Source organism: Eumetopias jubatus, unplaced genomic scaffold, assembly GCF_037043125.1.
Source record: "Eumetopias jubatus isolate StellerSeaLion01/CBP00866 unplaced genomic scaffold, mEumJub1_p1.0 scaffold_17, whole genome shotgun sequence".
Lineage (NCBI taxonomy): Eukaryota > Metazoa > Chordata > Mammalia > Carnivora > Otariidae > Eumetopias > Eumetopias jubatus.
The window spans coordinates 22,385,479-22,529,657 of NW_028274823.1; the positions used below are offsets into that span (position 1 = coordinate 22,385,479).

General features: G+C 38.0%; 1 pseudogene; it reads right to left on the reverse strand.

Annotated features, from left to right (window-relative positions):
* Positions 1-4,557: 4,557 nt before the first annotated feature.
* On the reverse strand, positions 4,558-106,213 carry LOC148162145 (uncharacterized; annotated as a pseudogene).
* Between the last annotated feature and the right edge of the window lie 37,966 nt (positions 106,214-144,179).

A 144,179-nucleotide genomic window follows, 5' to 3' on the forward strand; every position in this document is an offset into this window, starting at 1 on the left:
AATTCCAGGAAGTTTAAGAAAATCATTCAAGATTACCTAGCAAGTAAATGATAACCTAGATTTAAACTCAAGTCTACTTACTTCTAAAAAGCACTCTCTCAATTCCCACACATCATCCCCAAGGCACAACTTTAGGGATCATATCTTTTGCAATGTTGTTTTTTTGCATCGGAAGTAGTTGTATTCTAGTGCCTCATTAAAAGAGTTGGATTTCTATCACAATAGAAACAATATAAGAGTGGGAGACATGCCTACCTCTCTATAACAGTTTGGCTTTTGAAAGTTTTTGCGTAAACTACATAATAGGTCATTAGAAAAATAGAACAGATTTTTATATGCCATTTTTACAGATGGGATAACAGAGGCCAAATGAACTCCTGAAGTTCCTAAGGTAAGTTAATGGAGGGTTCAGCCTGCAAACCAGATCTCCTACCTCCAAGTCCTGATCTCTCTTGGTCACATCATGCTGCTCAGGGGTGTGAACAGAGGGACCCCTGTTGATTCTGACATTTCTTACAGTAGGTACTATTTTTTTTCCTCAAAGAAGCTAAATTGTCTCCTCCACTCAAGATAGGAGGGTGGAAGGTGAAATGTTTTTTCAACCACCAGGCTTAAGAGCTGCTGCCCTCAATCTCTCCTACCCAGAGAAACTACAGTAGAAATATTTCACTGGAAAATCTCCCCTTTGAGAAAGGGTCAGGCCTGGAGGATATATAATGTGTCTCATGCTGGGAGGTGGCTCAGTATGCTTGGCTATTCCAGCTGCTCTGTAAGGACCAGTAGCAAAGGGAAAGGTTCCCACTGTGCCCCACTTGAGCACTGATCTTTTTACTGTATGCAAGCTCAACTTCCACATGGTCTCTGGGCCTTTGGAGTTCCAGGGACGGATATTTATCCTTCAAATAAGTAAGTGAGCTAACATTTGTGAGAGCTTTACAAAGTTCTGCCACATAAATAATCTAATTAAATTCTAAACTGAAGCCAATATGTACTTATCTGCATTTTTGTCATATAGGGAAACTGCTTAGTGATGAAATTATTGAATCAACTTAATGTCATTTGGCCTCCAAAAACACCATGCTCTCTTCTCCACACCACTCTTTGCATTTACTCAATTACCTCAGACTATCTATTTAAACCTTGGTAGTGGGGATTTCCCCCAAAAGCTTCTGGAGAACTTACCTTTAAGTATCTCAGGTATCCAGGTAGTGAGCAGTTCTTGAACACTACATGAGAGCCCTTCCATGAGGGAGATACCTCACAGGGAAGCCAAGACTAGATCACTCAGACACGTGCCCACCTCTTGACTACTGTGTAGATAGGAGGGGCTTGGCTTTGAACTGATGCTCACTGAACACTGTGTGAGCTCTTGACTTGAATTTTCAATCTCATTTCTTCTCTCCATTTGTTATGGTAGGCCATAGCTTCTTTATCACCAAAGTCACAACTGCCCTCCAAATGCTAGTTCATTACAGAAGCTTCTTGTTCTTAAGTTTTTGAATTTGTGGTTGCAGAGACAAACTTATGTGTGGGAAGCAGGATAGAAGAGAAATAACTGAGCAGTAGATTTGAGCTTGCTGCTTTGCCCTTTAAATAGAGCTGACTCACCCTTGCATCTTAACACAGTCTATTTGTATGAATCCTGGGACATCATGCCATACTACCTCTTCCAAGCAATTGCTCAGTCCTGTTTTCTGCCTTGATCATTTCTACTAATCTACAATAATAATTTCTTCATTTCTACTAATCTACAATTTTTAACCCCAGTTCCTAGATCCTTATAGTGTTTTTTAGTCCTTTACTTTGTTAAAAAGGCAAACTTCTTCCTCTGGCTTAGTGAATGTGTTGCTCATGTCAGTTCTGCAGCCATGACATTTACCTTTTGTCTGTGTGTTTTCACTTTCACTATTCCATTCCAACAACTGTATATAAAATTTCCCTTTGGTAAAACCTGATTGCAAAACACCCTAACACCCAGCACCCGTACAAGGGAGCAACAAACCACATGAATTCTGGGAAGTCACTACTCCTCAGTGGAGCTTATTTTCATCTATAAATGAGGACTTGACTACATTATCTAAGGAAGGAAGAAGAAAAAGAAGGGAGAGCGGGGGATAGGTTCATTTGGACATGCAAGATGACCAGAATCTGAGAGCTGAAATGAAATTGAGGGAAAATAAAATCTATTGTTTTCAATTTACCAATGGAGAAAGTATTATGTCAGTAGAGCTCAGATGAATGGGTCATGGACCCCCTTGAGATTATATGAGAGCTATGAACATTTAACAAAAGAAAGTGTATGTATATACAATATAGACATATGCATACAACTTCACTGAAGCCTACACTAACCCTAGGTTAAGAACCCTGAAATTGGTACTCAGGTCAAGACTCGCTGCAACTAGTGTATAGGTCACACATTTGGTACTTCATTTAGAAAACATGTTTATGTATTATATAATCATCTTGAATTTTCTCTAGCTGTTCCATGTGTATTAAGTTAGCATATTTAACTATGGCACTTGCTGAATAGGTTCACATTAAATATGTATGAAAAAAAAACACCAGAAGGAAATGTGTAATCATCTAGGTCAAATTAAAAAAAACAAATAGATAGATGATAGATAGATTGGTTGATTGATTTATGGTACAAACACCATTTTACATTATATTTAATCATTTCCATAAAGATAGCAAAACATTTTTTATTAAATACATTTACCAATCAGCAAATAATAATTTATCACATGAAGTATTCTATTTTTAGTGTGAGTAATATGTTGCCATATTGAGGGCTTAGATGATTTGAGTTCCACTTCATATCCCAAGATATTCGAAGTTGAAAGATTATCAGGTTAGGTTTTATATTAAATTGATAAAGTGCAAACTAGAGAAAGAAAGAGGTGTCTCTCTGCTTGGGTGATAGATGATTCTGCATCTAAAATGTTATTACAATTTCACTGAATCATGAAACATAGCAAATATAATTAATCATAAAACCATACCAAATCTGCTAAAGACAGATAAAAAAAAACTCACCAATATTCTAAAACCTAATAAAGGGTGTTTAAAATGTTGCTTTAACCTTAAGTGTTTTCAGATGATTTCATATTCTTGTTTAAAACTAGTTTTGTTATATTCCACAATAAGAATATATAATGCAATTCACCAGGGTAGGTAGAATTAGGCCCAAAACTACAGAAAGTATCTGGAAGACAAATAAATGAGAAAATATCCAAATGCTATAAAATTCTTAGACAAACTCATAAATATATTTTTATTAACATGTTCAGTTAGAAAGACTAGCAGATGCTAAATCCTAAAGCTTTATCAGTGAAGGAGAAGTTGTCCAACTAATTCAGGAGATAATTGCAATTACAAAAATTCACAGATGCCTTGATTCTCCCTTGAATAAGTGGCTCAAATGTGTCCTTGTAAAGAGAAAATTTCTCAAGATCTTTGATCTGAACTTAAGTAAATGGGAGACATCGGGAGAGGTTTGTAAAAGGGTAAAAAACTTTCAGCTGTAAAGTCTGAGGATACAATGCATAACATATTGGCTATAGTTGATGACACTGTATTATATAACTGAAATTTGCCAAGAAAGTAAAACTTAAAGGTGTACATATATACAATTTTAAAAATATATATAAATTATATGTAATATGGTTATATAAATATTATATCTAAAATATATACATATATATGATATACAAATACATGGGGTGATGGATATGCTAACTACATGGGAGAAATTTTTTCACAATGTATATATCCTACAATTTTATTTTATTTATTTTATTTTATTTTATTTTATTTTATTTTATTTTATTTTATTTTATTTTATTTTATTTTATTTTTATTTTTAAGCTCCTTAAGATCAGGGACCCTAACCACTTGGTTTATTATCTCCAATCCCAAGCACAGTGTGGGGTATACACAAGGGTTCAACAAATATCTGCTAATGTCCAGCAGCCATCAAGCATTTTGTGAGGACTCATGTCTCACATGCAGGTTTGATCCCAAGGTTGGTGTGTGAAGTAAACAGTGAGAGTCACATCTCTGAAATTCCTTAGGGAGGTGCCAAGTTGAAGACTAAACACCAGCTTCTTTTCCTCCAGGGAGGGAATAGATCTTTTTTTAGTTTCTAAACCAGCTGTTTCTAAACCAGCACCCAGGTAAGGCTTGAGTTTAGGGGCAAGGTATAGTACAACAGATAGACTTGCAACTCAGTGAGGTCAAGTGAGGCCCAAAGGGGCCACAGAGTCACTGTAGGGAAGGGCAACACTGTTTCATCACTCATTTCTCATTCAAAGTGCCATTGCCAATTCCCATGTTAGAGTGAGTGCAAGCAAGGGGACTTCACAGTAGTGCTGATCTGACCAATTACTGTATTCAGGCTCAGGCCAAGGGGGCCCCAGGCTTGCATTACCCTGACAACCTCTTCAAGCTGGAGGAAGCCCACATGATTGCTCAGCCTCTAGGGAGCCCAGCAAAAGTAAGACACCTCCATGAGAACTTTATTCATTCTCCTAGCCATGGTCTATAGGAAAGAGGTTATGGGTCCTTTTTGTGGGGCACAGACTCTGTGCTGCTAGGGTCATTCTCAGAGTCATCCTTGGGTCTCCACACAGGCTGGAACTTGAGCAAGACAGGTGGGGTGAAAATGGAGGTCTTCACAGGAGGGGGGGTGGCATCTTCTCAGTATTGGGGGAACCACTACAGGCCCAGGAGCCTGAGAGCCAAAGTAATGGAGCTTGTGCTCACTATTTCCAGCCATGTATGGGAAATGAAGCCTCCCAAGTTGAGGACCAAGGGGGTCAAATCAACCATGTGGCTTCTTGGGTTCAATGACAGGCCAGCTCAGTTTAATTTCACTTCAGACCTTACAACTTCCAACTTCACCATAGACGTGCTACTCAGCAGGAGGGAAGGGGCCAAAGACCCTAGGCCCAGTGTAGATAGGGGGTGATGGGGCCATCATGGAGGCCATGGTGGTAGCAGCTAATGGCAGTGGTGGAGGTGGCAGCAGGGTGGGTGGCAGGCATGGGGAGGTTGACTGGTCTTGCAAGAGGATTGGCTCTGGTTTCTACAATTTTTTTCTTCTCTTCTTCTGGACATCCTGGGAGTAGAGGTGAAGCACCTCTTCAGCTATTCTAAGCGCTGGTGGATCTTCAGGGCACCCATGCTGTTGAAACAATTCAGGTCCTTCTGGACTGCACAGAAAAACCTTACTAGGCCTGTTTGCCCTTACGTACTACCCTCTGGACCAGTGCAGGGCTGTGGTGGTCTATGCTGCAGAAGAGGCTGTGCAGAATGTGCCCCATGTAGGTGGCCACCTGCCTCTCGAAGTCTGCCTTGGAGATGAGCTGGCAGAGGTCATACTCTGGGGGAACTCACTGCTGAAGTCATCTAGGACCTCTATCTGAGAGGGACTGCAAATGGCCAGGGAGGCGTCAGAGTGGAGTGGCCATTGGTGTGGAGCCAAGGCTCCAGGTGTGTGAACCCCTACCCTGTCTTAAGCTGGGGGAGTGGGGCAGCTCCCGAGGTCTGGGTTGGGTTACCCCGTTTGGTGGGAGTCCTACAGGTGGGGGCCACAGGGGTGCACCTACTGTCTTCCCCACAGCCACTGCTCCCACACATCTTCCTTCCACCATCTTTTGCCTCCACCAGGCTGCTCTCTAAATATCTTACAATTTTATTTGTAAATTATACCTCAATAAAGCTGGAAAAGGGAACTTAAAGAGCCTAGAGTCCATTTTAACCTAGAGAATTCAAAATCAAAGGACTCATGTCAATTCTAGACTGGGCTATAAAGGAGTATACATTCCTAGTCCAATCCATAATACCATTTCACTGGATGGTTTTTTGGAAAATCATAGATTCAGAACTGGTAGAGTATATGCTATATTTACTAGAACTCATTTTATTTAAAATGAGAAAAATCTAACCCCAAATAGCCTAACAAATAAACAAAACAAATGACAAAAGGAAATTTATATAATATCCCACAAAAGTAAGTCAAAGGAAATCTGAGGGTTGATCTTTAGTCAAACCTATATTCAAACATTGAAATAATATCAAGGGGCCTTTTTTGTTTCTCATTGTTTAAAAGGATATACTAATACATCAGCCATAGCAACATATTTAATTATGCCCTAGAAATCTAAGATAGTAAATAATTAGGTAATCTTTACAACCTGTTCTCATCCTTAGATTCACATTTTAACAATTTCTAAGCAAACTAATATCCAGCATGAAAGGTATTTCATAGTCATAATAGTTTGGGTTAATTATTTTATATCAATGTTTTAATTACTGTTGAGTCTGGCAAACTTTCAGTTTTTGTACTGCGCCCTAAAGACTCAGCTAGAGATTCATGGTGAAGTCAGCACACACATATTTAGGAGGTACCAAGAGATTTAGAACTACATAATCCTGGATTTAGATGCTTTCTTATCAGCCATGTGACCTTAGCCAATTCACTTAACTTCTCTGACCCTTAATTTCTTCATCTGAAAAATAAGGATAACAATATTACCATCTACTCCAAAAGGTTATTTTAGTTAATGAAGGGTACCATATGTGAAATCTACATAACACAGTGCCTAGTACACAGAAACAACCTCTCTAATTGCAGTCCTTTCTCTAAGCTGAAATGTAACTCTAATTTCTATTTATTCAAAAATACTTATTGACTGTCTACTATGGGCCAGGTATTATGGTAGACACCAGGAATTTAAAGGTGAGTAATATATGTTCTATATCGGTCAAGCTCTTAAATTCTTGTGAGATGAAAGAAGAAAAAAATATCAGGATCCTAATAGGTGCATGCCCTCAACCTTTCATGTTGTACTGAGAATCAACTATCTCTTCCCTAATGATGAGGCTTTATAAGAAAAAGTCCATCTTGGGACAACTGAGTGGCTCAGTAAGTTAAGCATTTGACTCTTGGTTTTAGCTCAGGTCATGATCTCAGGGTATGGGATTGAGGCCAGCATCTGGCTCACACTCAATGCAGAGTTTGCTTGAGATTCTCTCTATCTCCCTCTCCCTCTGCCTCTCCCTCCCCTCAACTCTAAAATAAAGAAATAAATCTTTAAAAAAAAGAAAGAAAAGAAAAAGTCCATTTCAGCTAACTGACTGCAGCCAGATATAGATTTCTTTGTGCCTTCTCCACTTCCATGGCTTCACCTGACTAACCTATGAAGAGGAAAAGGAAGGAAGGAAGGAAGGAAGGAGGGAGGGTAGGAAGGAAAGGAGGAAGAAGAGGGGGGAAAAAACGTCTATGTCCCTGAGAATGAGCTCTTTCCCCAGATACAGCTTAGTCCCATATACAGGTGCCATTGGCAAGCTACCCAACTGGTCAGTCAGACTTTCCATAACATATATGAATGTTTATAGTAGGCAGAGCACCTTGGCCATAGCAACTTCTTTCAAGACACATCTCTAAAGGCAGGGGAAACAAAAGCAAAAATGAACTTTTGGGACTTCATCAAGATAAAAAACTTTTGCACAGCAAAGGAAATAGTCAACAAAACTAAGAGGAAATCCACTAATGGGAGAAGATATTTGCAAATGACATTAAGGATAAAGGGCTGGTATCCAAGATCTATAAAGAATTTCTCAAATTCAACACCCAAAAAACAAATAATCCAGTCAAAAATGGGCAGAAGACATGAACAGACACTTCTCCAAAGAAGACATACAAATGGCTAACAGACGCATGAAAAAATGTTCAACGTCACTAGCCCTCAGGGATATACAAATCAAAACCACAATGAGATACCACTTTACACCAGTTAGAATGGCCAAAATTATCAAGACAGGAAACAACAAGTGTTGGCGAGGATGTAAAAATAGAGCTACCCTATGACCCAGCGACTGCACTACTAGGTATTTGCCCCAGAGTTGCAGATGTAGTAAAATGAAGGGGCACATGCACCCCAATGTTCATAGCAGCAATGTCCACAATAGCTAAACTGTGGAAGGAGCTGAGCTGCCCTTCAACAGATGAATGAATAAAGAAGATGTGATACATATATACAATAGACTATTACTCAGCCATCAGAAAGGATGAATACTCACCATTTGCATTGACATGGATGGAACTGCAGGGGATTATGCTCGGTGAAATAAGTCAAGCAGAGAAAGACAATTAACATATGGTTTCACTCAAATGTGGAACATAAGCAATAGAGAGGAGGACCACAGGGGAAGAGAGGGAAAACTGAATGGGAAGAAATCGGAGAGGAAGACAAACCATGAAAGACTCTGGATTCCGGAAAACAAACTGAGGGTTACAGAAAGGAGGAGGGTGGGGGGATGGGGAAAGGGTGTGATGGGTATTAAGGGGGGCACGTGTTGTGATGAGCACTGGGTGTTAGACACAACTAATGAATTGTTGAACACTACATCAAAAACTTATGATGTACTATATGCTGGCTAACTGACCATAATAAAAAAAAAAAAAAAAATAGTAGGCAGAGCACAAAATCAAAACAGTGACCTCATTCTAAAATAGGAATTCAGAATGTGATAAAATGTGAGATGACCCAGTCTTCTAAATATAGGTTGGTAGCATATATGTGTTGGGGCCAATTATTTACTCACTTGCTAAGAGGAAGTCAGCAAAATTCTCTGATAGACCCTGAAAAAGAGGATCTGTATTAAGTGTGGTCAGTTTGAATTGCATGAGTTTCTCCCAAGCACAAAGCCCTACAGTTTGGCAGTCATTTCATGTCCTAAGGCGATTTGATATGTTACTGCCACTGAAGCCAAAGTGTGTATTCAACCTCCCTGAATGTGGACTAATGGAAATTGTATTTTAACCTGCAGCTCCTGGACTGAAAGAATTGCTGAGGGATTGAGTTTCTAAATATAAATACAATAACTCTCTGTGGATACAGCTGAAGCATCTCTCAGCCCCTTAACTTGACGGGTTCTGCCAATCATGGGGGACAGTGAAGAGAAGTAGAGAAGTGTTGAATAGTAGAGAATGGGAAGTGACTTTCTCAATTCACAATTTATTCATTAGTTTTACTTGGGCATCTATACAGAATATGAGACTACCAGATTATAAATCATGAGAAAACATGAACCATGCATATCATTTCCACCATTGTATGCTTAGAATCTGGCACAGTCCCTGGTACATATTTTTTGCTCAGTAATGAACTCCTAGCAAGATCATGACACTCCATAGAAAAGGGTCTTTTGGAGACAGTTATTCACACTGAAATCTGCTTCCCTCTTCACACTCTGGGCAGCCAACTCTATGCAAAGTGCTATTCAATACCATCACCTTACCATTCTATTTATCTCAGTCGTAAAGATAGACATCTTCAGCAAACTACAGTAATCTGAGGTTGAAATTCAGACTATGTAGGAGCCTCTGAAATCCTATTAAACTAACCAATGCTATAAAAATATAATAGGAATTCATGGAAGACTGGGCATTGAGAGATAAGTAAAAGATTCATCATAAGTTGTATAACACATGAAGTTTAAAAAAAAGAGAAAAAAGAAAAAAAGCAAAGTTTAGACAAAAATTACTTCATTTATACAAAATATGTTTTCATTATTCTAAAAATAAAATGTTACACTAAATTTTAGAGAAATAAGGAACACAAGAAAACTTCTTTATGAAGTCCAACATAATGACATGCAATCACATTGGTAAAGCCCAAACATCTCTTCAAATTATTTTACTTTGTCTGTTTCCTCCTTTGTAAATGGATAATTATTGTGCCTACTTCATAGGACTGTTCCAATGATTACTTTAGACATTTCTTGTAGAACTCCTGATATACAGTTTTTCTAAGATGACTTTTTTTTTTAGATATTAAGGAGGAGTAAAAAGTTTTGATAATCAATAACTTAAGAAGAAATGAATTACATCAAGTTAAACAGGTGTAATTTCTATAGGATATCTCAGAACAGCTCCAATAATATAAGATGTATTGTAAATTTCCAAGAGTGGGATATAGTATCAACAAAGAGATAGAAAATATAACAAAGTACCAAAGAAGTTATAACTGAACTAAAAAATACACCAGAGGAATTCACCTGCAGAATGGATGAAATAAAAGCACAAATCTGTGAACTGGAAGACAAGACAATGGAAAACACCCAGAGAGCAATGAAATGAAAAAGCGAATTAAAATAAGTGAGAATACTTTAAGGAACCTTTGGGACAATATCAAGAGGCATCACATTTGTAATATAAAAGACTCAGAAGAAGACCAAGAACCAGAAAAATTATTTGAAGAAATAATAGCTGAAAACTTCCTTAATCTGGGGAAGGAAATAGACATCTAGGTCCAGAAAGCACAGAGAGTACTAAATAAGATTAACCCAAAGAGAAATACACCAGGACACATTACTAAAAATAGTAAAAGTTAAAAAGAAAGAATATTAAAAGCAGCAAGAGGAAAGCAACATATTGCATACAAGGGAAAACCCATAAGGCTAATAGCATATTTTTCAGAAGAAATTTTATAGGCCAGAAGGGAGTGACATGACATATGTAAAGTACTGAGAGGAAAAAAACAAACAAACCTGCTAATCAAGGATTCTCTGCCCAGAAATGTTATCATTCAGAATTGAAGGAGAAATTAAGAGTTTTCCAGATAAGCAAAAACTAAGGGAGATCATCACCACTAAACCAGCCTGATAAGAAATGTTAAAAGGACTTTTCTGTGCTAAAAAGAAAAGGCACAAATTAACAATAAGAAAACATAGAAAAATAAAAATCATACTGGAAAAGATAAATACATAATAAAGATAATGGATCGATGTAGGAGCAAGATGGCAGAGGAGTAGGAGACCTGGATTTTGTCTGGTCTCAGGAATTCAGCTGAATAGGGATCAAACCATTCTGAACACCTACGAACTCAACAGGAGATCGAAGAGAAGAATAGCAACAACTCTCTGAACAGAAAAGCGACCACTTTCTGGAAGGTAGGACGTGCAGAGAAGTGAATTCAAGGTGATATTTGGGAGGATAGATGGCGGGGGAGGGGGCCTCCGTCGGCCGCTTCCGGCAAGTGATAGAGCCGCGGAGCACAAAATCGGAACTTTTAGAAGTCGGCTCCGCTGAGGGACGTCGCTCCAGTGACTAAGCGCGGGGTGGAACCCTCGCGGGACAGTGTGGTCTCAGGACCCTCGGGGTCACAGAAAGACCGGGGGTGGCTAAGTGCGGCAGGGCTCCCAGGTATTGGAGCGGGGAAGCCGGCTGCAGAGACAGAGCCGAGGCACGGGCTCTCAGCTCGGGGTTGCCATAAACCGTGATCCAGGGCACAGTCGGGCCACTGCTCCTCCAGCAGGGACCCAACAAGCAGCAGAGCCGGGGAGACTCCCCTTCCTCCCCCAGGAGGAGTGGGGCGGGAGCGCACCGCAGGGATCTGCTGGGTTTGGAGACTCCACACCGAGTCGGGTGCCAGAGATAGAAATGCTCGGTTACAGGCCGGGTGAGCACGGAGTGCGGCCGGAGACCGGGGAGACGGGAGTGACTGCTTTTCTCTGGGGGCGCACTGAGGAGCGGGGCCCCGAGTTCTCAGCTCCTCCGGGTGGAGACTGGGAGGCCACCATTTTCACCCTGGTCCTCCAAAGCTGTACCGAGAGCTTGCAGGGAACAAAAGCTCCCGAGAGCAAACCTGAGCAGATTACTTAGCCCAGACAGACAGACAAGGGGGAGGCAATTCTGCCTCCGGGAAAGACATTTGGGAACCACGACAACAGGCCCTTCCCCCAGAAGATCAGCACGAACAGCCAGCAAGCCAAGACCAAGTTTACCGATCAAGGAGAATGGCAGAAATCCAGCGCTAGGGGCATACTGCACATAGAATTCATGACTATTTTACCATGATTCTTTAGTCTTTCAAAGTTAATATTTTTAACTCTCTTTTTTCTTAATTTTTCTTTTTCCCTTTTTCAACCAACATCTTATCAATCCCTTTTTTAAAAAAAATTTTTATTTTTCACTTTTAGAGTCATATTTTATCCCTTCATAGTAGTTACCCTTATTTTTGGCATATATATAAAATTTGTTCTCCCATAAAATTTTGAGTTTCTTCTAAAATATCAAAATATACCCTAAATCTCTACTGTAAGGCTTTGTTCTAGTCTCCTGCCTGATCACATTCTCTCCCCTTTTTTCTTTCTTTTTTTTTCTTTTTTTTAATTCTCTCCTTTCTCTTTTCAAACTTCTTATCTTATCAATTCCTTTTATAAAATTTTTTTATACTTTTCATCTTTACAGTCATATTCCATCCTGTAATCATATCAACCCTTATTTTGTACATATATAAGTCTTTCCTTCCTTAAAATTTTGGGAGACACTTTCTGCTAACAGACCAAAATACACCCAAAATCTAGTGTGTGGCACTGATCTATGCATCAGCCTGATAATATTTGATCAGATTCTGTTTTTTTTTATCTTTTCTTTTACTTTTTTTTTCTTTCTTTTATTTTTCTCATTCTTTTTTCTTTCTTTCCCTTTCTTTTCCCCTGGTTTCAGGTCTTTTCTGATTTGTTTAGAGTATATTTTCTGGGGATGTTGTTACCCAGTTAGCATTTCGTTCTCTCATTCATCTATTCTCCTCTGGATAAAATAGCAAGACAAAAGAAATCACCACAGCAAAGAGAACAAGAGGTAGAACCGTCTGTCAGGGACCTACTCAGTACGGACATTAGTATGATGTCGGACCTAGAGTTCAGAATCATGACTTTAAAGATACTAGCTGGGCTTGAAAAAAGTGTAGAAGTTATTAGAGAAACCCTTTCTGGAGAAATAAAAGAACTAAAATCTAACCAAATCCAAATCAAAAAGGCTATTAATGAGGTGCAATAAAGAAATGGGGACACTAACTGCTAGGATAAATGAGGCAGAAGAGAGAATAAACAATATAGAAGACCAAATGATGGAAAATAAAGAAGCTGAGAAAAAGATACACAGCTCCTGGATCATGAGGGCAGAATTCGAGAGATAAGCAATACTATAAGATGAAACAACATTAGAATAATTGGGATCCCAGAAGAAGAAGAAAGAGAGAGAGGGGCAGAAGGTATATTGGAGGAAATTATAGCAGAGAACTTCCCTAATGTGGGGAAGGAAACAGGCATCAAAATCCAGGAGGCACAGAGAAGCCCTCTCAAAATCAATCAAAATAGGTCGACACCCCGACATCTAATAGTAAAACTTACGAGTCTCAGAGACAAAGAGAAAATCCTGAAACCAGCTCAAGAGAAGACATATGTAAACTACAATGGTAGAGACATTAGATTGACAACAGACCTATCCACAGAGACCTGGCAGGCCAGAAAGAACTGGCATGATATCTTCAGAGCACTAAATGAGAAAAATATGCAGCCAAGAATACTATATTCAGCTAGGCTCTCATTGAAAATTGAAGGAGAGATAAAAAGCTTCCAGAACAAACAAAAACTAAAGGAATTTCCAAACACGAAACCAGCCCTCCAAGAAATATTGAAAGGGGTCCTCTAGGCAAAGAGAGAGCCTAAAAGCAGCATAGATCAGAAAGGAACACAGACAATATACAGTAACAGTCACCTTACAGGCAATACAATGGCAATAAATTCATACCTTTCAATAGTTATCCTGAATGTAAAAGGGCTAAATGCCCCAATCAAAAGACACAGGCTATCAGATTGGATTAAAAAACAAGACCCATCAATATGCTCTCTGCAAGAGACTCATTTTAGACCTAAAGACACCCCCAGATTGAAAGTGAGGGGGTGGAAAACGATTTACCATGCTAATAGACACCAAAAGAAAGCTGGGGTGGCGATCCTTATATCAGACAAATTAGATTTTAAACCAAAGACTGTAATAAGAGATGAAGAAGGACACTATATCCTACTTAAAAGGTCTTTCCAACAAGAAGATCTAACAACTGTAAATATCTATGCCCCTAACATGGGAGCATCCAATTATATAAGACAATTAATAACAAAAGCAAAGAAACACATTAACAACAATACAATAATAGTGGGGGGCTTTAACACCCCCTGACTGAAATGGACAGATCATCTAAGCAAAAGATCAACAAGGAAATAAAGACTTTAAATGACACATTGGACCAAATGGACTTCACAGACATATTCAGAACATTCCATCCCAAAGCAACAGAATACACATTCTTCTCTAGTGCCCATGGAACATTCTCCAGAATTGATCACATCCTAGGTCACAAATCAGGTCTCAACCAGTACCAAAAGATTGGGATCATTCCCTGCATATTTTCAGACCACAATGCTTTGAAACTAGAACTCAATCACAAGAGGAAAGTCAGAAAGAACTCAAATACATGGAGGTTAAAGACCATCCTACTAAAGAATGAATGGGTCAACCAGGAAATTAAAGAATTAAAAAAATTCATGGAAACCAATGAAAATGAAAACACAACTGTTCAAAATCTTTGGGATACAGCAAAGGCCGTCCTAAGAGGAAAGTATATAGCAATACAAGTCTTTCTCAAGAAACAAGAAAGGTCTCAAATACACAACCTAACCCTACACCTAAAGGAGCTAGAGAAAAAAACAGCAATAAAGCCTAAACCCAGCAGGAGAAGGGAAATAATAAAGATCAGAGCAGAAATCAATGAAATAGAAACCAAAAGAACAGTAGAACAGATCAATGAAACTAGGAGCTGGTTCCTTGAAAGAATTAACAAGATTGATAAACCCCTGGCCAGACTTATCAAAAAGAAAAGAGAAAGGACCCAAATCAACAAAATCATGAATGAAAGAGGAGAGATCACAACCAACACCAAAGAAATACACACAATTATAAGAACATATTATGAGCAACTCTATGCCAGCAAATTAGATAATCTGGAAGAAATGTATGCATTCCTAGAGATGTATCAACTACCAAAATTAAACCAGGAAGAAATAGAAAACCTGAACAGACCTATAACCACTAACAAATTGAAGCAGTCATCAAAAATCTCCCAACAAACAAAACCCCAGGGCCAGATGGCTTCCCAGGGGAATTTTACCAATCATTTTAAGAAGAATTAATACCTATTCTCCTGAAACTGTTCCAAAAAATAGAAATGGAAGGAAAACTTCCAAACTCATTTTATGAGGCCACCATTACCTTGATCCCCAAACCAGACAAAAACCCCATCAAAAGGCGAATTATAGAGCAATATCCTTGATGAACATGGATGCAAAAATTCTCACCAAAATACTATCCAATAGGATCCAACAGTACATTAAAAGGATTATTCACCATGACCAAGTGGGATTTATCCCTGGGCTGCAAGGTTGGTTCAACATCCGCAAATCAATCAATGTGATACAATACATTAACGAAAGAACAAGAATCATATGATCCTCTCAATAAATGCAGAAAAAGCATTTGACAAAGTACAGCATCCTTTCTTGATCAACCTTGATCAAGATCTTGATCCCTATACTCTGAAGAGTATAGGGATACAGGGTACACACCTCAATATCATAAAAGCCATCTATGAAAAACCTACAGCGAATATCATTCCCAATGGGGAAAAGCTGAGAGCTTTTCCCCTAAGGTCAGGAGCGTGGCAGGGATGTCCACTATCACTACTACTATTCAACATAGTATTAGAAGTCCTAGCCACAGCAGTCAGACAACAAAGGCATCCAAATCGGCAAAGAGGAAGTCAAACTCTCACTCTTTGCAGATGATATGATACTGTATGTGGAAAACCCAAATGTCTCCACCCCAAAATTCCTTGAACTCATACAGGAATTCAGTAAAGTAGCAGAATATAAAATCAATGCACAGAAATCAGTGGCATTCTTATACACCTACAACAAGACAGAAGAGAGACAAATCAAGGAGTCGATCCCATTTACAATTGCACCCAAAACAATAAGATACCTACGAATAAATCTAACCAAAGAGGCAAAGGATCTGTTCTCAGAAAACTATAAAATACTCATGAAAGAAATTGAAGAAGACACAAAGAAATGGAAAAACGTTCCATGCTCATGGACTGGAAGAACAAACATTGTGAAGATGTCAATGCTACCTAGAGCAATCTACACATTCAATGAAGCCCCATCAAAATACCATCCACTTTTTTCAAAGAAATGGAACAAATAATCCTAAAATTTGTATGGAACCAGAAGAGACCCCTAATAGCCAGAGGAATATTGAAAAAGAAAAGCAAAGCTGGCGGCATCACAATTCCGGACTTCCAGCTCTATTACAAAGCTGTCATCATCAAGACAGTATGGTACTGGCACAAAAACAGACACATAGATCAATGGAACAGAATCGAGAGCCCAGAAATGGACCCTCAACTCTATGGTCAACTAATTTTTGACAAAGCAGGACAGAATGTCCAATGGAAAAAAGACAGTCTCTTCAACAAATGGTGTTGGGAAAATTGGACAGCCACATGCAGAAGAATGAAACTGGACCATTTCCTTACACCACACACAAAAACAGACTCCAAATGGTTGAAAGACCTAAATGTGAGACAGGAGTCCATCAAAATCCTAAAGGAGAACACAGGTAGCAATCTCTTCAACCTCAGCCGCAGCAACTTCTTCCTAGAAACATCGCCAAAGGCAAGGGAAGCAAGGGCAAAAATGAACTATTGGGATTTCATCAAGATAAAATCTTTTGCACAGCAAAAGAAACAGTCCACAAAACCAAAAGACAACCGACAGAATGGGAGAAAATATTTGCAAATGACATATCAGATAAAGGGCTAGTATCTAAAATCTATAAAGAACTTATCAAACTCAACACCCAAAGAACAAATAATCCAATCAAGAAATGGGCAGAAGACATGAACAGACATTTTTCCAAAGAAGACATCTAAATGGCCAACAAACACATGAAAAGGTGTCAACATCGCTTGGCATCAGGGAAATCCAAATCAAAACCTCAATGAGATACCACCTCACACCAGTCAGAATGGTTAAAATTAACAAGTCAGGAAAGGACAGATGTTGGTGGGGATGCAGAGAAAGGGGAACCCTCCTACACTCTTCGTGGGAATGCAAGCTGGTGCAACCACTCCGGAAAACAGTATGGAGGTTCCTCAAACAGTTGAAAATAGAGCTACCATACGATCCAGCAATTGCACTGCTGGGTAGTTACCCCACAGATACAAATGTAGGGATCCGAAGGGGTACGTGCACCCCAATGTTTATAGCAGCAATGTCCACCATAGCCAAACTGTGGAAAGAGCCAAGAGGTCCATCGACAGATGAATGGATAAAGAAGTGGTATATGTACACAATGGAATATTATGCAGCCATCAAAAGGAATGAGATCTTGCCATTTGCAACGACGTGGATGGAACTGGAGGGTGTTATGCTCAGCGAAATAAGTCAATCAGAGAAAGACATGTATCCTATGACCTCACTGATATGAGGAATTCTTAATCTCAGGAAACAAAGTGAGGGGTGCTGGAGTGGTAGGGGTTGGGAGGGATGGGGTGGCTGGGTGATAGACATTGGGGAGGTTATGTGCTATGGTGAACGCTGTAATTGTGCAAGACTATTGAATCACAGATTTGTACTTCTGAAAGAAATAATGCAATAGATGTTAAGAAATAAAAGAAGATAGCAGGAGGGGAAGAACGAAGGGGAGTAAGTCGGAGGGGGAGACGAACCATGAGAGACGATGGACTCTGAAAAATAAACTGACGGTCCTAGAGGGGAGGGGGTTGGGGCGATGGGTTAGCCTGGTGATGGTTATTAAAGAGGGCACATTCTGCGTGGAGCACTGCGTATTATGCACAAACAAAGAATCATGGAATACTACTTTGAAAACTAATGATGTAATGTATGTTAATTAACATAACAATAAAAAATTAAAAAAAAATACCAGAAGAGAGAATAGAAAGGAATAGAGAGGAACTACAAACCGTCAGAAAACAATTAACAAAATTGTCATAAGTACATAACTTACCAAAAATTACTTTACATGTAAATGGACTAAAGTCTTCAATCAAAAGACATGGGGTGACTGAATATATAAAAAATATAAAGCTATATGTAAATATAAGAGATTCACTTCAAACATAAGGATAATCAGAGTGACTGTGAAGGGATGGACAAAGATATTCCATGGAAATGAAAGAAAAATAAAGCTGGGGTAGCAATACTCACATCAGACAAAATATATTTTAAAACAAAAACTGTAACAAAAGACAAAGAAGAGCACTGCATATTGATAAAGAGGTTAATCCAACTAATGATATTCGTGAACACTTAGTCACACAACATAGGAGCACCTGAATATATAAAGTGAAATTTAACAGAAATAAAGAGACAGATAGACAGCAATACAATAATAGTAGGAAATTTTAATACCTTATTTACATCAGGGCATAGATCATTTAGACAGAAAATCAAAAAGGAAACCTTGGCCTTAAATCACACCTCAGACCAGATAGACTTAATAGATACATATAGAACATTCCATGTCCTTTTAGTGGGAACATAAGTTGGTGCAGTCACTAAGGAAAACAATATAGAGGTTCCTCAAAACACTAAAAACGTAACTACCACACAATCCAGTAATTACACTTCAGGGTATTTATCTGAAGAAAACAAAAACACTAGTTTGAAAGTTTGAAAAGATGTATGTCCTCCTATGTTTATTACAGCTTTACTTATAATAGCCAAGATATGGAAGCAAACTAAGTGTCCATCGAGAGTTGAATGGATAAAAAAGATGTGACATATCAGATATATCAGGTATATATAATTCATCAATAAATGAATGGATAAAAAGATGTGAGATATACATATCTCATAAATATATATCATGTATATATGATATATATAATGGATTATTACTCAACCATAAAAAATGAAGTCTTTCCATTTGCAACAACATGGATGGACCTAGAGCATTATGCTAAGTGAAATAAGTCAGAGAGAAAAATACCATATGATTTCACTTATATATAGTATCTAAAAGAAACAAAGCAAAATAGAAACAAACTCATTGATACAGAGAATACACTGGCACTTGCCAGAGGGGAGGGAGATGGGCGAACAGGTGAAATAGGTGAAGCAGATTAAAAAGTATAAACTTCTAGTTATAAAATTAAGCTACAGGGATATAATGTATAGAATACAGAATATAGACAATACTTAAGTTTAATAACTTTGTGTTGTGATAGAAAGTAAGTAGACATATTGAGGTGATCATTTCATAATGTATAAAGATATAGAATCACTATGTTGTATACCTGAAACTAATATAATCGTGTATGTCAGTTATAACTCAAGGCAAAGTCAGCTGGCTCTTTGTACTCAGCAGTGGACTTCTCAAACATCTCAATTCTACACCAATCCTGACCTCTTCCTCCAAGGCTTTACCTGCAAGAAATAATAGAATCCCTATCAGAAGCTTAGTCTAGAGCTGCATGAAGCAATATGATATCTAATAGCCATGTGTGGCCATTGAACATTTGAAATGTGGCTAGTCTTTAGGATCCTATAATGTACTCCTTATATTAATATTTTTGTAATGATTACATATAAAAATGTTAATGTTTGTATTACTGTATTAAATAAAACATTATGGAAATTAATGTCATCTGTTTATTTTTATGCTTTTCAATGTAGCCACTAAAATTCTTTTAAAGTAGACTCCATGGCCAACATAGGGCTTGAACTCATGACCCTGAGATCAAGAGTCACATGCTTTATCAACTAAGCCAGACAGGCACCTCTAAAAATTTTTAAATTATACAGAAAGCTCATATTCTATTTTATTGGCTAGTTCTGGTCCAGAGTCAATCATTTAACTTAAAGCCATGGGCAGCTTACTAACTTTGCCTCAAATAATCCAGAAGCTGATTTAAGGAAATAAAAGAGGAAGAAGGTGTCTATAAAGGAAGCAGCAGGAAATGGTAGAAAAGAACAAAGATTTTGGCCTCAGGAGTGACCAAGGTTTAAGTCCTGACTCACCACTTTCTGCTGTGCAACCATGGGCAAATAACCTAGCTTCAGTGAACCTCAATTTTCCTTCTCTAAAACAAGAATATAATACCTCTTGCTAGTTTTTAAAAGTATTAAGTGAGATAGTTTATGTGAAGTGCTTAGTATAGTACATATTTAATAAATGGCATAACAAAGAAAATGCCAAAAGGAGACTCAGAATTCAGTAGTATTGCAAAATTACTAAGATCTGAAGGACAGGCACTGGGTTTGGAGGTAGGGTAAGGTCACTGCTTAGTGGCTGAGGCCTCATCCTTCTTACTGTAAAAGTGATCACTGTGGAAGTTTCTAAGAAGTCTGACTTTTTGGTGTGTATTTTGGTTAATTATCCCTTAAGCTATATTTTTATTGATAAATTATACAACTTAGTTTTTTCATATTCTTTTTGCTTATAAATTTATTTTGGTAACCTAATTGTAATCACTTTGTAATTATTGTGTTAAGACATTTATTAATGTCAATCAAGTCACTGATAATATTACTTAGCATAAAACTCATCAAATCATGACCCTGTTTAGCCCAGAGCTTGTCTGTTGCAGCCATCTCCTCTGTGTGCTTTTGTCTTCTTTTTAATAACCTTGAAATGGCATTTTAATACCTTAGTATTATCCCTTTAATCCTATTAATAACATAAACCCACCACAAATGTATTGTGGAGCCTGCTTCTTAGAGCCTTCTGTCTCTCAAAGAGGAATTATTTCTCCCTCCTTTCCCTCTGTTTTAGTTTGTGAGGACAGCTGAGACATGGTAACACAAACTGGGTAGCTTAAACAACAGAAATTTGTCCCACAGTTCTAGAGGTTAAACATCTATGATCAAGGTGTCAGCAAGGTTGGTTCTTCTAAGGGCTACAAGGGAAAGATTTGTTCCAGCCCATTCTCCTTGCCTTGTAGATGGCTGTCTTCATGTTCATGTGGTATTCTCCCAGTATTTCAGTCTATCTTCAAATTCCTCTCCCTTTTGTTTTTGAGGACATCAGTGATATTGGATTGAGGCTAACCCCAGTGATCTCATTTTAACTTGACAAACACCCTAATTTCAGATAAGCTTACATTTTGAGGTGCTGAGGGTTAGGACTTCAACATGTGAATTTTGGGGGGACATAACTCAACCCATAACGTCCACCAATAGCTTGGACTCATTATTTATTAGTTTTTCCAGCCAAAAGAGACTAAAAATGAAATGGAAAATACTGAATCACAGTGCTATTTTTTTTTTTTTTACATTCTCCAGGACCAGTCTCTTGTCACAAAATGTAAGTATGTATGTCTGTCATCTGCTATTAAAGAACTTTATCTGAATCTAGCTATCTTTTTGTTCTTTGAGTCAGACTTCTGTCAGAGAAACTCCATGTGGCAGAAAGATCAAGAAACAGTGTCAAGGAAACTTGAGTTCTAGTTTTGTCTCTAACTTGATTTATGACCCTTAGAATGTTCTTTCACCATCTGTGGTTCTTTGTTTATTCATTTATGAAATCAGGTAGATTTGATGATGTCAAAAGCCCTTTATGATTCTATCCTTCTAGAATCAATTAAATTAAAATGCAATTTATCCTTACAGACTAAAAAGCACTTCTACTAGTTTTTGTATGGATTATAAAAACAAACAAACAAATTTTTCTTATTTCCTGGAACGTTGCCATAGTAAGTATATAAATCTGTGTTGCTTATAAATAGCAGTGTTGTCCCCTAGAGTTTGCTACCATGCAACTTGTACCAGGAGATTGCTGGGAAGGCAATGTCTGAAAAGGGGAATATGAATCATGGATAAGAACATTTCACTTCTGAACCACCCAAAGCACCACTATAAGTAGACAAGTCAGAGCTTTCATGGAAAACACATTCGGGTGCCAAAGTGGGCCCAGGAAGGGAGAGCTTGTGGAGAGTTCTATGCAAAGGTATTTTTATTGTGTAACTACCACTTTTGTGTCTGCAGCCACACAACTGCTGGTGAGTTGGAGGTCCCTATTGGGCAGCATCTTCAGCTTTCAGGACAATGAGTAGGTTGTTGGGTACTCCCTCATCTACTCATCATTATATCTAAATTTAGACAGTAATGTCTATTGTTACTCCTGCCTTCCAAGTCAATTCCAAGTCACTATGTTCACTGAAGGTAACCCAGAACTGTAGCATAACCTAATGGGTTATATTAGTTTTCTAGAACTGCTCTAGAAATTATAAATTTGGTGGCTTAAAACAACAGGAATTTGTACTACCACATTTCTGGAGTCCAGAAGTTTAAAATCATGGTATTGGGAGGGTCATGCTCCCTTTAAAGGCACTAAGGGAAAATTCTTCCTTGCTTCTTTCAGATGCAGGTGGCTCCAGGCCCTCCTTGGCTTGTGACAGCATAAGTCTAATCTCTGCCTGTATCTTCATATGGCCTTCTCCTCTAATCTTTTCCTCTTCTGTTTGTCTTCTTATCTTCCTAGAATGACACTCATATTTGGATTTATGGTTCCCCCAGATAATCAAGGATGAATTCATTTCAAGATCCTAAAGTTAATTATATCGGCAAAGACACTTTTTACAAATAAAGTCACACTCATGGGTTCTAGGTGGTCATTTCTTTTGAGGGCCACAACTCAACCTATTACCTGGTCATTCTAGGAAATAAAGTTCCAGCATACTTAATCAGGTTGACATAGTACGATCCAGAATTAGCAATCTCTTTGCAACTTGTCATACACACATACCTCATTTAACCAGATTTGCTTCTACATAAAATCAATAGCAAAATCATGCTTCCTTATAAGATCATACAATTATTCTTTGCAAAACTGAAAACACACTAAGCTTCTCCCCAGAGCAGAAACAAAACTATCACTTGTCATGTCTTCATTTCTTCTTCATCTAGTTATATTCTTCCTATATATTCTGAATTTACAATAGTGAGATTTAAGGTTAATCATTATTACTCATTCTTAACACTACTTACATTTAGATGTTTGATAAATAGGAGAGGGAAAAATTTAAATGAGTTACATATGCAAAAATATTCATGTCAAAGCATAGAATACTCATAAACACTAAGGGGCTCATTTGTGCAATTGCTCACATGTTGATACCTGGTATTCAAAACTTCTTTCTTCCAGTACCCACACCACATGCCCTTTGTCTTCAGAAATAACTTCAGCTGGTCATGATTCCAGGCCTGGTGGGATGACCCAAATGTCTATACCTGAAATTTCTGTGCTATTAGAAGTTCTACCTGTATTTCATTGTTGATATTTATTATCAAGATTTTTAATAGGACAGATAAGTAGCACTCCAGAAGACATCGTACATTTCAGTCATAGCTTTCCATATCTCTATATTCTAGAAACAATTCAATGTCTCCTTCATAATCAGGATAAATCACCCTAATCATAGTTTTTCCCTTCTTTGCCTATCAGTTCATTGACATGAAAAGCCCTAAGTTTTCAAGTGACATTCTTAGCATCTGCTTAATATAATTATATTATTGTGTCACATGTTAGAAGTATTTAGAGCAAACTCATCTAAACCAGAAGAACCCAGTTATTTTCTATCAGGCATGAAAAAATGTATAATGGATGATTAGAGCTAATAATGCCCACAAATTACATGCCTTGATCCATGAGTTCTGGAAGTAGAAGAAAGATTGCTGCATATTTATCACAGACTCAGAGAATAAAATACATCATGGAAGACATACCTCAGAGCCTCAAAGTGTTGTCATCCTCAGATGCTGTCAGTGCATCTTTAAGAAGTTATCCTCTATTCTGTCAAGCCAGATACATCATGATGACTAATAATGTGGTAAACACAATGAATTCCCTGAGTTTGAATCTACGAGTGTATTTCATTTTCTGCAAAATGAGTTCCCTAGTCAGAAACAATGCTAAGTAACATGTATGACAAAAAATAAGGCATCCTGTAAGTCTTTAATCGGGAGCTTTGGCAGAATCATTGCAGTCAGGAAAGAAAATCTATATCCAAAATAAGTGCCCACTTCAATGAGAATAAACTACTACCTCTTTCTTGATGAAAATAGTCCAATGTAATTAACTAGCCACTTAATGGCTGGTTGGTTCCCCAGCTGATTTTCAGCTCAGTGTTAATCTGTGCTGTTGACAGGTTGAGTTCTCACCAGTAGCTGTAGCCAGATTAGCCTTGATGAAGTGAAATTTGAGCTTCTGAAACCATGCATAAACTCTAACCTTGTCACCATGGCCAATTTGTTCATGAGCTCATTGGGCAAGGATAGTGAGGCCTATGGAGAGAGACTAACTGACATTCACTGAATATTTTATCTTATCCACATGATTACTAATATCATTGAGATTCTCTCCCAGCTGAGTTTACTCTTTTGTGAGCATTGACACACACCTCTTCCCTAGACCCATTGGTCAGCAGTTTTCCCATTGTGTTCTTTCTAAATAATTGAACATCTAGGCAAACAATTAGTCACTGTCCACAAATTAGAGTAATTCTATGTCTTTGGCCATTTCTCCTTAATGGCAAAATTCACTGTCCTCTGGGTTGAGCATATCTTTCATAATAAATCAACTCAAGCATTCTGATATCTAAGTTTTGGGAAACCTTCTCTGTTTTAAACTATGGACATCCTGACATCTCAGCTTGATTCAGTGCAGACAACCTCTAAGTTTTTAGACATCTCAGAAAACTATTAGAACCATCCTCAGTGCTCCAGCTTACTGAATCCAGGAATTTTGTCTAATGTACCCATTTGAAATAGTTGGCTCACCTCAACAATATATTCCTTCTTCTCTGATTCAAAATTCTCCCAATTATTTCCATATATATTTCAGTTCTAATGAAGTAAATTAGCAGTCTTAAAATTATGTTGGTGTCTACAATCCCTCTTCAGGGCTCATTCCTTGGATCCAGGGTCCTGGAACCTGCTGGCACTACATCTGGTTATAAATCTAGATGCAATGAGCTATTATGTGGATAGGTCTTGAACAGTATCCCCATTCCCCTCAATCAACTACCTCAGGAAAACCCATTACACATTCTTTGAGAAAGTTATAAAAATTCCATTCAGATAAGGCAGGATGAGCTGCTTCTCCTGGCTGTTGAGATTTGGCAGAATTTGGAGCTTCAAAGCCATCAGCCTCATCAGAATTTTCCATTTTATTTTATCCTGATTTTCAATGTCCCACTCCTTCCCAAAAATATCCTAACATTAACATAAGAGAACCTATGAAGTTTAGTCTTGAGTTTAGAGTTTCAGCAATTTCAACACTGTGACTATCGAAGATACAGGTTATTTTTAAGGTAGAATGGAAATATTCTGGTTTCTTATTATTCAGATATTTATCTGGGAATTTGAAGTCTTGTGCTCAAATCTGTTTTTTTCTTTTCTCAAGTACATCAGTACTCTTAGAAGCAACCACAAATTCCCACAATCATTATAGTCTTTATTTCCACTGTAATGTTCTTTGGCTCTATAGCAACAGCTATTTGACCCTCCAAAGACTTGCCTTCTGAAAGGACTTCACTCAAGGTGACCAAAGGTCTTAAATTTAGTAACACCTTGGCCAAGGCCTGCCAGGTACTATAAATGTCCTGTTTATCCCTGGCAGCAGTGTCATTCGCCCAGCTAAATCTTGTCAGATCAGTAAACCAATTCCACATTTCTATCCTTAAGCTTCTCTTTCCATGGAACCACTTCTCATACCAATACCTGAATCTTCAAACCTTTAGTCATAGAGGCAGAGTAGAGTATTAAGAGATTAAAGGACTTATTTTAGATATTAGATATGTGGCAAGAGATGGAGAGATAAAGGTCAGAAAGTAGGAGTCAGAAGATTAGAGAAAGTATCACTAATTGTTCCTCTGAAGCACTGACACAGGTGAACAAATCAGAGCTTTTGGTGAAATCTGAAAAGCTAAACAAGATCCAGCTGCTAAAGTAGATCTATAAAGGGTGAGCTCGAGAGGAGACTGGCAGGAAGGTGTGCTGTTATAAAATTACCACTCAGTGTTTCTGCGGTTGTTCATCTGGTAGAGGGCTGATGGCAGCAAGGTCTGCAGTCTGGAAAAGAAGCCAGATGCAAAAGCAGAGGACATCAAAGACAAATTGGACATGCTGAGCTGATTTCTATCTGTATATGAGCATATCTTCTCAAGACAACTTTCTGATATTAATGGCAGTTGCTATATTTCCTTCTTCCAAGTCTTATGCAACTTTTCCCTTGCCAGCCAAACCTGGTATCATACAGAGGTGGGCATTCTGGGAAACACAGCTCCAGCTTAGCTAAGTTCCCACCTTAATCAAGTTGACCTGGAAACATCCAGCACATATGTGGCAATGTTCACTTAAATAAGTAGTCACTGCTCACCTTGGTTTGGTACTGTAGGCACTGTTCAGTGCAAAGTAAAGCTTTCTGTGGACTACATCTAAACTCTTATATGCCAGGCAATATTTATCTTTGCAAATTCTGAACTGTAACTCAGAATTTATTGATTGCAGTTTTGTTCTCCTGGAGATCCACATTCCACAGACTTCTGACCTCCTACTGAAAAATAGATTGCATTCTGTAGGTTTTATATCTGCTGAGTGTAGCTTGTTGTTTCTTGGATTCTAATGCCATGATCTTTGTCAGTTTGTTTGTTTTGTTTAATCTATGTGGTTGTATACCTTCCAGGTCAGTAGCTTCCTAAAGAAATTGTAGAAGGGCAGGGGAAAAGACGGAGGAGGAGATGGGGGAATAGGAGAAAAAGAAGGAAAAAAGAAATTATGCATGTCTGAAAATTCTCCTTACTCTATCATCCCTGGATCATGAGTTTTGCTGAATATACAATTCTAGGTTGAAAGTAATTTTTTCTTAGAAAGTTATTGAACGCATATATCTTATGTTTTCTATCACCAATAAGCTTATTGAGATTCCTGTTACTATTCTTATTTTCCATCCTATTTTAGCTCTCTAGAAATTCTTAATGATCTTTTTACTTTCGAATTCTGAAATTCAGCAAGGCATGCCTTGATTCAGATCCTTCTTATTCACTGTATGGACTATTCAGCCTATTGCTATTCAATCTGGAAATGAATCAATTATTTCCTAATTTTTCCCTCAAGTTAATATTTTAAATAGGAAACCCAGATTCAACTGTGTTTTTCATTACAATTATTTGCCTATATAAAACAAACCTGATATTCATTCAAATCTATTTTTCTTTGTTTGGTTCTCTGGAGACTATGCTCCATATGATGGTTACCAAACCTATTGCTAAGTGCCTCCAACACTATGCCATGTTTGTTACAATTTGTGTAGGCCTTGCACAAGTTCTGGCTTACTTTTCATTCCATTCACCCAGACAGCAGTAGACTAAGAAGGTCCAGTGCATGTGCCATGTCCTACAGGGAGTCTTCTTAGTATCCATTTATTAATTCTCTTTCTCTGAACTCTTGAACCCCACATGTTAGTGATGTTATATGCATAGTAGTAGGAAGAAGTCATCATAATATTTTAGGTAATGTTTCTAGATTAAAGATAGTTTGGTCATTCTAAGTACATTTATATAAATATTTCAGAAAGTTCTGTTATAGGTTATGTTATTTTAATTTTTATTTTATTAGAGACTTTGTTTAGAACAGTTGTAAGTTTATAGTGTACATTGAGAGAGAGGTACAGAGACTTCCCATGTACCCACTGCCCCCACACAGGCATATCCTCCTCTATTATCGACATTTGATAAGTACATTTGTTTTACTGAGGATAAACCCACAATGACATATTAAATTTCAGTTTATCTTAGGGCTCACTCTTGGTGTTGTACATTTTATAGGTTTGAACGTATATGTGACAAATATTATAATATCATATATAGTATTTTTATTGCCCTTAAAGACCTCTGTAATCTGCCTATCCATCTTCCCACCTCTACCTAGCCTTGGGAAGCGCTGATCTTTTTATTGTCTCCATAGTTCCTTTTCGAGAATGTCATACAGTTGGAATCGCATCTCAGATTGGCTTTTTTCAAGTAATATATATTTAACGTTCCCCCATATCTTTTCATGGTTTGATAGCCCATTTCTTTTTAGCAATGAATAATATTCTATTGCCTGGATATATCCGTTTATTTACCCATGTAACTACTGAAGGACACCTTGGTAGCTTCCATGTCTTAACAGTTATGTATAAATCCTCTATAAATATCCTTGTGCAGGTTTTTATGTGGTCATAAGGTTTCAAGTCCTTTGGGTAAATACCAAGGAGCACAGTTGCTGGATCATATGGTAAGAGTATGTTGAGCTTTGTTAAGACACAGCCAAAATGTCTTCCAAAGTGGCTGTACCACTTTTTGTATTCCCACCAGGAATGTATGAGAGTTCCTTTTGCTCCCCATCTTTGCCAGCATTTGGTACTGTGAGTTCTCAATTTTGGCCATTCCAATAGATCTATAGTGGTATATCTTTTGTTTTAATTTACATTTCCCTGATGACATCTGATGTGGTGTATCTTTTCATATGCTTATTTGCCATCTGTTTATCTTATTCGGCGACATATCAGTTAAAGTCTTTGGCCTATTTTTTTAATTGGGCTGTTTTTTGTTTGTTTGTTTGTGTAGTTTTAATAGTTCTTTGCATATTTCAGTTAACAGTTCTTTATCAGATGCATCTTTTGCAAATATTTTCTCCCAGTCTATGGTTTATCTTCTGATTCTCTTGATAATTACCTTTTGCAGAGCAGAAGCTGTTTTTTTTTTAATTTTAATAAAGTCCAGCTTATCAATTATTTCTTTTATGGCTCATGTATTTGGTGTCATAATTAAAAAAGCATCACCATACCCTATATCATTTAAGTTTTCTCCTATGTCATCTTCTAGGAGTTTTAGTTTTTCATTTATGTTTAAGTATATGACCCATTTTGAGTTATATTATGTGAATGGCATAAAATCTGTGTCTAGATGATGATGATGAAGAATGCATGTGGATGTTCAGTTGTTCCAGCACCATTTATTGAAAAAGCTATCTTTCCTCCTTTGTATTGCCTTTATTAAAGGCAAACCCTTTGCTCTTTGACAAAGATTAGCTGACTATATTTATGCAGGTCTGTTTTTGGGATCTCTATTCTATTCTATCGATCTATTTGCCTATTCTTTCATCAATATCACAGTCTCTTGATTACTATAGCTTTATAGTAAGTCTTAAAGTCAGATATCATCAGTCCTCCAACTTTGTTCTTTTCTTTCAGTACTGTGCTGGCTATTTTGGGTCTTTTGACTCTAGATAAAAACTGTGCTATGGTGAGCGCTGTGAATTGTGTAAGATTGTTGAATCACAGACCTGTACCTCTGAAACAAATAATATATATTAAAAAAAAAAAGAAGATAGTAAGAAGGGAAAAATGAAGGGGGGGAATTGGTGGGGGAGACAAACCATGAGAGACTATGGACTCTGAGAAACAAACTGAGGGTTCAAGAGGGGTGGGGGGTGGAGGAATATGTTAGCCTGGTGATGGGTATTAAAGAGGGCACATACTGAATGGAGCACTGGGTGTTATACGCAAACAACGAATCATGGAACACTATATCAAAAACTAATGAACGACGTGGATGGAACTGGAGGGTGTTATGCTGAGTGAAATAAGTCAATCAGAGAAAGACATGTATCATATGACCTCACTGATATGAGGAATTCTTAATCTCGGGAAACAAACTGAGGGTTGCTGGAATGGTGGGGGGTGGGAGGGATTGGGTGGCTGGGTGATAGACATTGGGGAGGGTATGTGCTATGGTGAGCACTGTGAATTGTAGAAGACTGATGAATCACGGATCTGTACTTCTGAAATAAATAATGCAATATATGTTAAGAAAAAAAAAAGAAGAAGATAGCAGGAGGGGAAGAATGAAGGGGAGTAAGTCGGAGGGGGAGACGAACCATTAGAGACGATGGACTCTGAAAAACAAACTGAGGGTTCTAGAGGGGAGGGGGGTGGGGGGATAGGTTAGCCTGGTGATGGGTATTAAAGAGGGCACATTCTGGTGGAGCACTGGGTGTTATGCACAAACAATGAATCATGGAACACTACATACAAAACTAATGATGTAATGTATGGTGATTAACATAACAATAACAAATTATTGAAAAATAAAATAAAATAAAATAGCACAATGAGAAAAAAACTAATGATGTGATGTATGGTGATTAACAATAAAATTTTTTAAAATGTAAAACAAAAACTTTAGACTACATTTGTTGAGATCCACTAAATAACATGCTGGGGTTTTGATTGGGATTACATTGAATCTATATATCACTTTGGGAAAAGCTGACATCTTGACAATCCTGAATCTTCCTATCTATGAGCATGAAATATTTCTCCATTTATTTCATCCTTTCTTTATATTATTCATCAGAATTTTACAGTTTTCCTCATATAGATTTTGATACATTTTATTAGATTTGTACCTAAACATTTCATTTTGGGGGGTTTTAATGAAAATGGGATTATGTTTTTAATTTCAATTTCATTGGTTTATTGTTGGTATATAGAAAAAGCAATCAACTTTTGTATATTAACCTTATATCCTGCAACCTTGTTATAATTGCTTATTAGTTCCAGGGTTATGTTGTATTTTGATTTGTAAAGTTTTTTGTTTCTCCAGCTCTGCCTTACTTATTAATAATGACAGAGGAACTATAAGCCCTTAAATATATAATACTATTTTATATGTGTTAGTCTTACCTTTCAAGCTGTATTTATTTATTATTCTGTATTGTCTTAGGACATGGTTTTGGAAACATAGAATTTCAGAAATTTGTAATTTCCTTTCACTTTTTTATTACTTTCATCTTGTTCCAGAAAGAATCAAAGTATAGCATATAAATTACTTCTGAAAACAATATTGATCAGAATACCTTAGATGTGTTTTATGGCACAGAATGTGGTTTATTTTAGTGAATATTCTATGTGAATTTGAAAAGAATGTGTAATCTGCCCTTATTGTATGAAATAGATGTCAATTATATCCAGTTGATTCATAGTGTTATTGAGTTATACTATGCCCTTACTGATTTTTTGCCTCATTGATTCATTTTTCATAGAGAAGTATTCAAGTTTCCAAATATAATAGTGGATTTACCTTCTTCTCCTTGTAGTTGTATCAGTTTCTACTTCATATATTTTGACACTTTGTTGTTAGGTTTACATACAGTGACGATTGTTGTCTTCTTGGAGTACTGACCCCTTTACCATGTAATGGCTCTCTTTATCCATGATAACTTTGTTCTGCAGTCTGCTCTGTTGGAAATTAATAGAACTTCACCTGCTTTTTTTTTTTTATTAGTGATAACATGGAATATCTTTCTGTATCTTGTTCCTTTTAATCTACATGTCTTTATGTTTACAGATAATTTTTCTAAACAACAACTGGGTCTTGTGTTTTTGTTCACTCTGACAATCTCTGTCTTTTAATTAGTGTCTTTACACCATTGGTATTTTAGGGGATTATTGATATAGTTGGAATAATATCTGCCATATTTATTTTTACTATTTTCCAGTTGTTGCCCTTGCTCTTTGTTCCTAGTTTTGTCTTCAAATTTGTTTGCCTTTTGGGTTTTAATTGGGAGTTATATGACTCCATTTTTCTCTCCTTTTTTGTTGTATCACTGGGTTTATTTGAAAAAAAAATTAGTGGTTGCCGTAGGGTTTGAATTATACATTCACAACTCATGTCCACTTTCTTTTTTGTTGTTGGTTTGTTTGTTTTATAAGATTTATTTATTTGAGAGAGAGAGAGTGAGCGGGGAAAGCAGAGGGAGAGGGAGAGAGTCTTAAACAGACTCCACACTGAGCCCAGAGCCTGATAGGCGCTTGATCTCAGGACCCTGAGATCATGACCTGAGCTGAAACCAAGAGTCTGATTCTTAACCAACTGCACCACCCAGGCGTCCCCCAAGTCCACTTTATAATAACACTATATCACTTCATGGGTAGTGAAAGCATCTAATAAAAACAAAATAATCCTAATTACGTCCTCTCATCTCTTGTATCATTGCTGTCATTCATTTAACTTATACATAAGCATACATACATGCACACCCATAATTGCATACATGAATATTATTATTTTGAACAGTGATTTGTAAATCAACTAAGAATAAGAAAAATAAAAGTTTTCACTTTACCTTTGCTTATTCTTTTTCCAATTCTCCTCCTTTCTTTATACAGATCCAAGTGTCATTTTCCATTTCTCAAAAACACTTTTATAATTTCTTATAAGACAGACCTTGTGGAAATAAATTCCCTTGATTTTTGCTTTTCTGAGAAAGTATTTAATTCTCCTTCACTTTTGAAGGATATTTTGTAGAATAAAAAGTTCTAGGTATGGGTTTTTAATCTCTCAACACTTTTTTTAAAATCTCTCAACACTTTAAATATTCAGTCTACTCTCTTCTTGCATGCATGATTTTTGAGAAGTTGGATGAAATTCTTATCTTTTTTCATCCACAGGTATGATGTTTTTTCTTCTACCTTCTTTCAAGATTTTTTTTATCTTTGACTTTCTGAGTTTTGAGTATAAAATGCCTAGGTGTCTTATTTATTTATTTATTTATTTATTTATTTATTTATTTATTTATTTATTCTTCTTGGCATTCTCTGAGCTTTCTGGATCTGTGATTTGGTGTCTGCCATTAATTTGGGGGAAATTCTCTGTCATTCTTTCAAATATCACTTCTGTTCCTTTCTCTCTTTCCCCTCCTTCTGGTATTTCATTTATGTGTATTTTATACATTTTGTAGTTTTCCTATAGCTCTTGGATACTCTCTTCTCTTTTTTCCCTATTTTATTTTTGTTTTTCAGTTTTAGAAATTTGAATTGTCATGTCTTTAAACTTAGAGACTCTTTCATCAGCTACTGTCTGGTCTACTAATGAGCCCATCAAAGACAGTCTTCATTAAAAAAAAAAAAAAAGAAGGACAGTCTTCATTTCTATTACAGTGTTTTTAATCCCTGGTGTTTTTTATTCTTTCTTAGAATTCTCATCTTCTCACTTATTTTATCTATTTGTTCTTGCATATTGACTACTTTTTCCATTAAAGCCTTTAGCATATTAGTCATAGTTTTTCTAAATCATTACCCTGCTTTTCAACAAAATATTATAGGGTATAGTAAAAGGCAAAAATAGATCTTTAATAATGTAGTGAATAGGGGAGAATTCTATAGTCCTATGATTAGGTCTTAGTCTTTTTGTGAGCCTAGATGATGAACTTTATCACTGCTCTCCTCAGTCTCCTCCTCCCCCTTAGGTAAGACAGGATGACTGGAGAGGCCACAGCTATGTATTTCCCTTCCCTTAGGGGGAAGGCTAGAGGGGATGGAGTCAGGTGGTTCTATTCCTCATGTGGAAACTTAGAGCTGACTAGAGTTGGATATCACTCTCCCCACCCCTGGGTAGGTTAGTCTCTAATAAAACTCCAGCAGGCTAGGTTCTAGTAAAATTGTTTCCCTTGAGAATAGGCCTTGTTAAGAATGGGATGCTCTGAGGTATTTCCAAATGGACCCTCTTCCTCACCCCCTGCTGAAACCAAAAGGGGATTTTTCTCTGATATTTACTGTGAGGATTAGGTAGAGCTTTTACAGGGAAAACTCACAAAAGTGTGGAAAGCCCACTCTATTACTAGATTCCTCCAGAGATTTTAATTCTCATATTTGTCTACAATGAGCCTCCAGCAATTTATCAATTATAATTCAGGTTTTCCTACCTTGCCATTGGTTTCCACAGAGGTTTCTGCTCCAGTAAATTATGATTCTCTGTGTCTGCCTGTGTGTCCCTCCAAATTTGGGGGCAGTGGTTTACCCTGAAACATCACTTTTCTGTCAGATCCCCCCCAAAATTTGTTATTTTTCAGTTTGTTTAGTGTTTTCCTTGTTTTCAAGATGGAGTGGCAACTTCTAAGTTCCTCTCATTCTGCACCAGAAACCAGGAGTCCATAATACCTCTGTACTTTCATTTTTGTAAATAATTGAAGATTTTCTCAAAGTTTTGCCATTTGGAATGATCTTCAGCAAATTCATGTCCAGTAAAAGACAAACAAATAAGCAAAAACAACAACAAAACATTTGCCTCAAACTTTTTCATAAAAAAGTAACCATTTTAAATGACTTAGAAATATCCTTTGTAGAGAAGGCAAACAGGTTTCTTTTTTAATACTGATAAAAATCTTATTAGAAAATTAAACTCTTACTTGGTCATGATGAGTGTAATAAATTTTTGCTCCAATGAAAGGAAGCGTAAATCAATTTTGGTATTCTCATTGAGCTGCAAAATTGTTATTTTTTCCTCCAGTATAATATAGATGCCATAAGCCATGCCTAAATGTGCAAAAGACATTTATTTTCATTAGGGATTTTGAGCAATATGAGACTTTATAAGTGACTATATTATATCTTATAACTACATTTTAATTTAAATGTACTTTTAAACATAGCTTTAATCTCTTACTAGCTGACCAAAAGTGGTTTAATTTCTAAAGTAATAGCATATTTTAAAAATCTCTTTTAATATGCTCTTAGAATCTTTAAATACTCTACTTCTATTATTTTTAAGCTTACTTCTTTGTAATTTTGTGAAGTTTTAGAATAGTGGAGAATGGGATGTGATTTGTGATTACCAATTTCCTAGCCTCATGTCTAGGCTTAATCAAAAGATTTCATAAACTAACAGATTGTTTTCCAGAGAAAGATCTTCAAGAGGCCAGTTGAAAGCCAATATATACAAACATCTGAAAGTTAGGACAGAAAGGTAAATTTAATCATATGTAAGTATGTTTGGGTGTGGAGTGAAACAAATGATGAAAAATGTATACACAGTATATTGGAGAGAAATTAATCTGTGAACATTTTAAATAAGCATCCTAATTTTTGTATTTAATGAAATTGTCACTTCCAATGATTTTATTTGACTAGACAGTCTGCTGTTCAAGAGAGAAGATAATTATTTTCTGGGTACAAGATATATAAATGAAGCATCAGATTTATGGATGTATCTTATCTTAAGGAAAAGCAAACTGATTAATTTCCTCAAAGTCTATGGTGAGAAAGGATGGGATCAATTCTGCCTGGGGAAACAAATCTCTCATCTGGACATCCATCAGTAAGAATATAACTCTTCCCTGTATAATCAAAAAGATGCTCCAAATCAAAATGTTTCATTAGAAAAGACAACAGGGGCATTATCTATAAGGAAGGGGATGATAAATTATGGGAGTTAAAGTGGATCCTAGGTTAGGATTAGAAAAAATAAAATTAGTAAAAATCAGATTAATAATAATATCAGATGCCTAAGTAGCACTTATGTGTCAGTGGCTAGTCTATATATTATACACATACTAACTAATTTGGTTGTCACAATGGCGCAATGAGGTGGGTACTCTTATCATCTTCTCGAAAAAGTCAAGCAAAAAAAAAAAAGAAGAAGAAGAAACTGGGGCACTGAGAATATATGTGATCTGCCCAGACCACAGTGCTTAGCAATGGGCGTTTGTTTCTCTTTTTAAGAAACTATATAACTGCTTTCCAAATGTCTGTAACATTTTAATCCCCGCCACTAGTGCGTGAGATTTTTCTTTGCTTCTATCCTTAGGGATGCTTGATAGGATCAGTCTCTTTCTTTTCTTTTTAATATGATCATTCTTCTTGATGTTCACCCTTATAGTGGAAGTATAGCACCTCATTGTGGTTTAAATTTGCATTCCTTTAATGACTAATGATGAATATCTTTTTATGTGCTCATTTTCCATTCACATATCTTTTTTTAGTAAAATACCTGTTGAAATATTCTGCTTTTTGTTAGGCATTTGTTTTATCATAGACTTACATATATTTTAGATAAGTGCTCTCCGTCAGATATTTGTTCTGCAAATATTTTCCCATAATCTGTGACTTTCCTTTTGTTTTAATAGTATATTTTAGAGAACAAGTGCTCTTAATTATGATTAAGCCCAATTTATGTATTTTTTCTGTGCTTTTTATGTCCTATTTAAAAAATTGTTGCCTAATTCAGGGTCATTATGATTTTTTTCTTGCATTTTTTCTAGAAATTTTATAGCCCTAGCTCTTACAGATTTTTGATCCATTTTAATTTTTGTATATAGTATGAGGAAACAGATGTTGTTTATTTTTGTTTGTTTGCTTTTAATATGGCTATCCATTGTCCCAGTACCATTTGTTGAAATAAAAATTATTCCTTCTACATCGAACTGCCTTGGCACCTCTGTCAAATAACAATTTTCTACAAATATGTGGGTCTATTTCTGAAACTATCTATTCTATTCCTTTAAGATATATATCCATGTTTATGCCAATACTTTCTTGATTGCTAGAGTATAATAACAAATACTTCGAGCCCTTCCACTTTGTTCTTTTTACAAAATCTACATTTTACAATATTATACCTTTTGTTTGAGATATTTTTCCTTCTAAAGGGAAAACACTACTATCTTATTCTACAAAAAAAGCCTAGACATCCAAGTCTGGAGGAAACTGTGTTTCTTAAGATGGAGGGCAACTCATTATTTTTGACCACAGATCCCTCCTGAGACCAGAATGTTAGTGACTCCACCAATGGTCTTTTACATTTCAATGACACACTACACAGGTGACAAATAAAGGAGAACATTAGTAGCCATGTGCCTTATATTTATAGTCAGTCATATAGCCAGCTAAAAGAATTATTAAATATCTATCTATCTACCTACTTACCTATAATGCCCTGGAGGATGAGAAAGACATTTTTTCCCACGAAATATTATTGTGTAGTTTTTCTGACTTTCTCTAATCTTGGCATCTTGAGATACTGTTTATGTAGAGACAGAATTGACAGTTTAGACAGGGTAGCTATTAGTTACAAACAGGATCCAAGTAAGAACTCAGGAAAACTAGGAAGACCCTTTATAACTGTAGGCAAATAATTCTTAGATGCTTTTCTTAGAATAGTCCTTAATAAAGTATTCTTAAACTTCATTTTCACAAGTGGCTTTTTAAAAATAATTTTTCTTTATATATATGTAAATATAAATATGCCCCCCAAATCAGCTGTTTTATTTTTTGCTGTTCATTCATATGTTGCTTTTACTTTTTTATTTTTTAATCTTAGGTTAGTAATAATACTTGCTTTGCTTTACCTCATGTAGCTGTTGCAAAGATCAAAAAGGTAATGTGTGTGAAATAATTGTGTAAATTGTAATATATCATAAGCACATTTACAAAATTGTGTAAATTGTAATATAAGTACATAAATACATGGTAAAGTGACAAATAGATGCCAAATATTCTAAAATAATGAGATGGAGCACTCCATGTAGTTTGTGAAAATGCTAGTTGTTTTTTTAATCCACTTTTAATGTTCCCTTCATACTGACACATTATATTGGGGGTCAGAGTGGAGATAAAACTGTCCATGATCATAGCTCGCAGATTACACATAGAATTCTCTTTGAAAGTTTGAGAATGTTTGCTTGGAGATTTATGTTGCAAAAGGTTTTTGAGATTTTCTCAGTCCTCTGCATTAAAGGGTTTTTTTGTAGGTTAATGATGTTTTGTATGAGTAGAAGATGGGAGTGCTATACATCTCCCTTCATATCTTAGGTTATATTTACTTCTTTGATTATTTATCCCCTTTCCTCATAATTAAATTCCTAATCCTTCATTCTTGGTGTTGTAGCCCTTATTATTTCATGAGACAGCTAGAACCCACCATTCCCAAAATTGTTGATGGGACCTAAGTTATCAGGATTTCTCTTAGCACAGTATCCTCTGGGCCTCTCTGTTTTTAAATTATTGCCAGTGGCCAGTCTACTAACTCATCAGTGAGCTTTCCTTCATAGTACATGCTATTCTTCATGCCACAGCAATTTTAGAAAATCACCAAAAATTATAAATTTCATCAGGGCCCATATCATTTAATTTGTTTTTATGGTGTTATAAATGCCTCTTCCCTCTCTCCAATACATTTTGAACACAAATTCAAGCAGCACTCTATCTATACAGGGGAAAGAGCCTTTTGAAGAGATATTAAGTAGATGAAGAAAATAAGGTAATATTCAAGGTTCCTCTGGGAGCAGTTATTCAGACATCTTTAGTTATCTTGAGCGGCTACTTACAAACCCAGCCATGTGTTTTGCTCATGAGAAGTTTTGCCACTAAGAAAAAGGGTGAGGTAGGAAAGGAGCATATCAAGTCTCCCGTGGGTTTGGTAACCAGAGCTGGTAACCCAGCTCTCTGTTCCCAAGAGTCACCACTGCTGACTTCAACTTAGACATTCAGCATTGCAATGTCGGTTTCTGATTTGTTCCAAAGCCTAACTAAATCCCTAGCTATTCATGGCTCTAAAGAAATAGTGATGATAGAAGCCCTATTTCTTTATCTTCCTATTCTAATTGTGATAGATCCTGAAGATATTCCTCTGGTCTATCTTTGGAATCAGCAAAAAACAGTCCCTTCTTTTCTGGAACAGGAGCAAAGAGTGATTGGGATAGGTATAAAAATTACTCCCTGCTTTATGATGTGTGAATTAATGAAGGTATTAAACCATTCTAATGATAGATAAGGAAATTATATCTGCTGTTGCTGAAAGAAATAAAACTGTTTTATCATAAATTAAAGAGGTTTAAACATTGCAAGCTCATCAATAGTGCATGGGCAACAAAGAGGTACAATTTTATAACCCATTACAAGACACCTTAATTTCTTAACATCTATCATTTTTTTCTGCTTCATATCTGTTGGTTTTATTCTTAAAAACTTAAGGAAAACACCAATTTTTGCAGAAAGGAAGAATAAATGTGGGTCACGCTATTATTTTTAAGAGGAATGCTGGGATTTCCCTATTTTATTAGCATGTTGCTTTGTTAATTTTTATTCCATTGACCCTCTTCTCTAGATAGAAGTGCCCTGAGCTTGAATGACATGATTTACTACTCAAAGGTTGAATCCAGATTTGTAATAGATGGTTAATTATATTCCTAAACTTTCACAGCAGGAATGCCACCCCTTCATATTGGTAAAATCCTCTGGGATTTGTTGATTCATTAACACAGGGTATTACACAGTATAATATCGTAAAAAGTGGATGGAAGAATATCTTTATAGAACTTTGTCTATAAAGTTTCCACTGGTGCAACCTGGTAATGCCTTGCCTCAGGCCTTGGATATAATTCTTACTTCTCATCTTAGAATTATTTCAACGCCAGGATGTAAGATGCCTTCAGGAAACTATTCAACACTCATAGGTGTCCAATCTGGCAATACAATCTGGGAGTGAAGAATTGGCACACTGCAGCTATTCTTGACAAGTTCAGGGTAAAAGACATTCAATAACTGTTTCCTCCTTTCATCACCAATATCTGTCTCACCACTTTTTTAGGAATGCCAAGGAAAATTTGTCTGCTAACTCTTTGCATTCCCTTATCCATCATTGATGAAAGATAGAGTTATTTTCCACAACATGACCTCAGAAATTCATGTAAAACAATATAGATTCTAGGTAGGCATTATCACTTGATTGGAGTTGGTATCCTTGTGCTACTTTTTCCATTGCTCCAAAGAGAGTACATGGATTATCATAGATTCTCTGTCTTTCATCCATTAGCCACTGGTCCCTGTTATACCTGAAGAACTAAGACTAACTACATGGAACAGACAGAGCATTCACTGCTACAAAGTGGAGGCAGGACAGTAGGTAGGGCTTGCTCACCTACCTACTGATTCCTACTTCTTAATTTCACAGAATAGGAAATAAATTTGTCTCAGTATAATCACTATTTCACCATAAGGATAAGCTGAAAATAGTTAAAAACACAAACATTGACTGTGCAAATTGCATTAGTCTACATATAACAGGTACTGAAGAACAATCATGACCAAGATAAGGCCTGGCTCTGTTTTTACTCCCTCAATGGACCAGACCTTTTGAATTCAGAATGGCTGTGAAACACTGACTGTTGTGCCGTATTCCTCCCATTTTTATAATTTTGAAAGAGATTCAATAGTGGTTATCCTAGGTTTACCCTACCATTATACATTGAGTGCATTACCAGTAGCTACTGCTTTATTCCATTTTGGGGATGAGCAATACTGGAAATATTCCTAGCGGCACTGGTCACCTATAGGCCATTCTAATAATAAACTTGATAACAAAACTTTAGGTTAACTTTGCTCATTACTCTGTTACTACCCAGTCCTCACACCCACTGGTTGGGATTATTTAGTAAGATAAACTAGCTGTGTATGAGGTTATAAAGGGCCTTGTTTGTCAGGTTCTGTATTTTAAGACAAAATAAACCAGACACATAGCATTAGAATTAAGAACTTGCATAACATGACAATTCTGAGGAATGCCAGTGACAGAAATCTGACCCAAGTTAATTTTAAGCAAAAAAGATTATTTATTTGCTCATATATACGAATAATGTGGGGAAACTGGATAGGGACTCAATGAGTTTATCAGTAATTGGCCTCTCTCCATCTTTTGGATGTGTGTGTGTGTGTGTGTGTGTGTGTGTGTGTGTGTGTGCGTGTGTATGTATGTGTGTTGGCTTCATTCTGAAACAGGCTCTTATTATGGTAACTGCCTACAGCTTACTGGTTTGTACCTTAATAATTCCTGAATCTAGCAAAAAAAAAAAAAGTTCTCTTTCCAAAGTTTTCATCAGAAGGTGTAGAACTGAACTAAATTTCTCTGGCTGGTCTGACTCCACTTACATGCTACCCCATGGCCAATAAGATGTGATACTCTGATTAGACATGTCTGAGCTGCATGTCAATCTCTACAGCTAATGCCTACCCAACTTGACAACATGGTTTGCAAGTATAAAATACTTGTTTACCAGGTAAAATCAGAATGATAAGAATTGAAGATGAATGTTGGGAAGACAAAAACAAATGACACGACACAGTTCAATCATTTCATTCGTACTTCACAGCCCCTTTGACAGAAACCTTATGGGTTTTGCTTCCCTGTTCCTGCCCCAATACCCTAAAGCCCACCCATAAATCTTGCGTTTGTTCTCTTGTCTCATTTATCCTATTCTCCTGGATAATATACATCATTTTACAAGCACTTCATCAGTTCTTTTTTTTAAGATTTTATTTTGTTGTCAGACAGAGAGAGCACAAGCAGGGGAAGCGGCAGGCAGAGCAGGCAGAGGGAGAAGCAGGCTCTCTGCCAAGCAAGGAGCCCGATGCAGGACTCGATCCCAGGACCCTGGGGTCATGACCTGAGCCAAAGGCAGACGCTTAACCGACTGAACCACCCAGGCGTCCCGCACTTCATTAGTTTTGATACTTGGCTCTGTGCTTTGGTGTATTTGAATGGTTTGTTTAGGGTCAGATGACATCTCCTAAATGTTCACTGTGGGACTTCACAGTTTTCCAACATGGTGATCACTCTTAAAAAGGTACTTGTATTATCAATATCCTTTTTCAGTGACTGTCTTTTTTTTTTTTAATTTTATTTATTTATTCATGAGAGACAGAGAGAGAGAGAGAGAGAGAGAATGGCAGAGGGAGAAGCAGGCTCCCAAGGAGCAGGGAGCCCGATGCGGGACTCGATCCCAGGACCCTGGGATCATGACCTGAGCCGAAGGCAGACGCTTAACCATCTGAGCCACCCAGGCGCCCCAGTGACTGTCTTTATGGTGACTTTCAAGCACATGAAGGGGGCCTACTGAGGCCATCAGAAGAAACTTCTTGATGTGTTCCACCTACTAGGGAGCTTTCATAATAAGTACAAAGGCAAGACACAGAGTTCTGATAGCTCAGTTCATCGAGGGACTAACAAGATAGATATGGTAGGATGATGGCAGAGAGATGGTGGCCAGAGGGAAGGAACACGTTGTTCAAATTGCTGAGCTTATCTCTTACTCATGATCTCTGTTAAGGAGCACCAACTCCTGTTCAGGAACATGTGGGATCATTTTAGATTGAATTTCAAGTTAAAAAAGTGGTAAATAAAGCATTCAGAGTGCATCCGGTAGCTCTGTGTCTAGGTAATGGATATATTTTCATATATCCTTCATTGTCTCCAACAGTTCTCCACTGATTCAAGTCAAAAGACTTATAAAATTATCTGCCCGAAATGCCATTAAAACTTATGTCAACCTCTTTTTTTCCTTTATTTGTAAAATGGTTTTAGTAATCTGAGCTGAGCATGTGCCCCCAAGGAAACTGGCAAGTGGATCTCAGCTGAGGTGGGGCTGCAGTTCATGTTAGCCCCAGAACTTCATGTCATGGCCGGTGGGCCATGGTATTTATGTGGTTTGGTTTGAAACAGCAGACGTGTATCCTCTCACCATTCTGGAGGCCAGAGGTCCAAACTCAAGGTGTCAGCAGGGTTGTGCCCCCTCTGAAGGCCCTGGAGAGCATCCTTCCCACTTCTCCCAGCTTCTGGAGCTCACAGGGGTCTCCCAGGTCCTTGGCCGGTCGGCACCTGGCAGTCCCTCCTTCCTGTGTCTGCCTTTCAGCGTGAAGACTGGCTTCACTGTATTCCCAGTTCAGACGCAGAGTGCATCAGGGCCCTGGGCATTCATCAGAGGGTAAAAAGCTATGAGGAAGTGGTTAACAAATGTGCATGGGGACAACACAAGCATGTGCTGAGGGTGAGACCCAGGAGGACCGAGAGAGGGGGAGCTTGCATCTGAGATGAGCGCATGGGGGTGGCGACCGCAGCAAGGATCCCAGAGGGAAGAGGCTTCTCCAGAGTGAGGGCACGATAGCTGAAACCACCCCACCCACAGTCCTGTCCCCAGCACACAGTCTGTCACGGGACTTGATTAACTTGCGGTCTCTGGAGAAAAGTTATTATTCGGTACAAGGAAAGGCAATGTTCCTTCATACATATTGGTGAATGTTGTTTCTGAAGGCAGAGAAGAGGGAGCATCTCTACTTGCTCGATGGGATGCTGCCTGATTCATGAATTACATAAGAAAGCCAATTCTAAGAAAGGCAAAGAAGATACCAAAAGCACAGTGGCATCGCTCAGAGTTGGGCTTCCTGTAGCAAAGCAGGGCACGAGTCCTCCTTACGTGTCAATCCTAATTCATCTTAAGTTAGAATTCTGTGAAATGCATATAAGCAAATTCATTTCATGGCTTTTTCTTCTAAATTTGCTAACTTACCTAATGACCACCCAGGAATCCCACAAAGGGAAGTGTGCTGGAGCTGATTGTTACATTTTGGGGAATGTTGTGAGCCCTTTTTCAACACAGCCATTATTAAAATTTAAGTTTGTGCACAACGCTATAAATGTGCCTAATGCCACTGAACTGTATACTTTTTTTTTAAAGATTTTATTTATTTATTTGACAGAGAAAGACAGCCAGAGAGAGAACACAAGCAGGGGGAGTGGGAGAGAGAGAAGCAGGCTTCCCGCCGAGCAGGGAGCCCGATGCGGGGCTCAATCCCAGGACCCTGGGATCGTGACCTGAGCCGAAGGCAGACGCTTAACAACTGAGCCACCCAGGTGCCCCTGAACTGTATACTTAAAAATGGTAAATTTTGTCAGGTAAGCATTATCACAATACAAAAATTATGATCAAGAAAAAAATATAAACTCACAATAAATTATATTTAAAAAGAAAAAAATCTTATGTCAACCATGGCTAACCCACCATATGGCATCCACAGGGATGTTTTAATTCCTGGGGGGCCTATTAACTTTAGCTCCTTCCCTTACAGCAGGATTTAGCTCAAACCCTTACTATTTAGCTTTCCATCTGGTGTAAGATGGTTGGCACAAAAATGGAAGGCTAGGACACACTGGGCTCAGGGCAACAAGATCTCGCATGGTGGAGGAACTATTCAGAAAGTATGTTTTATTAAAGATAAATTGGGAGAGACATTTTCAAATGTAAAGAAATATAAACATTGAATTGGGATTCATATGCGAAGTGGTCAGCTTTGACCAAATCATAGCAATTGGCCAGAATACCCCATCATTCTATGTTACCACAGCAAAAAGATGATAATCCTAATGTATTTGATAGATTATCTTTATTTCCTTTGTCTACTTTCTAGAAAGTCTTCCCTTCATCTGTCCGTCAACGCATTTTTGCATATCATACTAAATATATGTCTCTAAATGACATATATTGTGAGTTAATAGTGGGCCATTTATTATCTAAAATTAATTCCTGCAACTGTGAAGAAAAGCACGTACCATTTCTGCTGTGAAGCCTGTATATGTCCTTCAAAGAATTAATGATACAAAAATATCTATGGACCTTTCATATAGAGATATGGGTGCCTTTGACATTCCTTTCTGGGATCCCAAAAGTTGACAGAAATCACTGGACTGCAACTCCATAAGGGCAGGCTTTAGGACATCTAGAATAATGACTATTAGGTACTGAAATACTTTTGAATTAATTAATAGGTGAAGCATACGCTGCTTTGTGAACATTCTATTCACTCTGCTCACATATCCAAATAATATTGTCATTTCTACCCACAAATCATTTTTGGAAGAATTTTCACTGCTGCTTCTTTAACTCAGCTCTTTATTCTTAATTCCTTACTCACCTGGATTGTAGCAGTTGATTTTTATTGATCTTTCCTGCCACTGTCTCTTTCTTCTCATTCCAGCACATCATAAACACTACCATTGTATTTAATCATAATCATACTCTGCCCTTTTAAAATCATTCTAGCTTTTTGATTGCCAGAAGATAACATGCAGGCTTTTTGGCCCATCATATGAGGAATTCATATGAAGTGCCCCATGAAAGAAAAATTGCACCAGACCAGTAAAACAGGCAAGGAAGACTATTCAAGTCCCTTGCAGCAACAGAGAGATTGAACTCAACTCTTTTTAAAACAAAAGGCAGATTGTGTAAGCAGAGGAGTGAACTATTGGAAAAGTGCTAGAAGATGCTGGGGGTAGGTGAGCCAAAGTGATCAAGGCCAGCAGGGTTTGCTAATTGTGCTTATCCAAGTGCTAATCCTACTCTCCCTCAGAGACTAGGGAATAGAGGCTCTATGTTTCCCAGTGATTACATTTCAAAGGGATAGCTCCCAGGTTTTTGAGAAAGACATTTCTGTGTTGTAGAAAATTTACATCTCACAGGAGGGGAGGAAAAAAAATTACATTCGCAAGTTTTCCCAAGTAAATAATACTCCCGAGCAAAGGGAGACCAGACGGCTATAGTCAGGAAGAAACCTGTCTAAAATTAGTCAAACTGAGGGGAAGGCTGTCTTGGTCACTCTTCACTGTGGTCAGAATAGAAAGCAACTACACTGCTTAATACCCTCCACATGATCCTCTTCCCTCTTGTTCTTGCTGTTTCTTTCATGCGGGATTCCTCTGGGTTTACTTGGGATTAACCTTATTAAACAGATTATCAGATGTTAAGGATAAAGTAAACAGAAAAGTTGTGGTTGTTTCCAATGTGTCATTCAAATGGTCTGCAAAAATGGCCTGGAACTCTAGAGTCAAAATTGCTGATAACCAGCTCTGTGACCCTCATTTCAACACCTCTAATGTGCACCTTTCATTCCTCTGTATTCTAATATGGGCTGCCTCTACTCAATTTGTTGTGAGATTTTCTGATGGAATTCAGAAGGTCTTTTAGAGTTCTAATCATTTTATAGCTTTTTAGAAAGTTTCTGTGAAATCTATATTTTCCCAAAAAATAAATCACTGGGGGAGAAGCCATGTTGAGGGTGCCATATCTGACATTGTCATGATCATGATCATTATCATCAAGGTTATTTATGGCTTATTATGTGCCAAAATGCTAGTGTTTTATATCCATCATCTCACATAACTTTCCAATAATGTTGCAAAATAGCCTTTATAAATATTCTAGTTTTACAGATTAAAAAAAAGTGAAGCACATGGAGAGGTTTACCAATTTTACAAAGGTAGGAAGTAACTGAACATGTTTTCAATGTTAGATTTTTCTGATTTCAAAGCCCAGGCGCCTCAGCAATATGCCACACTTGCTCCCATATGGACATTAATAATGGCCGTAATAACTGGGCCATTTTATTGCTCTTTATGAAAAAGTAAACTTACTTTAAAGATAGTTGTGGTTTTTTTCAGTTCTCTCCCTCCCCCTTCCTCCCATATGCACACATGGTGCTCATTAAAATTAATCCTTCATATCTTACTCATCTCATGAAAATAGGCCTAGAAACCTATTACCGTTAAATCTCCCATATCCAGGATTTAAAACTTCAAAATGTTTCCCATAGATGCACAAGGGCTTTAAACTTTTCTTATTAAGAAACTACTAACTCACTCCTCCTTTTCATTGCTATGTAATCATGAATCTTTCAGTACTCTGAACATTTTATTGACTCATAAGACCCCTAAAATACTTAGCCCTGGTAAGCCATACACAAAAAACACAAACACAATACAAACAAATAAGCTTATGTCCATAATTTGAAAATAAATAATAAAAAAGATAGATAAGACTACTTTGTCTTTGGGAAGTACTGAAAAGGTGCATTCATAATAGTAGGGTTTTTTTTTTTTTTATAATTATCATGGCACAAAATAGAAATAGTAAAAGGAGTAGAACTTGAATGTCAAAATCAACGAGACTGTCAGATACACACATACAGTGCTACCTGTATACCAGCTTTGGCTTTATAAACCTCACAGTAGTAATATAAAGAAAGGATAGATTCAGGCTTTCTCCTGAAGAAAAGTGTCATCCAGAGGTGTGATATGTACACATACATGAATCGGTGTACATATGTGCACACACACACACATTATGTATTGTATACCTATGCTTATTCGATGTTTCCAATTCTTTTCATTTCTTTTTTACTTTGTTAGCTTAAGCTATATTCAGTTAGTTTTTTATCACATGTCGACAAATACTGTCTTGAATAACATAATCTTGAAGAATGGAAGAATGGTCATAATGTGATTGAATTGAACGGTAGGGGCCTATCAGTAGAGACCTTTGGAGGATGACCAATAAGGTATGTCCTTTTTTCCCTTCTCATTTGCAGAGAAACAACACTTTTGGCTTTAATTATATAATTAATAAAACAGGGAGTCTGGGTTTTTACCTCTATAAATGGGACCTTGCAAAGTTCTAAGCTAAGCAAAGGAATATGAGATCTCTGGACAAAAGTTAAAGTAAGCAAAGACTAATATTTATAATGAAACCTGCAAAGGGAATGATTTCCCCTTTGTTTTCTCTAGAGATATTAAAGTATAGTGGAAGTTGGGAAAAGATGCCTAGAGATGCATTTTTTTTGATAACTAAACATCATTTATTTAACTTGCAGTGGATGCTTTATAATTTCTTTTATAGACATCATTTCACATATTGTTGCTTTCAGGACAGCAACTCTCACTTGCATGCTCTCTTTCTCTCTCTCTCTCTCTCTCCCTCCCTTCCTCCTTCTCACCCTCTCTCCTCAGTTAAACAATTAGTCAATGTCTCAGTCTCTGTCTTGCTTTCCCTATATCCTCATTTGTTCATCTCAAAGAGAGAACCCTTTTACCCTGAGTAGACATATAATCCAGTGATTAGATATCCTAGTCAATTATCTTCTTAAAGAAATATAACGATTCTTAAAATATTTATTTAATAACACATTCTCCAGTTCTCATCTCACACTCAAGCTAAAACAATGACTCGCTTGTTTTCACATATTCAACAAAATTAAACCTTTCCTCCTGAGCTCTGGTTTCTGATGGTCATGCAATATACTAACAAAGGTAATATAATGGGTGGAAATGAGTTGAAATTGAGTTAATAATGAGAATGATCCTTTATTATTCTCAAGAGATTTTCAGTTCTGTGTAGGCAGTAATGAAATAAGGGGTTTTGTCTCATAAACCCATAAATAAGATTCCTAGCAATCAATCTTCATTGTTACTGAATTGAGACTGGGACCAGAGTGCTCAGGCAAGATTATTTTGTTCAGCAAGTGTTTTAGAAATCATGTCAGGGATGTATAGGTTAGATGAAGGGAGATGGTATGCATGCCCATGGGCAACTCCATTCTCCAGTATCCTTGGAATGGTAGAGAAAGAATGAAGAGACAATTGTTATTAAACAATTGTCAGAATGGAACTCCAAAAAGGTAACAGACATAGAGATATTCAGATCAACTCAAGAACCTAGAATTGAGTAGAAATGAGAAATGACTCCATGTCTAGGGCTTTTTTTGTAAGAGAACATGGCGACCAGCACTCAATATTTTCTGAGGTCTGAACAATAGGCAATGAGCTCATCTAAACCATGTACCTTGGCTTAGATTAGGCTGCAGAAAAATTCCTTGACAAGATGAATCAGAAGCTGTAGACTGGGTAACAGAGGGTAGTTATTGAAGCTCCCATCTCTCAAGATCTTGTCAACAGTGATTCTCAATTGAGATTAAAGGATCTATAACATCCTCACAAATGTTTTCTTATCACAGAAACCAGGTAATGAGGTGTGTTTTTGAGAGGAAGTCATAAAAAGTATAAGTCCATTTCTCTTAACCTATTGCATTCTCTTGAATTTACTGCCTGAAGAGGGAGGGAAGAAGGGAGGGGAAGAGATAGAAAAATAAATAAGACAGAGGGAAATGAGAGCATGAAATAGGAAAAAAAAAAATTCAGGAACCAAGAGAGGATAAGCAGGAATCTCCTGAGCAATAAGAAGGCATAAGATCATGTGTGTCAACGGTCCAGGAGAAATCAGGTTGAAACAAACATCAACTGGCTTAAAGGGTAAAAAAGAAAAAGAGGTGCCACAAAATGGTGTCTCATTGCCTGGAGATAGAAGGTAGAGTCTGGGAGAGAAATGTTACTATAAAGTTATCTACCATAGACTTTCTTAAAGTTGGAGGTATGACTAAAAATTGTACACATCTCTAGTATCATTTTGTCCCATTTGGATGTAAAACCTTTTCTCTCTTTCTGCTTTTTTGTTTTTATTATTTATTTTATCATTACTTCCAGTCATTTGTTCTTAAGAACAGCACAAGGAGAAGCTAAGTGAATAAGTTGACTATGCTCCAGTTATTTCTTAAAAGGCAAGAGAGAAGGTGGAGTTGGAGCAGTTGGGGAATCTCTTTTTTACTAGTTTCAAATAAGTACAATACAATGGTTAAGTGTATCAGTCAGATAAACTTGGATGTGATGTCCAGCCATCATAAAGTCAGTGACTTTTGACAATCTCTTAATCTTACTATTGAGTTTAAACTTTGGCAAATGGGAACAATTCTAGTCTATCAAGAATTATAATGAGGATTAAGTTAAATAATGCATGTCGGAGCAAGATGGCGGAGGAGTAGGAGACCTAGATTTTGTCTGGTCTCAGGAATTCAGCTGGATAGGGATCAAACCATTCTGAACACCTACGAACTCAACGGGAGATCGAAGAGAGTAGCAACAACTCTCTGAACAGAAAAGCGACCACTAACTGGAAGGTAGGACTTGAGGAGAAGTGAATCCAAGGAGATAATCGGGAGGATAGATGGCAGGGGAGGGGGGCCTCCGTCGGCCGCTTCTGTCAAGTGATAGAGCCGCAGAGCACAAAATGGGAACTTTTAGAAGCCAGTTCCACTGAGGGACGTCGCTCCAGTGGCTAAATGGGGGGTGGAACCCTCGCGGGACAGTGTGGTCTCAGGACCCTCAGGGTCACAGAAAGACCGGAGGTGCCTGAGTGCGGCAGAGCTCCCAGGTATCAGAGCGGGGAAGCCAGATGCAGAGACAGAGCCGAGGCGCGGGCTCTCAGCTTGGGTTTGCCATAAACTGTGATCCGCGGCACAGTCGGGCCACTGCTCCTCCAGCAGGGACCCAACAAACGGCAGATGCGGGGAGACTCCCCTTCCTCTCCCGGGGGGAGCGGTACGGGAGTGCACCGCAGCGATCTGCTGGGTTTGGAGACTCCACACGGGGTTCGGTGCCAGAGATAGAAACGCTCGGTCACAGACCGGGTGAGCGCGGAGTGCAGCCGGAGACCGAGGAGACGGGAGTCACTGCTTTTCTCTGGGGCGCACTGAGGAGCAGGGCCCCGAGATCTCGGCTCCTCCGGGCGGAGATTGGGAGGCCACCATTTTCACTCTGGTCCTCCAAAGCTGTACCGAGAGCTTGCATGGAACAAAAGCTCCTGAGAGCAAACCCTAGCAGATTGCTTAGCCTGGACCGGCAAGGGCAGGGCAATTCTGCCTCCGGCAAAGACATTTGGGAACCATGGCAACAGGCCCCTCCCCCAGAAGATCAGCCCGAACAGCCAGCAAGCCAAGACCAAGTTTACCAATCAAGGAGAACGGGAGAACTCCAGCGCTAGGGGAATACTGCACATAGAATTCATGGCTTTTTTACCATGATTCATTAGTTTTTCAAAGTTAATTTTTTAACTATTTTTTTCTTTTTTTGAATTTTTCTTTTTCCCTTTTTCAACCAACATCTTATCAATCCCTTTTTTTAAAAAAAAACATTTTTTATTTTTCATTTTTAGAGTCATATTTTATCCCTTCATAGTAGTTACCTGTATTTTTGGAATATATATGTAAGTTGTTCTCTCTTTAAAATTTTGAGATACAGTTTCTTCTAACAGATCAAAATATACCCTAAATCACTAGTGTATGGCTCTGTTCTAATCTCCTGCCTGATCATATTCTCTCCCTTTTTTTTTTAAATCTTCTTTTTTCTTTTTTCAAACAACTTCTTATCTTATCAATTCCTTTTATAAAATCTTTTATAATTTTCATCTTTACAGTCATCTTCCATCCCTTCATTGTATCAACCCTTATTTTGTACATACATAAGTCTTTCTTCCTTAAAATTTTAGGAGGCACTTTCTTCTAACAGACCAAAATACACGCAAAATCTAGTGTGTGGCACTGATCTATGCACTAGCCTGATCATATTTCATCATATTCTGTTTTTTTTCTTTGTTTGTTTTGTTCTGTTTTTGTTGGTTTTTATCATTTTCATTTTCTTTTTTTTTTTTCTCTTTCTTTTTTCTTTCTTTCCCTTTCTTTTCCCCTGGTTTCAGGTCTTTTCTGATTTGTAGAGAGTATATTTCCTGGGGACGTTGTTAACCTGTTAGCATTTTGTTCTCTCATTCATCAGTTCTCCTCCAGAAAAAATGACAAGATGAATGAAATCACCTCAGCAAAAAGAACAAGAGGGAGTACCGTCTGCCAGGGACCTACTCAGTATGGACATTAGTACGATGTCGGACCTAGAGTTCAGAATCATGACTTTAAAGATACTAGCTGGGCTTGAAAAAAGTGTGGAAGTTATTAGAGAAACCGTTTCTGGAGAAATAAAAGAAATAAAATCTAACCAAGTCAAAATCAAAAAGGCTATTAATTGGATGCAATCAAAAATGGGGGCATTAACTGCTAGGATAAATGAGGCAGAAGAGAGAATCAGCGATATAGAAGACCAAATGATGGAAAATAAAGAGCCTGAGAAAAAGAGAGAGAAACAACTACAGGATCACGAGGGCAGAATTCGAGAGATAAGCGATACGATAAGACGAAACAACATTAGAATAATTGGGATCCCAGAAGAAGAAGAGAGAGAGAGGGGGGCACAAGGTATATTGGAGCAAATTATAGCAGAGAACTTCCCTAATGTGGGGAAGGAAACAGGCATCAAAATCCTGGAGGCACAGAGAAGCCCTCTCAAAATCAATAATAATAGGTCAACACCCCGACATCTATTAGTAAAACTTACAAGTCTCAGAGACAAAGAGAAAATCCTGAAAGCAGCTCGGGAGAAGACATATGTAACCTACAATGGTAGAAACATTAGCTTGGCAGCAGACCTATCCACAGAGACCTGGCAGGCCAGAAAGGACTGGCATGATAGCTTCAGAGCACTAAACGAGAAAAATAAGCAGCTAAGAATACTATATCCAGCTAGGCTGTAATTGAAAAAAGAAGGAGAGAAAAAAAGCTTCCAGGACAAACAAAAACTAAAGGAATTTGCAAACACGAAACCAGTCCTCCAAGAAATTTTGAAAGGGGTCCTCTAAGCAAAAAGAGAGCCTAAAAGCAGCATAGATCAGAAAGGAACACAGACAATATACAGTCACAGTCACCTTACAGGCAATACAATGGCAATAAATTCATACCTTTCAATAGTTGCCCTGAATGTAAATGGGCTAAATGCCCCAATCAAAAGACACAGGCTAACAGATTGGATTAAAAAACAAGACCCATCAATGTGCTGTCTCCAAGAGACTCATTATAGACCCAAAGACACCCCCAATTTGAAAGTGAGGGGGTGGAAAACCATTTATCATGCTAATGGACACGAAAAGAAAGCTGGGGTAGCAATCCTTATATCAGACAAATTAGATTTAAAACAAAGACTCTAATAAGAGATGAAGAAGACACTATATCCTATTTAAAGGGTCTATCCAACAAGAAGATCTAACAATTGTAAATATCTATGCCCCTAGCATGGGAGCAGCCAATTATATAAGGCAATTAATAACAAAAGGAAAGAAACACATTGACAACAATACAGTAATGGGGGGGACTTTAACACCCCCCTGACTGAAATGGACAGATCATCTAAGCAAAAGATCAACAAGGAAATAAACACTTTAAATGAAACACTGGACCAAATGGACTTCACAGACATATTCAGAACATTCCATCCCAAATCAATGGAATACACATTCTTCTCTAGTGCCCATGGAACATTCTCCAGAAGAGATCACATCCTAGCTCACAAATCAGGTCTCAACTGGTACCAAAAGATTGGGATTATTCCCTGCATATTTTCAGACCACAATGCTTTGAAACTAGAACTCAATCACAAGAGGAAAGTCAGAAAGAACTCAAATACATGGAGGCTAAAGACCATCCTACTAAAGAATGAATGGGTCAACCAGGAAATTAAAGAAGAATTAAAAACATTCATGGAAACCAATGAAAATGAAAACACAACTGTTCAAAATCTTTGGGATACAGCAAAGGCAGTCCTGAGAGGAAAGTATATAGCAATACAAGCCTTTCTCAAGAAACAAGAAAGGTCTCAAATACACAACCTAACCCTACACCTAAAGGAGCTAGAGAAAAAAACAGCAAATACAGCCTAAACCCAGCAGGAGAAGGGAAATAATAAAGATCAGAGCAGAAATCAATGAAATAGAAACCAAAAGAACAGTAGAACAGATCAACGAAACTAGGAGCTGGTTCTTTGAAAGAATTAACAGGATTGATAAACCCCTGGCCAGACTTATCAAAAAGAAAAGAGAAAGGACCCAAATCCACAAAATCCTGAATGAAAGAGGAGAGATCACAACCAACACCAACGAAATACACACAATTATAAGAACATATTATGAGCAACTCTATGCCAGCAAATTAGATAACCTGGAAGAAATGGGTGCATTCCTAGAGATGTATCAACAACCAAAATTAAACCAGGAAGAAATAGAAAACCTGAACAGACTTATAACCACTAAGGAAATTGAAGCAGTCATCAAAAATCTCCCAAGAAACAAAAGCTCAGGGCCAGATGGCTTCCCAGGGGAATTCTAGCAAACATTCAAGAAGAAATAATACCTATTCTCCTGAAACTGTTCCAAAAATAGAAATGGAAGGAAAACTTCCAAACTTGTTTTATGAGGCCAGCATTACCTTGATCCCCAAACGAGACAAAGACTCCATCCAAAAGGAGAATTACAGACCAATATCCTTGATGAACGTGGATGCAAAAATCCTCACCAAAATCCTAGCCAACAGGATCCAACAGTACATTAAAAGGATTATTCACCATGACCAAGTGGGATTTATCCTTCGGCTGCAAGGTTGGTTAAACATCCGCAAATCAATCAACGTGATATAATACATTAACAAAAGAAAGAACAAGAATCATATGATCCTCTCAATAGATGCAGAAAAAGCATTTGACAAAGTACAGCATCCTTTCTTGATCAAAACTCTTCAGAGTATAGGGATAGAGGGTACATACCTCAATATCATAAAAGCCATCTATGAAAAACCTACAGCGAATATCATTCTCAATGGGGAAAAGCTGAGAGATTTTCCCCTAAGGTCAAGAACACGGCAGGGATGTCCACTCTCACCACTGCTATTCAATATAGTATTAGAAGTCCTAGCCACAGCAATCAGACAACAAAAAGAAATCAAAGGCATCCAAATTGGCAAGGAGGAAGTCAAACTCTCACTCTTTGCAGATGATATGATACTGTATGTGGAAATCCCAAAGACTCCACCCCAAAACTGCTAGAACTCATACAGGAATTCAGTAAAGTAGCAGGGTATAAAATCAATGCACAGAAATCAGTGGCATTCCTATATACCAACAACAGGACAGAAGAGAGACAAATTAAAGAGTCGATCCCATTTACAACTGCACCCAAAACCATAAGATAACTAGGAATAAATTAATCAAAGAGGCAAAGGATCTGTATTCAGAAAACTATAAAATACTCATGAAAGAAATTGAAGAAGACACAAAGAAATGGAAAAACGTTCCATGCTCATGGATTGGAAGAACAAATATTGTGAAGATGTCAATGCTACCTAGAGCAATCTACACATTCAATGCAATCCGCATCAAAATACCAACGACTTTTTTCAAGGAAATGGAACAAATAATCCTAAAATTTGTATGGAACCAGAAGAGACCCCGAATAGCCAGAGGAATGTTGAAAAAGAAAAGCAAAGCTGGCGGCATCACAATTCCAGACTTCCAGCTCTATTACAAAGCTGTCATCATCAAGAGAGTATGGTATTGGCACAAAAACAGACACATAGATCAATGGAACAGAATAGAGAGCCCAGAAATGGACCCTCAACTCTATGGTGAACTCATCTTTGACAAAGCAGGAAAGAATATCCAATGGAAAAAAGACTGTCTCTTCAACAAATGGTGTTGGGAAAATTGGACAGCCACATGCAGAAGAATGAAACTGGACCATTTCCTTACACCACACACAAAAATAGACTCCAAATGGTTGAAAGACCTAAATGTGAGACAGGAGTCCATATAAATCCTAAAGGAGAACACAGGTAGCAATCTCTTCGACCTCAGCCCCAGCAACTTCTGCCTAGAAACATCGCCAAAGGCAAGGGAAGCAAGGGCAAAAATGAACTATTGGGATTTCATCAAGATAAAATATTTTGCACAGCAAAAGAAACAGTCCACAAAACCAAAAGACAACCGACAGAATGGGAGAAAATATTTGCAAATGACATATGAGATAAAGGGCTAGTATCCAAAATCTATAAAGAACTTATCAAACTCAACACCCAAAGAACAAATAATCCAATCAAGAAATGGGCAGAAGACATGAACAGACATTTTTCCAAAGAAGCATCCAAATGGCCAACAGACACATGAAAAAGTGCTCAATATCGCTCGGCATCAGGGAAATCCAAATGAAAACTTCAGTGAGATACCACCTCACACCCATCAGAATGGCTAAAATCAACAAGTCAGGAAACAACAGATGTTGGCGGGGATGCGGAGAAAGGGGAACCCTCCTACACTGTTGGTGGGAATGCAAGTTGGTGCAACCACTCTGGAAAACAGTATCGAGGTTCCTCAAACAGTTGAAAATAGAGCTACCATCCAATCCAGCAATTGCACTACTGGGTATTTATCCCAACGATACAAATGTAGGGATCCGAAGGGGTACGTGCACCGCAATGTTTATAGCAGCAATATCCACAATAGCCAAACCATGGAAAGAGCCAAGATGTCCATCGACAGATGAATGGATAAAGAAGATAGTATTAGAAGTCCTAGCCACAGCAAGGACTTCATTGTGTATTCCATACCCAATGGAATATTATGCAGCCATCAAAAGGAATGAGATCTTGCCATTTGCAATGACGTCGATAGAACTGGAGGGTGTTATGCTGAGTGAAATAAGTCAATCAAAGAAAGACATGTATCATATGACCTCACTGATATGATGAATTCTTAATCTCAGGAAACAATCTGAGAGGGTTGCTGGAGTGGTGGGGGGTGGGAGGGATAGGGTGGCTGGGTGATAGACATTGGGGAGGGTATGTGCTATGGTGAGCACTGTGAATTGTGCAAGACTGTTGAATCACAGATCTGTACCTCTGAAACAAATAATGCAATATATGTTAAGAAAAAAAGAAAAAGAAGAAGATAGCCGGAGGGGAAGAATGAAGGGGAGTAAGTCGGAGGGGGAGACAAACCATGAGAGAAGATGGACTATGAAAAACAAACAGGGTTTTAGAGGGGAGGGGTTGGGGGGATAGATTAGCCTGGTGATGGTTATTAAAGAGGGCACATTCTGCGTGGCGCACTGGGTGTTATGCACAAACAACGAATCATGGAACACTACATCAAAAACTAATGATGTCATGTATGGTGATTAACATAACAATAAAAAAATTAAAAAAAATAATGCATGTCATTTTTTTTAGTATGGTTTTTGTTAAATTTTCAACAAGTGCTAGTTGTCATTTTAGTTGAAAATCAATAACAAGAATGTCTTCCAGGAAAAATGTATTTTTCTACCTTTCAACAACTCCCACCCTGGACTTCGTTTGAGATGTTGTTTAGACGCTGTAGGTCATTCAGTTTTCTACCTCAGTGTCCAGATGTGTGTTAACATTATATTGCCTCTGCTCTGAAAGCTAATTTGGACTACTAAAGCTAGGGAAAATTAATTTTAGCAGGTTGAGATTAAATTATTAGTAAATAACTTTAGGAACCAAAAGATAGCTATGCCCTGTATCATCTTCAAATATATATGTATTTATTTGATAGCCAAAAGAAGTCTTTATCTTTATCTTTAAGATATATATATGTGTGTGTGTGTGTGTGTGTGTGTGTGTGTGTGTGTGTGTGTGTTTTTCTAAAACAGGATTCACATATCCATAATGTGGGGTGTGGCTGGGAGCATTTCACAATGATTTGAGGGAACTGCCCAAATAAAACTTAAACAGTCTTACCACAGAAGATAAATCCAGGGGTGCCTGGGTGGCTCAGTCGTTAAACGTCTGCCTTCAGCTCGGGTCATGGTCCCAGGATCCTGGGATCGAGTCCCACATCGGGCTCCCTGCTCCATGGGAAGCCTGCTTCTCCCTCTCCCACTCCCCCTGCTTGTGTTCCCTCTCTATCTGTCTCTCTCTGTCAAATAAATAAATATTATCTTAATAAAAAAAAGAAGATAAATCCACATTCAGTGCCCATATTCAGGGGTAAGCCAAAGATCTGAGGATGATTATTTGTTTATGAGGAAGAGGGAGAAAGAGACTGGTGCACTATAAATAACTTTGTGATTCCTGGCTGTCCTAAGTTAACATTCTAAGTATGTCACTTACCAGCTACTTAACATCAAACTCATTTATTAATCTGAGTTTCCATTCATCCACCTGTAAAATGTAGATATTAATATTTATCTCATGGTTGTTATAAGGGTTAGTCAGAATGTTTCTCATTTTATTAAGGTTTTTTACCTTAATTCCAGTATAATTAACATACAGTTGTTATATTTGTTTCAGGAATGATATAGTGATTCAGTTCTATACGCCATTACTCAGTGCTGATCATGGTAAGTGTACTCTTAATGACCTTTTACCTATTTCACCCACCCCCATCTCCCTTCTGATAGGCTTTATTTTAAATTAGTACCCTTATTTAAACGTTTTGGTTTTTTTTTTCAGCAAGAACATTTTTTTAAAGATTTTATTTATTTAATTGACAGAGAGAGAGAGAGAGACAGCGATACAGGGAACACAAACAGAGGGAGCGGGAGATCGAGAAGCAGACGCCCCGCGGAGCGGGAGCCCGATGCGGGGCTCGATCCCAGGATCCTGGGATCATGACCTGAGCCAAAGGCAGTCGCTTAACCAACCAAGCCACCCAGGCGCCCCAACAAGAACATTTTTTACTTGAAGCATACTTCAGAATACAGTGTTCTAAAAGATATATATAAGACATTTCATTTAAGAAAAATAGAATACACATTTTCTTTAAGTACACACAGAAGAAATCCCTGGTTAACTCATAAAAAGAGACATAACAAACATTAAAAATTTTAGAAGACGGAAATCATACCAAGTATATTTTCAACCACAGTGGTACAAAACTAAAGATCAACAATAAAATGAAGCTGGAAAATCTACAATGTAAATATTAAATATTTAATATGTAAATATTAAACAACACACTACTGCACAAGCAATGGGCCAAATAAGAAATCAAGTGGCAAATCAAAATATGTCTCAAAAGAAAAAGAAAACACAATATTCCAAAACTTATGAGATGCAGTGAAAGCAGATGTTAGGGTTAAATTTATAGTATAAATGCTTATATTAAGGAAAAAAGTTCAAATAAATAACATTATACCACAAGGAACTAGAAAAAGAAGAAACTTAGCTAGAATTTAGTGGAGGAAGGAAATAACAAAAAAAAAAATTAGAAATAAATAGAGACCAGAATAAATAATAACATAATATTGAAAGTAATGACCAGTTTTTCCAAAAAAAAAAAAAGCAGTGCTTTAACTACCTTAACTAAGACAAAAAAGAGAGACTACTCAAAAACCAAAATGAGAACTAGAAGGGAAAATGATACAACAGAGAACCACAGAAATATATAGTGTGATAAAGGATTATTACAAACAATTATATACTAAAAATAAGATAACTTAGGAGGAAAAAAAACAGGTAATTCCTAAAAATTCACAAGTTACCATAATTGAATCATGAGTCTTGAATCCAAGAAATAAATCTTTTTAGACCAATAACAAGAGTGAAAGTTGAATTAGGAATCAAAAATCTCCCAGCACAGAAAAGCCCAAGACCACATGGTTTCACTGGTGAATTCTACCAAACATTAAAAAAAATAATAATGGGGTGGCTGGGTGATAGACATTGGGGAAGGTATATGCTATGGTTAGTACTGTGAATTGTGTAAGACTGTTGAATCACAGACCTGTACCTCTGAAACAAATAATACATTATATATTAAAAAAAAAAAAAAAGAAGATAGCAGGAAGGGAAGAATGAAGGGGGGGGAAATTGGAGGGGGGACAAACCATGAGAGACTATGGACTCTGAGAAACAAACTGGGGGTTCTAGAGGGGAGGGGTGGGGGGATGGGTTAGCCTGGTGATGGGTATTAAGGAGGGCAGGTACTGAATGGAGCACTGGGTCTTATACGCAAACAATGAATCATGGAACACTACATCAAAAACTAATGATGTAATGTATGGTGATTAACATAATACAAAAATAAAAAAAGAAAAATAAAATAAAAATAATAATGACAATCTTTATCAAAATCTTACAAATAATGGAACAGAAGGAACACATTTAAACTCATTCCATGAGGCTAATACTACCCTGATACCAAAGCAGGATAAAAACAACACAAGAGCAAAAAGGTCTAGTTTGTCTGATATAATTATTGCTACTCTGACTTTCTTTTGACATCCATTTGCATGATAGATGTTCTTTAAAGAATAGGCATATTGAAGAGATGGAAAAGTTAAAGAAAGAAGGTTATGGTAAAAGTATATGTTAAATGTATCTCTCATTGCCTTTGCAAAGATTAGGGTAACAGCATGTTAGTCCAGTAGAAAAAGCTAATCTCATATGCTAACCTGAATATGAAAGTAATGTAAGCCTGCCTTTTAGTTAAAGAAACATCTCTCATTAGGCAGTTGGGTTCATATCTAAATTATAGAGCTAGTGAAATATAGAGTGTCTTGATAACTTTTAGAAACCATTTGAAGATTTACCAACAGAGCAGTCTCGAAAACAGGCAAGGCGTGGTTCAAAAGAAACCGTCAAATAAGGAGCTTAACAAGCTGTGGTTCCTTCTGACCAGCTTTCTCAACACCAGTGATCTTAAAGAAGAATACAGCCAAGTATTAGAAAGGGACTCGATCCTGGAGGTACACTTGTTTTTTCCAGTGTCTTTGGATATAACCCCTCTTTGTCCTCATCCATGCATACCACCCTCCTCTTCCATTCTTTTTAAACTGACGCTCACTGCACCTTGAATTCTGAAATGTACATCTTGCCAGTCTAGACATGTCCAGACACAAACAGAGATATTTGCTCTATCAAAATCTCAGGATTTTCCAAATTCCTATATGAGAGAAAATAACTGTCTTAATTTGAATGCAGTGCCTTCATGTGGTCTAGTTAACTGTGGGAGGTTCAGCATCAAAAAAATGACTTCCTGGGTGCCTGGGTGGCTCAGTCGGTTAAGCGTCTCCCTTCGGTTCAGTTCATAATCCCAGGGTCCTGGGATCAAGCCCAGTGTCGGGTTCCCTGGTCAGTGGGGAGCCTGCTTCTCCCTCTCCCTCTGCCTGCAGCTCCCCCTGCTTGTGCTCTCTCTCTCTCTCTCTGTCAAATAAATAAAATCTTTAAAAAAACAAACACACACACAAAAACAATAACTTCCATGTCTTCAATCCTTTGGATCAGGGGACCATTCTGAGATGGACAGATACTGTGAAATAGTAATAAAAAAATTGACTATAGGAATGTAAGGTATAAGAAGCCCACACTTTCCACTTATTCAAACAACTATTAGTGAGTATCCGACAAGTTTGCTACCTTATCAGCTTGGTTCAAATTAACTGGGTTAATGTGGAAATGCTGGAAGTAATGAAGGCTTAACTGAAGAGAGTCATCATCACGAAATCACCCAGTACTCTTTTCTCCATGAGTAAATAGACCCTTCCATCACTTGTACCATATTTTAGTTTTACACATGAAAATACTCAAATTTTAATTTGGAGTAAAAATAAGAGATTGTTTTCTCTTTTCCTTGTGTTCAAATCAAGGGTTTTACCTCAGGATTATACTCCCAAATCAAGTTACCTAAAATCTAATATGGTTATTTCTTTTTCTGTTCTATAATTATTGCATTTAGGGTTTATTAATCTCCCCATTAGCAGTTGAAGAAATGGGTAGCATTCCCCCACATATTAAAGGAAAATATTAACCCATTCTCTGCAATCTTTCCTCCAACACTCAGTTGTAAAGATAAATTTTCCTGTCAGTTTTATTTCAGCACCTGTCTAAATTTTTATTATTTGAGCTTTTACACTGACAAATTTTGAAAATGAGCTAACTTTATGTTCTTACAAATAATCTTCCTGGGATAATGAAGATGAGTGTTCACAACAGGAAATAGCCTTAGCAGATGCTATAGGAGACATCAGTCATTTTTTGTTCTCTTCCTAACTCTAATTAGTCATCTTGACTTCATCAAGTCCATTACTTCTGAGTCTCATATACTGCCTCTTATCAATTAATCATGGTTGTGGTAGGCTGAATAATAGCCCACAAAAATATCCAAATTCTACTTTCTGGAACCTGTTCCAATGTTACCTTATATGGAAAAAGAGACTGTGCAGATGGGATTAAAGATTTTGAGATGAAGAGATTATCTAGGATTATCTGAATAGGTACTACATATGATCACAAGTATCCTTATATGGGTAGATAGGTATCTGCTGATATCTTGATTTGAGCCACATTACATTGAGTCTCTTTTCTCTAGAACAGTAAGAGAATAGACTTATGTTATTTCAAGCCCCAAATTTTGTGGCAGTTTGTTATAGCAGCAACAATGACCTAATACAGTGGTGGTCCAGATTTATATGGAGAAGGATTCTAAGGACTTTTCAGAACACAGAAGTATGTTGGAATTTATTGCTTTTGGTTGTCATGAGTTAGGAAGAAATGCAATGGCATTTGTGCTGTTTATGTTTAATTTCTGCATATTTTGAAAGATACTATAGGACAAAGAGTAGTTTAAAACCAATTGTAGAGATTAGATGTTATGAAATCTGGAGCCTGTTGTCACTGTGCTGGCATTTACCACAAGAATAGTTGTCCCTTGGCCTTCTGGAGAGATATATTCAGAAACCTTGGCAAATCACTGGTTGGTCACATCACCCAAAATTTCCAAAGCATTTTTATGTACCATTCACTATTCTGAATATTTTATACATACTCTTTCTTTTTTTAATCTTCACACCAGTCTGATGAATAGGGGTATTTATTATAACCCAGCTAACCTATAAGGAAATTGAGGCTTAAAGAAGTTAAAAAGTGGGGGCACCTGGGTAGCTCAGTCATTAAGCACCTGCCTTCGGCTCAGGTCACGATCCCAGGGTCCTGGGATGGAGACCCGAATCGGGCTCCCTGCTCAGCGGAGAGCCTGTTTCTCCCTCTCCCACTCTCCCTACCTGTGTTCCCTCTCTTACTGTGTCTCTCTCTGTCAAATAAATAAATAAAAATAAAAAATAAAAAGAAGTTAAATAGTGTATTGATGACTACACAGCTAGTAAATGGTTGAGCTGTGCTTCAAACCCCAGCAGTCCAACTTCATAAGTCTTAACCCCTGTGCTGTTGGTCTCCAGCACGTTGAGGAATTATTATTAATTGCAACAGGAAGTCAGGAAGGTGAGGTCATTGAGTAGGTTTGCTCCTGAGTGGCTTAACTTGCTCCTTCATAGCAGTCTGGTGAATATTTCTATTCAACCTTGGCTGGGCACTCTGTGTACACGGTCCTACTTAATCTCCCCAACAACCTTATAGCATAGCTGTGATTTTTCCTACATGTTCACTTTCAGGGTCTCTAGAAAATATTAAAAACTCTGAAATCTAAACATCAGTGGACTATCATAGCATAAAATATTTTTCACTGATCCATTTAAAGATTAGATTAGCTCTTGACAAGACAGCAGTAAAGACTAGTAGGCAAGGACATTATCATTTGCAATGATAGAAAATTTCAGTAAAAATGAAAAAAATAAAAAGGGGTCAAGATACAGAGAATGTGGATGCATGTTGTAGAGCTACATTTATCTTCCCTTATGTCCAGATAACAGCATGTTCCCCTTCACTATACATAGCTCATTTGTGTGTACAATACATTATGTACTTAATTTCTCTTTTAAGAGAGTTGTTATTTATTTTAAAGGATGAGATGGTCAAACAACAGAAAAACCATGAAAATATCAAAAAGCTGCACAAAGGGTCTCCCTCCTCTTTGGCACTAGGAAAATGCCCAGAGCTGAATTCATGTGGTGGCACTAGGGCCTGAGTCACATCTTTCACTGTAGAAAACTCCTGTTATATTTCTGGAATATTTCATTACTCCTCTGGCTGCAATGTGGGATAATGTAGAGAAAAGAAGGGAAGAGGAATGCTTAAGGTGCATTAATATTTAATTTTAAGATTTAAATTGTCTCTGCATTAAGAGTTATCTGATTCATAACTCAAATATTAAACTCAGCCAGTTTTGAATTTGTAATTGGATATGGGCCAGCATAATTTGCTTGTTACTATATTCTAAGAAGTTAGAATAAGCATTAGCATTTTTCTGTTTATAGCATTCTTTTTTCTTATTTTTATACTTTCTCTTTTCTGAGAGAAAATAGAATAATAAATTAATAATCATGTGATCAGTCTTTAATCCTGCTTCATCATCTTTAGTTTTATGACCTGGGATGACTTATTTAGCTTCTCTGTCTCAACAACAAGGGCTGGAGATAAAACACTGGCCCTGTCTATGTGGGAGAGATATATATGTGCTATCAATAAAAGTAAATATAAATATTACATGAATAAAATATATATTTTTACATACGTGGAGAGAGGGGGAAAGAGGAAAAGAGAGAGGGGAAGCAAGAGAGAGACTATCAGCATTTTGTGAGATAATGAGATGAAGTGTTTACTCCTTATTCTAAACTCACACAAATCATATATATACATATATTTTTTTGCCACAGATACAGTCTACTATTTTGTCTTTTACTCTCTATAAGATTGCATGTTCCCTGAGGGCATAGTCTTTTCTGTTGTACTTTTAGCAGTGCTCATCACAAAGCAGGTGGTTAATAAATGTGTTTACGTGGTTACATGGCATGGAAGAGCCAGATATCCTTATGATTTTCAGCTACTAAATTAATATTATTTGGACTTCATCCTTCCCATAGTAAGCATTTTAGTTTCATCGCTGAACCTCTGATTTTGCCCTTAGGTGAGCAGCCTCCATGAATGGTTTCTAAAGTATGCATCAGAGGCTTATTCAGGCAACAAAGCCAACCTATACTTCAAAAAGGAAGGAAAGCAGGGTTGGAGGTAATAAGTCTTTTCTACAGAGGCTCTCTGGGCATTTTATTTCCTTCCAGCAACATGAAGAGTGTTGTAGGCAGAATAATCCCCCCGACCACCCTGCCAAAAACATGCATGTCCTAATCCCCGGAATTTTTTAATGTGTGACCTTACATGGCAGAAGGAACTTTGCAGATGTGGTTAAATTAAGGATTTTGATTAGCCTGGATTATCCAGGAGGATCCAATGTAATCACAAGAGTCCCTATAAGAAGGAAGCAGGAAGGTCTGAGAAGGAGAGGTGACAATGGAATGTCTGATGATGAGGCCAAGAGTTGGGGAATGTGGGCAGCCTCCAGAAGCTACAAAGTACAAGGTTCCCTAGAACTTCCAAACAGAACACATCTCTGTTGACACTTTCATTTTAGCCTATAAGACTCGTAAGACACTTACCTCCAGAACTGTAAGATTATACATTTATGTTGTTGTACTAACTTTGTGGTAATTTGTCACAGTAACAATGGCAAGTAATACAGAGAGGAATCTAAGAGAATCTCAAGGGTGTAGGAGAGAATAAACACCCAGGAAAGGGGCCATCGTGGCCGATAATGTTTCTTTCTGCCCCGGTGACCAACAGATAACATTTTTGCTTTGTAACAAGCTTGGACAATGCTGCCCTGAGTTTGATCCTTAAAACTGAATCTACTGGAGAGGGAATACCGCTTGAACGGCTTTCTTTCTTTCTTTTTTTTTTTAAGATTTTATTTATTTATTAGAGAGAGAGAGAGAGAATGGGAGATAGAGAGCAGGAGAGGGAAGAGGGTCAGAGGGAGAAGTAGACTTCCTGCTGAGCAGGGAGCCCGATGTGGGACTCGATCCCGGGACTCCAGGATCATGATCTGAGCCGAAGGCAGTCGCTTAACCGACTGAGCCACCCAGGTGCCCCTTGAATGGCTTTCTTAAAATGCCTGACATTTTCAGTCCTGATTTTGTGAATCCACAAAATCCCTTCAAATAACTCTTTACATTCCCAATATGAATTTAAATTTCTCTAAACTTATAATAAATGTATTGTTTTATTATTTATATTATCCTTTTACCCCTATGGTATGACATAGCAATAATTGCATACGCAGTACGATTGCACTCAAAATGGTACACCTGTGTTCTACAGCACTTTGCCACAGGGCACATTATGCCACAGGATAAATATGATCTATCTTGCTGCATAAATATGACATACTAGTATTCTGGGAACCTGTTATTATGGTAAAGCATATACGAATATATCAGTAAATTGCTCATATATTCATATATTATATGACAAACTATAACACAAAATCCCCTTGTGTTTTTGAAGAAAAAGTACAAGGTTTCAGAGGAATATTACACTAGACAAAATCAAATGACACCTCTACTTCCACCAAAAAATCCCAAGGCTGTTGTAGAGCGATTTCATGGAATAATTTCATTTGGAATAATATCTTTTGGCCACAAAATATTTATTTCTCTACTTATACACATATAGGCAAATGTCTAATGCTCCACTATCAGCTTTGAGTCTCTTTAATACAGGGTTTTACTTACTCTACCCCTTCACACACCCTCTATTCACTCAGACTTGATTATTCACCGTTCTTCAAACTCAATCTACAATTTCACATCTCAATGCCTTTATTCATTTTGGTCCACATTCCATGAAATCTCTTCTATTGTTTCTGTTCCTGATTTGTGTCTGACAATTCTTTAAAACCAAGCTCAAATTTCACTTCTTTCAGAAGGCTTTTGTAAACCTTCCTTTCTCCTTTTGTCACATTAAGCAGGAACATTCACTCAACAAATATCTATCAATTCCCAGCTTTATGCCAGGAACCATGCCAGGCACTGGGTATACAAATGTGAACAAGGACAATGTTTGGATGATTTCTCTTCTGATCTTTTTCTATCTCATATAAGTAATTACTTTATTGCCTGGTACTATATTCACTTGAAAACATATATTCGAAAGAGCACGGAATTGAGAATCAGGCAGATCTGAATAACAATCAGCTTTGGGAGTGATAAGTCTATGAAACTGAAAAATAAGGTAACTTCTCTGAACCTTCTTCTCATCGTCCCAGTTATGGTAAGATTTTTAATCATGGTGGAGTTTTAAATAACGTGTATCAATAATTTTGCATGCTAAGCAGTCAGTGATTGAAAAACATTAGTTCCATTGCTTCCTACTAGCTTGCATATTTATTGAGGGCAACATTCTTATGTGGTTCATCATTATATCTTCCATAACACCCAACTCGATTCTAGGCAACAAGTGAGGACTAAAAAAGTGAAAGAACAAGTATCAATAAAATTGCCCTCCAGCAGAAGTGATACAGTCACTTTTGAATAAATGGAAGCTCTGAGAAGTGTTTGGGGGAATGGAGAGAGCACTATTGAGTATATGTTTGAGGAAGCTGGAAATGAGTGTCAGACAATTAGTTAATAGAATACAATAATAACTAGTTGGCACGAAGCCTAAATATTTCATATGCATATCCCTTAGAAAATATAACCTTTAGCAAAATCATTCTGAAGAATCTGAGTAGTCAGGACACTGGTTCATAACAAGAGGGGGAAGTCTTCTAATAATAGTGGAAAGGCTGAGGTAACATTAACTGAACACTTTATGAGACATTCAAGTTCTATCAGGGGTAAATGCTAATTGGAGAGTAAAATTACATCCTAAAAAATGAAATCATTTGAGGGAGATATTCATTTGAAAACTTCATCTGGGAGTTCTAATTCAATCTATAGAAATAAACAAAAGCTACATATTCCTTCTTAAATAGCATATCCCTAGAAATGCTGGGGGGCCCTACACTGAATAGGAAACTGTATCATATGAAAAGGTGAAAAACAAAAGGAAATAGATGGATGAAGAACATCCCAACCACAACATGGACATCATGGAACTGCTGTGGATTTAGGAGCATCATGCCCAGAGGTGGTGGATCCTGGAGGTCAGAGAGGGTTCATGGACTTTCTCCTCTTCAAATCTTTTAAGGCCTCCCCCATCTCAGTTATCGTCATGACTTTTGCTTTACTGGCCCTCTAACCTCCCTGTTTCCTGCTTCTTTCTTGAGCCTACTCAATTCAACCTTTTTGTGTTTAGACTTAGGCCTCCTATCCCAATGTGCTGCCTTCCTTTGGCTATTAGACCAACATTTGGAATAAAGTCTGACAGTACCTTTTTAATGCCAACAGAAATGAAGGCCCGTTATAAGAAGTAGTCAGGTTACAGCTACCAGAAGCCTCTTCCAATAACAAATGCTTCCACTTGCCACTAAGGATCCAAGGAATTTCTTCATCAGATAAATATGTGCATGTCCACACATCAGTGCCTCAAATGCCATCCTACCACTGACAATAGTTCCAGACCATGTGAATGAGTGGTACTGACCAAATCAGTAGATGGAAAGAGAAAGGGAAAAAACTTACCCTGATTTTTCAAAATGGTGGGAGGTGTGTGTGTGCTAATTTTCCAAGCTACGTGTTAATTTTCCAAGCTATATCTTCCAAGTTATATAGCAAGGGAATTATTAAGTGCAACTCAAAATCCTGAGAAAGAATATGATTCTGCATTATAGACTTTTAAAATGACAGAGGTTTTCAGTTCCCATTTCAACAATTTACTATGCTAAGTCTTATGGGTAGATCTTCTTTCATATATACATTTTCACAAAGAAGCTCTTCTGATTCCCAGCTAGAGATACACAGAAATTCCTGAATTTCTGCTTTCATTTTTGTTCTGGTTTTATCACTTTGTCCTGCACTTAGTGGAGAATTTGGTTGCTGTTTCAAGTGCTTCATTCTAATTTCTATCACTTTAGACCCAAGATAGAATTAGTTCACTATGAAGGAGATTTTGCAGGTCAAATGTCACAGTCAATTTCACAGTGGGTATACTGTAAGCTGGATCCAAGGATTTCCATTGGTATAGGACACTACAATGTAATATAGAAAGTATTTCTGCCAGGAGTACTTTTGCAAACAGGACCCTCATAAGTATTCTTTTTATTCCCATTTATACATAATTCATATCTTTCTTCATCACCCACAATGTAGTACATCTTCATTACATTACATTAGCAACTCCCTCCATTTATCCATATTCTCCATCTTTACATGGAAAATCCTATCTTTTGTTCATCCTTTAATTTCTTGTGAGATTTTAGGTCATGTTTCAAATCATGTTACCTCCTTTTCCAAATTATTTTTGTTTACTATTAGATCTTTATCACTGAATTCTTATGGCACTTATCTGCACTGCCCATATTAATACTTAATCATTAGCATTACTTTTATTACACATAAAGAGCTTAATAAAGTACACGCTCCTAATGGGTTGGTTCCATAACTTTGAAGTCCCTAGGATAGCTCCTACATGGTAAGATCTATTGCTGTAATGATTCAAATAGTGTTCTTCCTCTGTGTGTTTCCTCAAGTCTCAAACATTTCCAAGAGGTTTATATTACAAAAGCAGATTCTTAGACTCTTCCCTATAGAGACCGTGAAGTTTATTTCACTATGAGTTTGAAATATTTCTTCTATTCTCAGTCTCCATCTCTCTTTTTTTCTCTCATATATTTTCCTTCTGTTTGTTGTGGTGTTATTTTTTCTTATTTTTTTCCTACAATTATATCATCCATTTCTGAGGCAGGGGAGCCAAACAACAAACTCTAAAAAATACTGCATGCTTGCTTCAGACACTTTTATTCCTGAGGCTCCAGAGGTATTAAGAATTCCTGTCTAAAGAAAAGTCTCTGCTGAGTCTGGATTCTCTTATGCAATATTTGGCCATAAACTGTCAATATTCAGGATTAAATGCTTGAAACTGGAGAAACAAGAAAGAACATTGAGAATATGAAGTGTGGCTGTCCCCAGACATGAGGTTGAGTAGTTTGGATTTGGGGTATAGGTAAATTTTTCACATTACTGATTTAACAGAGGTAAAACTGCCCACTTAGGTGGCCAATGAATTGCATAAGTCTCTTAGCAACATTTGAAAAGGACATCATCTGCACTTCTACAGCCATTGATTTACCTAGTAAAGCATGAAATTTGATTATACTCTTTTTTTATTCTTTAACAGTCTCGGCTAATTGGACATAAAACCATCTAGTCCTATTCAGGATCAAACTAAATATATGACTCAGTGACCCCTGCCCACACAAGGCAATCATGAGATTCCTCATATACAATCTTTAGGGGTAGATTTGGTTAGCACAGAATGTTGAAAATGTTCAGTTGTTCATTAAGATCTTGGACAAAAGACATTGCAGAATCTCCCCACACCATGAAGCTTTTAGTCTGCAAAGCAGCAGAGACTGGGAACAAGGGAGACACAATAGGAAAATTTCTGCACTAGAAGTTAGGAGACCTTGGTCCCAGCTACCAGCCTGGAATAAATCTCCAAAATTAACATTTATCAAGCACTTTGTTAACAGTTTCCATACCTTTTCTTTAATTTCTTTCCAAAAAAATGTAATCATATTCACTTTACAAATGAAATCATTTCTCAGTAAATTAAGTAACTTTCCCAATGTTACATACCTTCTAAGTGGTAAAACTGGGATCTAAAGTAGGCTGTTTAACTCCAGAAACCTCTAAACCACTGTATTTCTCTTCCACTATTTGATTCATGGAATAACTTCAGATAACTTAATCTGTGTATGTGTATGCACGTATATGTATATGTTGCATATGTGTATTCTAGTTCTGCATTGTCTTAGTTGTCCTATAGTAGAAACTAAAATGTTCATCAAAGTATATGATACTATACCAACATTTGGCCTGCAAATATAACTGTCTACAGGAATCAGACAGAATGTATATAGAAAGGGTTTATGTGTTTTATATAAAATATGTCAGGTATCGCTGAGCTATTGTCAGAAACCAAAGCGATATCCTATTGTATAAGGCCTAAGATTTGTAGGATCTCTCAATTGTTTCTACATGGTTTTATGTGAAGTCTTCTGATTTTAAAATATTGTGTCACAGGGGCACCTGGTGTCTCAGTCAGTTGGGCATCTGCCTTCAGCTCAGGTAGTGATCCTGGAGTCCCAGGATCCAGCCCCGCATCAGGCTCCCTGCTCAGCGGGGCGTCTGCTTCTCCCTCTGCCCCTCACCCTGCTCATGCTCTCTCTCTTGCACATGCACTCTCTCTTCTCTCAAATAAATAAAATCTTTTAAAAAATATTGTGTCAGAAAAACAAAGAAAATGCTGGTCAATAGAAAATATGCAAGCTACTGGCTTGAGATACCTGGAATACCAAAGTGCATAGCCTCATTGTTAAAAGGAGCCCTTATATCAGAAGGCAGAAGAATATCTATATGGACTTGGGAAATATCTCCCAGGATCTCAGTTGCCTATGTACAATATGGGTCTGGCAGTTGGTTGCTGTAGTTGCTTTTGCCTGTTCTCCAAATTTAAATTTTAGATTCTCATAATAAAATTCATGGTCTTAACTGGAGTGCCTCACATTATGACTGAGGAGATAGAAAACTCATAGATAAAAATCATGTGAGGAACATTTTATGGCAACTTAGAGGCAAGAGCATCTTTTGTGTTCAGCCCTCAAGGGAAAGTGATTATAATAAAGCAATGTAAAATATTCAAAAGACAGGCCAGAATTCAGAGAAGAGAAAGTGTGAACAACTATTCTATTCTAACTGGGGGAATATATTTGACAAGTATTTGGTAAGTGCAAGGTTGGTACTTTAGTGTGGGAAAAATTATCCTATAGAGAGAAGATTCAAGGGGAAGTGGTAAGAGTTTTTAAATAATTGCAAGGCTTTCAAATAGGAATAGAAGTTAAATTTGTTTGTGGTCCAAGGAACATTTCTGAGTGAAAAGAGACATCTTGGTTGGGTAAAATGAAGGTGTTAAATAAAGGATGCTTGCTCCAAAAGGAAATGAGTTCAGCCTTAAGGATTCTCTTAATGTTGCTTTTAAGACAAATCTACCAGCAATGGATTCTCTAAGTTTTTGTATGTCTGAGAATTTCCAACTTCACCTTCTTTTTTGGTAGTGATTTACTAGGTATGGAATTCTTGGTTGTGAGCCTTTTCCTTTCATCATGTTGAATATGGCCTACATAGATTTTGATGATGGTGGTTTATTATGTGTCTAGATGAGGATTTATTTGGCTATCCCACTTGGAGTTTGATGAACTTCTTGCTTGTGTATATTAATATTTTGTCAAGTTTGGGAAACTGTATTAGGTCTTCAAATATTCTTTCTGCTCCTTTCTTTCTTTCCTCTTCTGGGATTCCCTTATGCAGATGTTGATATAGTTGATGATGTCCTGCAGGTGTCTGAGGCTCTTTTCATTTTCCTTCAGGATAATCTCAATTGAGCTATATTCAAGTTCACTAATTTTCGTTTTCTTGCCTGTTCAAATCTGCCTTTGAGCCCTCCATTGACTTTTTCGTTTCACTATTGACTTTTCAACTCCAGAATTTTTATTTGGCTCATTTAAAAAAATCTACCTATTTAGTAATAGTTTCTATTTTCCAAGACATCAAAAAAAAAAAAAAAGTGATGGGTATTGAGGAGGGCACATTCTGCATGGAGCACCGGGTGTTATGAACAAACAATGAATCATGGAACAGTACTCCAAGACATCATTTTTATACTAAACTCACAGTAAACTAAAAAAAAATTAGTTCTTCAAATATGATTTCCTTTAGTTATCTGAACTTACTGAAAATAGATGATTTGTTTAGTAAGTCCAATGTCTGGATTTCTTCAGGGGTAGTTTCTACTGATTGATTTTCTTTTTCTGTGTATGAGCCATATTTTCTAGTTTCTTTGCATGTTTCATTTTGTTGTTGTCATTGTTGAAAACTGGACGTTTTACCTAATACAATATAGCAACTCTGGAAACTAGGTTCTCTCCCATCTGCAGACTTTGTTGTTGTTTATTTAGTGACTTTTGTGATCTAAATATGAAAATGTGTATTCTTTGTTGTGTGAGGCCACTGAGGCCTCTGCTAAGTTAGCTTTAGTGGTCAACTAATGATTTAACAAATATTCCCCCTAAATGCCTGAAGCAAATAAGTCTACTAAATGAAATAGGTCTGTGGTATTACACATTGCAATTTACCAGAAACTGGAGTATAAGACAACTCAGTTCTGTTCACCCATTTAGTTTACTTATTTTCCAAGATAAGAAAATAGAAATGTGAAAGCCATTTTTTTTATATTAGGAACACCAATTTTATTATATTAAAATGGGTTCTGGATATATATATAGGTCAGCAGGGCACTTTTTTCTTCATTATCAACAAAGCAACATATAACTATGATTGTTTTCAGCTCTTTTACCAAATAGAAAAGCTTGGAAATGCTATCAGAAGGGATCAATGATGCATACATTATGTTACAGAATTGTATATTCCTGAGGCAAAAGCCAATTAAATATAACATACCCAGAGAGATAAATACATTCACATAAGAGGTTTTATATCTGCAAATCAGATTATCTGATAATTATGTAACCCATACAATAGAATGTGAATTTATTTTCCACAGATGTTTTTCTATGTTTACAAGAAATGATACTAGTTTCCAGCCACCAATGAAGCTCAAAGCTGTTACTTTGACATTGAACTGATCTCAGAGATTAGACTCAAGCTTATTATTTTTTTCACAAAATGCTCCAGTGCGATGAACACTGGCCATCCTAGAGCTCTCATAGCCCTCATCACTACTGTAACAGTCAAATGCAGTCACTGCTTAGTGCCCAACACAACTGCTCTGTAGGTTCTTTGCCACAATCAACAGGTAGTATCTTGCTTAATTGTGATGAAACTATATGCCATGGATTGCCAACTTTCTGTTGTTCTTTTAGAAAAGAGCTAGCATTAAGTTCAGTACCAAGTAACCACCAAATCATTTCCAGAACACATACTCAGATGGTTCTGCTGGCTTTGAAGAGGCACAAGACGAACAGTTTGGAAAATAACAAAAGAAACTGGAGCTTGTAACACTGCCAATTCATTCTTGGGTGAAAGACCATTGCTGACAGAAACAGGAAACAAAATAGGAAGGAGCAATTCCTGCTCCCTTCCTCCTGTCTTCCTTTTGTGCCTTTTTTTTTTTTTTAATGGGACCTAAGAGAAAGCCATCTAATGAAGGAGAGATGTAGTTTGTAGTCTCAGTTCCAGCATCATAAAGCAGAGTACAGAAGGATAAATATGAGGGAAAAACGAACAACATAATAATTGGCATAACTTTTTTGACAGCAATGAATCATTTCTTCAAAGTAAGCTTTTCTTCAGGTCTATACTATATTTTTGTATAACATAAGGAATGAATCTCTAAGTTCAAGCTCAAAGATATTTATATATCTCTATAATTACATATAGATATATAATTTTACATAATATAAATATATAATTTTATATAATTGTAAATACATATTACTTATATATTAAAGTCATAAACTTTTAGTTTTCCATGAAGATAGTAAAGAAAACCTGATTATGTGTGTGTGTGTTTCTGAGTTCTTACCTTTCCAGGTAGTATTTTAGCTTCAAGGTAAAATTAAATTTGCATACATATTTATCATAAACCCATTATACCACTGCTTTTGGAAAAAAATTGTTTTTTATTGAGTTAGCTATAATGCACTACAGTACAGCAAATCATTACCAAAAAAATATCAGATATAAGAAAATAAAACTGAGGATATCAGAGTTTAAATTTATAACACATTTTCTTTTTCTATAAGAGTTCATCATTTACAACAAAGCAGTATAATGGAACTCATATACAATCAGCCATCCCATTTGAGCATCTGTAGACAAAAGAATAAGGCACCTTTCACTTGGGAATTTAATTGAATTCCTTGTTTTGGGCCATCAAAAATAGACTACTGGCCATAATGTATTTTTGCATAAACAGTAGTTTCATCCTCCCTCCACAGGAAGTGAATGGAATCAGACACTTTTTTGCCAAACTTAAGGATTATGCATAGCTCGTGCCTTCTAGAGTCTAGAGTCTAGACAAAATGTAAAAGGAGATCTTCTGGGGAAGTGATGGATTAGAAGGGAAGCAAAGAGTGAGGGAGGGGTAGATTTTGAAAGCCCAATTATATACTGGCAGGCACAAAATTCTAGGCTACATTAAAGCATTAGTTTCTACAGAGAATTTCCCCAGTAATTGTCAGGTAAACCTGAGCAACAGGAGGCATGGCTTCTGGAGTAGTCTGGTTGCTAGAGCAAGGATTTCAGAAAGTGAATCTTGATGTGCTGAGAAACTCTCCTGGAAAGCTTGAAAGCCAAAAACAGTTTTGAAGATTTTGTCTCTCAAGTGCATGTTAAGATTAATAAGCAAGTTCAGGGTATTTCAAAAAGAAGTAAGAGGAAAATTAATGTCCTTTATAACAGGTGATGAGTTTTAAAACTATAGATAACACCTCAAGTTAAAAGAGTATATTTGTAACACTGAAAATAGTGACCTTTCAAGAAGGAACAATGTGTTCGAACCAGGGAGGAATGGTGTGAGTTACTAGATGGAAAGATAAACAAGAGCTCTTGCTTTTATATCTGTAGCTTTTGGAACAGTGGAATAAAAAAGGTAGAGTCAAAAAAGGTGACACTTATATCATTATGATCAGAAAAGCTTCATATTTGCCAAACATATTGGATTCTTTATAATAAAAATCTTCAAAATTAATTATTTGGCACTTTTTTTTTTTTGCCCATGCAGGATTACTTAAACTATAATACATTAGGAAGCAACAAGAAGATAGGCTAGAAACAAACTTACTTATTTTTGATGAAAGATAAGGCTTGTCTAGATCATAGTTGTTTGGATTCATGGTCCTCAGGGGATGTCTGAGGTACTAATCCTCAGGCTAGTCAGAATTTTACAGGAAGGAGGGAGGGAGGGAGGAAGGAGGAAAAAGGGAAAGAGGAAGGGAGGGAAGGAGAAAAGAACTTCACTGGCAGGATTATACATCCAACTATCTATTTTTATATTAAGTGAAAATCTCCATTGAGTCAAGGAAGTTAATCAATTAGCAACATCTTCTACATCTACCCAACCTTATCCCTAAAAAGGTTATAACTAGGTTGATGTACCCAAGTGTCATTTTACCTAACAATAATGATAGTACATGATAAGAGTTAGAGAAAGTGAACCATGGCTACTCTATACATTGATTTTGTATTCAAATGCAAAAAAATGAAACTATGAAAATTCTTCAGTACTTTAAGTACATGTTCAATTTGCAAGTAGGTACATGAAACTTTTTTTTTAAACTTTTATTTATTTTTTTTAAAAGATTTTATTTATTTATTTGAGAGAGAGAGAATGAGAGATAGAAAGCACGAGAGGGAAGAGGGTCAGAGGGAGAAGCAGACTCCCCGCCGAGCAGGAAGCCCGATGTGGGACTCGATCCCGGGACTCCAGGATCATGACCTGAGCCAAAGGCAGTCGCTTAACCAACTGAGCCACCCAGGTGTCCCAAGTACATGAAACTTTTGAGCAATTATCATACAAATAAATATTCCTATATTCCATATCCACATAGCTGGGGGTTCAACTAAGAAGAACAATGCCATTCTTGGTTTCATAAAGTGCTGAACTAAAAGCAAATGGTTCTCTGGAATCCAGAGTTGTCACTTAGAACAAATAATAACCATGCAGGACACTGGCGGGAACAGCTTCCGGTTAGGGAAAGGCTTTCTACACTCCATTATTTTCCTGTGTGCCCTTTTCTCCTTTTCCAAGTGACATATTTTTGTTTTTGTTTTCATTGCTTTTTAAATCATGAGCATCTTACTACGAGGACAACAACAAAATAATGACTCTCCATGAAAAGAGACAAAAATTCTTCTCCCTACTCCAGTTCACCATCTCACCCATTCCCCAAAAAAGATTCCTAATCAAACAATCTCCATGGATCCCCTAGAAATGTATTTGCCCAAGAAGCAGAAAAAACAGAGCCTTAGATTGTAGCTCTTGAGCAGCTTCCATGGCCTTGGTTCAGAACTGTAGTTTCCAAATCTTACTGACAGAAAAGATGGGAAGTTGATTGCCTTGGTGAATGTTTTGCTGTCAAATTTTGCAAACTCAGAGCAGTCTATCAGACAATCTATCTGGAACACATCCCCATTCTTGTGTGGAGAAATTCAAGAAAGAAATTTGAGAAATCTAAAACCTACTTTACCTCAAAAAGCTGCATAAGAACCCATCATATTGGAGCTGGACTGGACCTTAAATGATGCTGCCGTCCTGGCCCTACTCTTAGGCTACAGGCATCCTCTGGCCCAGAAAGCTGAGCATTTTCTGAAATAACATAATTGTTTTCCCTCTGGAGGCAGGCTCTGACAAAATCCCAGCCTAAAATTTCAGCTTTCTTGATAAAGAACTCAGGGTTAACTTTCTGTTTTGTTTTGATCTCTTGTCATTGGTTGGGCCTCCAGAGTCCAGTCTTTTTTTTTTGGAGTTACTAGCCATTCCTAGCATTTACCTTCCCAGTTCAAGGCCTTGATGTTTCCTATCTCTTGATATTTACAAGCTTTTGTAACCAAAAGAATATGATAACATTGAGAGAGGTCACTTCCATAATTAGATTACAAAATATGGGGACATCTGTCTTGCAACATACTCTATTTCCCTCTTGACTGATATACTTTAATGAAACCAGTGGCCATTTTGAAGAAGATTACATAGCAAGGAAATGAAGGTACCTTGCAGCTGACAGCCAGTTAGGAACTGAGGCCCTCCAATCCCATAGCCCTTGAGTTACAGATTCTGCAAACAATCAGAGGACCTTGGATGTGGATGCTTCCCTAGTCAAGTCCTCAGGTGAGACCCCGGCTCTGGCTGCCACCTTGATTGTAGCTTTGTGAGAGACCTTAAACAAAAACCCAGTTAGTTATGTATACTTTTCCGGCCCATAGCAACTGTAAGGTAATAGGGGTGTGTGTGTGTGTGTGTGTGTGTGTGTGTGTGTGTGTGTGTGTGTGTGTGTGTGTGTTGTTTTGGTTGAAGTATACATAACATGAAAGGTAACATTTTAACCACTTTTAAGTATAAAATTCTATGGTGTTAAGTACATTCACATTGTTGTGTAACCATCACCACCATCCATCTTCAGAATTTTTTCATCTTCCCCAACTGAAACTCTCTCATTCAATGTTAATTTCCTATTTCCCTCCCCTCCAGCTCCTAACATCTGCCATTCTACTTTCTGTCTCTATGATTTTGACTATTCTAGATATCTCATATAAGTTGAATCATACATTACTTGTCCTTTTGTGACTGGGTTATTTCATTTAGCATGATTTTTTCAAAGTCCATTCATGTTGAGCACCTGGGTGTTCAGTCGGTTAAGCATCTGCCTTCAGCTCAGGTTATGATCCTGGGGTCCTGGGATCAAGTCCCACATCGGGCTCCTCACTCAGTGGGGAGCCTGCTTCTCCCTCTACCCTTGCTTCTCCCCCCTGCTCATGCACACTTTCTGTCAAACAAATAAATAAAATATTAAAAAAAATCCATTCATATTGTAGCATATGTCTGAATTTTCTTCCTTTTTAAGGCTAATATTCCATTGTATGTGTATGACACATTTTGTTTATCCATTCATCCATTGATGGATGCTTGGATTGTTTCCATTTTTGGCTATTATGCATAATACTGCTACAAACATGGGTACACAATATCTATTCAGGTCCTTGCTTTCAATGGTTTTGGATATATACCCGTAAGTAGTAATTCTATGTGTACATTTATTTTATTTTAGTAATTGCCATACTGGTTTCCACTGTCTGCACCATTTTACTAAATGTGTGTTGTGATGCGTCGCCAGGGTCTGTAGTAATTTGGTGCACAAGAATACATAACTAAAAGGAATAGCTATTAGGACACACAAAAATGGAAACAACAACAACAACAACTATGGTCCTTGTACTGATGATGCTTATAGCCTACTAGAAAAGACAGAAATGATCAAATGTTCATGGCATTGCATATATGTTAACAACTGTTGTATATATTAAAAAAGAGAAGTATATGGCATACTAAGATTTTATAAAAATTGATTTCACCCAGGCTAGGGAGTCAGAATCACTTTCAATGCAAGCAACAGGAGTAGCTCCAGTTGAGCCAGCTGGCTAATAGCTTGTGGCCCAGATTTAACAACAACAAAAACAAAAAGCTCCTTGCTTTGAGATCCTATCCTTCCCTTGCAGCAGAGGTTGCAAACCATGCACAAAGAGAAGAAAGCATGTTATCAAGGCCTCATCCTTACCCATACCTAATGCCAACTGTCTAACTTCTTCTCATATGCAGTTGTTTAGAGTGGCAGAAATTTATTGCATTTCATAGCAAAGATTTTTCTGGCCTATTACTGTTTTGTGTGTTTGCTTTATTTTGTTTTTGTTTTAAAATAGTGTTTTCTGCTTTGCTAAGCCTTAATTAACAGATGTGAGTCTTAGTATCCCTCGAAGCAAAGATTTAGAAAGACTCAGTATTATGTGAGTTAATGTGGAAATGGGAGCAAGCATTATTAGAATCTCCTGCTATAAAGACTAAAGGGTTTTTTTTGTTTGTGTTTTGTTTTTTGTTTTAATTTTGGACCTTTCATTTCCCTCAAGTTATCTTGCAGAAATTTTGGCTTATTTTGGTTGAAATCCTAGATCTCTGGCAGCTAAGCTCCAAAATAAAAATAAAGAAACGAATATATCTGGTCTCTCTCAGATGTTTACAAATATTATGATTCTAGATTTAAGTATAACAATTCAGAAATGACAGTTCTCCTGAAAGCTTTTATGTTTATATCCTTTCCACAAGAAACAAGTAATGGAAAATAAAATTTATTAAGAAAAATAAATTTTGGAGTTTGTTTTGCATAGTTAGGATTCTCGACTATGGTGTTTGTTTTCCCCTAGGCATGAGCAACCTCTTCCTCTCATAGCTAGGACTGGGGTATTACTAATGATATGGTTAGGACAGTTTTGATTCTTTTTTCTTTTCTTCTTTCCTGTTGTCATACTGTCACAAATCCAGTGCTAATTGGCTACATGATTTGGAACAGTGCATTTTCCATATCCTATATTTAGAATAGCAATATTAGAGATAATAAACCAAAGGATTGATTTTTTGGGGGGGAAGACACATGGATCACAAAATGAAAATAACACTCACCATTTAAAACATAAAGATGAAATAAAAGCAAGGTAATCAAACACCAATATAACTAAACTTACACAACCAATTAGCATAATTTTGAGAGCCATATTGTCTCATAAAGAAAAGGTTGAATTTCTTGAGAATTAATTGCAAAGTAACTTCAATATTGAGTTACTCTAATGCTTATAAGTGGAATTGTCTGTAAATTCTAACCTGACTATGCAGGAATGGGTTATTACTCTTGTATAAAGGGGGAGATAAGCAGAATTGGAAGGGCTGATTGTAGTACCTTTTATGGCCCAATGGGGTCTCTTCTTCAAAGAGAAAAAGTCCATAAATCTTTGAAGTATTTTCAGAATCATTCACTATTCAGGTATAAAGTTAATGTCTAGGCCAAGAAAGGTTCCCTTCAGTTATTTTCCTCGAAGTCAAATTTTTACATCTGAAAAGTCTATCCATAATGGCTTTGGACCAAGGTAGGATTAGTGAAAATCACAAGTACAATCAAGAGTGGCACAGGAAAAGTACAAGGCACTTGGGATGTGCAGTCCCTTAGTGTTCAACTCGGTTTCAGCTCAGGTCCTGATCTCAGGGCATTGAGATCAAGCCCCAGCTCTGTGCTCAGCATACAGTCTGTTTAAGTTTCTCCCTTTCCCTTTGCCCTTCCCGCCAGCCTGCTCTCGCTCTCTCAGTTAAATAAATAAATCTAAAAAAAAAAAAAAAAGTGGCACAGGGAAAGTGCATTTTTTCTTCTGTTTGCTCTCCCAAGCAGTATGTTTTCTGAAACTATCTGCGACTTATTTTCTTTGCTTGTCTGCCATTTCTTGAAAATAATAGAGGTCGTTGGTTATTAATATTGAGCTGTTATATCAGCCCATTATCCCCAAGGAAAACACAGCATGACTATACTGGGGAAGCCAACTAAAGAAGGAAATCAGAGTAAATAGGTCCTTTCACAACCCAACCTGCCATGACCTATAGAGGGTTAAACTTTGCTTTCAATTTATGCACCTGAGGATCCATCTTCTTATTTCTATAAGAATAGAAGTGAAAGGATAACAGATCCTTCAAGTTCCCAAGCAAAATTTGGCTTTAGTTAACACTGGGATTAAAAGGCAGATCTTGATTTTTTTTGTTGTTATTATAAAGCTTTCTAATTTAATGTATTTATCTAGGAGTGCCCTGTTCTGTGTTGTGGTAGATATGGAATATAAGGGGACTTGGTGGTCCAGTTAACCACTCCAACAAGCAGTGAGTAAATCATCTCTGCCCTAAAGTGTCTAACCATCATCATTTCTTCTCTGATATCAAGGATTTGGGGTCTGACTGCCTTGGTCACCAGATTTATACTTGACCCACTCTACAAATATCAGACCACCTATATCTAGTGTTCCCATTAGACTTGATATAGAATCATAAAACACTGCCCCATCACCCAAAGAGGTTATAGTCTACACTGGGAGAATAGGTGTATATTCTCTATTCTCTCTCAATATATGTATTTACATATACACATAAACACAGAGATATAGACACATATATATATGTATATATTCTTCCAACATAGTCTGTTCTCTATCTCCTATCTCCATACATAACAAGGAAATATATGTATATATATTATATATATATATACACACACACACACACACGCATACATACATGGAGTTTTAGAAACATAGTTATTTTATTATATAAAAAGCTGAGTTTGAAACCAGGTCCACTAGAGGAGTGATGCAGAATAGACCATTGCCTTCTGTAATTTTTAATTTCTTAATCTGAAAAATGGAAATAGAGACAGAGACAATGCTTGTATTCTAATTTCTTCCATTCAAACTTCAAGAGACTGAGAACACTTCTTAAAGGACTTATTCCCAAATGTATGGGCCCTCAGTGGGTGGCATTTATACCGTGTGTATATAAATTTCAATATTGTTGTGAGCACCATAGTCAATGGCAGAGCAGCACCTGGGACAGCAGCTTTCTAGTTTATATGTATGCAACTTACCCAACTGATTGAGCCTCCTTAGGATGGGTAGGAGATGCAGGGCATCCGAGGAGCATATAACATTTTAGCCATCACAATCTTACACTGTCAAAGCTAGCACTCTGAGAGCAGATAGGTAGACAGACACACGCACAAAAGCAAATGCATAACAAATACTCAAATTTAAATTCTACTTTCTGGGGTATACTGTGTTTAAGAGACCAGAAAATAGGGTGGGTTGACTTTAGGAGGTGTGAGGATATACCTGAGGAAGTGAAAAAATGAGCTGGAACATAGAGGAGGAGCTGGAGTTTCTAGGTGTGATTGGATAGGAGGAGGGAGAAGAGATGATAAGCCGGAACTGTAACAAGTGTAGAGGACATAAAGCAGGTGCATATAGTGGGTGTAGTTGGGTGAAACAGAGTAAGAGTATGAAGTAGGAGAGAAGGCTGGACTGACAGGCAGTGGCTAGACCGTGCAGGCTCTTGCATGCTATGGAATTACCCTAATAATTTTTATCTATTTTAGGAACAAAGAGAAACCTTTCAAGAAGTGGCAAAACTAAAGAAAGAGGTTGGCATAATCAGAGACAGTCTTTTTTTTTTTTTTTTAAATAAGTGCTCTTTGGAAATAATGTGGAGATTGATTAGTTTGGGGGTAACATGGCCTAAGGAGGAAAGTCAGGAGACTCATGAAACCTTTTCTAGATGGAGACCACGGTAACATGAACTAGTTGTTGATAACTGGGTGTATTTTTTCCCTGTGGCTACTCTAACAAATATAGTGGCTTAAAACAACAAAAATTTATTCTATTCAGTTCTGTAGGCCAGAAGTCCAAAATTAGTTTCACTGGGTCAAAACCAACATATCCATCAACAGGTCCTTCTGGAGGCTATAGGGGAGAATCTATTCCTTCCCTCTTCCAGCTTCTGGTGGCTACTGGCATTCCTTGGTTTGTGGCTACATCACTCCAGTCTCTCTTTTTGGTCCCATTGTCTTCTCCTCTTCAATGTGTATCAAATTTCCCTTTGCCTCCCTCTTATAAGGATACATTTAACTGCATTTAGGACCCACTGGGATATTTCAGGATAATCTCCCCAAATCAAGATCCTTAATTTAACCACATCTGAAAAGTCTCTTTTGCCATATCATACAAAGAACTAGCCGAATTGCAAAGTTTGAAGGCAAAATCTCCCTAGACTGACATCAACTGCAAGTTTAGAGGGTTACAAAAATCAGCCTCAGTTTCAATAATTTACTAGAATGATTCACAGAACTCATTAAAATCCATTACACTTACAGTTATGGCTAATTACAGGGAAAGGTATAGGTCAAAACCAGCCAAGAAAAGAGACACAAAGGGTAGTCTGGACGCTTCGAACTACTACAAAGCTGCCTTTGTCCTTGGGATACTTTGATTTCCAGGCACTGATGTGTGATGGCACAGTTGGAATATTGTTAACCAGGGAAGCTCATTCACGTTTTAGTGTTGAGAATGTTGTTGTCTAGTAGTTTTTGGTGTCCAGTGACATCCAAGTTTTAGTGTCCACATGATTGATTATCCACGAGGCTAAACACAGTCTCCAGGTTGACTGATACCAGATGATTTAAAATGCCCACTCTAAATCACAGAACTGGTCTTTCTGGCAATGGCCAGCTTCTACTCTAAGATGTAGTATGGCCAGGCCACTGCTAAACGAAGAGAACCCTATGAGGTATAAAATAGATTACCTCCCAAAAGCCAAGGGCAAAGATCAGATGTCTCTTTGGCTAAAATAAAATTCTTTATTACATAGTAATGTTCTGAGTTTCCAGGTATTAGGGTATAGGGTTTTTGTGGGTTTTTTTGGTGGAGCGAGGGCTGGGAGGGATTATTTAGTCTACTATGTGGATATTTACTAATTAATCAAAATTTTAGTTGCACATTATTATATCCACATCAAATCCACATAGGTGAAGAGATCTAAATAGGAGTTAAGAAATAAAGTATATAAGAGTTGATAGTGTGCTGGATATGAAAAAGAAAAGAAAGTGATAACGTTTATTCCTATATTTCTGGCTTAAAAAAAATGGAATGTGGGTGGTAGAGCTGAAGGGAGACCAGGTATGGGGGAAAAGATTATACATTTGGTCCAGCACATGTTAAATTTGCAGTTTCTTTTCCTTTTTTTTTTTTTAGATCTCTAAATACCAATTTCCATGTGGCAACTGCTCAGGAGAATCCCAAACTCAGTAGAGTTGTCTGGGTCAATGTGCTACTTATTAGAGTATTGCTTCTCCCATCCCAATCCACCTTAAAAAAAAAAAAAAAAGATTTTATTTATTTGAAAGAGAGAGAGAGGGCCAGAGGAAGCACGCGTGGGGAGGAAAGGGAGAAGCAGGCTCCCCATTAATAGGGAGCCCAACACGTGACTCCATCCCAGGACCCTGGGATCATGTCCTGAGCCAAAGGCACACACTTCACCGACTGAGCCACCCAGGCGCCCCTCAATCCACCTTTTATTGCCTACATAAAGGTGGACCCTGTAACTATTTCTTGTTTGCCAGCTGGATCAACGTCAAGCATGAAAGTAGAGGGACCTGGAAGGACCTGGAGGAGGAAGGGGTCAGTCTTCCCAGTGCTGGTGTTCTCACTCAACAGGTTCCTGAACTGGACAGCCCTTGCGGTGGCGTTCTGCAGCACAGGTGGGCAGGGCACCCCCAGGTGCTTCTCCAGGCAGACTTGCAGGCAGGTTTTCAACGAGTTTTAATGAGGGCATCTCCCTAAGCCTGTTCCCCTAACACCCCAGAAGATAGATTCCCAGCAAGTTTCTGGGGTGTAGCATCTCAACCAAGGGCAAGTGGCCCCAGAATGTATCAATTTTGCATATTATTTATTTTTTTTCAAAGATTTTATTTATTTGAGAGAGAGAGCATGAGAGGGAAGAGGGTCAGAGGGAGAAGCAGACTCCCTGCCGAGCAGGGAGCCTGATGTGGGACTCGATCCCGGGACTCCAGGATCATGACCTGAGCCGAAGGCAGTCGCTTAACTGACTGAGCCACCCAGGGGCCCCTATTTTATTTATTTTTAAAAGATTTTATTTATTTATTTGAGAGTGAGAGAGAGAGAGAGAACACATACACATGGGGGAGGAGAGGGAAAAGCAGATTCCCTGCTGAGCAGGGAGCCTGATGTGGGGCTGGATCCCAGGACCCTGGGATCATGACTGTAGCTGAAGACAGATGCTTAACTGAGTGAACCACTCATGTACCCCAAGCATATTGATTGTTTTAAATAAAAGTTACTTAAGAGCCTGTGTAAGAACTCTCAAACCCTCTTCTGTTCTCCTGAAAAAAGGAAATAAATCTCCCAAGTGAAAGGTACCTTCCCAGTACCAGGAAGTAAAGAGACATTTTTATCAGAAATGGGAAATTTAGAGCCAAGAGGGCTTACCTTTTGCTAATTTACTACCCCAGTCCAAATTCTATTTAGAATTCCTTACTAATTGAAGCTCCCAAAGTTTTCTTTCTCCTGTCAATTTCCCACATATTTGTCTTTTTGTCTAAAAAGCACAAAAAATGCCTGACTTGGTCATTTCTTTATGTCTCAATTTCATTACTAGGTCTCCGTGTGAATGTAATAAAACTATGGTTATTTCTCCGGTTAATCTGTTTCATTTAAATTTAATTCTTAGTCCAGTTGGAAGACCTTAAGGAGGAAGAATTTTTCCTTCCCTTCAATCGTAACGAAAGCTCTTGTGTTAGAGAAGTAAGCCGGAACAGACTGAAGAGGAAAGGACAAGGAAGAACGTCAAGAAAATTCTGAAAATCAGTTTTACTGTCAAAAGAGGGAAGAAAATGTGAGAAGTTACATGCTTATCCAGCTAATTTATGCAGCTTTACTTTTAGCTCTTCAATTCTGGGATTTCTACCTCTAGATTCTGTGGAATTTCCCAAGGTCAGATCTCAAGATGTTACTGAGGCAGCCCCAGACATATCTCAGGATATTCACTGGGCTTCTGACATGCCAGTGATGCTACTGCAGGAGGCAAATCACCACAGGGCATAAGTGTCCAGCAATACCTTATCCCAAAGCCAGGAAACTGCTGGGATGGTCCCCAGAATAGGAAGATACCATTTGATGACCCCACAAGAAATTTATCTTTATTAACAAAAATGCAGCTCTGAGGGACATCTCAATAGGAAGAGATGCTATTTCTGTTAATGTAGCCAGGGTTCAATAATAACAAACCCACTATTTTATGTGCCAAGCCACAGTGACATCCTATTTTCCAAAACAATCTGTCTCATTAACTGAAACTGTCTATTTCCCTCCCATTAACTCCCTTGATTCTGCAACTCGAGTAAATACAAACTGATACATATATACTTTCCATGTGATCTTGAAATCCTGTTTTGCTATGCTTTTTGTTTTTATAGAGTGAGTTTCACGATAAAAGGTTGCAAACCATCACTTGCTACTTGCTCACCGCAGTAATTTAGCATCTAATAGCCATAACTCACAAGTATGAGGAAATGCCGAAGCTAGGCAGATGATGATGCGGCACAAACAGGAAATGACTTTCAAAGGGGAGCAAATTGTGGCCAAAGGGGCTGAGGGCAGGCTGCCCCAACATGTTCCTAATGGCATATTGATTATTTTGAATTGAAGCTACTTGGGAATGTCCGGGAAACATCCAGCGCAAGAACACTCTGACCCTCTTCTGTCCCCCTGAAAACAGGAAACACATCTCCTGTACGAAAAATACCATCCCTATTCTAAGAAATAAAATGACATCCTCATCACCAGAGATAGAAACTCTAAAGTCGAAGAAGCTGTAGAAACAAACCTTGTTATTTTTTTCTAATCTATTTTCTCAGCCTAAATTTTGCTTAAAATCCCTTACTAATTAAAGCTCCAAACACCTGTTTTCTCTATCCTGTCAATTTTTCACAATTTATTGTCTGTGTCTAACATGTATAAAAACTTACTGCCTTGGTCATTTCTTTGGGTCTCGATTTCATTATTGGGCCTCCATGTGCGTGTAATAAAACTTTGTGTTTTTTTTTTTTTTTTCCTCTTGTTAACCTCCCTCATGTTAATTTAATTCCCAAACCAGCTAGAAGAACTCTGGAGCAGGGAGTGATGGGGGAGAAAATATTTTTCTTCCCCAGCACAGTTCAGAAATGGGAATCAAGCTGAAGAAACATGCTCCAAGTGTACATGAGAAGGAAATATAAGAAAAAACTCAAAGGCAGATTATTGGTGGATGTTGGCTACACTGAAGAGGGGCAGCGGATGTTTTGTAATACTAGTAATAATAATAATGACTATAAGACTGATATTACTACTCTTTTACTAAGTGCCATGTGCTGTGATGTCATGCATTGTGCCAAAGGCTTTGCAAGGTGATCTTAGTTGTGCACATAAAAGTTCATATTCAGCATATGGAGTACACTGTGTAATGGGAAAATTATTTAACTTAGTCTATAAATGTGTAAAATGTGACTAAGTTCACAAAGTGGGTTTAAATTGGTAAATACAGATTTTAACCTTAAGTACAGCAGATTTTAGGGAGTAAATTTTTGCTGTCCTGCAGGATTTGGATTGATAAGGGTCTCTGTGAATTTTTCCTAATCATTTCCTAATCATTCCATGAATGAACTGTGTGACTCAGAATCAGAAAGGGAAAGCAGTATTTCCTTTCATGCAACTTTCTGCAAGTTTCCCTGTCTGTAAAATGAAGAGGTTGGACTAGGTGATTGCTCTGGTCCTCTCTCAAGTTAACATTTTACCATTCTCCTTGCTGCAAGCTTTTGTAGAGAGACTACTTGATTTCCTTCTGCTGCCACCAGGCAAAGTAAACTCTAAATAGTCCTTCTCAGTTGTAGACCAGAATGAATACATGAAAGAAAGAATGACTCAGGATCATAGCTCACAATGCTGTTTCAGATACCAGAGGAATAAAGGTATATGCAAGGTACGGAGTGAGAACCAAACTTTCTCTGATGTCCCTGGACTCTGGGGTGTCAGTCCACGCAGAGAACACTAAGGCTGGGAGGAATCCACAGATATCAGAGAAAATCAGCCTCCAAATGCTCTTGCTGCAACAATCTCTTGATTTTTTTTCTTTCATCTTGATTTTCCAACATCTAATAACTCTGGAGTTCAGAAAATTCACCACCTTGTACTCAGGGGCAACCAACCAACTGAAGTGGAGAAAGAAGGTCTTAGCAGGCCCTCTCTACCCCTCTGTATGGCCAGAGCCTTTGTCTGCAGCAGACACTGATGGGCTCCGCCATCCATTTTCAACTCACACCACCTGCCGACACGTGAACTCTCTTAGGCAAAGGGTTCTTTGCAGGAATACTGAGTAGGTGTAACAGAGAGCACCTGCTAGCACTGATTTATTTACAGTGGCCTGCTACCAGGCCAGGGGAAGAAATTACCCAAGAGATTCCCAAACACACATACTTGGATTTATATACTTACATAAAACCTTACACCCCTTGGGGCGCCTGGGTGGCTCAGTCGTTAAGCGTCTGCCTTCGGCTCAGGTCATGATCCCAGGGTCCTAGGATCGAGCCCCACATCAGGCTCCCTGCTCGGCTGGAAGCCTGCTTCTCCCTCTCCCACTCCCCCTGCTCGTGTTTCCTCTCTGTCTCTCTGTCAAATAAATAAATAAAATCTTTAAAAAAAAAAAAAAACCTTACACTCCTTTGAAAGTTCCACTCAGCTTCCCTCTGAAGTCAATCTGCACCACCATCTGGTTGGTCCTTCTCAGTACTTACACATTTTTTCCCATTAAATTAGGTCTGTCTATCCAATTCCTTATATTACTATGTTATTAAAATGTAAAAGTGGTTTGGGGTCTTTTCCTTCTCTGACTATAATCCTAATGCTGCTTGGTTTTCTTTTAAATGTGAACAAATCAAATTTACTTTTGAGATGCAAATGAACACGCTCATTTTTCATTTTAAGTCACTACCTGTTCTTTTTTTAAAGATTTTATTTATTTGACAGAGAATGAGAAGGAGCACAAGCAGGGGAAGCAGCAGAGGGAGAGGGAAAAGCAGGCTCCCCACTGAGCAGAGAGCCCCAGTGCAGGGCTGGATCCCAGGACCCTGAGATCAGGACCTGAGCTGAAGGCAGATGCTTAACCCAACTGAGGCATGCAGGCACACCCCTCCCTGTCCTTAAATTCAAAACTCTTCCCTCACTGTACTTGCTTTCTTGGTTTTGATATCTTTTTTTCCATTTTTGTTTTTTGGTTGCTTTTCCTTTTTTTTTTTTGCAAGCCTCTTATAGTTTGCTAATTCCAAAAATTTGTTTTGATAAACTTTGATTTTTATTTCTCTCCCGGTAAAAAATGCTCAAGCAGTGTGTTTATTGTGGGGAAAGGTAAAAGGCAGGCCTTGGGTACACAGAATACTAAATTCTACTTTGTAGCCCAAACACCATATATCTTACCCCCAAGCCTTTTAAAGTATGTTAACTATTTTAAAAGAGTTCTTTCTGTAAATAACTCACATATAGTTAAGCTGAACCCAAGCAAACCTTGGCTCTTTCTCCTTCTATTTCAACAGATTGTTAAAGACGATATGCAAATATCCAGATCGGGTTTCGTTTTCGCTTTTTCACCTCTAAGAAAAAAACAGTGCAGCTCCACGGTTGCTAGAGAGAGACTGGGATTTGGACAAGAGTGAGTGAGCCAAGTTCTCAGTTGCCCATTTTGGCTTAATTCATCAATTTTGGGAAAGTGTAAAGCAACCCCTTTTCCCTCAGCGCCATGGCCCTGGGGCAGGCCCAGAGAGGTTCGCAGCTCTACCTGGCCTTTCTCATCAACTGACTTTTCCTAGGCTGCGCCTGGTAACTGCTCGCCCTGGAAGCAGTGGCTGTGCGGTTGTCCTGGGCAGACCAGGAGCCGGAGACCCCTCGCAACTGCACTTTGTCTCATTTCCCGCCATTCCCTGCTTCTCCAATCCCTGACACTTAAAAGTGGTTGTCAGTTTGTTAAACTGAAACACTTGTTGTGGGTTTTGGACTAGGTCTCCTACATGACACACTTGGCCCAGCTGTGTAAACAGGCTCATCTGCACAGAACCATTCTAGCTCTGCCCCTTCCCCCAACAGACCCTCACACCTCAGGGTCCGCCCACCTTTTAATCCGTATTTCATAAGCAAGGTCCTCATTACGGTCCAAGGTTTTAGGATTTCTGAAAAGTCAGCTGTGGGTTGAGTAATTCTTCCCCATCTGCTCCTTTTCAGAGACTAATGGACTCTGCCAGGATGCGGTTGAATCTCTTTAACCTCTCTGCCATGAGATCTTTCTAGATAATGAGCTGTGAAAAGAAACAGGCTTAAAAGCGCTAGAATCACCCAAGATTTGAGGCTTTGAGAAGTTAAAATAATCTACAACCCAAGATCACCTGTGGAGAGGTGATGGGCCCAAGGTTTAAACCAGGCACTTCAACCCTAGAGACAAGGGTCTTAATCACTCTACCACGTTATTTTCCCAGGCTTCCCCCCTCCGGGAGTCCAGCTGAAGACTATTTTTCAACAGTGACTGGAGCACGTATGAGACCCTGCACATATGTGTGTGAGTGTGCGCTCCATCCAGCTCTCGGGAACAAATATCTAAAACCCACACCTGTGACTGTGCAGGGCCCATCCATCTTTGCTGCTCCGTGGTGTTGGCACACCCAGGACCAAGCAACATCTACGATGCTCCTTCCTGAGACTTCCTTTGTGAAACTTCTTCCATGCTTAGATCAGGCTTTTGCTCCAAATGCAACGGCGGCAGTTCTACCTGGTGCCATGTGACGTACTCATGCTGCTAAAATGAACCCCCTCTCAAAGGTGAATTCAAATCACTAATCATCAGTGGCATTTCCAAATTGTTCATTAGTATTTTAGAATGGCCCAGAATCAATGGTGTTTAGTCACAAGAAAGGGAATTCTTTAAGACTCGTCATTTTAGGGGCGTCTGGGTGGCTCAGTTGGTTGGGCGACTGCCTGCGGCTCAGGTCATGATCCTGGGGTCCCGGGATCGAGTCCCACATCGGGCTTCCTGCTCGGCGGGGAGTCTGCTTCTCCCTCTGACCCTCTTCCCTCTTGTGCTTTCTATCTCTCATTCTCTCTCTCTCAAATAAATAAAATCTTTAAAAAAAAAAAGACTCATTATTTTATCTTGTCCTAGCTATGTTTATCAGTTTGTGTGGGTGCATTCCTGCCTTTATATATACCTGTATAAAGGCATAGGTGTATATGTACATAAATATGTGTTATTTGGGGGACGTTCTACAGAAATACTGAAAGCTCTTTCTGCTGTGTGTGGAGTCATTTCTTTCTAAGACAAGGCATTTTTAAGAACATATGTAGAAAACTTTGTTATCTTTCTCAAAAGCAATCTCATTTTGGGAAACAGAATAATAAAAGGTAAGTGACAAACTTGAGATGGGAATTGAATTAAGAATCAGTCCTGTTTCTAATGGCTTGTGTGAATGTATATTCCAGCATGTTCATGGCATAAATTATAGCTATAGAAACGGGTAATGGTAAAAGTTGAAAAATACTAAACTACCCTCTGTTTAGCCTTCATTTATCAAGCTGTTACTTCAGTGAAAACATGTCCTATACCATTTCACTCAAGAATTCTATCCTAAGAGTTTAACCAAGAAAAATACTTATTTTTTTAAAGGAATTTTTTATTTATTCATTTGAGACAGAGAGATACAGAGAGAGAGAGAGCAGGAACAGTGGGGAGAGGCAGAGGGAGAGGGAGAGGCAGACTCCTTGCTGAGCAGGGAGCCCGACGCGGGGCTCAATCCCAGGACCCTGGGATCATGACCTGAGCTGAAGGCAGACGCTTAACCATCTGAGCCACCCAGGTGCCCTAAGAAAAATGCTTTTTAAAACTCTGTAGAAATAGAGGCACCTGGGTGTCTCAGTTGGTTAAGTGTCCGACTCTTGATTTTAGCTCAGGTCATGATCTCAGAGTTGTAAGATCAAGCCCTGAGTGGGGCTCCACGCTCAGTGGGGAGTCTGCTTAAGATTCTCTTTTTCCCCAAGTGTGGTGTTGAGCCCTGGGTGTTATACTCAACTGATGAATCATTGAACACTACATCAAAAACTAAAGATGTACTATATGTCAGCTAATTGACCATAATAAAAAAATTAAAAAAAAAGAAATGAAAGGAAACAGGATCCCCTCCCCCCTGCCAAAAAAGAAAGGAAATAGTAAGATAACACTGTTAAACTTTGGAGGCTCAGGAAAGATGTCTAAAACACATAGCTTTAGGGCAATCTTCTCGGGTCCCTATCCCCTTTGGGAGCTCTGTACTCTGTCATTCAATAAACTTTACTATTGCTCAATAAAAAAAGAAATAAAATAAAAATTAAAAAAAAAGATTCCCTCTCCCTCTGCCATTCCCCCCACTCTCTCCCTCTCTAAAAAAAGCAAAAAAACAATAAACAAAACTGTAGAAATATAATTATATGAATGTTCACCAGAGCATTGTTGATGATATTGAAAAACTCAAAAACTCATGTAGATTAGACAATTGGTAAAAAAAATGAATTTAATTGAATACAACCTATCTTTAAACATGTCATTGCTGAAATGAATTTACTGATGCATAAATATGTCAATATTAAACTGTTACCTTAAAATATAAGTTAAACCATGGAGATGTAAGGTACAGCATGGGAACTATAGCTAATAATACTGAATTGTATATTTGTAGCTGGGAGAATGGATCTTCCAAGTTCTCATCACAAGGAAAAAAAAATGTAACTATGTATGGTAATGGATGTTAACTGATTTGTTGTGGGGATCATTTTGCAATATATGCAAATTTTGAATCATTACATTGTACAGCTGGAACTAATAAAATGTTTTATCAATTATATCACAAAAATATCGCACAACAAAATACTAGCCAGAAGGAAAAAATATCAAAACCCCAATTAAAATATCCACAACACAGCAAAAAGTAAAAATATATTAATTATAGTTCATGATACACTTCTAAAACCCAAACTAATTTTTACTCCAGAGAGAAATTTTACCTTGCATAAAACTCTAAAAGTTGATTAATAAATACAGTGCCTCTTATGTATTTCTATGTATTTCAAATTTTATAGGAAAGATTCAAAGTTTGGTGAAACTTTTCCTCCATTAGCTCTAGTAATCAAGTCATAATAGCTTATCTACCCTAAAAAAAAATAAATGTCATGATGCATCAGAAAAAATAAGTTAATAAATATTACAACATAAACCTCTTTTTGAAAAAAAATACAGGTAGGGAAAATGTGTTGAAGCATATCCACAAAAACGTTTAGAGGTTATTTTTAGGTAGAGGGTTTATGAATTATTTCGATTTTATTTCTATTTTTTCTTAATATTATTTGTACTAAGATTTTATTATAATTAATTCATACATAAAAATGTCTTATGCCTTTGTAAGGGTTGATTGTACCCTTATGAAAACTCTAGTTTCTTTCTTGACTTGGATTTTGCTTGAATAAGTGATGATAATTGTCAAAAAATATGAGTATATATTCATAGAATATGTGACACCGGGAATTTCACAATTTTTATAGTTTACCACTGAGGAGCAATTAGGCAAATTAATAACAATTTTCAGAATAAAGCCTGTGATTAGAGAATTCATATATTCTTCAATTGTCCTTCCTTGCTAGGGACATGACCACAGTGGAGAGAGAAAGAGGGAGCATTTTCTTGGAAGGAGCTAAAGTATGTTCCTCTTCCTCATCCCAGTCTTCAAGCCTCTCTTCTTACTGTGAGCAAAGCCTTGAGTGCTCATGAGGTGCTGTTTTAATTGTGGAAATGGTTCTATTGTCAGTCGGCTGCATTGTGAAATTTAACCTGATCACATGGGAGAAAATAACCACCTGAGAAGCTTGTCTCTCTGGAGAAAAATCTTATCAGGAAGGAAACTGTCTGGCCTCAGGCCACTGTGGACCGGTCAGGTGATAATCCTATTTCTGCTTTTGTCCCTTTTTTCAAAGTGAATAAAGGTGGAAACCTTGCTGTGAGTCATGACACAGCTCATCTCACCCAATTAACTTAGGAATCTAAAATATTATTGTCATTTACCTAGAGTAGCTTCAGAGTAACTCATCCTGCAGAGAATCTGAGCTATTCAGGCTATCCCTGTCCTTAACCACAAACTTCCTCTCTAGGCCTATCTCTCATAATTTGTCCACATTTAATCTGAAGAGGGGAATCAAAAATTAGCCTAGAAGTGGAACTCACATACTGTAAAGGTAATGGTGGCACCCATATTGAAAGGAGAGTGTTCTTAGTCTGGCCCTCTCCCATAACAGTGATGATTAGACATAGAAGACCTGGATCTTACCAGGGACTCCAGCTAAAAGGGCTGGGCTGCACTGGAATCTGGACCTATGGGTACAAATGGGTCTTTTGTACAGATCCAGGTACAGATGCAGAGAGAAAGGTCATCGTCAACATTCAGGCTTGGGACAAAGGGCTATATAGTACCACTGGTCCTGGTCAGGGCCAACTGTCCACTTAGAAATTCTGAGGTATGACAGTAGACAAGAATCCAAGGCTGGAATTATGCACAGGTATAGGCAGACACATGTTTGGCATCATGGAAGTCTAGCAGCTGGGAGCTGGGTCTTGGCCCTAAAATGAGACTCAACACAGGATTCCAGGGATTGGGAAAAACTCTGAAGGAAAATGACAGGGCCTTAATTTTATAGATATTAGGATAATAGATAAGTAGACCCTGGGAATGTGGTTTACATGCTGTGATTTGAATGGGATCTCAGGTCACAGCTGGCTCATAAGCAAGCATGAGAATACTGAGTTTTCCTGTCTGAGGTTGGTCCAAGAGATGAGGGTACATGATCCTGCAGATGGCCATAGGGCAAAGGGATTGACCAAATGTGCAGCTCTGGTACAGCTTTTGGACATAACTACCAGAAGGGATGACCAGCACCAGAAAAATCTAACCTTCTTTCTAAAGATCTGGGTCCCTGGATCAGAGATTGACAATGAGGAGAGGGAATGCTGCTCCAAAGCCTGCTCAGTGATACAGATAAGTAGGTGCCACCCTGCCTGGAAGCTTGTCACAGCATTGGGAAGATCCTTGTGCCACAGATATAACTCCTAAGGTAAAGGAGGAGAAGTCCAGCTTTAACACAAATTTTCTGTGCTCATGGTTGCATCTCTTTGATGGGCCTGCTGTACCTCAGGGTGAGGAAAACAGAGAAAAAATGAGTCAGAGAAAGAAGTGTGATCCTATTAGCCTGCTTAGCACACATCTATTCTCTTGTTCATTATCTGTGCTCCCTACTAGAATGCAAGCCCTGTGAGGGTAGTGATGATGCCAATCTTATTCCCTGGAGTTCCATACAGCACCTGGGTCAGGTTGAGTAGTTGTAGGACAGGGTAATGTTGAGAAGGTGCATGAGGTGTTGCTTCTATGCTGGACTGGTAAGACTGGCACAGGTCAGCTGGATCTGGATACTGGGAAAGAGGAGAATATGTGATATGGGAGCTCTCTAAGGCAGGGCAGAGACCCAAATGGGAAACTGAGTGGGACATGGGAAGAAGAACTTAGGTCTGAAAGAAAGAAGGACAGAGTGTCAGGTAGCCCAGAGTGGAACCAACTGCAAGACAGATGGAAGGCACCATGAGCACAGCAACAAGCTTGGAGGAAACAATGTTTGAGTGTTCTTTTAATAAAAGAGCTTTCTACAACATGGCGAGGTCTTCCATTGTCTCTTCAGACTCTCATCATGGGGTAATGGTGTTGGTGGTGAGGGTCTGACCTATAACCATCTCAAAGTAAAAATGCTAGTTGTTGGCAACTCAGCTCAGTTGCCAGGTGTCTGAGTAGCCAAAGAAAGTAATAGTTGTGTTTAGTCACTTGCTGTTATAGTATAAGCAAGAGGCCAAACTGGAGAAGGAACTGACTCTTATCCATACCCTCTGAGGAGTGTCATTGCCTACTGACCCCCAAACAAAAAACTGGTGTAGTCTGTGAGTCCAGGGGCCAGGAGGAGAGAGAGGGGGAAGACTAAGAGTAGAAAAGTACTGAACACTGAGTCATAGTGTAGAAAGTGTCCAAGATTCTGACACCTCCCGAGGAGGCCTTGGCAGAAGTGCCCGAGAAAGTCCTCAGCCAAGGCCCCAGATAAAGGGACCTCAGAGGTGCTTGGGCTAGTAATGCAAATATGTGTAAGAGTGTAGCTGGCCAGAGGGTCCTGAGCCCTTAACTGCAACTTCCATTAGAGATTTCAGTGCACTGGCTGTCACCAAATCCAGTGTGGGGAGGGCAGCTCTCCCCCATGAAGCCTATGGGGTAGCTTGGACATATTGGCTGCCTTATCACTGTTCCTGAGAACAAGTTTTCTCAGCAACATGGATTCTGGGACCATCATGCTTGGCGATGATTTTCACGTGGCTTCTGAGTGAGGATATGAAAAGGAGGGGGGCTCTAGTAAGTTGCTTAAACCAAGAGTTGACAATTGTATATGCACAATATTTTGTAAACACTGCCTACTAATATAAAGGTAAAATGGTCTACGTCCTTTTCTTTTAAGATTTATTTATTTATTTATTTATTTTTTTTTTTTTGAGAGAGAGAGGGGAATTGCACAGGCAAGAGTCGGGGGAGGGCAGAGGGAGAAGCAGACTCCCTGCTGAGCAGGGAGCCCACAGCAGGTCTCAATCTCATAAACCATGAGATCACAACCCCAGCCAAAATCATGAGTCAGACACTCAACCTCCTGAGCCAGCCAGGTGTCCCTGGGTCATAACTTCTTTTCCTTGGAAGATTATCCTTTTAAAACTTTTACCTATTTTACTAGGATGCATACGTAAATTTTGGAGAATACGGCAGTGCATATGTACATACACACGTGCACACACATATGCGTACCCAGGGATTGTCTGGGGCTTTCCCATATTAATGACCATCCAGTTGGAAACCAAGGTATATATTTAGAAAGGAGAAAGTTGTGTAGGAATAGGAAGAGAAGGACATTATTAGGCAGAGGAAAGTGCAATTATTTTCATGGAATCCAGAGCTTATTACACAGAAAACACTCACAAAATATATTTTATTAATAGGATTTATAACCTGCATCATGTAAATAATGCCACAATAGCCTTGGGACATCATTTGTAGACAAGGGTTTGCTTCATTTGGGTATCTTAACCATATTACACTTAGATTCTGTCTACCACCTTAAAGGTCAAAACTTACTTTATAACTAGGGTGACCATAAAGTTGAAATTGGTAGTCCAAATCAAAACACGTTTGAGAGTTTAAGGTAGTGAATTAGGACAACTAGCTTACCTGGGAAATATCCTGGACAAACTGGGAACGATGGTCATTCTACTTATAACAAGTTATTTTATATAACCCAGTGTCAAAACTACCTTCCTTGAAAAGCTGTATTAGTTTTCTATTGCCATGTAACAAATTACTACAAACTCAGCAGCTGAAAACAATGGCCATTTTACTGTCTCACAGTTTCCGTGGAACAAGAGTCAGAATGCTCTGATTGGGCTCTTTCCGTGCTGAAATCAAGGTGTTAGCTGGGGCTGTGAGCTCATCTAAGGCTGACGCCCATTGGTTATTGGCAGAATTTAGTTCCTTGTGGTGTGAGGGCTGAAATCTCTGGTGTCTTGCCAGCTGTTGTCTGGGGGTTACTCTGAGCACCTGGAGGCCACCCTCAGGTCCTAGTGATCCTTTCACAGCAGAAGCTTGCTTGTTCAAAGCCTATAGGAGATTATCCCCATAGTCGGCTTCAGTAGAGTTTTATATAGTGTAGCATAAATATGGAAAGGATTATCCCATCACCTTTGCCACTTAATGTACACCAATCAAGGGAATGACTATCCCATCATAGTCACAAATCCATCCCAAACTCAAGGGGAAAGGATGATAAAGGGCGATTTTATAATCCCATCTGCCACAGAAGAGATACTCTTACTCTGAAATCTGCTTTATAAGAAAATCCACAATAATAAAACAAAACAAAAATCACACAAACAAAAACTAGGAAGGTTGAGTAGGTAAAAACAATCACAAATTAGTGCCTAGACTGTTTTCCCCCTGAATGAAAAATAATTTGGAGTTTCCGAAAGGCATTAGCCTTTCTTTAAAAAAAAAAATAATTATTATTATTTACTCGTTTATTTGAGAGAGAGAGAGAGAGAACGCACGCACGAGCAGGGGGAGGAGCAAAGATCTCAAGCAGACTCTGCACTGAGAGCAAAGCCTGATTCGGGTTTCAAGCTCATGACCCTGAGATCATGACCTGAGCTGAGACCAAGAGTCAGACACCTAACTGACTGAGCCATCCAGGTGTCCCAAGACATTAGCCTTTCTTAAAAACCATGACATTGGAGACAAAATAGTTTTTTATGGTGAGTTCCTACTAGGAAATAATTGCTGTTAACTTCATTCAGTGCTAAAATTTACAACTTTGGGGCATTCGTTCATTTGGTCATTCACTCATTTATCTATCATTTATTGAGCATCCCCTATCATTTACTGAGCATTCTGTGCCAGGACAGGAGTTAGACATGGCTCTTATTCTAACCTGGAAAAAGAAACTCAAATATATACTTCTAGGGCACTGCAATCAGGGTGATGGCAGATTTCATATACATATGAGGAGGAAAGACAAAAGGACACTCTGGCATGGAGGACATCACAGAAAGGGTCAGAAAAGTCTATGACATGTATGGCCACATAGGGATTATTTATTTTGCCTAATTGTTGGGTAAAGTTGAGCCATATTTACAGAAAAGGATTAGGTTGGTTTCATATCTTGAAGGACCAAGAAGTGAGATGAAAGAGGGCACTTATTGGGATGAGCACTGGATATTTTATGGAAGTGCTGAATCACTAAATTGTACAGCTGTTGTCTGGGGGTTACTCTGAGCATTGAAAGAGATTTGGAAGGTACAAAGCTGATGTCTCATTTTGTGCTAGGCCCTGACATTAAGAAGCGGTCAGCATATAATGTGCCCCATTCCTCAGAATCCTTATAACCACACTGGAAAATTAAAACTTGTGTTTGTGAAAAACTTTTTTTTTTCACACTGTGAAAAAAAAAAAACTTATGATTCACACTTTTTTCACACTAACACTGTATGTTAACGAACTGGAACTTAAATAAAAATTAAAAAAAAAAGAAGTAAGATTGAGAGGGACAAGGAGTAAAGTCATAGGAGTGGAAGTGGTTGTAGAAAAGATGGACAACGAAGGTAGAAATGGGACTCTTTTTTCCACTTTGTACCCAGACAGATTCTGTGCTATAGATGTCAAATGTATCATTTTTGTTTAAATCTTATCTCTACAATGTCTGAGACAATGTGCAGGGCACTTTCACTGAAATAAGCTCATTGAATCTTCACATAAAGATAATGGAGTAGGAATTAGGATGACAGAGAGAGGGAAGGGTATGCCTTTGGTCACGGGTGAAGGGTCCAGAAATAAGGCAAGGTCCAGAAATACCTCATTCATTCCACCACTTTCATCTCGCAGGCCCCCACTGCAAGCATGATAGAACCATGAAACGTCACTATCAGAAAGAATAGCAAAAGTCTTCTACACATCTCCCAACTGACATAGGATTTTCTATGCTTCCCTGAGGAACCCATCCTTATACTGTGCTCTGATTTCTGGGATGTAAAAACAAGTTTTAAATATCTAATTTTAAAAATATAAAAAGTTTTTCACAAACACAAGTTTTAATTTTCCAGTGTGGTTATAAGGATTCTGAGGAATGGGGCACATTATATGCTGACCGCTTCTTAATGTCAGGGCCTAGCACAAAATAAGACATCAGCTTTGTACCTTCCAAATCTCTTTCAATGCATGATATTAAACAGAAATGGATTTTGAGGAGTTGGGATAAATGCAGACAAATGAGATTAACATATAATGGCATAAACTGCTGATCCAAGGAGGTATGCCAATATTGACTCCATTCCCTGCATCCTCAGTTCTAGATTGTTGTCTGCCTCTTTATGATTTATATGTGAAATTTCTGGGGTTAAAAGGGGAGACTGCTCACAAACCTTGAACTAGGCATAAAGCTAACATTCTTTGGTAGGCAGTTGCTTCCAGCTTCAATTCAGGGAAAAGCTCTTTTGGAAAGGTGTACTTTCAGTCTTCCCACTATTCATAAATCTTCACTGTGATATATGTTACCACATTTGACCGGCACAACAGGACTTTAATGCCTGTTCTTCTCCAGTTCCATTGGGATGCAAGCCAGCCTCTTAATTGTGCACATAAGTGAATATAAAAGCAACGCCATGGATCTAGCTCTCTTCTCAAAAGCAGGCACCCATATACATTTTCCATAAAATGCCTGCTATGGTGCAATTAAAGGAGAACTAAATCTTACCATCTTGATGACAGCCTGTGAAACTGAAACTAGGCGATAGAGATTTCTCTGAGAAAGTGGAAACTTGTGTTCGTTGACAGTGTAATTATTACGCTTTCTCAAATTACTTGGCTTTTGTTAAAAAAATCACTTAATACTTGATGCAGATATTACTTTCACCATCAAAACTCACTTTGAGCAAAGTTAATAATTTAGGAACTTTTATATTTAAAAATGGCAAGTCCAACAGATGCATGAGATACCATAGCTGGATATCTCTCCCACCCTGAAAGCTTTGTGTCATTGCTTCAGCCTCCAAGTAGGGTTTTGGAGAGAACAAGGGGATTGCACATTAAGGAGACCCTGCTTAGGAGATGTGGAGGTCCAAGTGTCCACAATAGGGTTGGAAATAGTTTAAGAGAATATTGTGACTTCTATTTAGAAGGAAGACCTTTCCTCTCCAGCAACAGTTTCTTTTATTTTAGGACATTTAAACTTGAAGCAAGGATCTCATTTTTGCAGATAGTCTCCAAGTTAACGTTTAGTGGTGAGTAAAATGCATTTTTATTCTGGTGACAGCAATTATAGCAATAATGATCATCTTAATAGACATCTACTAAGCTATTAATATATGACTGGCATGTTTCTAGGTTCTTTAAACATGCTACGTTAACTTCCTTAACAGTGTAAGATAGGTTATGGCATTACCCCATTTTTTGGAAATGGAAGTTCAGCAATACTAAAGAACTTTCCCAAGGTCACAGAGCTAGCGTGAATTTGTACCCAAGCCATCTGAGTCAGAGCCAATCATTATGACCACCGTATTTTACTGCTTTCCTATAACAGCCGTCAGTGATTGAGTACTAGCTCGTGAGCACATGGTAAGCTTTTTTTTTTATTTGAAACTTAACACCAAATTAGATAATATCTTCCAATTCTCATTTTATAAACAAAACTGAATCTTATAGAGATTAAACCATCTGTCCACTGTCACTCTGCCAACAACATTAATTTTCAAACACATCTCTAAATCTCAGTCTTAGAAGTTAGAGGATGTTTATTTTTTAACATCAACATCATCCTATTTGCTTATTGATTCTTTATTTCCCATTTATTTCAGCACAGACACAACTTCTGCTGTTAGAATGACTTGTTGGACACAAGTAGCATCTTTCATACTCTAAGATAATGAAGGAAATTGTAAAATATATTTGGTAGAAAAGAGATTTGGTCTTTATCTTTTATTTTTTTTTATTTTTGATTTTTAAAGGTTGAAAAAACTGTACTCAAACCTAATTACACGGAGGGGGAGTGCAATGTAGAGGGGAAATTTTATGTACATTTCAATATTAAATTATCACTCAAGAGGCTACATTTTTTTCCAAAGATGAAGATTTAAAAAATAATGCTAGCTGATATTAATGCCTTTTTTTGTGATCACCATTGAATTAGAAGCATCTGGGTGCCTGGGTGGCTCAGTCGGTTAAGCATCTGACTTCACCTTAGGTCATGATCCCAGGGTGCTGGGATGGAGCCCTGCTCTGGGCTCCGCGCTCCATGAGGAATCTGCTTCTCCCTCTCCCTTTGACCCTCCCCTGCTTATGCTTGTTCTCTCTGTCTCAAATAAATAAATAAAATCTCTTAAAGAAAGAATTAGAAGCATCCACTATCTAGGAGAGATGTATAAAGAGAGAATTTGGTTGATTTTCCAAGTATATTTGTGATAATGATTGATAATGATATTATGTTCAGCCCTTAAAACTTCTGAATGACCCTAAAAATTTCATTTAAATTTCCAAGCCTTGCCAAATAGACTCTTCTGCACTTTTAGTTAGATTCACCATGTTCTTTGTCATCATAGGATTTTCATAACAGTGTCTTGTTCATGAGTAGTTGTTAGCTGGTCTTCCTGTGACAGTGAGTGAAGGCTGGAATGACCTATGTTGCTATCATGGTGACATCACTCCTTTTTCATCATAGAAACCATTTTTTTTTTTTCAGAACCATGCTGTAGTTTGAAGCTGTTCTTTCCAAACCACCTTTCTTCCTTTTCCCCTCACAGATTTCAAAACTACAGTGTGGTCTGGAGGTTATCTCCACTTACTCCTGTTCTCTCCCCCACTACATTTCAAAGGTATTCCTTCAATGAATCTCTTACACATCTCACCCCATGCGGGCATCTGCTTCTCAGAGGACCAAACCTGACGTGTCTAAGCTATTAATACTCTAGTGATTGCAGCTTCCTCTTGAGCAATATGAATTTGGTCATAAACTGAAGCCATCACTTTTATATTAATGATATTCATCAGATTCCTCAAGAATTGACTAGGCAGGTGTCAGCATCCACTATGCATTTAAAGATGGAAATCCCTGGGCCCATGAACATGCCCTTCTCCCACTTCCTCACTTGGACACATCCTCTCTACTCTCACCAACTCCTGTACCACAGGCAGTGGGCAGTGTTAAAGTGGACTTTGCAGATGTGTCTAAGTCTGAATCTTCCCACACTCAGAGATCCCCAATCCTTCTCTTTTAGGGGTATTCACCATAGAGTACTTCAATAATGTGTCTCTATAGAGAAATTTGAATGACACAATCTATGGGCATTTGAAGCTTAGGGTAAAAACCAAGAAATCCCCAATTTCAAGCCAAGTTCCAAGGCAGTTCTTCAATTACTGAAGCGACTTCACCTCTAAGCATAATAGCAAATATCCCCTTCCAACTTTCCTTTCTAGTCTAAGAACAAAAGAGCTATGAGTGACTGAAAATACTACCCCTGCCCTTTCTTAGTCCAGGTCTGGAGGAATGACACTAATGAAGTCCTGGTGTCTGCAGAGTGCCACGTAGGGGCAGGAGGAGATGCCTGATTCTCCTGTGGGGAGTTTGAGACAGAGACCAGCATGAGTCTCTACATTCCCAGCACTACCACCTAATCTGACCAAACCTGTTCTCTGGCTTTGCCTCAATGGGACATTTTTGTCCTTATTTTCTCTCCCAGGTCACTGTGCGCCATGTAATGTTTTCACTACTATGTCTCAAATCCAGTGTATCCTCTAAACTCAGCACAACCTGTGGCACTTCCCATGCAGAATGTTTTGCCTTCCCCATGGCCTTATCTCCCATTCCACAAAATACAACAAAACTTTCCTTCTCTACTAAACATTAATTACCTACTGGACTGGTAACTTTCTCCTTTTCCTCAAACGCTGCCTTATCTCCTTAACTGGACTATTAGTTCCTAGAAGCTCTGTGTTAAGTGCTTTTTCCATCTGTTATAACATCTAATGAAGAACTTCTGGCAAAGTAGGCTAAATTAATATTTGTGGTTGATTCATATGGCTTTGTATAGATACATTTAGCAAAATTTTATGAAATTATCACCTAATATAGAATAAGACAAGTCTTTCATCTAATATTAAGAACTCGGGATTTTAAAGATAGAGGAGACATAGGGCTTCATTATCTAACTTCCTTACTTTTCAGGGGAATAATCTAAGCCCAGAAGGTGAAGTGACTTGATTAAGATTACACAGCTGATGTGATGCAATCTCACTTGTGCTAATTAGCTTGATCATGGTGGTTATTTCATAATGTATACATCAATCATTATGTGATTGATGTATATCAGTGCCGATAGCTATAGGAGGAGAGATCTCTAATACATAATGCTGTTGTGCGAACAAAATGCAGGTCAGTTGTCAGGTAAGGCATGTTTTCACCGCACAGTGCTACATCCACACAAAGCACAACAGTGATTGTTTTTGGGAATGACAGTAAAAGCAATGGCCATAGAAAATCATCAAAAACTGCATTCAAGTCCACCAAGATTTCCCCCTCACACCCCAAATCTGTGTTCAAACTTTGTTCCTGGTGTTTACAAAAATGTGTTATTTAAAACTAGGTTATAACTTTGAAAGATTCTTCGATAGTCTAGGAATGATTTGTTTAAAGGCTTACATATAAAATACAAATAATGGTTGTCAAAAGACCAGCAGTATAGCAATGGAGTCCAACTGCCCCACTTCCATTGTTAATATGACCAGGGAAAGTGGTGTGTGGGTAGAGGACTTAACTGAGCACAACTCTGCTTTCCACGTTTAGGTCTATTACTCTTTAACGCATTAGGTATTTCTATTATTGTTATCATCAACATTATTTTTGAGAATGAGATTGGTGCCTCTAAGGACATATTAGTTTTCTATTGCTATCTAACCAATTACCATCAGCTTAGTAGTTTAAAATATTAAACATTTATTCATTATCTCACAGTGGGTCAGGAGTGCAGGCACAGATTAACTAGGTCTTTTGCTCAAGGTCTCTAAAGCTAAAATCAATATTTTGGTAGGGCTGCATTTTCACCTGGGGACCAGGGTCCTCTTCTGAGCTCATTCAGGTTGTTGACATAATTCAGTTACTTGTCACTGAAAGACTGAGGACCCTGTTTCTGTTGTTGTTGCTTGTTTGTTTTGTTTTGTTTCATTTTCTTTGGCTAGCTGTTGGCCAAGGGTCATTTTCAGTTCCTAGGTTATGCTCATATGGCCATCTTTTAATATGAGGGACCCTCTCCAGAACCAGCACAAAAGTCTCTCTCCAATCTGCTACAAAAGAGTCTTCTATAACATGGCCCAATCAAGGGAGAGGGATATGCAATTATAGTCAGGTGTCTTATCACACCAAAGGGAAAGGATCATATGGAGTGTATGCAAGGGAGCAGGAATCTTAGGGCCCAGCTCAGAAATCTACCTACAACCAAGAGGTTTTATCCTGCTGTGCTGTGGATCTAGACATAAGTTAAAAAATGATAAACATCCGCAGCAAAGTAGGAAACTCAGTCAGTGGATCTCCCCATCTCCCCATCCTTCCAGTCCCTTGGGTGAAGATATTGCTTTGCCTTAGGAGTCAGAAAACCAGAAAGACTTCTAATTTCTGCTTCAGAAATCTTCAATAATCTGGGTAGGGCAGTGATTTACCTCTCCTGGGTCTTAGTTTTCTCATTAAACACCAAGATCTAACATAGCTTTTTCCTTCTCACAAAGGATTTTGAGAAGAAAACGAAAAGTAAAATAATAAAAGTGATAATGAACTTGGAAACTTTAAAAAGAATGAGACTCTATATAACTATAAAATATAGAGAGAAACTAGCCAAGACTTTTATAAAGTTCTTAATTTGGGCCAGATACCCTTTTAAACACTTTACATAAAAAACACATTCTTGACTAGTTACAGCAATTAAGAAGGACTAAATTTAATAGAAATCTATTCATATGGCTATTCACATTTTTAATGCAAAATATCAGCACTTTTCACCTCTTGCCATGTACCTCTCTATCTTAGTTGCAGGACAGAATGTTGAAATATTGTTGCCAAGCCTTACATGACTTGTAGGAAAAGTGGGGTAGACTGTTTTACCTCTAAAGGGGTTTGAGTGAATTTTTCTGACCTTTGTAGCCCTCATCAAAATAGATTGTGCAAAGTTTCTGCTTTTTTGACTCCCTGACTTCAGAATCAAAGTCCAATGTGGGCTCCTCAGATTGAGAGAGGTGAGGTCACATATCTGTGACCTACCTATGGAGGACTCTAGGAGCATGAGTGTCTTGCATCCTCATCTTCTAGAGAGGGAGGCAAACTTTGTAATTCACCAAATAAAGGAAAGAGATACAGATGTTGGGTAGTGAAAAAAAAAAGATGGTAAATGTTCACAGAGCCAAGAACTGAGCCTTTACCATATTTTTATTCCCAGCACCTAGCATCTGGTGCATAGATGACTCAGAAAATACATAGCAAGGGAATGAAAGCTAGAAATCTCAATATTGACTTTATTTCCATTGTTGAAAATGCATCCCAAGAAATAATGAACACTATCATTATAATTGACTATTTATTTGCAAACTAGAAGAGGCAAATACATACTTAACCCTTAATGTTGATACTAAGGTTGATTATAGTCTTCCTAAAATATATACCTTGAGGGCTTCAGAACCATTAATTGAGAGAGGGATATCAACATCCACATCTTAATTAAAGACTGCTGAGAGAGCCGACCATCCATCTATCCATTCATTCATTCAATCATTCATTTATATTATGACTTTAATGCATACTTCATATTCTTCTTTATAACTTCCTTAATTAAAATGGTGAGCATAAAGAGACATCATACTTACCCAGATGTAGTATATAGTTAAGCCTGGAGAAAGATGGTAATCCTTAAAAAAAAATAAATAAGCAATTCATGCTATCTTCTAGGCTCTCAAAGAGAGCACCCGGTGCAAAGAGATTATACGAAAGGTATGACCTAAACACAAGGTTCAAAAAAGACCCATTTTTGAAGAAGTAATGATTGAATTGTGGTTAAAATAATGAATAGGAAATAACCAACCAACAGGGGTAGAGGCAACACCTATGCAAGTACCCCAGAAGGGCAGAAATAGAGTATTTTTCAGAAATTAAAAAAAAGAAGAAGAAGAAGAAAAAGGAAAGATAGTGCTGTTGGAGCCTATGGAGTGTCCTGTGAGATTAACTGAGGTGTGTGGCAAGGGAGACCACCGGCCGATTTGAAGATCTTTATCTTTACTTGTATCCGAAAAACTGAAGCCAGGCGGGGGGAGGGCTGATTAGCAGGTTTGCATGAGAAGAGAGCTTCCTCTGCCATGGTCAGAGTCGCAATTTGGAAAGACAGTCTTTGTTGTACTGTGAAGAATGGTCAGCCGGCATAAGAGAGGAAGGAGGAGACAGTCTGGCAGACTAGTTCCAACAAGAGATGAGCAGGGGTGCTTTGACAAGAGTGGTGGTGGAGTTGAGGAGAGGCAAACTCTTACGACAGAGCTGGGATGGGATTGGGGAAGAGGGGAAGCAGAACAAATACCAGCTTCGTCTCAGTCCAATTCCAACTCGGTGCTACACGAGGATGCCCGTGAGAATCCGGCCACGTTAGCTTCCCCTCACAGTTCATCATGCGCCTCTATTGAGAATTAGCATATAAACCCATAAACCAAATCTAATTAGTCTTTTTATTCTTTGCTAATAGAACTTGAAACTTTCATTTGATCCAGTAAAACTCTTAATAATCCTTCTTTATTCCCCCCTCTTTTAAAAGCCATTTTTATATGTTCAAAGTAAAATAACTACTGACTAGTAAAAAATGTATTCCTAATTCCACAATTACCGTATTAAAAAAATTACCAGCTTAAAAATGCTTAAAGTCTGAGATTAATCTAGGAAATAAATTACTTTATTTAATGTGCATTGTAATTTTCTCTCAAATAATTACTTAGGGGCTGTGGAGAAACAGGGTTGGAGGGTTGTGGAGAAACACTGAGAAGATCCAGTGTATAATTTTAGGCTTGATCTGCTAGCACAGATCAGACAGCCTGGATTGCTGTGATAGGAGATGGGGTCCTGGTTTCCTGTGGAGTGCGAACAGATATAGATCTCTTTGTGTATACACATGTGTGCATGTATGTATACGTATAGTTTTGGTTTGTTATGAACAGGGAGGGGTCTTCCACTAGCAAGCTCATTTTCAGTCTCAATGGTCAACAGTTGAAGTAAGTGTCTATGTGGTGAGTCCCCTCACCCCCGTACCACTGAAAGCTTCTCCCTATCTCTATTACAGCATCTGACATGCATGTTTGAAAGCTTATACTTCCTAGACAGGTGGCATAGAATACTTTAGTCATCTAGTAATGACCCAAAGGGAATGTAACTATCAAATTATCTTTATTTTCCAACAAGTGAGAATAAATACCAGGGTTAATGGAAAGTTTGGTGGAAGGCAGGTGGGAATCATAAATTGGGACCTGAGCACTTCCAAACACCTGATGAACAAACACAGAGCCCTGGAAACTACTAGTTAGGGGGTTGGGAAATAGGTAACCCACAACTGAGTTCGGTAATTGTTCAATTTCACAAATTTCTGGGGAACTGGTTGTCTCCCAGATGAATCATACATGAAAAGTAGATATGATTTTTGCTTATGTAGACAGTCTTCTCAAGGCTTAGCTTGGTTCACCTCACTTCCCAGGAATATGGCATTTTTGTAGCTCAGGCATGGGGCCAGAGAGTACACTGTCTATATAGTAGCATAATTAGTATGTTGCAGAAAATTTCCAAATAATTCTCAAGTTCAAATATTTCCTTTAGGTTTATTGGACTTTTCTGGAGAAATTGCACTACCTATGATAGATGGATTGGGCTATACCATGGGGGCCTAGGGTATGGGTTTTGTTCTTTCAGTTCTCCCCTTTATTTCCATTTTTCCCTCTTCTCTTCTCCTCTTTACCTCCTTTCCCCTTCTATCATAATTTGTTCCTGGCTCCTGTACTTGAAAACCTAAATACAGCAAAACCTTACCCATTTTCACTCTGCTTACTTCTACTCATCCTTCAGACCTCAGCATAAATGTCATTTCCCCTGGAAAGTCCTCTCTCCCCTCAAACCACACCCCCCACCACCATCACCTCTTTCTTCAGACTACATTAGGCCCTGCCTTTTATATCATCTAATTTAATACTGGTATTTGTTCTGCACTTGATTGCTGATTGCTGATTGTGTAATACCAATGTCAGCTGGGGGCCTTCTTGCTTCTTGAAATTTGGGTAAAATTGAGTTGAACCTCTCAATACCATGGCCTCAGAAAGCTCATCCCTCCACAGGTTGGCTGGTAATGAAAAAGTGAAAGGATTGTGAGTGGACCTGTATTCTCCTGGGTTAGAATTGGTGAGAAGACTGGGACATAAGTGTCCTATACTACCTGGGCCTCAGTTGAAATTCATGTCAGTGCTCACTTTTAATGACAGCAAAGCAATGATAATTAAAAGCGTTTGTGTATATATTGTATTTTATTGAAGAGTTTTTGAGGGAGAACTTCCCAGAATGGGCTCATATATCAAGCATATTTCTGCCCCTCATCTCCTGCATCTCCTGCTGTTCTAGGGAATCAAAGCACATCTCTTTTTACTCAGAACATCTTCTCCCTGTGAAATCTGGGCATCAGCCAGCACTTGGGCACTGAGTATGGGTGGGAGAAGTTCAACTTCTATCCCAAGTCCTTATCCAAATTCCATCCATAAAATTTCTCTCTCCACGAGAAATCCTGCCGTTGCTACTAATATAATACAATTTTCTCCAGCTCATTACACTTGCTTATTTCGGTCATTAGATTATAGGTTACATGAGAGAAGGGATTATATTCAACCTATTCAGATCTGTATTCCCAGCAGAATGTCTGGCATATGAAAGTGACCAGAAAGAATTTGTTCCAGGGAATAAATGAACGGGAGAAACACCATCCACCTATTGAAATTATGGAAATGACTGCAGTCTTTGGCATTCCAGTCTCTTAGTCAAGAAACCATTCAATTAAGCTTTATTGAGTCACTTTTTGATGTGTTAGTAAAATATGTATATTTGGGGGGAGTATATAAATTGATTATGTCCTTGTCCTAAGAAAATATACAATGACAAAGATAAAACTGATGCATCTGAAATAATTAACCAATTAGTAAGGATCTATTTGGAATTGTCCATATGATGAAATAAATTTATAGAAGTAGAGAGTAGAATGGAAGTTGCCAGGGGCTGAGGGGAGGAGGAAAAGGGGGGTTACTCTTCAACAGGTATAAAGTTTCAGTTATGCTAGCCAAAATGTTCTAGAGATGTGCCGTATAACATAGTGCCTATAGGTAACAATAGTGTACTGTGCGCTTAAACATTTAATGAATGGATTCATCTCATGTTAAGTGTCATCACCATTACTAAAAGCATACAAAAATTTCAGAGAAGGATATGGTCAGTGCTGGCTGGAATATTTGAGTAAACTTTTGTAGAGGGGGAGCCTGATCAGGGTCTTAAAGGACGGATAAGATTTGGACTGCTGGTGGAAGTGGGGTGGAATGTTCTCCCACATGAGGGAGTGGATCATGAGTCAGGATAGTGAGATTGAAGTGAGCTTGGGAAGTATTCTTAACAGGTAGAGGAATTCAGCCTGGTGGAGGAACATATATGTTAGGGAAAAGTAAATCTCAGGTCAGATAATTAACTTATGCTTGGAAAGCCAGGTAGAAACATTCTAACTCTGTATATGTAAGTAATGAGAAGCCATTGTAGGATTTTGAGCAGAGGGGTGACAATCTGAGACTCAAAGAGGCTGATTAAACTCCCCCATGGACACACAGCAAGCTACTGGTAGAGGTTAGGTACATTCTGGATCCTCAGACTTCAAATTCGAGGCTCTTTATATTCGTCTTTTGGATTGTAGAAGAAAGATTACAGACAGATGAAGAGGAGACAGGAGTGGTGGGATCCTGAGCTGGCACCTCATTTCCTGAAGGGTGGAATTAAATATGGTTAGAGGGCAGGGGAAGAAACTCTCAATAGGTAGACTCCACACAGCAAATACTGAGAAAGTGCTCAGGCTCTCAGTCTGCTCTGAACTGAGCCTGGAGGAGGCTGATACACCCAGAAAAGAAGAATCTTTGGGGATCCTTTGATGCTCTTGCAAAATCTCTGGGCCCTGGGCTGTGAGTTGTGTCTCAGAGAAATCACAGCAGGGATAGGCATGGTCAGAAATGAATATTCAACCCTCAGACTCTGAGCAGATGCCACTTTGCAACTCTGGTCAGTTGCTAATGACTTGCTTGACCAAGCCTATGTCAATTTCTGGGTTTCTTGATTTTCTGCTGGGCCTCTAACTGGCCTGTAGGCCCCAGAGTGCAACTGCAAAGGCAGGGAGGAAGTGAGGTAATGGAAGAGGAAGAAAGAAAGGAAGGGGCTGTGCCCAAAGTATCTGCAGCCAATGATGTGACTCAGGTGTTTATATGGACAAGTGGTAGGGAACCATCTTAGGAAGTCAGATGTTGCTGTGAGGTCCTGAGGAGAGTGTTGAAGGCCATAGCAGTCAGGCTGCTGCTTTGTTTCGGGTCAGTAGTTCCTAAACCACTCAGAGCAGAAGCTGGACAAAACCTCTTGTCACTCTCCAGCCAAGCATGGCTTTTGTTAAAAATCCAATGAAGGTGTTCCCAGAGAACTGCCCATCCATTGTTTATTCGTTATGTGAACATCGCCTTCTCTGCCATTGGCTGATCCCTCATCTGGAGATGGGAAATTTTCCTTGCTATATGCCTATAGGATAGTATCATTGTTTGTCCAAACCCAGATAATATTATCATAAAAGCTGTAAATGCTAAAAGTAGAGAATATTAGCCCAGTAGTAATCTTAGGGCATGGGTTTGAAATGATCACAAGGGAGGTGAATAGTCTCATTACAGGTTTTAGATCAAGTTTTCGTATGTTGAAAACTTTTAAAGAATCAAGCTCTAATATTACATTATTAAGAATTCTATGAGCAATGCTCTAAAATGATTTTTATTCTTATTCTACAGATAAGATATAGAATGCAAAATTCTACAATTCAAAGCTTCAGGAACTGAGGTAACTAAACTAAGATATACATGAGGAAACAAACTGAGATGTTGGTCTCCAATATTTCAGTCTGTCTGTTGCATCACAAAATAATAAAATCATGATTCATAGGAATATGTAATAACTGATGTATGATGTTATGGGAAAGGAGTTTCAGCTTAAAGGCAAGAATTCAGGTTGAATTGAATGTGTCCATATTTCCTCACATGCTCTGAAAATTGTCAAGCCTTGAATTATGTGACTTACGTGTACTTGACTTTTGTTGTCATTTCTCCTTGACTGTTTGAAAGTACATGTAGCAATGCAGTTCTAGTGCTGATTCTTCTACTCCTGTGTAATCCTGAATGGATTATTTCTTCTTCCTGGGCTTTACTGGTATCATATGTAAAATGTTTATTTGATGTATTGTGTGAATTTAAAACCCAGATAAACACTTTGTTTGGCCATTGGAGAGTGCCTGGAAAAGAGAACCAGGGGGTCTCTGCAGGTGTGGGGAATGTTCTATTTATTGATCTATGCTCTGGTTACAAGCTGTATTCACTTGGTGAAGATTGATTGAACTGTGCATTTATGAATTTTTCACTTCTCTATATTCATGTTTTATTCAATAATTTTTTCTTTAAAGGTAAATAAACAACAACAAAAATATACTCTCTAAAAGAAGGCAGGTATAAATGCATAGAAAATAAGCAAATAGACAACCAAAAAATGTAAAATGGTATATGAATCTTTGTTTCTTTTGAGAGATTACTATTCTCAGAGGACATTGAGGGCCAAAGTAACTGTTAGAAGATAAGTATATGCCAGTAGTGACCACAGCTCTAAATGGGATGGGTTTTTCTTGGTATCAAATGCATAATTAAAAGATCACCTAATGCAAGCTGCTTTTGAAATATGGCTGTGTTAACACTTCAGAACCTGATTTGTTAAATTAAACTTTATTCTGAGGTACTATGATATTTAATAAATGGAACACAGAGATAGTCAATTGAAAATTGAAACGTGCAGTTTTCCCAGACTTCAGAACCTCAGCAGCCATATTGTTGCCCTGTGGTGCTATTAAGCCATAGCACAATGTCACAAAATATCGAAGGTCTTAGAACACAGGAAGACTAGAATCAAATGAGTAGGAACATAATCAGTTTTGTTAACACAGATCAATTTAGACAAATCCAAGCCTTTCTTTGTCACTAATGGTAATCTTCAACCATGCTGGAACTTCTGTTTATAATAAATGGGTGGCAAACCATTGAAGTTAAGAAGGAAAGAAATCTTAGACTCCAGATACTGGGCACCACCGTGACATCAAGTTGTGAATTGAAACTGGAACCCATCTGGACCATGGCAGATACAATTCCCTGATCTTGAACACACACAAATTCTCTTAGGAGTTTTGAGATATAGTTCCTTAAGCAAGCCTGAGGGCAAAGACTTTCTTCTTGTAGATGTTGGTGCCTAAAGGCTAAGGCTAGTGTTAGAAAGCTGAAGTTTTATAAAATGAGGATTCATAGGAGTATGAATTGAATAACCACATGGTAATCCCTAGTAACACTGAATATATGTACAACTTATGGTACAGCAATTCCATTGTCGGGGTTATTCTGTAAAGAAACCTGCTTGTTTGTGCAACCTAAGACATGCATAAGAATGTCTATAATAGAATTTTGTTAAAAAAAATGGGAACAAACCCTAAATTTTTATCAATATAAAAGTGTATAAATTAAATGCTATGAATGTATAAATTAAATACAATAAGATACTATTAAGCAGGAAAAAGAAATGTATTAGAATCTCTGAAATGAATAAAAGTAAGCTGCAGAAAGAAAAAATAAGATAATTTTAAAAACATGAAAAAAACACTGTATATTTTTTTAGGAATCAATATATAAGAAGTAAATTCGAGGTGCACATGAACAATAGTGTGAAGTTCATTATGTGGTTACCTCTGAAAAAGTTCACAATTAAAATAAATTCATAATCCATCTACTTACCCACATGCCCACTTCTTTGTGTACACGATAAATATTTACAGAGTTTCTTCCTTGTCCTCCTCCATCTTCTGAGGGCTAAGAAACGAACAAAAGAAGAATATGATATAGTCCTTGTCCTCAAAGATTTATACTCTAGTTGGAAGGCACATGGGAGACTTTAGACCAAAGTGTCAGCATTTAATAGTGAAGAAATGGTCTGAAATGAAGATACAGCTTGAAGCAAAAGTATACACAAAACCTAACTCCCAGTGTATGGCTAAGGAGGGAGAAATTAATGTGTGTGAGGCAAAACCAACTCTGCAAGCACAGAGTATAAATCCTTCCATTCTTCTTTCCAAGATGCAGTGAAATCCATTGATTTGACAAATGATTCTATTCAAGCCTAGTTACTTCAAACACCTTACAACAGCCTAAAGTTCTGCAAAAGGATTTTTTTTTGTTCTGTGGTATATATGCTTTTTTTTTTTTTTTTTTTTTTTTTTTTTTTTTTTTTTAGTGTAAGTGTGATGGCTCTCCTCATGAATTCAGATCGGTGACAGGTGTCGCATAAATTAGTCATTTTGTATTTGAAGAATACACACAATGTTTTTCACCAAGTCCTTTATAAAATAATACAGTGGAACAGACTAAAGCAGATTCTCCCCCTCAAGAGAAAACAAGGGTGTATTATAGGAAAGATCCAAGGTCATTCTTGACAACATGTGTTCTGGATTTTAAGAGACTTGCAGCGACATGCTAGGTTCAATCACCTGGAAGGACCTTTTCCAGATCTAAGACTCTCTGCTTTCAAAAGTGTATATAAATATTGTCTTTAAACATTGCCATGTATCTTTAAGAGTCTACTGTGGGGGTGTCATCCTTTAGAGTCTGCAATCCCTTGGTTAAGCTGTATTATCATCATTAAATTTAGTTTTATTACAGCTTGGAAGATCTCAAAAATAACAAGCTTGATGCAGTTGCTCCATTTATATATGTCCTAAAATTCTCTCTTCTTAAATTCAAAGGGACTCCATAGGTCTTGTACTTCAGAGGTTAATAAAAAGGACTGAGTTCTTCTTACATGAGTTTCTACAATTTTTCTAATTTAAAGCTCAGCTCCTCATTCTGCCTTCAATTTTCTAGGATGAGAACCTATTTAATTTTGAGCCCAATTTTACACATTTTTTTCTTAAGATCCTCATAAGTAAGGCAGGGCAGCTACTATTGAATCCATCTTCCAAGTAAGAAAACTAACATATGAGGAGGTTGATTTGCTTAGATTATTGTGACGACCAGACACAATCTGAGACAGTTAGTTCCCAACCTCATGCTCTTCTCTGCTACCTCGCCTTAAAATGTAGGAAAGTTTTGTACAAATATGCATGCATGCCCACATACATGCATATGCACATGTGCACACACACTTCTCTGAGAGTAGGCAGAAGGATAGAGGCTATACCCAAATTATTAAACCTGTTTTTTGTTTGTTTCCTAAAATATGAGAAGAGTTGGTAGGGAAGGGCTATCTCATAATGAGGATTTATAAATCCTGTTACATAATTGGGCAGTCTAATATGGCAACAACATCAAGGTTTTAAAAAAATTTTCGACTTTATACTGTTTAGAGCAATTTTAGGTTCACAACAAAATTGAGAAGGCACCGATTTCCTGTATACCCCGGCCCCACACATGCATAACCTGCCCTATTGTCAACATCTCCCACCAGAGTGGTACATTTGTGATAACTGATGAACCTGCATTGACACGTTATCACCCAAAGTTCATAGTTTACATTAGGGTTCACTCTTGGTGTTGTACATTTATGGGTTTGCTCAAAAGTATGATGATGTGTATCCCTCGTTAGAGTATCATACAGAATATTTCCCCTGCCCTAAAAATCCTCTGACAACACTACAGTTTGAATCCACATAAACAGTCCAAGAAACCTTGGAAATTATATATTATCAAGTGTCCTCAATGTGCATCCAGGTCATTGTATCTTATGGCTTTTTATTAATTGCTATGATTCAGAAATAAAGAATTCCATAGTTAAATAAATCTGACATAAACTGGGAGATCTAAACAGGTTTCTTCCCTGTCATACTTCTCAGAGCCTCTAATGTGTGATGAGAAAGCCAGATTTCTGAGAAGAAGCATGGAATGCAGCATTTCCCAAACACTTGACTATAGAACTCTGTTTCTTTTATGGTACATTTTCTAAAACTCCTTTGGGAAATATTGCTCTGATTCAATTTTAATATTTTAGCAAAATAGGAAACCAAGGTGTAGGGAGGTGAAATGATTATCCAGAAATAGCTTGATAAGGGAAATTAAGCTAAAGAGTTGGGGAGAGATCATTAACTATCATTTTGCCCAAAAAAGAGTGAATATAATTAGATGCTACTTTACAGCCTATATAATGCTATTGAAACAAATGTAATCTCCAGAAAACTAAATAGGGAATTATGTAATGCATGTATATTTCACACTTCTAAAAACATCCATCATCATTAAACAGCATACAGAAGGTACACAATTTGATTTTGGCAGCAATAATACTACTCATACATTAAATATCTATTAGACATCTGGACTACCTACAAGAGATTAACATCAATAACATTATTCTCACATAGAGAAATGCTCTGATAGTAATAAGCTAGAATGTGTTAATATATGCTTCATAGGCCCATGGATGTATCTATGTAATTAAGGGGAACAGGGTTGTTTTTTTTTTAAATCATTTAGGCTAATCCTCTCATTTTGAGTAAACTGAGGCCCAGGTGGATGAAAGGCAAACACATGACTTTTGGCAGCTATGCCCAAGAGCCTGAATTCCATAAGCATATGTAACCATGCCAACTTTCTGGAGATGGTTCATGGAGTACTCCATTCCAATCTCATTTAAACTTCCATTCAGGTTTATAGCATAGAGGACAGTTATAAGATAATATCACACCATTCCTGGGAGAAAAATTCTCCTGTTCAGACAGAACAAAATAAGTGCATTCTTTCCCTTCTGAGGAGGGTGAGTGGTGGGGAATAGCTGCACAATGTGTGCCCGAATCCATCAGCCATGTATTCCCTTGTTTAGAAAAACCTTTATTTAGGGATGCACACCCTTTTCAAGGAGAATAGGCCTTCTTTCTTGTCTATAAATTTCATCGGGGTTAAAAAGCATGAATAAAACCAGTGAAAGCAAGAAATAGAATCATCTTTCAGAAAAAAAAAAAAAAAAGTTTAACTTTCCCTGACATACATAATGGAAAGAAGAAGGAACATTATTCTTTCTCTGTTAGTTGTCTGTCACTAGGTAGGCTTGGTGTCATTACAAATGATTTGGTATCTCATCACTTACATCAGAAGCAAGCATTTATTCTTTCTCCTTAAGCTTGCTCACTGGCTTTCTGATTTCCAACTCTAGAGTCCAAATAATTCCCACGTAGAAATGCCGAACACCTGTGTATCTAGCGCCAGGTTCTTCTCTGTGTAAAGTTCTTGGGATTTAGTATTTCTGCTTTGTCCCAGTATTGTATAGGGCCCACCGACTGCCTGTCTGACTCGAAAACCAAGTAGTAACTATATTGTGACCATCGGCCTGAAATTGCCTTGAACACCCACTTTACTGATCAATGCTTCTTTTCCTGATGTGCTGGACCTCAGGCTTTGGATCATCCTGCCCAGAAGACTGGATGTACCCTGCCTTCCTCTTTTATCTCCGTTCTCTGTTCTCACTTATCACTGATATGTTGCTTATGGTCCCTGAATTGTGAACTATTGTTTGGAGACTTGCAATGTCTACTGGAAAACTCTAGGCTACTTCAATTCTTTGTATTACCATACATGGCTAACCCTATTCCATTACTGCCAGAATTTTTGGTACAACATCAGATCTTTTCACCAAGGCTGCTTGATCTTAGCAAAACCAATATTTTCAAGTACCAGTTTGGCCAATGAGCAGCAGAGATGAGATTATCTTTACCTTCTGATAAAGAGAAGCAATATTTGATGAACTTCTAAGACATGATCAATGTCAGAGACTGTGACTTAGCAATATGTGGGCCACCTAGGATCTCAAGTCCAAATAGTCACAGCATCTCTGTTATTAGTGATTTTTCCCTTCCCAAAGAGGATTAAAGTAGAATCATTTATCAGAATCCAAATCTATCCAGACTAGGTCTGAATTTCTCACTCCTTGTCAGATTATTTTGATTCTTAGATATCAAGGCATAGTATAGACTGACTATACCTGAGAATCACAAGCAGAAAGGGAAAACAACAAAAGAAAATGATCTGGCTTCATGGTTTAGCACTTCTAATACATATTAGCATAGATTTGTTTTTTCTTTATGATTGATTACATGATTGAAGAAAAAGACCTGGGCTTCTGACTTTGGCTTTCATTTAAAATCCAAACCGAAAGCTGAATATCATGACTCTACTGGCTGACTGGGTGAGGATTCTTCAGATCTTCTATAACGCCTGTGATTATGATTGGCCATACCTGCCACATTGATGTACAGGGAGCATCCTTATCTCAGAATGATAAAAAAAGCTCTCTTGCCTCCTGAAATAAAAAGCAAACTTTTCAACACCAAGAATTACAACTCATGTCCCTAAAAGTGGGCTCTTTGGGGACATTTCAGCCTCAACAAGTGAATGATGACTTGCTGGTGAATCACATCTCTTGACTGGGAAAGGCACAAAGACTCAAACAACACGTCTACACGATAAGAGACTGGAACTTTTCTCTAGCAAGCTGCCCTATGTAAAGTAAGTCCTTAGTGAAATTTGAGAAGCCAAAATGTCAACACCTGCTGAGGTAACCATCTCTTGCTGGTCTTCTGTAAATCTGAAATTTGGGGATTAGAAATAAAGTCTTTTTTATTAATAGGTACTTTTTATTTAAAACACAAATTGATGACACAATGGAAATGGGTTGAGTTACAGAGTAGAGTGGGTTAGCTTAACTGATGTCATTCAAACCAAGCCTTTTTAGCTCTTCCTCTTGGGACATGTTGCCCATTTTCACAGAGTTTTGTACTTTACATTTAAACAAAAGGCAACTTCATCTCTCACCAGGATTATTCAAAGATTAGCTACAATAAAGCACCATATTTAAACAGGCCCTGCTTCTGTAGTCTTCTCTTGTACCATATTCATGGGGCAACCAAAAGTACTGAAGTCTGGATTCTCAACCTTTATAATTTGTACCTCTCTGAAGATACATCTCAATTCCTCTCTCTAAAGAATGGAGAGGAGTAGTGAGACAGCCCTAGTAGAGAAGATGAATTGAGGTGATTGAAACAAGAAAGGACAAGTTTATTCAGGCCTTAGAAACACAAATCGAAACTTCAGGCCAATGTCAGAAGATGTCAGACTGATGCTGTGGGATGTCTGCTGTCTTTGTGGGCCAAAGCTACTTTCAGCCTAGGTACTCCAGAGGTAAAGGATCTATCTGTCCCCTCAGCCTCATAATAGTTGACTGTACCTGCCTTGTTACACTGTGACTAAGCCTTAATGAAGGTCAGGGTGATGGAGTTGAGGACCCAGCAGATTCAATTCCGAGACATAGGAGATTGTGCCTTTTCCCAAGGCAGTTCCAATCTTAAATCTCTTTATACAAATGTTAGCCACTGTGTATATGCACATGCATGTGTCTATATTACTTGCAGTTTATTGGGTACTTACCATATGCCTGACTCTATAAGTTCTTTACACTATTATTTCATTTAGTCTTCATGACAACTCTATGAAGTAGGTACTTAGTATTACCTATTATGCATGGGCATAAGAAAGGAAGAGAATGGTTACTTAAGACCACTTGGACCCAGATGTCAATTTTGCCAGGGGTTAGCCTCATCACAAGCCCCTTACAACTTCCTGGGAACTAGCTGGAGAGTCTAACCCTGTCCTGATCTGATACATCCTCAACATCACCAGCAGAGACACCAAACTGGTGTCCACAGAGCCACAGATTGTGAAGAACCAAACAATTTAATGTGTAGATGACTCTGGGTCCCATAAAACATAAGGCCCCCAGAACTGGAAGACAGCCAGTATATAAAAGAGGCAGTTCTGATCCTAGGTCCTATTCCTTTATGGTCTTTGCTCTTTTCCTCATTAGCGATTTGACCTGGGATAATTTTATAACCTCTATGAATCTGAATTCATCATTTACAAAATGAGAGTAATGAAGTCTGTCTTAGTTCAGTGAGGCTTACTTAAGATAACACATACAATGCATTTTTCTCTGTGGTACCTGGCAACAGAGTAAACCTTATATAAATTATTAACTTTCAGAATTATTACTTTCAGAATTTTTACTAGTAGTAGTAATACCAAAATTTGCAGAATTACTTGGCATATATTAGGTGCCAAAAGTATTTGTGGAAGGATGCTGGCTTTTTCAAAGCTTATATGTTTTCTTATCCTTACAAACATAAAGAAAAACAGACACAGTAATGCATACCAATCTTTTTACCTACTTCAGTTTGCTCTGCTGCTCCTCTGTTCCACATCATATAGAAACCAACATAGTTATTCTAGGGTGTGATGGCTGGACTTTTCTGTGACACTAAACATGTTGACATTGTTCATCTTTGGCATCTTTACAACTTCTGAACAGAGTGGTCAGAACAAGTATCACTTGGCTAATGAGGTTATCTAACCAGTAAAATATCAGAAAAGGAGTCAAACTCCAGATTATCTGAATCTTCACCATCAACTCTGGTTGCACTATTACAAATTTGGTCTATTCTATATTCCTCCTCCCCTCAAACCTGTGAATCAACAGATCAAAAGTAATAAGATCATTTGTTACTGCTTTCAAGACAGTCTTGAGCAAAGCCATTCTGCAGGGCATCAAACATTGTCAACACAGTGTTAGTTAGGAAGAATGGGGGTGATACTGAGCCACAATATAGACCTCTCTATTGATAAGCACCTTCTTATTTCATTGGAGGGAAACACATAATACTCATGAAAGTTATGAGCAGAAGTTATGATGGAAGCAGCATTAGAATAGATTTAAATTTGTATCCATTGTGAAAAGGAAGGAACCTTGGAAAAATCTTGTATTAGTACTTGGTTCTACATGGACAAGATCCCCAACTCTGAATAATTAATGTTTCCTTCTTGAGTCCCAAGTTTCTCATAGAAGACTTTGGTGTATTACTTAGACCTAAAAACAAAACAAGCAAGTATATCTGAATGGGTTTTTTGGCCTAGACCTTGTACCAACTTAGGTAAAAGTAGCTTCATCATAAAATATATAAACAAATGAATAAACAGGGTAAATCAACACATAAATAAAACTTGGAATGAAATTTCTAGAAGCAAAAACCACCCCCTCCAAAAAACCCTCTTTTTAAAAGTCAAAAATAATAGACTAATACTGTTTGGTATTGGGATGCATAATTTACCTCCTGTCAGAAATCTCACGTTTTGATGTTGGGTTTGTTAAGGTGTTTTTGTTTTTCAATGAGCATATGCATATCTGTGAAATATTGAAGATCATAGGAAAATAAACCTTTCTTTAAGAAAGAAAGATTTTTTATTTATTTATTTGAGAGCAGGGAGGGGCAGAGGGACAAGCAGACTCCCTGCTGAGTGGGGAGCCTGACATAGTGTTCCAACACAGGACCCTGAGATTATGATCTCAGTCAAAGTCAAACATTTAACTGACGGTGCCACCCAGGTGCCCCAAAAATAAAACTTTAAAATAATACATATAAGATACTTGCAAAATGACACCCCATCAAGAAAAGCCAACACATATTAAGGGTGTAATATGTTAAATCGTGCTCCCCCCAAAAAAATACTCATTTTGATGTCCTATCCCCAGTACTTTAGAATGCAACCTTATTTGTCAATAGGATTGTTGCAGATATAATTAGTTAACATGAAGTCATACTGAGTAGGATGGGTCTGTACTCCAGTACTGCTGGTATTTTTATGTAAAGGGAAAATTTAGACACAGAGATGCGCACAGGGAAAATGCCATGTGAATATGAAGATGCAATGTTTCTACAGGCCAAAAGATGGTAAAGATTGCCAACAACTGACCAGAAGCTAGAGGGGACACATGGAACAGATTCTTCTTCAAACCCTCCAAAAGAACCAACCCCTTTGACCCTTAAATTTGGACTCTTCTAGCCAGAATTGTAAGATAATGCATTTTTAATTTCTTTATTTTTATTTTATTTTTTTCTTTTATTATCATTTTTTAAATTTCTGCTTAAGCCACTAGGTTAGTGGTACTTTGCTACAGAAGCTCTAGAAAGCTACTAATACAAAGGGAAATAGAATTTGTCAGAATTGATGAAAGCCACTTATATCACTGGGTTCTTTACAACATTAACCATCATTTACATCAGATGTTTGGAACCCAAAGCTCAGAAAAAGTGGACAATCCTAAATATATTCAAAGCTGTCTCCCCCTCGGGGTTTAAGTGTTGCTCTGGATAAAGTTTCCGATTTTTATTTCAACTGAGAGTCTTCCCAATTTGTGATGTAATAAGATTCCAACAGGTAGAACACATTGAGGAAAATTACTTTCTGCAAAGATGTATGATTCATCATACATCCATATGTCTAAGCTATTTAAAAGACATTATCTATAGGGTTATATCACCAATTTAAAAGCTACTGCAATTGTTAATTGTGTCAGTATAACTTTTTTTATTATGTTATATTAATCACCATACATTACATCATTAGTTTTTGATGTAGTGTTCCATGATTCATTGTTTGCGTATAGCACCCAGTGCTCCATTCAGTACGTGCCCTCTTTAATACCCATCACCAGGCTAACCCATCCCCCCACTGCCCTCCCCTCTAAAACCCTCAGTTTGTTTCTCAGAGTCCATAGTCTCTCATGGTTCATCTCCTCCTCCAATTTCCCCCGTTCATTTTCCCTTCCTACTATCTTCTTTTTTTTTTTTTAACATATAATGTATTATTTGTTTCAGAGGTACAGGGCTGTGATTCAACAGTCTTACACAATTCATAGCGCTCACCATAGCACATACACTTCCCAATGTCCATCACCCAGCCACCCCATCCCTCCCACCCCTACCACTCCAGCAACCCTCAGTTTGTTTCCTGAGATTAAGAATTCCTCATATCAGTGAGGTCATATGATACATGTCTTTCTCTGATTGACTTATTTCGCTCAGCATAATACCCTCCAGTTCCATCCACATAATTGCAAATGGCAAGAGTTCATTCCTTTTGATGGCTGCATAATATCCTATTATATATATATATATATATATATCACTTCTTCTTTATCCATTCATCTGTCGATGGACATCTTGACTCTTTCCACAGTTTGGCTATTGTGGACATTGCTGCTATAAACATCGGGGTGCACATACCCCTTCGGATCACCACATTTGTGTCTTTGGGGTAAATATACCAGGTAGTGCAATTGCTGGGTCATAGGGTAGCTCTATTTTCAACTTTTTGAGAAACCTCCATACTGTTTTCCAGAGTGGCTGCACCAGCTTGCATTCCCACCAACAGTGGAGGAGGGTTCCCCTTTCTCCACATCCCTGCCAACATCTGTCATTTCCTGACTTGTTAAATTTAGCCATTGTGACTGGTGTGAGGTGGTACCTCATTGAGGTTTTGATTTGGATTTCCCTGATGCCAAGCGATGTGGGCACTTTTTCATGTGTCTGTTGGCCATTTGGAGGTCGTCTTTGGCAAAATGTCTGTTCATGGCTTCTGCCCATTTCTTGATTGGGTTATTTGTTCTTTGGGTGTTGAGTTTGATAAGTTCATTATAGATTTTGGATATTAGCCCTTTATCTGATATGTGATTTGCCAATATCTTCTCATATTCTGTCAGTAGTCTTTGGTTTTTTTGGCTGTTTCTTTTGCTGTGCAAAATCTATTTATCTTGATGAAGTCCCAATAGTTCATTTTACCCTTGCTTCCCTTGCCTTTGGTGATGTGTCAAAGAGGAAGTTGCTGCGGCTGAGGTCGAAGAGGTTGCTGATTGTGTTCTCCTTTAGGATTTTGATAGACTCTCCATCTCACATTTAAGTCTTTCAACCATTTTGAGTCTATTTTTGTGTGTGGCATAAGGAAATGGTCCAGTTTCATTCTTCTGCATGTAGCTGTCCAATTTTCCCAACACCATTTGTTGAAGAGACTGTCTTTTTTCCATTGGACATTCTTTCCTGCTTTGTCAAAGATGAGGTGACCATAGAGTTGAGGGTCCATTTCTGGGCTCTCGATTCTGTTCCATTGATCTATGTGTCTGTTTTTGTGCCAGTACCATACTGTCTTGATGATGACAGCTTTGTAATAGAGCTGGAAGTCCGGAATTGTGATGCCGCCAGCTTTGCTTTTCTTTATCAACATTCCTCTGGCTATTCGGGGTCTTTTCTGGTTCCATACAAATTTTAGGATTATTTGTTCCATTTCTTTGAAAAAAAAAAATCTCTAATGCATAGAGATTGCATTAAATGTGTAGATTACTCTAGGTAGCATTGACATCTTCACAATATTTGTTCTTCCAATCCATGAGCATGGTACGGTAGTTTTCCATTTCTTTGTGTCTTCCTCAGTTTCTTTCATGAGTATTTTATAGTTTTCTGAGTACAGACTCTTTGCCTCTTTGGTTAGATTTATTCCTAGGTATCGTATGGTTTTGGGTGCAATTGTAAATGGGATTGACTCCTTAATTTCTCTTTCTTCTGTCTTGTTGTTGGTGTATAGGAATGCAACTGATTTCTGTGCATTGATTTTATATTCTGCCACTTGACTGAATTCCTGTATGAGTTCTAGCAGTTTTGGGGTGTAGTCTTTTGGGTTTTCCACATAAAGTATCATATCATCTGCAAAGAGTGAGAGTTTGACTTCCTCTTTGCCGATTTGGATGCCTTTTATTTACTTTTGTTGTCTGATTGCTGTGGCTAGGATTTCTAATACTATATTGAATAGCAGGGGTGATAGTGGACATCCCTGCCATGTTCCTGACCTTAGGAAGAAAGGGCTCAGTTTTTCCCCATTGAGAATGATATTCGCTGTAGGTTTTTCATAGATGGCTTTTATGATATTGAGGTATGTACCCTCTATCCCTATACTCTGAAGAGTTTTGATCAAGAAAGGATGCTGTACTTTGTCAAATGCTTTTTCTGCATCTATTGAGAAGATCATATGATTCTTTTTCTTTCTTTTGTTAATGTATTGTATCACATTGATTGATTTGTGGATGTTGAACCAATCTTGCAGCCCAGGGAGAAATCCCACTTGGTCGTGGTGAGTAATTCTTTTAATGTACTGTTGGATCCTATTGGCTAGTATTTTGGTGAGAATTTTTGCATCCATGTTCATCATCAGGGATATTGGTCTGTAATTCTCCTTTTTGATGGGGTCTTTGTTTGGTTTTGGGATCAAGGTAATGCTGGCCTCATAAAACGAGTTTGGAAGTTTTCCTTCCATTTCTATTTTTCGGAACAGTTTCAGAAGAACAGGTATTAATTCTTCTGTAAATGTTGGTAGACTTCCCCTGGGAAGCCATCTGGCCCTGGGCTCTTGTTTGTTGAGAGATTTTTGATGACTGCTTCAATTTCCTTAGTGGTTATAGGTCTGTTCAGGTTTTCTATTTCTTGCTGGTTCAGTTTTGGTAGTTGATACATCTCTAGGAATGCATCCATTTCTTCCAGATTATCTAATTTGCTGGCATAGAGTTGCTCATAATATGTTCTTATAATTGTTTGTATTTCTTTGGTGTTGGTTGTGATCTCACCTCTTTCATTCATGATTTTATTTATTTGGGTTCTTTCTTTTTTCTTTTTGATAAGTCTGGCCAGGGGTTTATCGATCTTGTTAATTCTTTCAAAGAATCAGCTCCTAGTTTCATTGATCTGTTCTACTGTTCTTTTCGTTTCTCTTTCATTGATTTCTGCTCTGATCTTTATTATTTTTCTTCTCCTGCTGGGTTTAGGCTTTATTTGCTGTTCTTTCTCCATCTCCTTTAGGTGTAGGGTTAGGTTGTGTATTTAAGACCTTTCTTGTTTCTTGAGAAAGGCTTGTATTGCTATATATTTTCCTCTTAGGACTGCCTTTGCTGCCTCCCAAAGATTCTGAACAGTTATGTTTCATTTTGTTTCCATGAATTTTTTTAATTCTTCTTTAATTTCCTGGTTGACCCATTCATTCTTTAATAGGATGCTCTTTAGCCTCCATGTATTTGAGTTCTTTCCAACTTTCCTCTTGTGATTGAGTTCTAGTTTCAAAGCACTGTGGTTTGAAAATATGCAAGGAATGATCCCAATCCTTTTGTACTGGTTGAGACCTGATTTGTGAGCTAGGATGTGATCAATTCTGGAGAATGTTCCATGGGCACTAGAGAAGAATGTGTATTCCGTTACTTTGGGATGGAATGTTCTGTATATGTCTGTGAAGTCCATTTGGTCCAGTGTGTCATTTAAAGTCTTTATTTCCTTGTTGATCTTTTGCTTAGATGATCTGTCCATTTCAGTCAGGGGGGTGTTAAAGTCCCCCACTATTATTGTATTGTTGTCAATGTGTTTCTTTGCTTTTGTTATTAATTGCCTTATATAATTGGCTGCTCCCATGTTCGGGGCATAGATATTTACAATTGTTAGATCTTCTTGTTGGATAGACCCTTTAAGTAGGATATAGTGTCCTTCCTCATCTCTTATTACAGTCTTTGTTTTAAAATCTAGTTTGTCTGATATAAGGATTGCCACCCCAGCTTTCTTTTGGTGTCCATTAGCATGGTAAATGGTTTTCCATCCCCTCGCTTTCAATCTAGAGGTGTCTTTGGGTCTAAAATGAGTCTCTTGCAGACAGCATATCGATGGGCCTTGTTTTTTTATCCAATCTGATACCCTCTGTCTTTTGATTGGGGCATTTAGCCTATTTACACTCAGGGTAACTATTGAAAGATATGAGTTTAGTGCCATTGTATTGCCTGTAAGGTGACTGTTACTGTATATTGTCTGTGTCCCTTTCTGGTCTATGTTACTTTTAGGTTCTCTCCTTCCTTAGAGGACCCCTTTCAATATTTCCTGTAGGGCTGGTTTCATGTGTGCAAATTCTTTTAGTTTTTGTTTGTCCCGGAAGCTTTTTTTCTCTCCTTCTATTTTCAATGACAGCCTAGTTGGATATAGTATTCTTGGCTGCATATTTTTCTCATCTAATGCTCTGAAAATATGCCAGTCCTTTCTGGCTTGCCAGGTCTCTGTGGATAGGTCTGTTGCCAATCTAATGTTTCTACCATTGTAGGTTACATATGTCTTCTCCCGAGCTTCTTTCAGGATTTTCTCTTTTTCTCTGAGACTCGTAAGTTTTACTATTAGATGTCGGGGTGTTGACCTATTTTTATTGATTTTGAGAGGGGTTCTCTGTGCCTCCTGGATTTTGATGCCTGTTTCCTTCCCCAAATTAGGAAGTTCTCTGCTATAATTTGCTCCAGTATACTTTCTGCCCCTCTCTCTCTTCTTCTTCTGGGATCCCAATTAGTCTTATACTGTTTCATCTTATGGTTTCACTATCTCGAATTCTCATGATCCAGTAGTTGTTTATCTCTCTTTTTCTCAGCTTCTTTATTTTCCATCATTTGGTCTTCTATATCACGAATTCTCTCTTCTGCCTCATTTATCCTACTAGTGAGAGCCTCCATTTTTAACTGCACCTCATTAATAACCTTTTTGGTTTCGACTTGGTTAGATTTTAGTTCTTTTATTTCTCCAGAAAGTGTTTCTCTAATATCTTCTATGCCTTTTTTAAGCCCAGCTAGTATCTTTAAAATCGTCATTCTGAACTCTAGTTCCGACATCTTACTAATGTCCATATTGATTAGGTCCCTGGCAGTCAGTACTGCCTCTTGTTCTTTTTTTAGAGGTGATTTTTTCTGTCTTGTCATTTTGTCCAGAGGAGAGTAGATGAATGAGAGAACAAAATGCTAACAGGGTAACAACGGTCCCAGAAAAATATACACTAAACAAATCAGAAGAGACCTGAAACTGGGGGAAAGAAAGGGAAAGAAAGAAAAAAGAAAGAAAAAGTTAAAAAAAAAGAATATGATCAAATATGATCAGGCTGGTTCATAGATCAGTGCCACACACTAGATTTTGGATGTATTTTGGTCTGTTCAAAGAAGGTGCCTCCCAAAATTTTAAAGAAATAAAAACTTATATATGTACAAAAATAATGGTAAATATGAAGAAGGGATGGAATATGACCATAAAGATGAAAATTATAAAAGATTTTATAAAAGGAATTGATAAGAATTTGGTTGAAAAAAGAAAGAAGAGGAATTTAAAAAAAAAGAGGGGGAGGGAATGTTATCAGGCAGGAGATTAGAACAAAGCCATACACTAGTGATTTAGGGTATATTTTGGTCTGTTAGAAGAAACTATATCCCAAAATTTTAATGAGTGAACAACTTATATATATATATATACCAAAAATAAGGTTAACTACTATGAAGGGATAGAATATGACTCCAAAAATGAAAAATAAAAAAGTTTTTTAAAAAAGGGATTGATAAGATGTTGGCTGAAAAAGGGAAAGAGAAAAATTAACAAAAAAAAGAAAATTAAATAATTAATTTTGAAAGACTAAAGAAACATGGGGAAAAAAGCCATGAATTCTATGTGCAGTATTCCCCTAGCGCTGGAGTTCTCCTGTTCTCCTTGATCGGTAAACTTGGTCTTGGCTTGCTGGCTGTTCGTGCTGATCTTCTGGGGGAGGGGCCTGTTGCCATGGTTCCCAAATGTCTTTGCCGGAGGCGGAATTGCCCCGCCCTTGCCCATCCGTGCTAAATAATCTGCTCGGGTTTGCTCTCAGGAGCTTTTGTTCCCTGCAAGCTCTCGGTACAGCTTTGGAGGACGAGAGTGAAAATGGCGGCCTCCTAATCTCCACCGGGAGAAGCTGAGAACTCAGGGGCCCTCTCCTCAGTGCGCCCCAGAGAAAAGCAGTCAGTCACTCCCGTCTCCCCGGTCTCCAGCCGCACTCCGTGCTCACCCGGCCTGTGACCGAGCGTTTCTGTCTCTGGCACCCGACTTGGTGTGGAGTCTCCAAACCCAGCAGATCCCTGTGGTGCGCTCCTGCGCCGCTCCTCCCCAGGGAGGAAGGGGAGTCTCCCCGGCTCTGCCGCTTGTTGGGTCCCTGCTGGAGGAGCAGTGGCCCAACTGGGCCGCGGATCACAGTTTATGGCAACCCCGAGCTGAAAGCCCTCTCCTCGGCTCCGTCTCTGCAGCCGGCTTCCCCGCTCCGATACCTGGGAGCTCTGCCGCACTCAGGCACCCCCAGTCTTTCTGTGACCCCGAGGGTCCTGAGACCACACTGTCCCGCGAGGGTTCCAACCCCCGCTTAGCCACTGCAGCGACGTCCCTCAGCGGAGCCGACTTCTAAAAGTTCCGACTTTGTGCTCTGCGGCTCTAGCACTTGCCAGAAGCGGCCGACGGAGGCCCCCTCCCCCGCTGTCTATCCTCCCGAATATCGCCTCGGATTCACTTCTCTGCACGTCCTACCTTCCAGTAAGTGGTCGCTTCTCTGTTCAGAGAGTTGCTGCTATTCTTTTCTTCGATCTCCTGTTGAATTCATATGTGTTGAGAATTGTTTGATCCCTGTCTAGCTGAACTCCTGGGACCAGACGAAATTTGGGTCTCCTACTCCTCCGCCATCTTGCTCCCTTTAATTGTGTCAGTATGACTTTAAGTCAGGTTAGAGCATAAGCTGGAAAAACACGTTTGAAAACTGACTAACTTTCATTTTGTTAAAAACTGTGATTCAGAGATCATTTGACTCCTTATTTTTAACTGGCCCCATAGATGGGGTTGAAAACAGAACCACCCCTCTTTTACTGTTTTCAAAAGCTATAATTCACTCCTAAATCCTGCATTAGGGATTGTTGCATAGTCAAATGGAAAGGTCAGTCCCTACTATACTTAGGCTTATATATGCTGAGAGAAAAAGGCTTTACACTCCTTTCCTGTTAAGTGCTTTTGAAAGCCTGGTTATAGCAGATGAGTCTTTGAGTTCTGTATGGATCTTAACATATTTCTTGGAATTCCATATGGACCTAAGTAATTCCTCAAAGTTGCATAAAAAGCAAATTTTCTTTTTACTACAATGAAAGCACTAGGGGTTTATAGCCAAGAGGGCTTCTCTTAAAACGAGAAAAGTACTAACTATATCTAAATTCTTATCATCTACCATCTATCTATGTCTGTTTATACATCTCTATCTCATTTATTATAAATTTTAAATGTCCAGGGAAGACATTATTTAAAGGCAAACCAAAAGTAAAGTCAGACTTCCATTGAAGAAATTTAATCAGAGATTGACACTTAGGTCAGCAAAATCAAAAGAAAAACATCTTTTTTTTTTTCTTTTCCCAGTTAACATTTTTAGGCATTTCTTTAACCTAAAGAGATGGACTATATGTGAGAAAAGTGCACATTTTCTCTTTTCAAAATAAATACTTGCAGTATTCGAAGTCAAAGTCCATTTGCCTACATTTGTCAAACTCTTCTTTTAATTCCAATATAGTTAACACACAGTGTTATATTAGTTTCAGATGTACAATATAGTGATCCAACAATTCTATACACCATGCAGTGCTCATCATGATAAGTGTACTCTTAGCCCCCTTCACCTATTTCATCCATCCCTCCACCCACCTCCCCTCCGGTAACCACCAGTTTTATCTCTATAATTAAGAGTCCGTTTCTTGGTTTGTTTCTTTTTTTCTTCATTCATTTGTTTCTTAAATTCCACATTTGAGTGAAATCATATGTTATTTGTTTTTCTCTGATGAACTTATTTCACTTAGCTTTATACCCTCTAGGTCCACCCATGTTGTTGCAAATGGCAAGATCAGATCTTTTTATGGCTGAGTAATATTTTATATGTGTGTGTGTGTGTGTATGTGTGTATATATATGTATATATATATATATATATATAAAATCACTTCTTTATCCATTCATCTATCCTGGACACTTGGATTGCTTCTATAATTTGGCTACTATAAATAATGCTGCAATAAATATAGGGCACATATATCTTTTTGAATTAGTGATTTTGTATTCTTTGGGTAAATACCAAGTGGTGAAATTACTGGATCATATGGTAATTCTATGCTTAATTTTTTGAGGAAACTCCATACTCACATTCATCATACTCTTTATGGAAATGGTTGTCCCAATATATTGCAGGTGTTTGATTCCTTATCTTTACTATATATCCTGACAAATAGCTATCCTTTAGTTTCTTTATACTCAGCATTTATAGAGGTGGATCAAAAAAATAACTTCACAGAAAAACTGCTTAAAAATAATTTTAAAGATGCTTAGTGAGGTAGAATTTAGGGGCAAGAAAAAATTCACTCTATTAATTTGAAGCTTTTTGAGAAATAGGTAAGTGGGGCATTATTTATTTGAGGCTTTTTAAAAAGACAGTTATGGGTTTACAACAAAATGAAGAGAAAGATACAGAGATTTTCCATTTATCCCTATCCCCATATATGATTAATCTCAAACATTATCAACATCATTTACCAGAATTGTATTTTTTTTTTTTTTTTTTGCTAAGGATGAACCTATATTGAGAAATCATGATCACCTAAACTCCATAGTTTATCTCCGGACTCACTCTTGCTGTTGCGAATTCTATGGTTTGTACAAAAGTATAATCTACATAGCTACCATTATAATATCATAGAAGGTATTTTCACCACCCTAAAAATCCTCTGTGATCTGAATATTCATCTCACTCCAACCCCCCACAACCATTGATCTTTTGTCTCCATAGTGTTGCTTTTTCCATAGAGTTATATAGTTGGATTCATGCAATATATAGCTTTTTCAGATCAGCTTCTTTCACTTAGTAACACACAGTTCATGTTCCTCCATGTCTTTTCACGGATTGGTAGCTCATATCTTTTTAGTGCTGAAAAATATTCCATTGCCTGTCTTGCAAAGCAGCTGTAGCATTTTGCATCCCCACGAGCGCTGCATGAGAGCTCCCAGTGCTCCACATCCTAGCTAGCATTTCGTCAGCGTTCTGCTTTTCGCCATTCTAGTAGGTATTTTGTGGTGTGTCGTTTTATATTTATATTGTGATTTTACATTTACCTTATGACATGTGATGTGGAACATCTTTTCATATGCTTATTTATCACCTGTATTCTTTATTGGTGAGGTATCTTTTAAGCCTTTGGCTTATATTTTAATTGAGTTCTTTGCTTTCCTGTTGTTGAGTTTTAAGAGTTCTTTGTTTATTTGGATAACATTTATTTTTCAGATGTGTCTTTTGCAAATGTTTCTCCCAGGCTGTGGCTTTTCTTCTTGTTTTCTTAATGTTGCATTTCATAAAGCAAAAGTATTAAATTTTAATGAAGTCAACTCTATTATTTCTTCCATGGATTATGTCTTTGCTGTATTTAAAAAGGCCTCATCTGCCCAAGGTCATCTGGGTTTTCTCCTATGTTATCTTCTATAAGTTTTATAATTTTTGTGTCTTATATTTAGGTCTATGATCCATATTGAGGTAAAATATGTGAGGTATGTAAGGTCTATGGTCTATGTTTAGACTTTTTTTTTTTTTTTGCACGTGGATTTCAGTTATTCCAGCACCATTTGTTGAAAAAAAACTATCTTTGTTCCATTGCATTCCCTTTGCTTCTTAGTCAAAGACCAGTTGACTATTTATGGACATCTATATCTGGGTTCTCTATTCTGTACCATTGATCTATGTGTCTTTTCTTTCTCCTATATAGCTACTATAGCTTCAGGTTTTATTAATGAGCAGTTTTCAAGTCATTAGTGTTCAATCTTTCTTAAATTTACTTATGGAAATTCTAGTAAGTTTTCCCTGAGTCAAATATGTGGAGTGTTTTTTCTAGGTGGTGATCAGTAACTAAACATTCTCTCCTTGAACTTGTATGCATTAACTATGTGGAGAAGGTGAAAAAGAAAAGAAAAATAAGTCTTAAAATAAGGCAAAACAAAACAAACACACAAAATCCCAATATATGAAAACTCTGCTTTAAATTATAGTTTTTGACTATTTTCAAATGTCTTTTGGGTTCTTTCACTTGTATCTCTGATCTACAGGTGACTTTAAATTTCCACACAAATGAGAGAGGAGCATCAATAAGAGTTTTCTAATCAATGCTGCACATAGTAATTTGGTGTCTATATCTGAACATGAAGATCAACTCCAACTTCTCCATGTACTCTTCCACAAACAGCCTAAAATAACCATTAAAATCACAGAACTTCAGAGGTAGAGGGGGCTCTATAATCCTCTTAATTAAGGTTAAGTGTAAACAAATCTAATAATTAGTATCACCTGGAAGAAATATATTTTATTTCAAAATACAGGGACCTGAATCCCAGATGTACAGAATCAGAAGTTCTATGGTCAGGGCCTAGGTAAATATAAAAAGAAAATACCTATGTAATTTATCTGCACACTCCACACCATCATAATGAACCATTGACCAATTCCTGCCTTTATTCAAAAGTACTATACTAAATACTTTATTATTTTTTTCTTCCTCTAAGCAACCCTACAAAGTCAAGAGACTTAACTCAATGTCATATGATAGTAAATGTCAACCAAGATCTCAATCTGAAGCCTGAATTTTTACCCTTAGCCACCACAATATTCTGCCACATTATTGTATAATTTCTCCACAGATGGCATAAAGTGAAGTGAAATTGACACCCTTGCCTTTTTCTCAAAAACACTATTCATACTTTTTCTGAATAGACTTATGTTTTAAGATAAAGAACATGAGATTTGGAATCAATATGTAGATAAACAATATTAACCTTTATCAGTGAGTTTTATATTTTTAAATATTTTTATGTTGCTGTTTGGCATCCTTTCATTTCAAGTTGAAGAACCCTCTTTAGTATTTTTATAAAGCATATATAGTGGTAATAAGATCTCTCAGCCTTCATTTGGGTAAGTCTTTTTTTCTCTTTATTTTTTGAACGACAGCTTTTCAGAGTATAGTGATCCTAGTTGGCATTTTTTCCCCCTCTTTCTCAGCACATTGAATATGTCATCCCACTCCCATCTGGCCTGCTGGGAGGAGGGGTAAATATGGTGTTTCTGTTTAGTGGACATAAAGTTTCAGTTATAGAAGACAGAATAAATTCTAGAGATCTGTTGTACAACATTGTGCTTCTAGCTAACAATATTGTACTAGGCGCTTAAAATTTTAAGAGGGTAGATCTCATGTTAAGTGTCCTTTCCAAAACAAAAAAAGAGAAAGATATGAAGAATTCTCATGTATATCATGCAAAACACTGAATAATACCTTCACAGCACAGACACAATCCAAAATAGGAAAGACGCTCAGAACTGAACTGATATCTAGAACATATATTCAGCTTTTAACCTAACTGGTAAGCCATACATGTACAAACAGACACAAAAGTAATATAACAAAGCCTCTGAAGACTGAATTGGAATTTGAACTATGGAAGATAAGGCAGAGCCTGGTACTGCATTGATGATCTGTTAAAACATCATCATTCTGCATTTATGATCTGTTAAAACATCACAAATTACAGATTGAAACCTTCATAATATCTAGAAATAATCCAAACTTAATTAACATACGAAGAACAAGGAAAGTGTGCCATAGTCTCAAGAGAAAAGACAAAAAACAAAGGTTATCCTTGAGATGATTCAAATGTTGCAATTATGAGCCTAAGACTTTTGGACAGCTACTATAATTATATCTAAGCTAAAGGAAGAAAAATATAAAATAAATTAAATGATAGAAAATTTCAGCAGAGAAATAGAGATAAGGAAGACCAAAATGTAAACTTCAGAATTATAATTTAAAAAATATCTGGATGAGATTCATAGCAAAATTAAAATAACAAAGCAAAAAATCAGGGAACTTGAGGAACTATGAATATGAATGATCTCATCTGGAGAATGGAGAAAAAAATGAATAAAGTTTAAAAAATAATAAACCAAGACCAAAGAACCAATGCCGAAAAAAAAAAAAAGCTGATAGAAAAAAGTAAAATGTTAGCAATGAAGAAGCCTATTTTCAGCAAAAACATCCTTCAGGAATGAAGGTAAAATACATTTCAGAGAGAGTAATTCATACAAATTGTCACCATCAGATCTTCTCTACAAGAAATTCAAAAAGAATTTCTATAAACTGGAGGAAAATACCTGAAGGAAACTTGAATTTTCAGAAACGAAGGAGTAGTATCTGAAATGGTGTTATCCGGGTAAATGCAAAAGACTTTTTTTTCCTCTTAATTTATTTAAAATACAAATGACCACTTCTATTTTTTTTTTTAATTCTTAAAGGATTTATTTATTTATTAGACAGAGAAAAGAGAGTACAGGGTGGGGAGGGGCAGAGGGAGAGGGACTTCCTGTTGAGTGCAAATCTCACCATAGGTCTCAATCCCTGGACCCTGAGTTCATGAACTGAGCTGAAATCAACAGTCAGACACAACCACCTGAACTACCCAGGCAGCCCTACAGAGGACCACTTTTAAAGCAAATATTATAACATTGGCTTCAATTTAGATTTAGTGAAATAATATTAAGTGTAAGCTAACTGTTAAAGTTTAGGTTTGTAAATTATACTCCCTGATGTAAGTAAAAATGCAAAGAAATGTAGAGAAAATAGATGTATTAAAATTGAATAAGACTTCTGGGGAAGATGGCAGAGTAGGAGGACCTGAGCTCACTTCCTCACATGGGTACAAGAAGATGACACCCACATCAGTGTAAATAATTGAGAATGCGACCTGAAGACCGGCAGAACAGACTCTCCACAACTAAATGTAAAGAAGAGGCCACATAGAAGGGGGTAGGAAGGGTTGGAGACACAGTCAGGAGCTAAATGGACCCAAGGGAATGTCCAAAGGAGGGAGCCATGCCATAGGCACCGAGAGAGGGGGACAGAAACAGACTTTCACACCAGGTACCCCAGATGTGAGGAACTTGCATGGGGAAGATGAATCCCCATAACATTTAGATTTAAAAACCAGAGGGGCATATTTTTACAAGTTCTTACAATCAGCGAGGTTTGACACCTGAACCTTTACAAGTCAGTAGGCTTGGCTTTGAGAAAGCAGGAAGGGCAAGAGGAAATTGAGTCCCCACGCTTAAAGCCACAGCATGGCAAACAGCCCCTCAGAGATACAGGATAGAAGTAGCAGTTTGAAAATTGCTTGGGATATACAAGAGGGAGATTTTTTTCATAATCTCAGGGAGTGTGTTGGATGGACAGGGATCACTGGGACTTCTCCAGGAACACTGAGGTGGCAGGTGGCATTTCTCTCCCTGGACACCCAGGCTGACATACAGACAACTGTAGGAACCAGTACAATGACCACACTCTCCACCTAACTTGCTAACCGTTTACCCCATGCCATGTGCTTCTGCTGATCTATCCCCACCAACCCAGTGGGCCTTCCACGGGAATTTTGGATGGCTACAAGTCCCCTCCCACAACAGACACCTGCAAATCTTGCTAACACTGAGTTCCCCACCCATGCATTTTCCAGCAGACCTGCCCCCTTCAATACACCCTTGGTGGCAGTCCATCCAAAATGGTATCACAAGCCTGGCAGTGTGCAAACAGCCCAGACAGGGGCCAGTGACACTCCAAAGTGACTCCTGCTCTGGGAAGAGAAGAAGATAATCACACACACCAATCCAACTGCAGCTACAGCAGTGGGCTGGGGCTGAGATCTGGTCTGACTGCGAGACTCACCCACCAACAAATGCTTCTCGGGGGACTACACAAAGAGACCACCTAGCAGCTTGGTGCTACAGCATCTCTGTTAAATTTTTGGTTTGACTCAACTCAAGCCCAAGGTGGCCCCAGACTGGCCCACTAACAACAGTGACCAAACCCTGCCCACAGCAGGCAAAGAGGTATTGCAGATGACTTAACTGAAGACAAACATGGCTCAGCCACAAAAGTAAGGTGCCTGCAACACACATAGGAGACACTTGTGAAGCACCAGATTCTGATGAACAGAGGACACTGTACTGCAGGGCACTCTAGGAACTTTTCCTTCATAATGTCTCTACTTTTAAGAGTAGGTTTAACTGACTTTCCTAATACAAAGAAACAGACACAAAGTGTTAGACAAAATGAGGAGACAGAGGAATATGTCTCAAATGAAAGAACAGGACAAAATCACAGCAAGAAATGGAAAAAAAGGAATATGCCTGACAGAGAATTTAAAGTAAGGGTAATAAAAATACAGGACTTGAGAAGAGTGGAGGACCTCAGTGTGAACCTTAGCAACGAGATTGAAAACATAAAAAAGAACCAGTCAGAGATGAACTTGATAACTGAAATTAGGAATACACTACATGGAACAAATAGTAGAAATAGGAAGTAGAAGAACAGATCAGTGAGCTGAAGAACACAATAATAGAAAGAAAGCAAGCTGAACAGGAAAGAGAGAAAAACAATAATAAATGAAAATAGACTTAGGGAACTCAGCAACACCATCAAGCATAATAACATTGGCATTATAAGAATCCCAAGAAGAGAGGATAGAGAAACAAGAGCAGAAAATTTATTTGAAGAAACAATACCTAAAAACTTCCTGAATCTGGGAAAGGAAACAGAAATCCAAATACAGCAGGCACAGACAGCCCTCAACAAAATCAATCCAAGTAGGTTCACACCAAGGTACATAGTAATTAAAATAGCAAAAAAAGTAATAAAGAGAGGAAAAAAAATCAAGACAATTACATATGAGGAACCCCTATAAGGCTATCAGCTGATTTTTCAGCAGAAACATTACAAACTAGAAGGGACTGACATGATAAATTCAAAGTACTGAAAGGAAAATACCTATAGCCAAGAATATTCTATCCAGAAAGGTTATCATTCAGAATAGAAGGAGAAGTAAAGAGTTTCCCAGACAAACATTAAAGGAATTCATTGCCAATAAAAGAGCCCTACAACAAATGTTAAAGGAGACTCTGAGGGGAAAGAAAAGACTAAAAGCAGGAGTAAGAAAAGTATGAAGCACAAAAGCAGTAAAATTAAGTATATCTAAAACATTACTCAAGGGATTCACAAAATAAAAGAAACTATAACATCATTACCTAAAACTTGGGAGGAGAGGAGTAAAGAATGGGTTCAGGCGGAGCAAGATGGTGGAGGAGTAGCAGGTCTGGATTTCGTCTGGTCTCAGGAATTCAGCTGAATAGGGATCAAACCACTCTGAACACCTATGAACTCAAAAGGAGATCAAAGAAAAGAATAGCAACAACTCTCTGAACAGAAAAGCGACCACTTACTGGAAGGTAGGACGTGCGGAGAAGTGAATCCGAGGCGATATTCGGGAGGATAGACAGCGGGGGAGGGGGCCTCCAAGGCCGCTTCTGGCAAGTGATAGAGCTGCGGAGCACAAAATCAGAACTTCTAGAGGTCAGCTCCGCAGAGGGACGTCGCTCCAGTGGCTAAGCAGGGGGTGGAACCCTCGCGGGACCGTGGTCTCAGGAACCTTGGGGTCACAGAAAGACCGGGGGAGCCTGAGTGCGGCAGAGCTCCCAGGTATTGGAGCGGGGAAGCTGGCTGCTGAGACGGAGCCGAGGGCGGGCTCTCAGCTCGGGGTTGCCATAAACTGTGATCCGCGGCCCAGTCGGGCCACTACTCCTCCAGCAGGGACCCAACAAGCAGCAGATCCAGGGAGAATCCCCTCCCTCCCCCGGGAGGAGCGGCGTGGGAGCACACCGCAGGGATCTGCTGGGTTTGGAGACTCCACACGGGGTCAGGTGCCAGAGATAGAAACGCTCGGTCATAGGCCGGGTGAGCACGGAGGGCGGCGGAGACCAGGGAGACGGGAGTGACTGCTTTTCTCTGGGGACACACTGAGGAGTGGGGCCCCGAGTTCTCAGCTCCAGCGGGCAGAGATTGGGAGGCCGCCATTTTCACTCTCGTCCTCCAAAGCTGTACCGAGAGCTTGCAGGGAACAAAAGCTCCTGAGAGCAAACCCAGATTGCTTAGCCCCTATCGACAAGGGCGGGGCAAATCCTCCTCCGGCAAAGACATTTGGGAACCACAGCAACAGGCCCCTCCCCCAGAAGATCAGCACGAACAGCCAGCAAGACAAGACCAAGTTTACCGATCAAAGAGAACGGGAGAACTCCAGTGCTAGGAGAATACTGCACATAGAATTCATTGCTTTTTACCATAATTCATTAGTTTTTCGAAGTTAATTTTTTTAACGGTTTTTTTTTTGAATTTTTCTTTTTCCCTTTTTCAACCAACAACTTATCAATCCCTTTTTTAAGAAAACTTTTTTTTTTCATTTTTAGAGTCATATTTTATCCCTTCATAGTAGTTAACCTTATTTTGGCATATATATTTATAAGTTGTTCTCTCTTTAAAATTTTGAGATATAATTTCTTCTAACAGATCAAAATATACCCTAAATCACTAGTGTATGGCTTTGTTCTAGTCTCCTGCCTGATCACATTCTCTCCCTTTTTTTTTCTTTTCTTCTTTCTTTTATCAAACAACTTCTTATCTTATCAATTCCTTTTATAAAATCTTTTATAATTTTCATCTTTACAGTCATCTTCCATCCCTTCATTGTATCAACCCTTATTTTGTACATATATAAGTCTTTCTTCCTTTAAAATTTTAGGAGGCACTTTCTTCTAACAGACCAAAATACACCCAAATCTAGTGTGTGGAACTGATCTATGCATTAGCCTGATCATACTTGATCATATTCTGTTTTTTTGTTTTGTTCTGTTTTTGTTTGTTTTTTTCTTTTTTTTTTCCTCTTTTGTTTTTCTTTGCCTTTCTTTTCCCCTGGTTTCAGGTCTTTTCTGATTTGTATAGAGTATATTTGCAGGGGACGTTGTTAACCTGTTAGCTTTTTGTTCTCTCATTCATCTATTCTCTGTACAAAATGACAAGACGAAAAAAAATCACCTCAGCAAAAAGAACAAGAGGTAGTACCGTCTGCCAGGGACCTACTCAGTATGGACATTAGTATGATGTCGGACATAGAGTTCATAATCATGACTTTGAAGATACTAGCTGGACTTGAAAAAAGCATGGAAGTTATTAGAGAAACCCTTTCTGGAGAAATAAAAGAACTAAAATGTAACCAAGTCGAAATCAAAAAGGCTATTCATGAGGTGCAATCAAACATTTGGGCACTAACTGCTAGGATATATGAGGCAGAAGAGAGAATCAGCGATATAGAAGACCAAATGATGGAAAATAAAGAGGCTGAGAAAAAGAAACAACTACAGGATCACGAGGGCAGAATTCGAGAGATAAGCGATACGATAAGACAAAACAATATTAGAATAATTGGGATCCCAGAAGAAGAAGAAAGAGAGGGGCAGAAGGTATATTGGAGCAAATTATAGCAGAGAACTTCCCTAATGTGGGGAAGGAAACAGGCGTCAAAATCCAGGAGACACAGAGAACCCCTCTCAAAATCAATCAAAATAGGTCAACACCCCGACATCTAAGAGTAAAATTTACGAGTCTCAGAGGCAAAGAGAAAATCCTGAAAGCAGCTCAGGAGAAGACATATGTAACCTACAATGGTAGAAACATTAGATTGGCAACAGACCTACCCACAGAGACCTGGCAGGCCAGAAAGGACTGGCATGATATCTTCAGAGCACTAAATGAGAAAAATATGCAGCCAAGAATACTATATCCAGCTAGGCTGTCATTGAAAATAGAAGGAGAGATAAAAATCTTCTAGGACAAACAAAAACTAAAGGAATTTGCAAACACGAAAACAGCCCTACAAGAAATAGTGAAAGGGGTCCTCTAAGCAAAGAGGGAGCCTAAAAGCAGCATAGATCAGAAAGGAACACAGACAATATACAGTCACAGTCACCTTACAGGCAATACAATGGCACTAAATTCATACCTTTCAATAGTTACCCTGAATGTAAATGGGCTACATGCCCCAATCAAAAGACACAGGCTATCAGATTGATTAAAAAACAAGATCCATCAATATGGTGTCTGCAAGAGACTCATTTTAGACCCAAAGAGACCCCCAGATTGAAAGTGAGGGTGTGGAAAACGATTTACCATGCTAATGGACACCAAAAGAAAGCTGGGGTGGCAATCCTTATATCAGCCTAATTAGATTTTAAAACAAAGACTGTAATAAGAGATGAAGAAGGACACTATATCCTACTTAAAGGGTCTATCCAACAAGAAGATCTAACAATTGTAAATATCTATGCCCCTAACATGGGAGCAGCCAATTATATAAGGCAATTAATAACAAAAGGAAAGAAACACATTGACAACAATACAGTAATAGGGGGGGACTTTAACACCGCCCTGACTGAAATGGACAAATCATCTAAGCAAAAGATCAACAAGGAAATAAAGACTTTAAATGACACACTGGACCAAATGGACTTCACAGACATATTCAGAACATTCCATCCCAAAGCAACGGAATACACATTCTTCTCTAGTGCCCATGGAACATTCTCCAGAATTGATCACATCCTAGTCACAAATCAGGTCTCAACTGGTACCAAAAGATTGGGATCATTCCCTGCATATTTTCAGACCACAATGCCTTGAAACTAGAACTCAATCATAAGACGAATGTTGGAAAGAACTCAAATACATGGTGGCTAAAGAGCATCCTACTAAAGAATGAATGGGTCAACTAGGAAATTAAAGAAGAATTTAAAAAATTCATGGAAACCAATGAAAATGAAAACATAACTGTTCAAAATCTTTGGGATACAGCAAAGGCAGTCCTGAGAGGAAAGTATATAGCAATACAAGCCTTTCTCAAGAAACAAGAAAGGTCTCAAATACACAACCTAACCCTACACCTAAAGGAAGTACAAAAAAAAAACAGCAAATAAAGCCTAAACCCAGCAGGAGAAGGAAAATAATAAAGATCAGAGCAGAAATTAATGAAATAGAAACCAAAAGAACAGTAGAACGGATCAACGAAACTAGGAGCTGGTTCTTTGAAAGAATTAACAAGATTGATAAACCTCTGGCCAGACTTATCAAAAAGAAAAAAGAAAGGACCCAAATCAACAAAATCATGAAAGAAAGAGGAGAAATCACAACCAACACCAAAGAAATACACACAATTATAAGAACATATTATGAGCAACTCTATGCCAGCAAATTAGTTAACCTGGAAGAAATGGGTGCATTCCTAGAGATGTATCAACTACCAAAACTGAACCAGGAAGAAATAGAAAACCTGAACAGACCTATAACCACTAAGGAAATTGAAGAAGTCATCAGAAATCTCTCAACAAACAAAAGCCCGGGGCCAGATGGCTTCCCAGGGGAATTCTATCAGACATTTAAAGAAGAATTAATACCTATTCTCCTGAAACTGTTCCAAAAAATAGAAATGGAAGGAAAACTTCCAAACTCAATTTATGAGGCCACCATTACCTTGACCCCAACCCAGACAAAGACCCCATCAAAAAGGAGAATTACAGACCAATATCCTTGATGAACATGGATGCAAAAATTCTCACCAAAATACTAGCCAATAGGATCCAACAGTACATTAAAAGGATTATTCAACACGACCAAGTGGGATTTATCCCTGGGTTGCAAGGTTGGTTCAACATCCACAAATCAATCAACGTGATACAATACATTAACAAAAGAAAGAACAAGAATCCTATGATCCTCTCAATAGATGCAGAAAAAGCATTTGACAAAGTACAGCATCCTTTCTTGATCAAAACTCTTCAGAGTATAGGGATATAGGGGACCTGCCTCAATATCATAAAAGCCATCTATGAAAAACCTACAGCGAATATCATTGTCAATGGGGAAAAGCTGAGAGCTTTCCCCCTAAGGTCAGGAACGTGGCAGAGATGTCCACTATCACCACTGATATTCAACATAGTATTAGAAGTCCTAGCCAGAGCAATCAGACAACAAAAAAATCAAAGGCATCGAAATCGGCAAAGAGGAAGTCAAACTTTCACTCTTTGCAGATGATATGATAGTGTACGTGGAAAACCCAGAAGACTCCACCCCAAAACTGCTAGAACTCATACAGGAGTTCAGTAAACTGGCAAGATATAAAATCAGTGCACAGAAATCAGTGGCATTCCTATACACCAACAACAAGACAGAAGAGAGACAAATCAAGGAGTCGATCCCATTTACAATTGCACCCAAAACCATAAGAGACCTAGGAATAAATTTAACCAAAGAGGCAAAGTATCTGTATTCTGAAAACTATAAAATACTCATGAAAGAAACTGAAGAAGACACAAAGAAATGGAAAAACATTCCATGCTCATGGATTGGAAGAACAAACTTTGTGAAGATGTCAATGCTACCTAGAACAATCTACACATTCAATGCAATCCCCATCAAAATACCATCCACTTTTTTCAAAGAAATGGAACAAAGAATCCTACATTTGTATGGAACAAGAAGAGACCCAAATAGCCAGAGGAATATTGAAAAAGGAAAGCAAAGCTGGCGGCATCACAATTCCGTACTTCCAGCTCTATTACAAAGCTGTCATCATCAAGACAGTATGGTACTGGCACAAAAACAGACACATAGATCAATGGAACAGAATTGAGGGCCCAGAAATGGAACCTCTACTCTATGGTCAACTCATCTTTGAGAAACAGGAAAGACTATCCAATGGAAAAAAGACAGTCTCTTCAACAAATGGTGTTGGGAAAATTGGACAGCCACATGCAAACGAGTGAAACTGGACCATTTCCTTACACCACACACAAAAATACACTCCAAATGGTTGAAGGACCTAAACGTGAGACAGGAGTCCATCAAAATCCTAAAGTAGAACACAGGTAGCAACCTCTTCAACCTCAGCCACAGGAACTTCTTCCTAGAACATCGCCAAAGGCAAGGGAAGCAAGGGCAAAAATGAACTATTGGGATTTCATCAAGATAAAAAGCTTTTGCACAGCAAAAGAAACAGTCCACAAAACCTAAAGACAACTGACAGAATGGGAGAAAATATTTGCAAATGACAGATCAGATAAAGGGCTAGTATCCAAATTCTATATAGAACTTATCAAACTCAACACCCATAGAACAAATAATCCAATCAAGAAATGGGCAGAAGACATGAACAGACATTTTTCCAAAGAAGACCTCCAAATGGCCAACAGACACATGAAAAAGTTCTCAACAACGCTTGGCATCAGGGAAATCCAAATCAAAAGCTCAATGAGATACCACCTCACACCCGTCAGAATGGCGAAAATGAACAAGTCAGGAAACGACAGATGTTGGCGGGGCTGCGGAGAAAGGGGAACCCTCCTACACTGTTGGTGGGAATGCAAGCTGGTGCAACCCCTCTGGAAAACAGTATGGAGGTTCCTCAAACAGTTGAAAATACAGCTACCATATGATCTAGCTAGCAATTGCACTACTGGGTATTTACCACAAAGAAACAAATGTAGGGATCCGAAGGGGTACGTGCACCCCAATGTTTATAGCAGCAATGTCCACAATAGCCAAACTGTGCAAAGAGTCAAGATGTCCATCGACAGATGAATGGATAAAGAAGATGTTGTATATATATAGAATGGAATAATATGCAGCCATCAAAAGGAATAAGATCTTGCCATTTGCAACGATGTGGTTGGAACTGGAGGGTGTTATGCTGAGTGAAATAAGTCAATCAGAGAAAGACATATATCATATGACCTCACTGATATGAGGAATTCTTAATCTCAGGAAACAAACTGAGATTTGCTGGAGTGTTGATGGTTGGGAGGGTTGGGGTGGCTGGGTGATATACATTGGGGAGGGTATGAGCTATTTTGAGTGCTGTTAATTGTGCAAGACTGTTGAATCACAGATCTGTACTTCTGAAACAAATAATGCAATATATGTTAAGAAAAAAAAGGAGAAGATGATAGCAGGAGGGAAGAATGAAGGCGAGTAAGTCGGAGGGGGAGACGAACCAGGAGAGAGGATGGACTCTGAAATAGAAATTGAGGGTTCTAGAGGGGAGGGGGTTGGGGGGATGTGTTAGCCTGGTGATGGTTATTAAAGAGGGCATGTTCTGCGTGGAGCCCTGGGTGTTATGCAGAAACAATGAATCATGGACTAATACATTGAAAACTGATGATGTAATGTATGGTTATTAACATAACAACAAAAAATAAAAAAATAATAATGCACATAAATTTTAATAAATTTTGGATTGTCAAAAAAAAGAATGGG